The sequence below is a fragment of the Sporothrix brasiliensis genome, assembly GCF_000820605.1.
Source record: "Sporothrix brasiliensis 5110 chromosome Unknown Cont19, whole genome shotgun sequence".
NCBI lineage: Eukaryota > Fungi > Ascomycota > Sordariomycetes > Ophiostomatales > Ophiostomataceae > Sporothrix > Sporothrix brasiliensis.
Genome location: NW_024467138.1, coordinates 1,018,495 through 1,156,401, shown reverse-complemented (window position 1 = coordinate 1,156,401; position 137,907 = coordinate 1,018,495). Strand labels below are relative to the sequence as shown.

The following is a 137,907-nucleotide window of genomic DNA, read 5'->3' as shown; positions in this document are numbered from 1 at the left end:
TGCGAGGGAGAGGGCAGCATCTCTCTGCGAGTGGAAACGTGTACGACGCATATCGTCGATATAGTCCGTGTTTCTTGTGTATGTCTGTTTGCACATTTTTTCGTCGATATGCATCTCTTTGTATAGTATCAATCGAAACGCCACGATTTGGCGTGCCAGTTTGCTTGCCGATCCTTGCGGTTTGCAGTACTTTCTGGGCCTGCCCGGTGTTAGAGAATACGTGCATTTATTAAGAAGGGTTTTTGAAGATCAATTGCCCAGACCCTTGCCTGGATGTCTAGCGTGTCGCGGGCAGAGACACTGCGGCCGTCACCTACGTCAAGTGGGGAAAATAGCCCTAAGTTTTCGCTTATGAAGACCACCAGCAAAGTAGATCGTCGCCCGCTAAGGAGGACCACGTCCGACCTCCGTCTACTGTGTTGGGCTCGCTTCGTTTTTCGACCTTGGCTTTGCCTACTGGGGTGGAGAACGGTAAGAATTGATTGACAGGGAAGGGGAAGACAGAAGACCAGAAAAAAAAGAAAAAAAAGAAGAAAAAAAAAAAGACTTAGAACATTTAACCCGACGGGTTACGGGAGCGTCCCTCAGTCCGTTAGTAAAAAAAAAGTAAAAAAAAAATAAAAAAAAAAAAAAGGAACGAAGCAGTCGTCCCGGCGTTGCAACGCATCTCTGGACGTGTCTTAAGATTATTTTGGTGCTCCATAGCTGTGCAGGTATTGCTCCCTAGTAACTTTGTGTATGGAGATATGTAAGATAAATACGACGCAAGGAGCTGTCACAACATCACAGCCAGGCTCACGCTGCAGAATGCCTTCATTCAGCACATGCACTCTGCTTGCTCAACTAAGAGACTTCTTCTCCTCACCACTCGATACGTAATACTAGGTCAGTCCAGGTTCCTTGACCCAATCCACTATTTCGTCTCCATTTCACGAGGAATTACCAGACTGTTGGCGCTCTGCGTTTCACTAAAATGCTCTGGGAGGGTGGGTACTCGATGGGGACAGCGTTGCAATGGCGTGTGTGCGAATGTCTGAGTTAGCGAGTATGTGTGGGTGTGTGCGGGTATGCGTGTGTGGTGTGTTGGTACTGTCCGTAAGGGAGGCTACGAGACTGTATGATGCATTTGTCACGTAACATGTCGTTGTGGCGGTTTCTTTCTCCTTCCTCTCTTTGTCCTTACCTTTACGGGAACGGGAGAGAAAAAGAAACAATAAACGACACAAAAAGCACCTACAGGGAAGACACTCGGGGCTCCGCCAAAAGAGCGCATGCACCAGAAACTGAGCGATGCATCTGGACCAGGCACACCCACGTGGAAGTAGCGTCGAGTAAGCGCGCGCTATGCGTGTGATATTGGTTTGGAACACGCCTCTCGTGCATGGGATGCAAAGCCGCTCACACATGCCGAAAATGTTCTGAAGACAGTATCCCATCACATCGCATGGTGCATCCTCGGGAGAAAAAGGCTTTTTCGATCGCTTCCAAGGTGGAAACATAGCATACTTTGTAATTACGCTGTCCAATTGACAAAATGGCAAAAGACGAAAAGTCCATGCGCCTTGAGTTGATTACAAAAGGGATTAGTCCAGACAAGGAGCCCAAGGAGGATGAAGGGATGTAGCTCCAAAAGCAAGACAAAAAAGCATGGAAAATAGCAAAGACAAAGACACACGGCCGGGTGGCTTGCATGAGGCTACTGGAGCATGCTTCCCGGCCGGAGCATTCTCAAAAAGAGTGACCGGGGTCAGGGGGGATATTTTCTGGCCTTGCCTTGTACTCGCACGAGCATGGAATGGAAATTTGACAAGGGGCACCTTCACGACTGTGGTTTGCATGGGCTGTCTGGGATGGCAACCTCGCAGGTGGACAGAGAGAAGTGGAAAGAAAAAAAAAAAAAACAAGACGACCAACTGGAAAGACAGGGATGCAAGATGCCTGGGCAAGCGAGAAAGTGAGACAGCAAGTGGACGCGGAGACAGTCGCTACATCCTGAGTCGTTCGGTCCATGGCCGTTGAAAGAAATCGCCAACAGGCGAACTTTGGCGGCTGGTCCTGTCCTGGTTACAGAGACCGCACTGCTTTACTCCCACGTCTCCTCAGTCTCCCTAGTTGCGCCAATGCTGTGTGGAGAAAGCGGGCTCCCTTTGTCCGTTGTGCCCAGCGGTTCTCACTCTGTGTCGGAGACCTTGGAGCTCTCGAGCCGGTGAGACGAAGGAGCAAGAACTCATATGAAAGGAGCTGCAGCTCAGAAGTCCATTGGAACTGTCAGGGTCTTGCTTTTGGCCTGGCTTATGGAGCCTAGCAAGGCGTGAAAATTGGAGGGAGAAAAGCACGGAAGGATCAGACGGATGCGACGCTGATGTGGGTAGAGGTGGCCAGAGAGTGCAACGTTGAAAGGAGATAACAAAATCTGGTCGAGATTCGCGGTTTGAACGCGAGGAGCAGCGGCGACAAGCAATGGAGCTTGAGACTGAAGAGTATCTGGCAAAGCAGAGTGTGTTTGTAACAGAACGAGAGGACTAGGGAGCGTCGGTAACGGCTGGCACATCAATATACATTGTCCGCTTTTAGTTATCCTCAATGCCGCACAAGTAGGTACTTTTGCGTGCTAAACGACGTCAGTTTTAAACGTCGCCCCAAGTCAGTTATCCAATTGTGGGGTTCACGCTCCTTCCGTCTTCATCTAGAGAGCTTGGGATGATAATTTCCTTCCCTTCTTCCCTTGTCAGTCCCCACACCGTTTAGGTAAACGAAAAGCCCCCTTTTTGCTCACCGGCAGCTAATTTTTCAAACTTTCCCTCCCTTTTCCCTCCCTTATTCCCACTCTGTCGCAGTGTGTTTTGTTTCTCCAATCGCCCTTGTCGGCCTCGGTGGCCCGCTGCGGAGGAAGGACTCCACCGATGCCCGGATGCATTTTGAACCCTTTTTCACCTCCTGCCTCTTTTGAACCGGGCTGTCATGGGAGTGATGGGGCAGGAGTGGCAACCGCGCGGCTCCGAGGTTGAAAACACAAGCGCGGATGGTGTTCCTTCGTGCTTTCCCTGTTGTCATAGTACGGGCCTTATTCGCTTATGCTTAGCAAGTCGCCTCCCGTCAACAACAAAGAAAACAGTAAAACAGACATCCCTCAAAGAAGAAGGATCGAAGAGGTAAATACAGGCCACGGCAATCCACGCAACCCAGCTGTCTGGGCCCAGTGATTTGGCTGAAGTCATTATTGGTGCGGGCAGAGGCGAGGGGGTCGCCGTTCGGGCTTTTCTGGCTTCATGGCGTTCTTCTGCTCCCTGTCGATATACTGAGCAAACATGGGAAAGAAAAACGGAAACGAACGCTAGGTCAGGCCGTCTTCCACAGGGCCGCCAACAACGGAAACTAAAATACAATAGGAAACAGACGCGACCAAGTAGAAAAGAAGTCCGTTTCCTCGCCGTTCAGTTGTCTCCATTTTCCCCTCACGCCCTCTCCGCTCGCCGAACTGCCCACGCCGCAACTTTGCCTATTTGATTCTTTCGCCGACGTTCGGCTTCCAACTGTTGCATGTTTGGGGGAATATTCTGGGTTTCTTCTCTCCCGTTGGGTGGGGATAGGCCATGAGGCAATGTCAGATGTGCGAGGAAACAGACGCCCTACAACTCGTAGTTGCCATGCAACTTGTGCTTCTGCTGAGACTGTGGTTACGAGGCTAAGAGGACAGAGACAAGCGAACAAGACAAACCGAAACAATTAAAAAATCCGTTGCCGGCCACGAACAAGTAGTCTACAAAGTACCGCCACGCGAGGGGAATGCGGAACTGAAACAAGAAAAAGAAAAACAAAAGTGGACCAAGGAAGCGGAAAAGAGCCACGAACTAGCATATCCCTCCTTAATTTCTTGGTACTTTTTTTGTCAAACCCAGTCAAGTTCTTGTCAATCCCTGTCCTGCAGGTTGAGAATAGCACAAATGAACAAGAGCAAAAGTGAAGAAAGCAACAGCGCAACGGGCGTTTGATTTTCCACAGGACAGCCTCGCTCACTTGTTTAGTATCTTGCCTTTGCTTTTGACTAAGATGCATAAGATACCGTGACAACTCACAAAACTGAAAAAAAAAAAGAGAAAAACAAACGAAGCGAGCCAGACTGGCAGAGGCGAATGCTACTCGTTTTGTGTACTTCGTAAGTGGTCTTGATCCACCTCAGGTCGCCAGTGGCTTTGCTGTGTCATTTTGTGCAGCTGCGCCTGCGGACGGGAAGATTGAACGTTGTAACGCTCTATTTTTCTTACACTGCGATACACGACATACTATTAGCATTATTATGTGCACCTTGACGGATGCACGCAAAGCACCAGTTGCCGCGAATAGACCAGGCCAACACCAAGAGTGCTTGTGGACAACATAGGAGAAGAAGAAAAAACATGACTATGAAACATTGAGCCTCCTCCTCGATGACAGGAAACAAAGTGGCAAAAGGGATGAAAACAAAACCGACCGTTGAGCTAGGTTTACTTCGTACCGTAACTAGCTGGCAACCCATCCACCAACTTGAGTCAATTGGGACGAAGCGCACAAGACAACAGCAGTGGCAAAGTGTCGAAAACTGAGTTGCCCGTATGAGATGCGCTGGGGTGCACTTATTTTCGCCGCACACCAGCTGGTCTCTTCGTTGTAAGATATTTCCTTTGCCTGCCCGCTCGACTTTCGCTGCTCTCTTGTTCTCCTCGGTGCAACGTGAGGGAGGTGTCGAGGTGTCCCTGCGGTGCACTTTCGAGTGCGAAGGTGTCAAGAAGACGATGGCGGCCCCGCTTTGCTGATCCGGAGGACGCTATTAAACGCGTATCCGCGGAGGTGGTGCCGGAATGAAAATTAGCGAGAGAGGGCAACGAGGCCAGGCCTGGCGTACCCACCAAGCCATATGGCTACTTGCAGAGCTAGTCAGCTAAAACGTGCTAAACAAGCTAACGGCGCTAAACGAGAGGGGACGGACGCAAGGAAAAAGGAAAATGAATTAAAAAAAAAAAGAAAAACAAAAACAAAACAAAAAAGACAAAACAAACGACGGCGAACGGCTAAAAGTTAAAAAAAAAAAAAAAAAGGCAGTTGAACGCCCTTTCGTACGCCGTAAAAGCCACCCGCGGAGCATTGTCGGATAGCCCATATTGTGGGCTGATTTTTACAGTCCAAAGCCGTCAGTACAGAAGTAGTCTACGGAGTATTGCCACGTTAAGAGGCGGAATTCGGACGCTGGTGATGGCCAGGGTCCCACTGGCTCCATCTACAGATTCTGGCAAGGGGATAGACCACAGAGTGGCCCAGGCGTCCACAATCCCCTCAATTGTGACAGCCCCAGCCGAGGTGAGGTGCACGGCGCAAAGGGTGCCCACTGAGCGACAGGGAGAGCACCGTCAACCAACATACCCAATAAAAATGACGGTCAATATTGACCCATCAATAAAATGATTCGCCGACAAGTTCAGACGGAAGCCGTCAGGGATTGCAAAGCCGAAGGGTAAATGGGCCCGAGGGTGTCGCAACTGACGGCGTGCCGGGTTCGATGTGGATGAGAGCCGCATATTATGCATCCTCTTCAATGGGGAGCGTGGGTGACGTATGTCTGTGCCACATTTTGAAACAAGACCGACTACGTCTTTCCGTAGACTCGTTTCTGAGATGCAATGTTGAGTCAAGTGCAGGCATGCGATGGGGTTGTTGCAAGTGGGCAATGCTGCAAGCCATTCATCCTGGCTCCTTGCGGCAACGACTTCGCATTCGCAGAAGAGTGGAAAAACGGGCTTCAGGCAGACAATGACAATGCCCCAGGCCGACTAAGACAGCACCCCGCGCAACCTTGCAAATTCGCAAGACAGCTGTCATGTACCAACTTAGCACGGCCCAGCAAAGAAACAGCTCCCATGTCAAAAAAATGGGAAAGAAACAAATGTACAGGTTCCATATCGGATGCTGCCTCCGCCAGACGGTTTTTTCATCCTCCATATTCTCCTTGCGGGTGCCAGCATACTGGCTCGGGTCATCAGGATCACCAATCCTGCAATTTCGGGCGGGACTTCTTGCCCGTCCTGAGTATGCACGATGCTTCAACAAAGCGGATGGGGGAGGCGAAGAAAAGGGAAAGGAGGATGACGAAAAAGGGTATAGCTTGGTGAAGGGGGCTAAAAGCATAAAAACGGCAAAAATAGGCGGGTTGGTCGGGTTTGATGAAAATGAAAAGGGAAAGATCAGCCGGTATTGTTGGGGCACACGCCACTCAACTGTGGACGGGAAACGGGACGTCAACCGAAAAAGGGAACGAAACTTTATGAGGGTCGAGGCAAAGGAGGCGGAGAGATGTGGTAAGGGTGTATACATATGGAAACATGACAATTTATGACACCGAAGTGGTTACGGTTGAGCCGGGACAGAACGGGGCAAAGAAGAAAAAGAAAAGAAAAGTTGACAGGACGTCGGAGAAAAAAACAGAACGAGCTTGGAAATTTGGATTGGAACGAAAACGTGGCAATTTCGAAGCCATGCATGAACAGTGACGTTTTGGAGCATTTGCAGTAGTTGGTGGTGCCGTTCGATGGAAACAAGAAAGTAAGGCAACGAATGCCCGATTGAGGTCAGAAATGCTGTTAAAAGAGGCAAACGGAGCCGATGACAGTTTTAAAATCCGGGGTGGTCCAGATTTGGCCTCTAAGCGAGTTTGCTTTCATAGTGATGTGTATTTTCTTCCCCTCTCGATAGCATGGCACCCTCTTCTTGCAGCAAGCGGTCTATTGGTCCAGGCCGGGACACAATGCGAGCGGCTCAAACGAACTTTGTCGAATGCTGGAAAGATTCGAGCCTGTGCGGTGTCGTGAAATCGAAGCATACGAAGAGAGACCGGTGTTTTCACCGAGTCTGTGTGGAGGCTTTTTTTTTTTGCGGGTATGGATTTTGCAGATCCGAACTGATCAGAGCCAGGCAGGTACGGTGATGCCCTTAAGAGCAGCAAGGTACTTTCTGTTCTAACAATGTATCCACTTTCGGTAGCGGTTTTGAATTCGAGACGCTCGGTGGCTGTGCTGAAAGTATGCATAGCTTGAATGCATCGAGAGACGAGGAACGCAAAGGCCTGTGCTTTGCAAATCGTCAGAGCTTCACATCATAAAATAGCTCGTTCATATGAAAAACAAGAAAAACCAACAAAAGAGAGCGGCCGAGAGCCATTGCTGATTTGCGCTGCGTCGAGCCCGACGGTACTCCCTTGTTTATTTTAAACTCGATCGGCGCGGTACGTGAAAAGACGAAGCAACTGGTGTGTGATGTGCAGGTGATTGTCGGCAGATTGGCTGTCTCGATCGATTGACCAGTTGTATTAGTCACCGTCCGTGCAGTACTGTGTTATGTCGCGTGGTGTGAGAGCACAAATATGCACAAAGGGGGTGTTCGTCCAGCGGCATTAACAATGGCAGAGATGTCCAGCGATACGACGATGCGCTGATCCCCCTGCTCGCCCCGTTCCTTGTGCCATAGTGACTTGTAGAATATGTTACCCCGAGCGTATAGTGACTCTCTAATTGCAACGCTGTTAGCAGTTGAAGAGGCTAGCCGAAGTGCAAAATTCATAAGAAAAAGACAAAAAAAGAAACAGCACAAGGACAGTATACGTGATAAACTAATAGGACAACCGGACGAAAGCAACAGGCCACAATACCAGCTAAAAGTATCTCAAATGACTGCCACGAGACAATCCACGCTCTCGCAAAAGGTAAAACGGGGTGGTAACACGACATATGCTTCGCGTTCGGAACACTCCCGTTCCTGCCCTACCGCCTTTGTGGATGTGCACTTGCATCTCGCTCCGAGTCGTGCTGCTTTGCCATTTCATTTGTACCGCCTCCCTTTCTTTTGCTCGTTTTGCCGAAATCTCTCTCGTACCCCTCGACAGTGTTTCGCTGTCCCCCAGCATCCCCTTCCATTTTGCCCTTATTTGAAATAGTTCCCACAGTCCTTGTTTTGTCATCCATCTTTCCTTGCATCTCTACCTTTCACACGAGGTGAGCCTTGCGTTTATGCAAACACCCCATCTCCGGGGCCGTTCCGGTATTTGGTTAGCATTGTCGTCATATGCACGCCTGCTCTGGGTGCTCAGTAAAATTGCGGAGTGAAGTGTGTGGCGCATGCAAAGAGAAAAAAAGGGCAGTTAACACTAATTTTTAGCCTCAAGCAAGGGACTCTGCAAAAACGTGTCGGACACGATGGCATGCAGAGAAGTCTTACCTGGAATTTTGTCGATATGCTTTTGTCTGTTGCCTTGAGATTAAATGGCGTTTAGCATGTAGCAAAGTATGGGATGAGACCCACAGTCGGTCTTCTGATATATCGCCCAAAATGTTCAAAAGTCGGTGGTAAGAGATCCACATGTTTATAGAGACTGCCCTGTAGCAAAAGCCTTGGCCTCTTGGATTTGCTCCTTTGAATTTTATTTCCGACTCTCATCGGTTCTTCAATATAATTGGCATGAGAGTCCTCGCTTTCTCTTGTTTCTATGAGGAGTGACGTAATAGGTCAATTTGGGGACACATCCTTGAGCGCCGAAGCGAAGTATCGAAATGCAGCTCAGATGCAAAATACTCGCGTAGAGCTAGATACATACATCCCAGGCGAGCTCATTGCCATAGCCATCCGGGCCAAAGCTAGACGGGTTTCCGTGTTCCAGCCAAGGAGAGTACCTGTCGTCTTTGAAGCCTTTGAATAGAGCTTGACCGCCGCCGAGATTAAAGGGGCACCGGGGCGGAATGGCTTGCTGCCCCGGTGTTGGAATCAGGCTGATGGTGTCCACTGACCCAACTGTTTCCAGCCGCCCATACTATTCGGATGATCTACTCAAGGTTGAGCCGTGTCTATAAATTAGGAGTGTAATAAAGCTGCTGGCTGGAAGTCAAGTACGAAGGCGCTGCAATTGCCAAATATGGAAAATCAAAACGGGTTTCTGCCCGTGAGTATGGGGTAGATAGCCCGTTCCTATTTGCAATACCGACTGTTCAGCGTTTCTTTATTTCCAAGTGTCCGCCATGTGGAGGACCGAGTGGACAAATGGCGAGACTGCTGAAGCCAGGCGAAACACGCGACTAGAGCAGCTTCGTTGGCGGCCCTGCATTGTCTCTGGTTCGTTGACAGCTTATGCATGACGAGTTTCCTCGCACAGGTCTGTGGGCGGCTTTATTGAGGAACTGTACGGGCACTAAGCTTAGACGCACGTGCCATGCAACTGCGTGAAACGTAACGAAGTTGGGGCTCGCAAATGTCCTCTCGTTAGAGGTCGACCCTGGTGGACCTCTCACGAGATGAGGGAAAGTCAGGTGGAATGCACATTGGCAATCGAATCCGTCCTAGACACTCCAGAGTCATGGAGCACGGTACTGCACGACGGCAGAGCGGCCAAGCGGCAGAGCACAGGGGATAAGGACGATCTGCCACACCCTAGGGCTCTGACACCTGGATTGTTTGTCCGATGCTTCGTCTGATAGTTAACCGCCGCGTCAGAGGTTAGACAAGACACGAAAAGAGCGGGACGAGTGTGTTGATCGTCCACAACCCGTCTCAGCAACACTGGGCGCCGTCTTGTATTCGCATAGTGTGGTCTCCGTGATTAATTTGCCGGGCTTTCAGGAAGCTGGTTGGTAGTTCGGCCAAGCTCATACCCAGTATTCCGTGCATGGACGACGGCGCGGAGAGGACGAACAAAACGAAAATAAGAAGGAAATGGGACGAGCAAAGAAGAAGTGTGGAAGAACAAACACAAGGCTAGGCGCCCGGCGGACTTGCATGGCGTTGCTGCACTCTGTGGGATACCGAAAGAGAAAAAAGAACGAAATGTAAACAGGAGAGTTGCATCGGTGCTGCGAAGTAATGATGCATAAATACCGCCTACGACACTCGAAAGAGAAATAGATGCGAACGGGAAAGGAGGGTTACTGAAAAAGGAAAGCAGCAATGGGTCAAAAAGGGAGTCCATTTGCTTGGGGGGAAGGAGCAATCAATTGAATGTGCCCAACGAGAGTACCACAAACGGAGAAGGAAGAACCGCGCCAGTGGGACGCAACTACTGGGACAACTTTCACAAAAGAGCTGGTTGCTAGAATGCATGGAGCGGCGCACAGAAGGCGCAAATGGCTGTGCGCTAGCATGAACTGCTGCAAGCTGAAGCATGGCTTTTTGACTAGCGTGCAGGGGGGGGGACGCTTTCTCCATTTGGACAAGACGAGACGGAAACTCCAACCTAACGCCGTGCAAAGGGGCAATCTGCATGGAGTATTAACCGTGCCTGCTGTGCAAGGAGCAGGGATCTTGGATACCGTGCACGAGCATCTTTTCTTGCCGACGCGGAGAAGGAAGCGACGACCACGGGCGGCACAGCCAAAAAAGAACAGTTTGCATATGTGTCATGGAGAGAAGAAAAGCACGGTACGCCGTACATAATGTGAGATACGCATCTACTTTAGGTACTCTGTATGTATCGGCAGCCGCCCCGATTGCCCACGAGCAAACCAAACTCTGGGACGTCTTGGGACGGCTACGCTACAACGTACCGGGAGGGAACGAACCCGCGCACCAGCATTCTCCGTGCCCATGACAAGCTGCAGATACGCCGTCGGGTTCGTACCTGGGCTCTTTGCTTGGTCGACTGCAACGCTAGGGTCTGTTTTTGCACGGGGTTATGTCGTGTCTTCCCTGTCTTACTTCCGATGGACGGAACAGTTGTGACCTGGCTTCGTTCCTGCCTTACAAAAATATGTTCCAGACTTGGGACAGGGCATGGGAAAATGCGATTCCAGAGGGCGAGAAAAAGATGAGATAAAAGCACACCGTGGTAGAAATAAACTCGATACGTGAAGCGAATATGTACGTCGTACACAGGTCCCGTAAAAAAGGAGGCTGCAAATGTACTTTTGCAGTTACCCTATTTGGTATCTGACGTCCCTGGGCAAGCCAAAACCAAGAATTTTGTACAACATACCACCTGCCGTTTTCTCTGAGAACTGCCCCTTCCGTAACGGTAGTTTCTAGGTGTCTACAACTAGCTCTCGGCAGGAGCAGGAACTAAAAAGTGACGGCAGGCACAGACCAAGGTACGTGTGTTTTGTATGTGCAGCCTGTACCTGCAGGTCACCTGGTCTGCGGCAACTTCGAAACCCCTTGCTCTTTCCAGCTTGGACACATTGTATTTTTTGGCATAGGATATGTTCGTCCCTTCTTCCCTTGCCAACTTTCTTCTTCACATCGCGCCTGCGTCTTTAGTGGATCCTGCCTGCCCTGGAAGTGCTGTTAGTCTGTGTAAGGAAGGGGCCTTCTCAATACGGGGGAATGAAACGGTATTCCTGGTAATCCGGCCTTCCGAGCCTTCTCAATGTTTTCTTCCTGTTGCGGAATGACGAGGCATGTCTCCTACGCGTAAGAGCTCATATCGTTGCCTGGTCTGTCAGCTCTTCCTATCTTGTATGACTTCTCTGGGACTTTTTTTTTAAACAAAAAAAATCATTTCTCCTGCCGGCTTTCGAGATACTACGCTCCTCAAATGATCTCGCTTTGGCCCGTCAATAGCATCTACTCGGCCTTCGGCCAGGCTGTTCCATTCAGTTGTCGCCCTGGCCAACCTTTTGGGCTACCCGATCTGCCTTTTCTCGTCCCACCGAACTCAACCACTACGACACTCCATCCACCAATGCTCTTCGTTTCATCCTGCCTCCCTGCTCATGTCACATCGGAGTCCACCCTGGTAGAGAGACCACCTACCTTGGACCGTACAGTGCTTTCAAAGCGAGCCGTTGTCCCTGCTTCGAGTTACCAAGTTGCTTGTTACTTGGGCATCACCCCATTCCATACAGAGTACTTTTGCAAAGCACACTCCCTCCATTACAGAGTTACATACGAAAGCCCCATACGGCAAGCATCCCTGCCTCACCATTTGCCATGCCCCTTGTCCCGAATGCTTCACTAACCGTCCAACTGCTATTCCGAGGTGTGTGATCTTGTCAGGTACCCCGTACTGCAAGGGATGCTATCCATGCTTCGATGATCGCGAGCATGCTCTGCGCGTTTGTGGGCACCCTCCCCTGCCTCATGCTTTTGTCCCGAAGATTTTCTCCATACGATTTTCCACCCAATACCGGCCATTTTTTGCCATACATTATGCACGATAGACGCTGGGCTGGGACTTCGTCCTCGCGCACCACCCACTTGCCCGCACATCCAGCCCACTTCTCGTTCCTGGGATATTAAAGACCGTTGCCTCAGCACTGACAAGCTCATAGCAATGCTAGAACCTGAACCGCGGAGAACCAAGCAGCAAAAGCGAGGAGCGAGCTAAAATAAACACGGGAAACAATTCCAAAAGCACCAAAAACAAATCATAAGTGGATACACGGGAGAAATTTGTCAAGACACGAAGAATGCAAGTTGGGCCTCTCGCCTCGTACGTGCCTTATGAGTATTTCCCACGAAACAAGCTTCTACAATTTGAGTTTGTCGTCCAATACATCGTCATATCAAAACCACCGGGCTAAAGTCTTAAATGCATTTGCTCCTTTTCTTCCTAGGGTTATATGAACGCTGACTGCAGACTCTTCGCACATCACGCACATCGTGCGCATCACGCGCATCACGCGCATCATGCACATCAGGCACAGCCTACGTACCCGAGATATTTAAGACGCTTGGGGATTAACCGGAGTTCGAAACTGACCTAAATGTGCGGGGACACGAAAGACGAGACAAAAGAAACAAAATGGCAAAGTAGCTCCATGGTGAAGCACGCTTCTCCTACGCCGAATTTGGCAAATCAATGTCACCGTTTGGAGACACATCCGTGCCTATCAGATCAATAGCCCCCGTCGAAACAAACGAATTTCAGATACGGGTCAAGGTGCACAAAATAAGAAATCAGGAAGCAAACTCGCCTGGCGGTTGCCGACCTCCGATATTAGAAACACACGCACACATGCTGTACACAACGGACCTTAAAGACACGGATGGAAACCACAACAGCCACGATTTGCACAATGCCCGTCGGCCTATTGTCCAGTCGCCGAGCTGGCCTGCATACTCGCCAGTCTAGGGGTGCCACGTCCTCCGGTTGCACGCCTTGCGGTCGAAGACAACACATTGAAGCCTGGCGGAGAATTTGCGTGCTCCAGAGCAGGAAAACTTGAGACTGCCTTTGCGGTGTGCGACTTTGTCAGTTTGCCATCCGGCCAATGCGAGCAAGATGTTGCCCCCGGATCACAAGACAAAGAAGATCTTCACGGGCGCGGAGCTTTGCCATCTGGATTTCCTGCTCCTCAGAGTCTGAAGAGTCTCTATCCGCGCAGACAAATATATCCGGAAAAGGTTACCGAAAAAGGTGTGCAAGTCAGCGGAGCGGTCAACATTGAATTCGAAGAGCAGAGCTAGGCATTGAGCGAGACTATCTGGTGCATCTGCGCCTAAGTGAGTGTGCGCGTGTCTAGGTCTGCGCGAACACAACTTGAGGGGTGGCGGCCGAGGAGGGAAGAGCGACGGTTGAGGTACGGTGGTCGACAAGACGGAGTACATACAACAACTTTCAACTTTGTCGCCTGTCTTTTGGGGGAAGTAAAGAATGAAAACAAGGGGGGGGGGCGTGTTTGATGTGATGCATAGAAGCAGACCCGCTAGCGTCAAGACCCTCGTTTTTACACCCCTCCTCCCCTTGTCTCTGGCCATGTTTTTATATTGTACTAGGCCTCTTCAGTTTGCTCTTTACCTTTTTGCTCCTCTTCTTCAACATCAACCCTTGCAGTTCACACAAAGCACCATCACCCCGGTCCTTGCACGGGCCAGAGCCCCCTCCCCTTGTCAACTTTCCCGTTGACTTTTAAAGTCGCACAACCTCCGCTCCGCTGGCCACCACCAACAAGCCACTCGCCGGTCTGTCACTTTCTCATTTTCAAAAGTACCAGGCCGACTACATTCCTTTTCAGTTCTTTTCACCAGAGTCAAAAGACAAAACGAAGACATAAAATCTACGGGACACTTTATCTGGCGCCAACACAAGCTCTAAACCAAGACAACCACCAGTGCCACCCACACTTCTCCAACAACAAGTAACGAGCCGCCACCCGTCTCTCCGTGAAAACGTTTTGTCTTGAATTGCCACCTTTGCATTCTTGCTCTCTTTTTTATTCCTTCACTCCTTTCTTTTTTCTTTTCCTTATAGTCTGGGTTTTTTCTGTAATTTAGCACTTGCAGCACTCCTCTACCTTTCTAACTCGCTACTTATTCATCTTTCCCCCTTTCTTTCATCGTCCCTCTTCCACGCCAGGCTTCGCTGCCTTTTCTTCTATTCACACCCTACCCATATGAGTTTGCATGTGTTCATAAGACTAGCAGACTTCTACAATTGCCCGCCGTCCCCAGCAAACGAAAGAACCTTGAGCTCAACAGTCGCATGCTACCCGTGCCCACTTTACCTTTTACTAGCTTCCCCCTGCCCCATGGATATTGAATTAGCAGTCTCGCCTTGCCTGCCATTAGAGCTTCCTTACTTGATGCTTGGTTCTTAATCCATTTCTCTTCTTGCTTGCTGTTTCTGCTTTGATCTAGCTTTTGCCCGTCTCCTCCTATTTGAAGCCTCCACTCCCACCGTCCTTCCCCTCCCCTCCCTCCACCCCCCTTCCTTTTTTTTATCCTCTTCACCCCCTCCTCCACCTATCTTCACCATTGCCTTACTTTCTTATCCTTTCCACTGTTAGCTTTCCATGCTGTTGCAGTGTGCCTTTGTCTTTCTTTCACTTATGACAGTCCACTCCGGCTGTCAGCTCGAAAAGTACAACGAGTAACAGACGACTTTTGACAACAGACACATCGAAAAGGCGGGAGGAACGGCTTTCTGCCATCGTCTACGGCTCCCCCTCTCCAGAACGTTCAACCATTGTCTTATTTTTATTATTTTCGTAACTGTCATTTCCGTCACCATTATTCTTGCATTTATTATAGAGCCCTCGGTGCTTCCCTCTGTTCCTTCGGTCGTGCCAGGTCCCGGGTTGGCTTTGCCCATGTCCTTAGACCATACTACAGGTTGCTCTATAGGTTTCTTTTTTATGGAATAGCGCTGCTGTATGACGCTCCTTTATTTTCCCCGAAGCCATCCACACCAATCGCATTCTTCCTTCTTTTCTTGTTATTTAGATATAATAAGCTATCTCCCTTCCTTCTCGACTATCGACAATCGTTACGACTACCATTCAACAGTCGGTCGTTGCCTTACTCAATTTAGCACCGATTTGTCTCCCGACTCGACAACTCTTGCCGTATTTTACCTTACATTTTCTAAACGACGTCCTCCACCTACACTTGGACCTCACATTGTCTCGCCCCAACCCTGCATTGGACACGAAGGGCATGTTGGCACCATCAACGCAGAGCGCTTCTATTATCGTCGATGGGAATAGAAGTCGGTCCTCTTCGTCTTCTGGTTTAACAGCAACCACTTAAGTCGGAAACCTATACCTCCACATCTACCTGTTCGACGATCTTTGATTGTATCTACAATCCTGGCGGCTGCACTGTGTATCTAGAGTAAGAGGCGTGCGCAACTCCCATGCAAACTCCAGAGCTGGACCATCTTCACCGTCGTCAACAGCCTCGCCTCGGCACTTCTACAAGCCATCTCAACCAGCGACGAGTCTTCTCCGACCTGACACGCTTATCCATCGACCTGACTTGGGCTCGATCAGAGTCGGAACAGGCCAGCCGCGCAAGGGCCTACCCTTCTCCGCCCATGTCAGGGTCTCCTCCGCTTCCGCCAAAACCAACTCACGAGGCTGGCGAACGAAGTCAAGGAAGCTACCGGACGAGCCACGATGCCTACAATAGAGCTGCGACGACGGCTCCTTCCCACGGAATCGACATGAGAGTACACTCCAGAACCCCGGCTCACCAGTCGTATGCACCGCATCTGCACCACCAGCCGCCATCCTTTTCACATACGATACAGGGTTCCTCTGCCAGATCCTATGCTTCCGAACCCCAAGACCGATATTCGTATCCTTCGTACGGGCGCCCAGAAGACCAGCAGTTGCCGTCGTCCGGAGGCCATGTCGCTGCCTATCCTCCGCCAACGCATCTCCAGGGGCCACCAGCAATGTCCGGATATGCGCCGTATCTGCCACCACTTCCAGGACCATCATCGATGCAACAGGGATACCCGTCTTCCCCACGAGCTTCGGCACCCGCTCAGATTCCGTCTCCAATCCCAGGACAACCGGACAGCTCATCTCCTAAATCACAACGAAAGACGAAAGGGCATGTCGCGTCAGCCTGCGTGCCCTGCAAAAGGGCCCATCTCCGGTAAGCACATCCACGCATATTTGCACCACAGTGCCCTATTTTTCTCGTTTTTGTTTCCGTTTTCACCTCTGTAGTCCTTGTTTTTCAGGCTACTTCTACAATCTTTGGGCTATATTGTTACAGCCAAACGCGAGTAGCCGAAATGAGTGGTTGATCGCGGGTTCATTCCTTTTGATTCAATTTGAAGTATTCTGACATCTTCTTTTGGTGCTTTATAGATGTGATTGTAAGTGATAGTTTGACTTTGCTTTGCATTCTCTGAAACCGTCTCGCAGACCAGGCCGGGTTCCATGCAAACTATTCCCTTTGCTCCTGCGCTGTTCTTGAATTTCGCTTCCTGCCATCGCCAGAAAGATGACTCGGAACTAACCAAATTGCAACAGCCCAACGACCGTGTTCCCGGTGCCTTAGTAACGGAAAGGAAGATGCTTGCGTCGATGTACAACACAAGAAAAGAGGCCGGCCAAGGCTTCGTGAGGAGAGAGATTTGAGGTACGAACTATCTGGGCGAGGAGCCTCGGGTGGCCATTCAGCTGAGCCATCAAATCGCAGACCGGTGCCGACCTTGTACGGACAACCGTCCGCGTCCTTGGGCTCCGGGTACGCTGTTTCTACCCGCCGAGGCCAAACCGCTTCCTACAGGGTTTTAAAGTCACAACCTGCTGATCCCATCGTTCCAAGGTTTATTGAGCGTGGTTCTGCTTCCGATGCCAACGTCTACTCTGCTCCTGTCTCCATCACAACCCGTCCACTTGAACCAGCTGTTTTTCTCACCACCGACCTTGAATTGGCAAAGGCGTCCAATGCCTTTCTGGACGCAATCGGCCGCCACACTGTCAAAGGCCTCAACCTCCTGGACATCATCTCTCCCATGGAACGTGAGCGTGTGGTCTCTCTTCAACGGCAAATGCAGGATGAACGCGAACGCAAAGATCCCCAGTACCTGCCCCCGATTTTTGTTAAGCGGGACGAAGAGCGCGTGATACAGTCCCTGGGTTTCTCGGCAGAAGATATGTCCCGATATGCTTTGGACTGGCACGAGTACCTTACGTTCAGCTCTTCAGATGCTCAGCAAAGAACGGTCCCAGTACACATGGGCCTCGCTAAACAAGACTCGATCTACTTTATTGTCTTGGTGCTCGACGTTGCGGTCCGGCCGCTAGGGCACCCAACACCCTCTCCGCACTCGTCGTATGCGTACCAGGCAATGCAGCAGGCACCACCACAGCACCAACTTTTCTCGCAGCCCACGCCTGTTTCGGCCACTTTTGATACTGGGCGCCCCCGCATGCCGAGTGACTCTGGTATTCTACCGCACCGTCCTACACCGTCCGGTGGCCCGTCTCCGATGCTCTCCGGTCTGAGCCCCAGTGTTTCTTCTACATATGGCCCGTCGCCAGGCCGCACAGATTATCCTACGGGCCCGCCATCATATCAGACACCTCGCAGCGAGCTAGTTTCTCACCCTTTGTCGCATCGCCAGCCACAGCCAACAGGCGGTCCTAGCTTTCAGCTACCTCCGATCCGAGACCGACCGGACCCGGTAAGGCAGATGGACAGCCCCACGACCTCGAGAGACGACAAGTCAAGAGTCGATATTGGCGGCTTGATCGACAGTCCGGAGCCGCTCAGACGAATGCATTAAATACGCAATGCCTAGAATCAAAACTGCGACGGATACTTTTTTTCAGCGGCTGCAGTGGTGATAACGAACGGGAAGAGCTCCTTTCCATCTCGAACTACGAATGTATTATGAGGTCAATTTGTTTTACGACACGTGTGGGGTTTATGCTATTGCCGCGGCATTTTCGGATTGCGGTGGCTCCTTTTCTCACTTTCTGCAACCATGTTTGATTTTGATTTTTTTTTTTCACGTTTTCCCTATTATGAGCGAATATTTTCAAAGTACCCAGTCTCGAGTACTCTTTATTTTTTCTCAACGTGGATTCATGAGGTGTCGGCATTTTCTGTTTGTTTCTTGCTCTGTTTCCTATTTGATTGTGTCGTATTGTATGACGTCGCCATAACGACTGGTTTTTGTTACGTTGAGCTTCGGTCTGGTCGGGTTGGTTGTTCTCATCGCTTGGCATATACCTCTTTTGCGGGGGTGGGGGGGATGTTTTTCATACTTTTTACATCTGTTTCAACAATATCCAAAGCATATGTGTTACTGGTATTGGCGGGCCAATCTGGGTAAGGAGGGGATAACATGGTTCAGGGCGCAAAGTCAACAAAAAAGACTCGCAAGGCAAAGCAGACGGTCGCAATCATTTTCGTTTCGATTAACGTTTACATGTAATGTACTTGTATTTTTCGATTCTTTTTTGTATTTATGCAATTTTACGTTTTCGGGAGTATGAGCATCTTTATTTTTAAGTCTACGAGGTCCAAAACGCACGTTTGTAGAAGAGCTCGGGGGCTCTATTAATAGGGGAGTACCGATGCATACATGATAGGTATCTTGAAAAAGGAGAATACCAATCCGATTTCAAGGCAGAAAAACAAGTTCATGAATATTCCTTACTCCTGAATTGTTGTTGCCGGACTTCTCTATCCACACAGTAATATTTTCGTTGATTATTTGTGTGTACTACAGTGTTTTTAGGCCCATTGTACCCACTTTTCTATTCTTCAACACGTGATTTGGCATCTCTGTTACGCGTACCTTGGAGTGGCGGCAAGCGCGACTGCCATACTATGGCGACCTGAACGTGACAAATTGATCAGAGTCCTCCGAAATTGGTCTTGATATCTTCATCGCTTCCCGAACCCACTCTATCTTACTCGGAGCGTGAACGAACTTCACTTGGAGAACGGAGCATTCTGCGGGGCTGGGGAAGCATATTGGACGACTTCGATCTTGCGGTGGAGGTGCTGGCGAGCATGGATATAGCATCCGGTAATGGGACCCCACGAGGCGTCAAACGGAAGGCCGAAGGCGATGTTTCTGCGGACAGCTCCGTCCCACGCCGAATCCAGGTAAGTTTGTGTCTTGTCCCTTGTTGGTCGTGGGCAGATCTGACCGACGACACAACAGGCATTGGACCCGAATGTGGTCAACAAAATCGCTGCTGGCGAGATCATTATTGCGCCTGTCCACGCCCTGAAGGAGCTAGTCGAGAATGCCGTCGATGCTGGATCGACGATGCTCGAGGTGCTTGTCAAAGACGGCGGCCTGAAACTGCTCCAGATCACTGACAATGGCTGTGGCATTGATGTAAGTGGGGGGGGGGGGGGGGGGGGCACGAGGGCATAACAGGCTGAGGATGTTTTGTTTTGCGGCTAACAAACCGAAACAGAAACAAGATCTACCTATTTTGTGTGAGCGCTTCACGACGTCCAAGCTGCAAAAGTTTGAGGACCTCGAGTCCATCGCCACGTACGGTTTCCGAGGCGAGGCCCTGGCGAGCATCAGTCACATTGCGCACCTGACAGTCACGACGCGAACCAAGGACTCGGAGTCGGCATGGAGGGCCTACTATGAAGCTGGAAAACTGGCATCCCCCAAACCGGGCCAGGGGACGGAGCCGAAGCGTGTTGCGGGCCGCCAGGGCACCCAGATCACTGTTGAGGACCTATTCTACAATGTTCCCACACGCCGCCGCGCGTTCCGGTCAACCTCGGACGAGTACAACAAAATTGTCGACATGCTCGGCCGGTACGCTGTCCATTGTAGCCATGTGGCGTTTGCGTGCAAGAAGCACGGCGAGTCGTCTGCGAGCATCTCCGTGCAGGCGGCGGCGAGCACCGTGGACCGTATCCGGCACGTGTACGGGGGTGCCGTGGCCAGCGAACTGCTCCCATTCGAGACAGACGACAGCCGGTGGGGTTTCAAGGCACGCGGCTGGGCTACCAACGCCAACTTTAGCATGAAGCGCACGACTCTGCTTCTTTTCATCAACGGCCGCAGCGTCGACTCCACTAATATCCGCAAGGCACTCGACGAAACCTACTCGGCGTACCTTCCTAAGAACAGCCACCCCTTTGTGTATCTGAGTCTCGAAATCGATCCCCAGCGCGTCGACGTCAACGTCCACCCGACGAAGCGGGAGGTCAACTTTCTCAATGAGGACGAGATTAGCCGAGCGATTTGCGAGCACATTAGCTCGAAGCTTGCCGAAGTCGACACCAGCCGCACTTTCTCGACACAGACGCTGCTTCCGACGGCTGGCTCCCGTAGCATCAATAACGGCGATGCAAGGAGCGTGGCACCAACGCCGAAGTCCGGCACGTCACAAGCGGCTGCACCGAAGAAGACACCTGCACGCTTGTATGAGAACAACCTTGTGCGGACGGACACCAACATGCGGAAAATCACAAGCATGTTTGGACCTTCTGGACCGACAGTAGTGCACATGTCGCCGTCCACTCCTGGATCCTCTGTACGGAGCGGTGCAGAGGGTGCCGATGGAGACGGTTTACCACCCGGTGTCGCACAATACGAGGTGGTGGACCGCGAGGCAACTGTCAACTGGCTGAAGAGTGTGCGGGAGCTCAAGGAGGCCGTTGTGGAAAACTCGCACAGCGAGCTCACCGAGATCTTCAAGAGCTACAGTTTTGTGGGCATTGTTGACGAGCGCCGGCGGTTGGCTGCGATCCAGAGCGGCGTCAAGCTGTACCTGGTGGACTATGGTCGGGCATGCTTTGAGCTCTTTTACCAAATTGGGCTCAACGACTTTGGCAATTTCGGTGTCATCCGGTTCAGCCCGCCTCTCGATCTGCGGCAGCTGTTGCGATTGGCTTTCCAGCACGAGCATGGCAAGTACGGTGACGGCGGCGACGATGACGACGATGGTGACGACCCAGACCCAGACCACCCAGACGCGGATGAGGCTGTCGAGGCCGTTGCCACACAGCTGATTGAGCGCCGTCAGATGCTGCAAGAGTACTTTTCGCTGGAAGTGACGCCAACGGGCGAGCTGCTGAGCATCCCGCTGCTAATCAAAGGTTACACGCCACCGCTGGCGAAGCTGCCGCAGTTCCTGTTGCGGCTGGGCCCACGGGTGCGCTGGAACGACGAAAAGGGGTGCTTTGATACGCTGCTAAAGGAGCTTGCCAGTTTCTACGTGCCTGAGAAGCTGCCAATCATCAACAAAGAGCGCCAGCGACACCAACAGCAGCAGGCTCTGAAAAAAGGCAAAGGGAAAGAGGAAACCCAGCATAGCGAGGACGGCGACGATGACGATAACGACAACGGCATCGACGATGATACGCGAGCGCGGCGCTTGCATGTTCAGCATGCTGTAGAGCACGTCTTTTTCCCAGCGTTCAAGACACGGTTGATCTGCACGACGACGCTGATGCAGGCTGGCCTGATCGAGGTCGCGAACCTGAAGGGCCTTTATCGTGTATTTGAGCGGTGTTGAGGACGGCGTTTTACAATGCGGACAAGGCGTTACCGGCTTTCGGGTTTTGGGTTTCGGCCTATCGATAACAATTTCAAGAGTTCATGTCACAATGGAATGCATTTTCAGCAATCATGGGTGCCGATGTATTTATTATACAAAAAAAAATCGTCGCAATGGGAGGAAATAACAAGAGGTGAAGACATAACAGCAAAACACACAAAGGACACACACACGTTGTCTACCCGCCATAATAGAAGAAGCCATGCACCCCTGATCTTCTTATCCCTTCTACCCACAGCATTCAGCCAGGTATCGGTCGTGTTCTTGTTTTGTTGTTTCTAAAGATGACAAAAAGATACATACGGGTGGTGAAGCAAGCCCAACCAACAAGCGCCCTTCAAAAGCATAATCCACCCTGTACTTTTTACGTCTCCTTTACTTTCATATAGTCGTCTATTTGTCGCTCTCCCAGTCCGGGTTCTACAGAGCGTTAGTATCGTGTTTCCAGTGCGAGAGAGAACGGAGTATAAGCACCTACCTTTTTCAGAATGACAAGTCCCTCTAGGGTACTGCTGAGGCTAATGTACTGCTCGTCCTCTAGCTCGGCGCGCTCTCCATATGCTAGTAGAACAGGTGTGCTCTGTGTCTGCCAGCCCGTGATCGTCTTGGGCCGGCCGGCCTGGCCGACCACATCGACGGCCTGACCAACACGGACGTTGACAGTCAGCGGCTTGAGGTCCTCGTCGAGCGTGACGAGGAAGCGAGGGTGCATGGCGGTGACGAGGAAGTAAAGCAGGTAATGCGAGCTGGAGGTGATGAACTGCTTGGCGTCGAGCATGGCAACGAGCACGGCCAGCAGACCGGCAGCGGAAACACGCGACAGGATCTGGCGGTCGGTGTGGAAGGGGCTCAGCGACAGGGTGCCCTTGCCCATGTGCAGCAGGCCCTGGGCAATGCGCACCATGAACAGAGACTCTTGGTCGCGATGGTAGTAGCTGGCGAGCTGGCGCAGCAGCTGGGCCAGGCGCGCGTTGTTGGTGCCGGCGCCCAGCAGGCCCATGGCAAAGATGGCGTTGAGGGCGACCTCGTTGTCGTTGTCATGGGAGTAGCGGGAGAGCGTGTCATAGACCTTCATCTGTGGGTTGCTTGGGCTGACGAGGCCCATGGCCAGCGGAACCGCGCGGCGGATGTTCGGCTCGCCGTAGTGCATCAGGTGGCCAAAGTGGCGCAGAACCATCTCCTGGCCGACGTCCTCGCCCATGGCAATGAGGCCAATACCGAGCACGGCGTACGACTGCAGCAGCTCGTCGCCCTTCTTCTCGTCCGAGTCCTCGATATGCTCGTTGCACAGGTGCAGCAGTTCCTGGATCTTGAGCACGGCACCCGTGCCGGCCCAGGCGCACGTCGCCGCGAGGACGCCCGTCGGCTTGGCAACCGGGTGGTCAACGGCCTTGAGCGTCTCCAGGATGACGTCGACCTCCTCCTGGCGGCCAAAGAAGAGCAGACCTAGGCCGAGGGCCAGGAAGCGCGTCCACTTGTCAGTCAGCTGGCGCTTGCGGTCGTCGTCGAGAAGAGTCGTGACAATGGCCTCGCTGACCTCGGCGTTGGACGAGCCGACAAAGATGAGGCCGCAGGCCAGGGCGGCCATGGCGGACGTCTGCATGTCCTGCGAGGCGTCGTTGATCATGGGCAGCAGCCGCTCGAGCAGATCCTCCTTGTTTGAGCCGGCGTAGGCCAGGCCAAGGCCCATGATGGAAGCGGTGCGAATCAGCGGGTTCTTGTGCTCAAGCTTCTCTGGGTCGGCCAGCAGGGCGTAGGCGGGCTCCGAGTCGAGACGCACGCCTGAGCTCATGATGCCGATAGCAAGCATGGCGCCAGCCTGAATCTGCTCCTCCTCGACATAGGTGTACTTGTCAATCTTGTCGAGGCCGTTCTCAATGTCCCACAGCATCAGGGTGCCGAGCGAGGCTACGGTGGACATCATGCCCTCCTCCTTGGTCTTCCAGACCCAGCTCTCCTTGTCCTGCTCGACGAGCATCATGTTGTCCTTGCCGAAGCCGGCGTTGGTAAGTGCGTTGACAAAGGCAGCGGCAAGGTTCTGGCGCGCCGAGTCGATGTTTGTCATGCTGGACACACGGTTGCTCTCGAGGTGGCTCTTGTAGATGTCCTCGGTGGACTTGGGGTCGAGAATGTTGAGCTCCTTGCCGAGCAGCTTGAAGTGCTCGGATAACCGGATGTTGCAGAGGCACTCGTTGATGTCCATATCGTCGATCTCGGGGGTGTCGAGCCAGATACGCTGGCGGGCGATCAAGAAAGCGAGTTGCTTCTTGAGGGCGGGGTCCTCGGCCTGCTCAAAGTCGGCCTTGATCATGTCCATGTCGTTGAGGCGGATGGCCAAGACCATGGCCTGGGTGTACTGGTCGTACTCCTTGTAGATGTCGTGGGCGACGCGCAAGAACTGCTCGTTGTCCGGGTAGGTCAGGAGATTGACCATGGAGACCATGTAGAGGCAGACGCGAGCGTAGGTGTCTTTGTCGACGTACTGCGGCAGGACCTCGATGATTTCGAGCTCGCTCATCAGGTCGACCGCGTCGGCCTCGGCGTTGCTCTTGAGGAACTGGGGCACGAGGATCAGGGCCAGATCGACCAGGTCCTTGGTGGGCTCCTCGGCCGTTATCCGGCGGCCATATACCTCGCCGATCTCAAGGGCCAGGTGGCGGACATATTCGTGGCCCCATGAGCCGATGTCTTGTGTCGGGGCGAGCAGGCGGTACTTGAGCGTGTCTTGGCGGTCCTCGTCGGAGAAGGTCATGCCAATGACAGACAGGACGTCGGCTAGCGATGTTTTGTCGTCACCTGCTGCCCACTCATCGTAGAGCTTGGTCATCGTTTCGTAGTGTGGGCGCAGGAACTTGAGTGGCTTTGGTACGGCGGTCATGGAGGACGTCGACGTCTTGATGAAGTCCTTCATGGCCTCGAGTGCTGGCTTGTAGAGCGTCGTATCGGATTCCTATGGTAATGATTGTCAGCGTCGGTCCCAAAGGTCCGCTTTCATCGGTTCGTTGTTTTCGGAATTTTGTCGTAGCATGCTCTTTACTTACTCCCAGTCGCTCAACGAGCATGTCGAGCTCGTTTTTCAGCTGCTGGTCCTCTTCGCTGAGCTCCTCGGCTGTGCGGCGCATTTGTTAGCAAATGTCCATTGGTCCAGTTCCAGCTCAATGTCTGGTAAGTTACATCACATCGCATCGCGGGGGGCCACGACCACATCAAACACTCACTGTCTGGCTTGTCGTCGTTCTTGTCGTCTTTCTTTCCATTGGCGACTGGCTTGCCATCCTTTTCCTTGGCCGCGTCTTGAGTTTTTGCGTCGACGGCCTTGGCCTTGCCCTTGTCGGCAGCGGGCTTGGACGCCTCATTGTCCTTCGCCATAGCGGAAGCTGTTTTATGAAGTCGCGCTGCTGGAATTCTCTATAGAGAATCGGGGAGTTTCGTTGACGGGCCCGTTCGAATGTCAACGGCCGTGACTGGACAAACGTTAAGGATTACTATATCTGCTAGAAGCAGAAGGCCACAGAGGAACGGGGATTGACCAAAAGCTATCGCTGCGGTTGTTGGGGGGGTGTCGTGGAGGCAGAGGTTGCTATTGTCCAGCTTGGGTCGATCGCGGGAATGTCGAATGAAATTGTGGATAGGTCGAAACGACCAATTCGTACGCCGGATTGGAAGCGTCCCGGTATTGATGAGCGGAACGGTAGATGATGTGAGGTTGGCAATCGAAACAACGGAGTCTGGCGGAGAGGGGGAGGGAGCTTGGTAAAACGAAAGTCGTCCTTCTGTTAGCTTCGTTGCCGCTTCCACCACATTACGCGAGGCTTTGGCCGCCTAGACCCCAGCTTCGGAAAACAGAGGCATGGCAAAGCAGAAAAGCGGGTAAAGCTGACGCCACAGAACCAGCCACAGCCTGCCTGGCACACCAGCCTTCCAAGTTTGCTAAAGCGGCAGGCGGAGAGACTAAAATCCGTGCCATTTTTGGTCTCCACCTTTTATCGGTTGGCTTTATCTTATCGCAAAATAATTTACACCCAGCGATAAGATCTGTACGACGTCAAGAAATTTGTCTTGCGCTGCGATGAGAGCGAACAATGGTTGATCTGAACCCAGTTTTCTCTGTTGATTCGTTTGTGTTTCTTTTGTCATATTGTTTCTCAATATAGTTTCCACGATACACATCAGTATACAGTCAACATGAAATTAGATACCAAGAGTTTGCGGTACCTCACGCCCGAGGACTGGCGGGTCCTTACAGCGGTATGCTTTCCTCCTGCATTGTTTGCTTCGCTCAACAGTTGGGGAAACCGAGTTTTAACTGTATACACCCGTTCTAGGTGGAGATGGGAAGCAAGAACCACGAAATCGTCCCGACGTCCATGATCGACAAAATTGCCCGGCTACGAGGCGGCAGCAGCGGCGTGCACAAGAGCATCTCGACCCTGGCGAAGGCTGGTCTTATTGGCCGCATCAAGGAGGCCAAGTACGACGGCTACCGCCTGACCTACGGCGGCCTCGACTACCTCGCTATGCATACGCACTCGCAGCGTGACGTCGTCTATAGCGTGGGCCACCGTGTCGGAGTGGGCAAGGAGAGCGACATTGTCATGGTGGCCGACAAGACTGGGCAACAGCGCATCCTCAAGATCCACCGGTTGGGCCGCATCTCGTTCCGAACAGTCAAGTCGAACCGTGACTACCTCAAGAGACGCCAGGGTGGGTCGTGGATGTACCTCTCCCGGCTGTCGGCCATGCGCGAATACGCCTTTTTGGACGCTCTGCGCAAGGAAGGGTTCCCCGTCCCAGAACCGTTTGCCCAGTCAAGACACACCATCGTCATGTCCTTTGTCGACAACGCCCTCCCTCTCCGCCAAGTCTCGGCCGTTCCCGACCCGGCTGCACTGTACGCTGAGCTCATTGGCTTGATCCTGCGACTCGCACAGCATGGCCTGATTCACGGCGATTTCAACGAGTTCAACATCATGATCCAGGAGCAGAGGCCCGTGGCCACAGATTCACAGCGTGACACGGCAGACGGCGCTGATGAAAATTTGGCTGTCGTTCCCATTCTCATTGATTTTCCGCAGATGGTGTCCATGGAGCACAAAAACGCAGAGATGTATTTTGATCGCGATGTCGCTTGCGTCAAGCGCTTTTTCGAGCGGCGCTTCCACTTTATTGCAACGCAGCCAGGACCCTTCTTCAAAGATGCGAGAGCGACAGTTGGCCAGAATGGAGCAACGCGCATCGACATTGCCGTCGAGGCCTCTGGCTTTACCAAGAAAATGTCTAAAGACCTGGAAGCAGCCATTCTCGAGCAGCAGAGCACAGAGTTTTCTGATGCGGACGAGGACGATGAGGATGAAAGCGGAGAAGAAGACGAGGTGGAAGACCAGTATGAAGAAGACGGAGAGAAGGACGAAAGCAAAGATACCAATGACAAACAGCTTGGCGAGGAAGGGATGCCAAGGTCAGGAACAGCGACTACCGACATCACAGTAGCTGCGTCTCATCTATCATTAGATCCAAAAGAATGATGGATACGATTTAATGCCACAAACATTTTCTAATTTATTATGAGCTGTGCCCCCGGTTTTAAAATACATGACCTTTTGTGGTGCCTCCACGTAATTTTAAACAATGGCCGTCCTCCCCGTGTTAGAATGTGAAATGTTTGGCGGTACATGAATAAAAAGGAACTTTGTCAAGCAAATCAGAAGTGTGGCAAGCAGAGAAATAACAAGAACCGTCAACAGATAAAGGCATTCGAGGCCACAGTAACATAGCAGATGCAGTCCCCTTCCCTTTCGTAAACATAACACATTCGCCTATAGGCACGACATCACCTATCATAGCAGAGCCATGTCTCTCTCTATAAAATACAACTCAACTCGTAGAAAAGGCATTTGAACAAGATAAATCTGGGGGACACTGTTAGAATAATGATTAGAATCATGACAATAGCTACGTTTCTTGCTCTGAGTCAGTAGCACTTACAGAAAAGAGCATTAAGATGAACTTTTGGAGTAGCTATAACCACTGCGAAAAGCAGTAACGAGAGGCTGCTTTTGGAAGTGAATTGCTGCGAAGAAATGCAATGTGTAAGGCAATGTACTTGTGCTTCAGGCAGCAGTGATGGCCTCCTTCTTCAGAGCAGCTTTGGGAGTCGGGGAGCCTTCTTCAGCAGCAATGGACCGTTCCACAACAGTGGCGCCCTCGTCCCCTGACCCGTCGACGGACGAGGCGGCATCTGTGTCGGTTGTTGCCTTTCTCCTAATTTCAATCAGCAAATCAGGCATGGGTAATAAGTGAAATGGTTTCAAAAGAAGGGGATCCGCTTACAAGAGGGCGCCAGTGTTTTGGCCACCGTTCGAATAGTTGCTCGAGATTGCTGGGTTTGAAGAGTGGCGGACCAGGGTGTGGCTGCAGCGAAGATAAGAAATAAGATTGTGTTAGTACCAGTTGAAATGCAAATTTCAAAAATTATATATAGACCAAAGACACTGCGACAACCAAGTCAGTCAATGTACCTGAGACCGCTGGTTCCTTGGGAACGACGACTCCAAGGAGCAGGTGCATAGATTGACGGGTTGATGCCGACTGCGTGTGTCCCATATGCTCCAATGTTGTACTCATTAGTACGATACTGCCGGCGTTCGGAGGTGATGCGCTTGAGCTCCTTTTGCGACGGAGTATCCGCATAGCGGACCTGCATGTTGAAGTGGTCCTGGCCAATCGTCATGCCATGAAAGTTCTTGATGACCTGCTCGCAAATATCGCGACTCTCAAAGCTGCACAAAATAATGCGTTAGAAGGCCAAATAATTTCGAAAAGCAAGGGTACGGGTGTCGCAATTAAATAAAGAGCTGGAAGCCTTACCGCGCAAAGCCGACACCGCGACTATTCCCCATGGTGTCCCGAAGGATCTTGCTCGAGACAATGTGAAACGGTTCAAATATCTGGCTCAGAGTCTGGATGCTTGCTGTCAGTTGAAAGGCCAATTGGGGTACTTGGCTAGTAGGGCATACAGTAGCTTACACTCTCGTTGATGTCCTTCGGCAGGTTCGAAATGTACAAGTTGGTGGACGATTCGTCACCCTCAGCCTTTAGGCGGGCATTGAAGCTCTCCTGATTATGATTGTCAGCTGAGTCTTGCAATCAAAAACAAGTGACAGATGGATTCTCACCCGAGCAAAGCCAACTTCGTAGCCGCGACGGTAGAAGCCACGAATGCACTTCTCGGAGTCCTTGACATCCTTGAACTTGGCGAAACCGAAACTTAAAAAAACAGACAAGTTAGTCACCTGTAAAGTAAAGAGAAAGTAGAAAGATGAGTCCTTACCCTTTACAGGCCCCAGTAGCTGTATCGATAATTGCCTTGGACTGCTCGACATCTCCAAACCGCTCAGTGTATTTCAGGAGAAGACCATCGTCAGTAGTAGGGTGCAGGCCACGAATGTAAACATTGCGGTTGCCCTGAATGCGGTTCTCGAGGCACTGCTCAAGAGATTTGACATGGTCGGTCCAAACAGCCGGGACGGCCTTGGGAATAGGTGGCTCTTGCATCAAAAGACGTTCAACGTCCGGATCAGGAACCACCTTCATGCTCGCATTGCCAAACGAGCCTGCTTCACGGGGCGACGGAGTGGTGTACGATGACCGCTCGAGTGAAGCAACGCGGGTCCCGCCATTGAGGCGTTCAACAGCATGCCCAAAGAAGGGAGTAGCAGGTGCCGACTCCGTGGCGGACGTTGAGTACGAGCCACGGCGATTCTCAAGCACCGGAAGTTCACGTGGGATGCGGTCTCCGTAAGCCATGGGGCGGCCAGGAGTGAAAGGCATCATAGCTCCATGGCCATACGCCTGAGCGTACCCACCCGTTGGGTACTGCATTGGGTACGCAGCTGTTCCATACCCATGGTCCGCCAGAAGTGGATGAATTGACCCTGGGTAAGGTGTCGCGAAGACAATGCTCCCATTAGGACCATTGACGAAAGCACCTGGAGGCAGGCTGTGCATGGTAGGTCCGGGTTGACCAAGGCCACTGGTCGGAAGGTTCAGCGCCGAGAACTGGCCCATTATGGCGGAGAGTCCATCATCAGGCGCTTGGATTCCAGACCCAAGAGCAGCACCCTGGTGAGGGTGCAAGCCAACATCGGTTTGGCTACCTGTGTTGTTGACGTAACCAGATGCCACACCAGACCGGCGATTCTGCATGCCAGTATCCGTGTTCTGCTGAAAGCCGGTCATTGTGTATTCGATATCCTACAAGTGACAGAGATGTCAGGATTAGGAAATCATCAGACGCAAGTGCAGAATGTGCGAGGTAAAGTACGAATAAAGACTTACTTTGTTGGGGCTTCCAAGTGCAACGTATTCACAGCCGAAGGCTTTCAGAAAAACACTGCTGATCTTCTACTTGGGATATGGTGGAATGCTGGTGAAGTCTGATATTAGCAAAGTATTCTGTCTTCATCAATGGTTGAAGGGGGAGGGAGACGGGTGGCTAACGAATTGCAACACAGAATAGCTGGATTGGGCGGATCTAACGCCAAAGACGATGGGATGCGTCTGCGTTTGGGAAATGAGATGGTGGATGCAAAAGGGGATACAAAGGGGAAAATGCGAAGTGACAAAATGAAGTCAGAGGTGATGTTGTAACAACCGAAGAGGTAGAAGAAGCTGCAAAAACGAGAAGATAAGGTGAGAGAAGGGAGAGAAAGGAAAGGAGAGGGAGAGGCGGGACTGAAAACGTTGGCAAGGAGGGCGAAGCAAAGGTGTTGGGATGACCCCGAAAATAATATATTGGTCTTTGGGAAGGCGTGGCCGGCTACGGGTTGCTAAGGAAGCTGCAAATGACACCTAAGAAGGTGAAAAGGATGTAAAATGGAAGGGGCCACCAGAAAATGGAGCAATATGGGAAAGAGCAATATTGCTGACAGAAAACGCAGGGAAAGTGCAATCGATGGGGATGATTTTGGTACGGCCATGCTCTCAGTCGCAGCGACGGTGATGTTGACTGTATTATCAGTAGTGGAGAGAGACACTTACCACGCGACAAATTGTATGAGATGCTGTAATTCGGGATGATGCTACTTCCGATGAAAGTCAGGGGTGGTCGAGCAGAAATACAACTTTGCCGGACATTGGTTGGATTTTGTTCTCGTCTGAACAAAAGGGGGAGGTTGCTTCTACCTGCGCACTCAACTTCAAGGCAAAACATGAAAAGTGACTGTGGCATAAAAGTCGTGGTTATGGAAGGAGCCATGGGCTGTGAACCGTGTTCGGGGAAGTAGCTTGTTGATGCTATGATATCCTATCTAGGAAAGAACCACTTTCCTAAAAAAGCAATTGTAATGTGGCCTCATTGCCCCTACACGGTCTCACGGTATATGCACGAGGAAAATAAAGCTGCGCCGTGACTCTCTGTAAGAATTTATCGTGGCGAACTGTTCACACGAAACAGAAATAGGAAAGCCAAATGAATAGAACCATGGCCTTGATCAAGATTATGAGACTACCCACGCACTGCGTTCGCGTGTAGGCACGCTTAGATTTAATTGTCCGTCGTTGCTTCCAATTTTGGCTTGCCAACATCAAACTTCTGTTTTTAACCACGGGAAGGAGCATATGGCCAGAGAGATGAATGCAGATGTCGTTGGAAAGCGACACTGCCGCCATAGTTGATAGGTAGACGTGACAAATCGCAAGCGTCAGGTCGGTGATTCTTTCTCAGATTTCGCCGTGGTCCATCATCGTCCCTTCCTATGTTCATGGAGCATGCTTGTTTTGCACACAGAACCTTTATGGTGTGTTTTTTGGTCGCTCTTTCGTTTGTGGGTCCCGTTTCTCAAAAGTGGGTCTTCTGGGCACCCGACGAGAATCTGAGAGGAAGGTGAGAGCAAAGTGAAATAAATTTGAGAAAGAAGCACAATTTAAGTCAGAGATCAGCCCAGTAAAGTCAACATGGAGAGACGGAAGACACAGAGCACGATGTATTGCACACAACCTGTCTACATGTATCCCACGCGCATCCCACCGTCCCAACAATTATGCTTGTAAAGGAAGAGACACATGTTTTGGACAAAGCTCTATTGTCACGATGTAGTCCATTTTCGGGTTGGAGACTTCCACGTCATTTCCGGAACGACAGCCTGCTTTCATCGGAATGTCGGAATCAACTACGCTTTTGTGCTTTTCCTGGTGAAAATCTCGGCGAGGGGCTATCTGCGTCTGGCGTCAAGCGAGCCTGGGAAGTCCCGACCGCATTGCCACCAGAGGAGAAGCGACTCCACCAAGGTCGGGACTTTGGCGCGTGTGGCCCAGAAGAGACTCTGTCACTGGCCTGGCCTCTCTGTGGGGTAACGTTAATACGGGAAGCTGATCAGGCGGGGATAAACAGATGTTCAACGATAAACCAAAGTGTGTCCCAGATCCCAGTGATACCAAACTTGCTGGACCGGCAAGAACGCGAGTAAGGGGACACAGTGTATGAAAAACAAGAGTTTAACTACGGGGATCTCAGGATGTCACCGCAATACGCATCGGTAAGGACAGGCGTAAGAAGAGGGAGAGTATGAACAGCATCGCACTCATGAGATAAACGCTCTCGTGAGAATGTATGATGAAAATTGGCATTTTCGTCTAATAATGATAGACCGCTACAAATGACGTAGTGGCGAACATAAAATCTGCAGATGAACTAGGGTGATAGACCAAAAAAATACAAAAGCCCGCCTTAGATTCGAAAAAGACGTGACAGGCCACGAGAGCGCACGAAAAGAAAAGTGGCTCAACAGAATAGAGCGATAAAGGCTCCGTCCGACTCCTCTATGCCATTCGCACACGTATTCCAAAAAAAGCAGCGCAGCCAGAACCAGACAACGCACAGCAATTAAAAAAAATGTAGGTAAATAACGAGGACAGAGGCCACGGCCAATGCACCCGTCGTGTTTCGGTTTTCGTTTATTTTCCAAGCCTCATTATCGCTCACGCTCATAGAAATGAATATTTGCTGGTACAACTTCGCTTGTTCATATCGTTGGCGACGTTTGTTGTAACTGGTTTATGACCAGACATCCTCCTGTAGTAGTTGTTAGCGAATGCAATGGTCGAAAGTGTGAAAGGGCCGCAGCGACTGCGAAGCTTACCTGGTATTGGTTGGACGCCCGCATGTTCTTGATAATCTCCTCGCCCTTTGCATCCGAGATGCCGCGCTGGCTGGCCAGGATCTGGGCCAGGACGGAGTTCACCTCGCGGGCCATGTTGGCAGCGTCACCGCACACGTAAATGTACGCCTTCTGCTCCAGAAGCTTGTTGACCTCCTCGGCACGCTCCTTGAGGCGGTGCTGCACGTAGACCTTCTTGGACGTTTCTCGTGAAAAGGCAGTGACGAGCTCAAACTGGTCGCCGAGCACCTTCTTGTACTCCTCCCACTCGTTCTTGTACAAGAAGTCCTCGTTCTGTTTCCGGCAGCCAAAGAAGAGCACGGTTTTGCCGATGGTCTCGCCATCCGCAGCCAGCTTAGCCCGCTCCTGGACGAAGGCACGGAAGGGAGCTACACCGGTACCGGGGCCGATGAGGATGACGGGTTTGGATGGATCGGAAGGCAGCTTGAAGTTGGAGTGGCGGACATGAACAGGGACGTGGATGCCATCATACTTGTTGCGGGGACCCGTGATCTCGTAGGTCAGGCCGTAGGACTCCGGATTGGGATCGCCATTCTGCTTCTGCTTCAGGGCAAACAGATAGTTGGTGGCAACACCACGGAACGCATCCTCACGACCAGGAATGATTTGCGATTCAACAACGGCCGTGATGGAAATCTTCTTGGGTTGCACGAGCGATGAGGACGAGATCGAGTAGTAGCGCGGTTGCAGCTTGTTGATGCCCTCGACAAAGGCCGAGAAGGGGATGTTGGTCCACTTCTGGCCCTTCCCAACAGTCTCCAGGGCACCAGCAATGTTGAGGTGGTGCGCGTTGATCTTCTCAGCAAAGTAATCTTTGTCACCACCAAGCTTGGTCATCTCGGCTTTGGACGCCTCGTCCGGCGCAAAGGCGGCGAGCGTGGCCAAGAACTGACGCGAGACAGGGGCGCAGATCTCCATGTGGTAGCGGACAATAGCATCGTATGTCGTGGGAGCAGGGAAGGGGACCTTGGCCGTCGGGTCCAGAGCCTTGACATTGACAACGCTGTGGCGCTTGTCACTGAGGCCAAGGACAGAGAGGAAACGGTCGACCTCGACACCGGCGTTGGTGGGCCAAACAGCCAGGTGGTCACCGGTCTGGTAGGACAGGTTGGAGCCGCTAATGTCCACCTCAATGTGCAAGCAGTTGCGGTCCTTGACGGTGAAGAGCTCGTGGGATTCGTCAATGGGGGCAATGTACGGGTTGTGGGCGTTGAAGGGGCCTTTGGCAGTGCCCTCGAGGTGCATCTTGTTGGGCTCGCCTAGATACACCTCCGTGGAGTCAGCGGTAAGAGTTTCCGAGGTGGTAATGCTGAAGATGGGCTCGTAAACAGCCTCGCGCTCCTCGAGGCCCATCTTCTCAGCGAGAGCAGCCCACATGGGATCCTTCCAGGCCAGGAAGTCCTCCTCCATGGTGCCGGCACCGTCGTCGCCCTCGCCAGCCTCGCCGACGCGGGTTGCGCCGTGGCGCTGGAGAGCCTTGTCAACGGCGCGGATCATCAGGTTGTAGTGCTCGTAGGTGTTGTTGCCAAGACCGAAGCCGACGTAGGTCAGGTTGGCCAGGGGCACATCGGCGCCTTGTGTGAAAGCGGCGTCCTCGGCCGTGACGAACTCGAAGAACTCAACAGCGTTGTCAGTCGGCTCGCCCTCACCGTAGGTGGCTAGGACGAACATGACGACCTTATCGCTGGGGACACTGTCGAGGCTATCAAAGTCAAAGTCCTCAAGGTCGGCGACCATGGTCTCGAGGCCAAAACGGCTCTTGCCCTCCTTCGCCAGACGCGAGGCGTAGTCCTCGGCGGTGCCAGTCTGCGAGCCATAGAAGATGATGCAGTTCTTGTTGGACTCCTCGAGAGCTTCGGCGATGTTGCGCGTCTTGCCGGCCTTGGCGGAGTTGATGTTGTTGAACGATCCGCCGTAGGGGTCTTTGACGATACCCCAAAGCTTGCCCTTGGTGAAGTAGGCCAAAGTACCGAGGAGAATCAGGGAGAGGACGACAATGTCCAAAGTGTCGAGGTCCGCCATGATTGCGGTTCGGGGACAGGTGGCGGCCACGAGCAAAACTGTGAACGGATTGTCGCGGAAGGGTGCAGAAGTTCCAGGTTCAAGAGAGAAGCGGAAAGGAATGGCGGAAAGGCGCGAAATATATGGCCCCTGTTTCCGTTTTTTCTGCCGATACTTTTAGTGCCCTTGCTGTATTGACTGATGGGGCTCTCAATGCTTCTGCCACTTAAGACTGATTCGTATTCGTAAAGGGCGCGACCCCTGTAAGACGGTGCTACACCGCCTGCCCAAAAGAGTGAGATAACGTCCGAGACGTTGCTACAAGACAACAGTTTGAGAAACGGGGAAGGAAAGAAGCACCACGCTTGCCTTAGATACGATGATCAGCTGTGTCTCTTGCCCAAAGCCTGGACAAACATGGGGACAGAGGAGAGGGGAGAAGGGCAAGTGCGACCGAGCGTGGGAAGCCAGCGGGTGGGGTTGAGCGCAAAGCAGCCACGTCGACAAAATGAGAACGAGACAAAAGGTAAAAGGTACGAGAAAGGAAGGAAAGGCTAGAGGAGAAATTGAAGCTCGATGATGTGCAGAGAAGAAAAAGGGGACAGAGGGAATGTTGACAAGCACAGGAACCAAAGAATTTCAACTGGAAAAAGGAAGGGGTGGATTTTCGCCAATGTGCAGCAAAACGGAGGAACAAGCACGGTGAGGCAGGCCAGAGGATACCACAGAAGCTTGGGAAGGTGGTAGAACCAGGCCTGGAAGGAGACAGCGAGAATGACCCTGATAAGTGGAGAGTGGAGGTGCCAATAGTTAGGGGAATCACAAGCTGATGAGCTGTTCTCGTCGGTTTTCGGGAGTGTGGGCTTATTCCTTCTCGCCGTGGAACTGACCACTACAGACCATGGCGCTGGTGGTTCCGCTGCCGGACTAATTTCGGGGACGGAAGGTGCGTCGGGAGATAGCAGGCTCTTGAAAGCAGAAACTGTGGAAGAAGCTACACGAACGGAGTATCTTAACAGCGTGAACTACTGCAAACTTGCAGGAACTTCGCCTTCAGCGCGCTAAAAGCAATGCTCGGCGGCCTTGTCCACATAAAGGCTGCCTTGCAGATAAAATACATTCCGACGACGACGGCAGGTGCAAGCCAAAGTCATGGCGCTCGGAACGTCTTGTAGCTGGAACCGCTTCCATCGGAAGGCCAAGGAAGCATAGAGAACAGTACCAAGATAACCGCCTTGGATCAAATGATGCCGTCGTCCATCGGGCCCATCTTCGAACAGGCGCCCAAACAACTTCCGCATACACCCCCAATTTTATGCCAGGACTGAATTACCTTCGACACGCCAGCTGCCCTAACAGGACTTTAATCTCCTAGAACGTAAGTGCACTGTTGCCGTAGATAAAGCCACGAAATACTTACTCGAAAAAGCTGGACCTGTAAGTAATCAGACGAGAGAGAGAAAAAAAGAAATAAATACATCGTATCCTCCCAGTTGGCGCTATTGCGGCAGGCGGCAAGCAAAATCCACAGGCACCCATGACATTCCTCGCTCGCGACAAGAGTAGCGCTAAACTGACAACCGGCGGGGAATAGGCTCGAAAATGGGTGTGCTGAGCACTTTGGCCATCGCCTAGCATGAAGAAATGCCAGGATCGGCAGAACTCGCCCGAGGCTGTGGGGACTTGCCTGCCACAGTTGGACGAGTCTCCGCACTATGGCAGTGTCGTATGTGGCAACGTTATAAACACCCACTGCTGCCGTTGTCTCTAGCCGACCCTGTCGCCTCAACTGCTTGTTTGCTAATGGCACTGTTGGTGGTAGCCAGCACACGATCCGGAATCGCTTCGTCCCCGTCTTCTTGGACAGGACTCCGAACACTCACTAATCGACAATCCTGTTCGTGGGTTCAGCCAGGGCGAGTATTTTACGAAATTACGCTGTGTTGATCTGGGGATGCAAAATTCCTTCGTCACATAGGGTATTTTATTTCTCCGTACAAATCACGAAGCAAATCCAAGACGGATCTAAAGGGAGATAATTTATGCCATCGCCAACTAATTACCACGGGTTTTTTGCAACAGGAAAACATGCAATTGTAGCCCGCTAACCCCTCATTCTGTGGGCGTTTCCGCCCGAGGCCTTGGTCGCGTGTGTTCTTGGCTGGCCGTTTGGCGTCGTTTGTTTCTCAGAACGGAGCATCTGACAAGCAGCACATCAAAGACCGCTTGGCAACATACCGTCTTGTCAAGAGTCTCCAATGGGCTACATCCAGCATTCAGAAGCTGTTGATATTTTTGCTTCATTAGGCCAGTCCTGCTACTCCCATGACTTGCTTTTTATGTTTTACCATGTAATTATCGTAGAGCATGTAAAGACATCTTCCCCCGGAAAATCCAGCCCAGTTTTTCTGGACTTCTCACAAGGCACACTTCCTAGGTATCCACGGCTTGCATAGAGTGCAGACCAGAGATAGCTATGTACTCAATCCAGGCTGGTTTATAGATGTGTAGCGGCTTTAGGTCGCATTAAAACGGGATACACGGCTTCATTCGTTACGGACGTGTCGATGCACAGGAACGCCGAGGAGACTCATATTTCACACCGTTTGCACTTATCCCCTCCCTGCGACGTAACGTACCAAAATGCGGTTGGTGGCCTGTACGACATACTCCGGCGGAATAAACTGTCTTCACATACTGGATTGCACGACATACTCCGGTGGAGTAAAATTGTTGGAACGGAACGCTTAACAATGAACTTCAACCTCCGTCCGGTCTTTCCGTTGCATCTTGAGGAAATCATATTGATCAACAGGCAGCAGCAGCCTCCCTGCCCATCATGGAACATCTGCCACAAAATTCCAAGAGAAAAGCACATGCCAACCTTGGGGTCGTGCAAGACGTTTTGCATCTGCTCCTGTGCTTGTGTATCATGCGTGAACGAGTATTCGTGGGCGGTCATGACTTGGCCTCCCCTGCCCTGCTGGAATGTCACACGCCAAATCGCTCGTCGATTGTACGTATGCTCCTGTAAGCCAAGTTTCGCGCTCAATGGCATCTTGTATGCTGGCGGAGCAAAATCATTAACTTTCCTCAGCTATCCACTAAGAGGAACCTGAAGTCGTGCCACGGGCCCGACTTCTGTTTGCCGCCGCGAATACAAGTCGATGCTGGCCACAGCCAAGCTTTCGGGCTTTAAATACCGGATGGAGGCTTGTCATTTTGCGGACGCAATTCGGCCATAGAGGAAACCTCATGTTCTTCAGATCCTCATCGACCTATCGCAGTTAACTTCCCCACCCCCATAATCTTTCTGTCAACCCCCTCCACCCTTAACCAACAGACAAGACGATTATGAACTGGTTTTTACTGGTTTTCTCCCAGCGCCTCGTCCAGTATCCTTGGCGGACTTTACCGACACAAAGGCGTGGTAGCTGGCGAAATTCCATAATGGGCTCAAGGCTGAGTGCCTACTAGTCAAAGGCGGCAAAAGTCCCCGTGCCAGCTTCGGATGTCCGTCCGCCTGCACCAGGTGGTATAAATAAACCATCCTTTCCCCCAACCCAATCCGATTTGCGCTCGACAGATTAAATGGTGAATAATCGGATCAAGATGGGTGAACAGCTCCAAGCGGTCACGTTTTCATCGACGAGACCTTTCACTGACTCTGCTCGCGATGTCACCGCCTCGGAGCGGTCACCCAAGGCCAACCGAAATGCGACGACATCAGATGAACCTAGAAGGGCGGCAAGGCGGCTACCAAATAACTCCATTAGAGTTTAGAGTCTGGGTGTTGGAGTTGTTGCTTTTCCTGTCGCTTGTTGTCAATGATTAATTGGCCATTGTGGCCTTGCGAGAAACGTCTCTTGTTGATTGCCCATCGTAAACGACGTTATCATTGGGCAGAAGCACTTGTATGAGTGGGGCAACTATGGTTGGCTAAACTGTGCAGCCATGTTGAAGTGCGATCGTGGGCCCTGACCGCTGGGCCGCTGTTTCCTCCGGGCGGCTGCTTGGGAATCTTGCTGTGGCATTTGTGGTGGAAAGCTTGCGCGTTGAGGGTGTGCACAGCACGGCTCTTGCCTTCTTTTTGCCCCTATTTGTTCCCGCAAATAGCCAGTTTTGGCAAGGGACTAGCAGATTCTGCCCCGCCTCCTTGACGTTCATTGGCTGTCTAAGACAGTATGCCACATGTGCCTGCATAAGGGATTTCAAACATTGGAGTTTACAGGTTCCAACGTGCTGGCAACGCGTGCAACGTCGGTAGGAAACGCAGAAAGAGCGAACAAGTCGACCGTCGCTTTTTTTCTTCGCAAGACGCAGGTGCAAAAGAAGAGAAGGAGCGGATAGTATTCTCTCCAAAGGCACCGCAACACATCATCGTTTCCCGTCGTTATCGGCTCTTTCTGGCTTACCCCTTTTGACACCGAAACGCACATCATAACCACGCCTGGGTGGCCATGCTCCATCGCAAGATTGGCCACCGCCGCTGTAATACACCTCTCCCTGAATGAGCCCTTGCTTGCGATCCACCGAGATTGTCCAGCTACACAAGCCCAACAACGCCGAGGTTGACCATATTGCCATTCTTTCTTCTATCGTCCTCGTCCATCTTCTCGACGCTCGACACCTTCATCCTACCTCTCACCCCATCTTGTTTGCGCGTGTTCACTCGGCGCCCCGACGACTCCGACACCTCCATCCCTACGGCCAACCTCGTGGCATCCGCCAGTGCGGCCAATTCGAATTCGACGATATTATCGGTGTACACGAAGGCTAGCGAATCAGAGCAACGCAGCTACGGCGAACACCGGGGCATGCGTGCTGCTGGAACATGGGAATTGAGAGCCTGTGCCGGTTGAAACATGGGTGAGTCCAGACTTTGCGCGTCCGGCCATTGCATAAAAACACATCCACGGACATATCCATATATCCCGCTGCCGTGGGCCTCGAGCTGTTGTGCGACCAGCATTGAATAAAAGGAAGACCCTGAGGAGGTCGTTCCGGGCAGCAAGCTGGAAACTGGATGACGAGCTTGATGTGCCATTTGTGCCCATTGTCGGTCTGCATGCTGCGTATCGCTTTGTGCATACTGCGTGGCGCATACTCGCGGCTGCCATCATCTATTTGTATGCAGCAGTCTGTCGACGATAGGACTGCGCGCAGACCCTTCATCTAGGCACGCCGTACAAGGTCAAACCGCAGCCTTCGGCATGCCTTCCGCGATAGCACAGCGCGCGCATTCTGCACGGCAACAGCATAAGGCAACGGGTGGTGCCAAGAGCCCCTTCCTTCACACCCTGACCCTCAATACCTCCCTTTCTGTTTTCTTCTATTCTTCCCCTGGGCGAACGAACGCGCCCAGATACAGGCGGCCGCCTGCATCTGCTTCTTGCCTCATTTCTCGGCTGCCCGCGCTGACCACGAGTTTCTAATTTTATCTTGTCCACAGCTCCGTCCCAGACGTTGCCAGAGCATGCGCCCGACCCGCTCAAGTTTTCCGCGACACCTGTGTCTCGCCTCGTTGAAGAAGACGAAGAAGACGACTGGAACAGAACCCTGCGGCCCGGCCCCGTGGAAGTCCCCACAACCGCACCCCGGCTTACACACTCCCGAGTCACCCATTCCCGTGAATCCAGCGCCGAAAAGCTTTCGCAGCAACAACAAACTGTAACATCCCCATCCTCCGCGTCCTCTACCGGCTTCCAACTACACACGTCGTCCTCTCGCGTCGCCCTAAACGGCATCATTGAACGGGCTGTTGACCCCAAGGCTGCTGCATATGGTCACCATCGCCAGACATCCATCGTGCATGGTATCCAGCACTCGCGGAACGGAAGCTTGGCAAGCTCGTCGTCCAGTCCTTTGAGCCCGCAGATGATCGCTGCTGCCGGTGCCTCGTTCAATTCCAGCCCGTCCGACCCTCAAAACTCCTTTTCTCGCCTCGAGGGCGCCTCTGCCCTACCATCTGCTCCGCCCTCTGGCACACTCGCCCCCACACCGAATACAAACCAAAGCTCACGCCCTCCTACCGCGATGTCTGGTTCCACAGCCGTGTCAGGGCTGGCACCCACGCCCGCGCCAAACGCTATCGCTGGATCGGCTGTCCCGGAGCGGACGTCGTCTGTCGTAGACGCTGGCAACTCTGCATATCCGCCACCACGGAAACTGGAGCGCATGTACAGTGGGAAGTATCGCAACGACCATGGCCACCACCAATCTCACTCTAGGCACCATAAAGAAGAGCAGAAAACTGTTGGCGAATATGCACTCCATGTTCTCTTTACTTCATTCATCTCCATTGCTGAGGAGAAGCTCAACGAGTGCGTTGCTGGACCACTAGACTCAGAGCCTTCCATTGAGAGCATCTGCGGCCCAGGTGCGGACGCCGCTTTCGACCAGCACCTTGAAGCTCTGGGTCACATTGCAAGGCAGAAGCCCAAGCCGCTTATCGACATCATGATGCTCTGGCGGAAAAGCAAAAGCGATGCCGCAAACGAGGCGCGCAGTCAACTGCAGCAGGCTCGCGCCCAGATTGGTCCTGTGCCTCTACAACGGCGAAACACCGAACCGTTCCAGACACTATCGTCGCCCGGCGTCGCCGAGAACAGTTTGGCCAGCCCGACAGCCCTCTCTGCAAAGCAGGAGTTTGTCGCACAAGCAGAACGCAAGTCGACAGTGTCCATCTACGTCTTGTGCCGCGTACTGCTCGAAGTGATTACCCAGAGCAATCTGGCTTCTATCACACCGGAAATGGAAGACAAACTCGAAGCCATCATCTTTGGCCAGCTGAAGATGGCCGACGCCGAGCAGCTCATGGTATCCCCGCTCCGCATGGCCAACTGGAGCCTCTTCGCCCAGTTGCTCGGTGCCATGAGCGAGATCAGTTTTGCGACCGTGACTGACCGGTTCATCAACGATCTAGAGCGCTCTCAACAAGAAATCAACTTCCGTAGTCCCGTGCTCGTCAACCGCAGCGACAGTGAGGAGAAGATGGAGTTGGTCCTTGGCGGCATGAAGCACCTGCGCTTAAAACTTGCGCCAGCCAGCGCATGGGACCAGTCGTGCGACTTTATGGTTGCACTCGGCAAGCTCTACAGTCGCTGTCATGGCCAAAAGGTCAAGGCTGCCTTTTGCCAGATCTTTGACTTGCTTCTTCTGCCAGTGGCCGCCAATGCAAGCAACAGCGACTTCGGCCGGCCCAAATGGGGCGACGTCTTGAGTACCATCAGTCCTCGTCTGGCCCAGATGTTCGTCAAGCCCCGTCATTGGGCTTGTGCGTTCCCACTGACTGCCACGATGCTTTGCACATCGCCACCAGACAGCTTCGGCAATCAGTGGCTCCAGCTTGTGTATCCTTTACAGACAAGACTAAAAGACCGTGCTTCGAAACCTCTTTCGCTCCAAGTTTTGTCCCGTATTGTGTGGACCTATCTCTACCGCACCACCGATTCTGTATCGGGTACCATTCGGAAGCTTGAGGAGGTTCTGAAGCTGATTATTCCAAGCACAAGACGGTCAATAGTGGCGGCAGACACGGCCGTGGTTGACCCCTTAATTCAAATCATCCGATTCATTGGCTTCAAGCACCCCGAGTTCTGCTTCAAGACGATCATATTCCCCCTCATCAATGCCGAGTTGTTCACTGCCAACCGCGATCTCAAGGTTGAAAACCTAGAACCTGATCGGATTGTTGTTGGTATCCGTGCCTTCTTGGCTGTCATCTCTGATCTGGAGCGTGGCGCGGTCGGACGCCCTCCGTTTCCCCAGAGCTACTCGACGTCTCCCTCCGACCGTATGCCGACATCACCTACACTCGGCTCGCCTGTTTCGGCTGGTTTTATTGGCGGGATGGCCAATGCCAGTGCCCGCTTACGAGCCACTTCTGTGTCTACAACCGCCAGCGCGAACAGCCTCGACGATCAGCTCTCGAGGCCTGTTGCGACGAATGTGCTGACGGACACCGTCCGTGACTACTATGCACGCTTCTGTGAGATTCTTGGAAAGATTACAATCATATGCGATAATACGTTTGGGGGGCAGGCTGCGCTGGACGAGAAATTCAGCAGTCCGGGTCCAAAAACGCCCATCGCCGAGACCTTCAACTTTGCTAGACGTGATGAGCACCCTAACCCGGTCGATCAGAAGCAACCTTTCTATGAGCTTCTCCATGTAGCCGTCCAGGCTCTGCCTCGGTGTCTGTCACCCGACATTCCCTTCAACTCCTTGATCAACCTCTTGTGCACGGGCACAGCGCATATTCAGCCGAATATTGCCGAGTCCTCTGCCCAGTCGCTCAAAGCCATTGCGCGCCAGTCGCATGCTCAGCCGGTCACCACGGGATTCTCGCGCTTTATTTTCAATTTTGATGATCGGTATTCCACCATGTCCGATGGCGGCATGTTGGGGGCTGACCACATTGAGAATACTCTTCGCCTGTACGTCGAGCTTCTCCAGATCTGGATTGAAGAGATTCAGCGCAAGACCAAGGACATGACGTCGGCCGACTCAGGAGAACCCGGAAACCCCATGGCAGACAAGCGCGGCATGAAACTAGATCTCTCCAGCATCTGGGCCGAGGTCGACCAGATCGAGGCCCACGGGTTGTTCTTCCTGTGCTCGCAGTCGCGCAGGGTTCGCAACTTTGCCATCACTGTGCTCCGGCTCATCTCCAAGTTCGACGCGGCTCTTGGTAAGCCGCAGTCAGATGACAAGGACAACTTGCGCGTCATTGACATACTTGAGAACGAATCGTCCCAGATCATGAACTTCAATGACGAGTACTTGACTGTGGCTGAGCGCAGTCGCTTGCAGCGTGGCCTGAAGAACAGCGGTAGCCAGGGCGCCGTGATTGAGCTGTGTGCCAGCGACTTGTCCTACGATGCCACTCTGTGGTTCAAGGTCTTCCCGAACCTAATCCGTGTGATTAATGAGCGATGCCTTTTCGCTGTCACAATCGGCCGTGACTTGATCTGCAATCGTATCCTGCAAATGTACAAAGCGGTCACGGTAATGTCGGAGCCAGTTCGGGGTCCTTACCAAGGAACCGACCAGGGTGTTCCTCGATTCAACAATATTAATCAGACGCCAACAACTCAGCCGGAACTCCTTATCGAACAGTGGACGCTGTATCTCATTTTCGCTTTCTCGACACTCCCTGACTCCGGTGGTGACCCGCCCCCAAACGGATCGCGAGCCAACCAGCACGGGCGGAAGGGTTCAAAGTCGTCCCCTCCCAACCCCGATAAGATCGTGTCGGCGAGGAACCTTTTCAAGTATCTCAACCCCTTACTGTCGGCGACTTCAACGTCCGTTCGAGAATCCATAGTCACCGGTATGGGAGCAATTAATCTCAGCATCTACCGTGCGCTCCTGGAGGAGCTTGAAGGCCATTTGTACCGGCTCTTTGACGAAGCGAAGGGTCGTTCCCACCAACGTACCAACAGCAGCCCCCGCCGTAACAAGAAACTTGACACTCTGCGGACCGAAGCGGCGCATGTCTACCGGCTGACGAGCCATTTTTTGAAACTTCCGGAGGTGTACAACGACGATTGGATTCTTAATCAACTTGTGAGCCAGGCCCGGGATATCAAACTCTTCTTGATGGACGGTGAGGTGCAGCATGATATGCAGTTCCAGAAGCTACGACGCCATTATTGTGGCCTCATGGAGGAGTTGTATTTAGGGATCAACCGGTCTCGGGACCCATCTCGCTGGATTACCTTTGAGGCCCGTAAGTCCTCATTCTCGCTCATGGAGGACTGGTGCGGTTTCACGCCGAGCCAAGCCCAGCTCTATCAGCGCGACGAAAGCGGCAGAGTCTCTGTGATTGACCAGCATGTTCAACATCGACCACCGGATAGTACCCTGACCGCTGCAATGGAGATCGAGAAGCGGCATCTGCGGACGGCCGCCTTGAGTGCTATGGCTGCGCTCTGTGCGGGGCCCATCAATGTTACCACGGAAAGTGGTGCCTCGCTGCAGTTCGACATGCGGCGCATGTTTGCCTGGATTGAAGATATTTTCCAGTCAGGCAACGATCGCATGCGTCTCATCGGACGACAGGCGTTGACGAACCTTATTGTTCACAACAAGGAGCACTCGTTCTTGCTGGAACACAGCATTGGACGGTGTTACCTTACCGAGTCGGCCAACGTGCTCGAGTGTTACTTTGAAGTCGTCATCCAAGTTCTTCTCGAGCACCCTGACTACCCGTGTCCATTCTGGCGGCTGCTTGGTCTGTGTCTGTTTACGCTTGGCAACGAACAGAGCGAGATCCGTTCAAAGTCGGTTTCGATGCTTCGTTCGCTCGAGGAACGCCAGAGTGTTGGCCGTGGCTCAAAGATTCAAGATTTCGACATTAGCGTCTCGGACAAAACCAAAGCTGTCTACAAGCTGGCACAGTACAAAATCTCGGAGCGCCTGTCAAAGCAACACACCGAAGTTGCTTTCCATATCTTCTCTGAGTTCACATACTACTTCAAGGATGTGCAGCAGGCTGCACAACGGAATGTCATTGCTGTCATTCTACCGTGGATCCAGTCCATCGAACTTAAGGTCGACCCCAACGGCGGCCCGACGGCCGAGTCCTATGTTCTTCTTGCCAACCTGCTGGAGATCACTATCAAATCGAGCGGCGCCTTGCACAATGAAGTGCAGGCTCTTTGGCAAGCACTCGCCACCGGACCCCATCCTGGCAATGTGCGCCTGATTTTGGATTTTATAATGGCGTTGTGCCTCGAAAGACGAGAGCAGAACTTTGTGGAATACGCCAAACAGATCGTTGTGTTCTTGGCCAGCACGAGCAGCTCCCCAGGGCAGAAGGTTATCGACTTCCTGCTTTTGCAGATTTCCCCCAAGGCAATGGTACCCAACGAAAAGCGAGAGACGATGCCTACACCAGCGGACGCGAACAGCTTGTTCCCCTATTGTGCCGACCTCAATGACGCGCTTCCTGTTGGAACAAAGCAGGCCGGTTTCTCACTGGGCCAGCTGTCCTTGATCCTGCTCGTGGACCTGATGGTATCGCCTGTCAACTTAGCCGCCGAAAACGTCCCTGTCTTGCTGCAAGTAGTCACTGTCCTTTGGGACCACTACACGCCTCTGGTGCAGGAGCAGGCACGCGAAATGCTGGTGCATCTCATTCATGAACTTGTTATCTCCAACATTGATGACAAGACGGTCGAGGAAGCGAAGGCTATCGAAGGCTTTGTAGAGCTGATCCGCCGCCATGACAAAACGGTAGTCTGGGCTTACGAAGACAGCAATGGCAAGGAAGACGATCAGGACAGCAAAGTACCCCCGAGCATGGAACACTTGACCTCCGAAGTTGTCAAAACGTTTGAGATTGCCTATCCCGGCATCAAGGAGCAATGGGGCCGTCTTTCGTTAACGTGGGCCACATCCTGTCCGGTCCGCCATCTCGCGTGCCGATCGTTCCAAATATTCCGCTGCATTTTGACGTCCCTTGACCAGTACATGCTTGCCGACATGCTCGCCCGGCTGTCCAACACAATCGCAGACGAAGATGGCGAGATTCGGACGTTTTCGATGGAGATTTTGACGACGCTCAAGACACTCATCTCGAAGCTCGATCCCGAAAAGCTCCTGACGTTCCCGCAGCTCTTCTGGACCACATGTGCATGCCTCGAGTCTATCAACGAACGCGAGTTCCTCGAAGCCGTTGACATGCTGAACCTGTTCTTGGACAAGTTGGACTTCCAATCCGCCAGCGTAAGGCGCCTCTTCCTGGATGGCCAGCCGACTAAATGGGATGGGCCGTTCGAAGGTCTTCAACCACTGCTGTATAAAGGCTTACGCTCTTCGCTTTGTCTGGATGCCACAATCAAGACGCTCGACAAACTCGTACGGCTCCCCAGTGATGCCCTTATTGGAGACGATGACCGCCTGTTCCTGGCCCTTGTTGCGAACCTCCCTCGCTTCTTGCACGAGATGGAGCAAGGTAACACGCTTAGCGACGACATTGTCCAGACGACACAGAAGTTGCTAGGTCTGGCACTCTCCCAAGGTCACGGCGGCATCGCAATGGTGCTGGACGGCTACTTATCTTCCACATACGACAAAGATGGTGGCGACTTTGCGATGCAGATGTTTGCGGCATTCCAAGAGCACTTCTTGCCGCGCCTCGACTTCCAGATGGTCACCATGTTGATGGGCTTCCTCACGAACAGCATTTCGTGGGTGCGGCTGAAAACCATGCGAATTCTCTGTGTGTTCATCCCGCAGATCGATATGAGGCAGCCAGATATTGCTGGCCACGGCTCCGACCTTCTTTCGCCACTCTTGCGCCTGCTCCCCACTGATTTCTGCATGGAAGCCCTGCAGGTTCTTGACAACATCATGACTATGTCCGGGTCATCTATGGACAAACATCATATCCGCATGAGTATGACGCGTGCAACATCAAAGTCCATCCGCAAAGAGTACGAGCGCACACAAAGCTTGTTTGGCATTCCAGAAGAGTCTGGCTGGGCAATTCCTATACCGGCAAAGAAGACGGACTCGACACGCGCCAATATCCACGCCGTCTTCTACAGCTGTCAGAACACCGAGGGCGTCGCCGCCGAAACCCCAGCGCCTACACCAGAGGTGGAATTCCATGTTGAGGAGTTCCCTTACTTGTACTACCCCGCGGCGATGGAGCGCACCGATACTATGCTCTCCGACGATGCGGTGCGCAGCGACATGTCAGTGACCGGCGATCTCGTCACCAAGCTCGACAGTCTAGATGACTTCTTCGACGATATGGGAACCAGCCCGCCCAGCGAAAGCCGCTCATCGACCATTACGATTACAGAAGCGTTCCCGGATGGCGCTGTTGTGGCATCGGGTGCCCAGCTCTACGACGAAATTGTGCCTCTTCTCCACGAAGCATCCAACCCGACAAACAACTTGCAGAATGCATTTGCAGACCGGCCGCCCGGATCGCGCGACGGCACCAACAACTCGGCTGTGGCCAACACAATGAACCCAGGCGCCTTCAATTTCACCAGTCATGTAGCGCCACCCCCGCCGGGAAGTGCAGCCAGGCCTTCACTACATGCCCGGTCCATCACGTCTCCATCCGCACCGGCCTCAGTGTCTCCGTCCGGCATCGCGTCCGTCGCAGCTTCGTCGTCGTACCTGCGCGAGTTTGCCTCTGATGACGAAGACGCTTTCTTCTCGGACGTAGAAGATGACCGTCAAGTGGCCGGCAATAACGGCGGGTTGATGGCCGGCGGAGGAGCCAGTGGCGGTGGCTCTGCCGGCTCTGCCGGCTCCGCTGGATCCTTTAGCGGAGGGGTGGGTGGTAACGGCAACCACAGCGCTGGCGGTGTGTTCGAGACCATGATCCGCCCCCTAGCACAAAGCACCCGCTCGCGCATGAGGCGGCTGACGGGCAGTCGGTCGCGCGACGAGAAACTTTCTGACGTTATGGGTGGTATGGGTGGCTTTGCAAGCATGCCAGGCTCTGCCGGGATGACGTCGCCTGGTCCGTCTAGTGGTGGTGGAGGCAGCGGCGGGAGCGGCGTTGGTGTCAGTAACAACGGCAATGGTGTTCCCAGCGGTATAGCCTCGCCGCCGCCATTGCGGTCGGACAAGCTCCCCGTGTCACCACAGGTGCCCAAGCTACCCAGTTCGTACCTTACAAAGAGCAAACCGAGCAACGACATGTTGTGATTTTGATGGCGTGAGATGGTTTTATTTAGGAGTTCTGTTCACGGCTGTGCTTGTTTTGTTTTTGGTATTATCGACATTTTTTTCTCTCGTTTTGGTCTTCGACGCCATGGAGTTTTTCTTGCTGTTGCAACTCGGCATCTGCTGTTGGCGATTTTATCTCATTTGCTACCATTTAATTGTTTTTGTTACGCAAGTTTTTTAGCCAGCATATTTAGCTCCTTTTGTTTCTTGGTATCATTCGCAGGACCGCGCCGATCTTGACCACCACATTTACCACGGCCATGATATTTTGTTTACTTTGGCATATCACCTTATGCAGTCGATATGACGGGCGTTCTATACCTACATTCATTGCCTTTATTCATTTATTTTCAATTATGATTTTGCGTGCTCTGCAAACTAGTCAACTCAGAATCGTTCACAACTAGCCCATTTCAAATCATTATTTTATAAGTGACCGCGAAACCAAACTAAGACTTTATATTTCCGTAATCACCGGGAGTATATGTGCAGATCGCCATGTCTTATTCTTTTTCTGTTTCTTTTTTTCGTTTCGGTGTCTTTTTTAAATATATATACGTAAACGTATATTGAAAAGAAAATGAGGAGAAATTGACAAAAAGAGTAGTGAAAAAAAAGAAAGAAAAGGAGACGAAAAAAAGGACCCCCCTTAAGGCTCGATTCAAGCTTCCATTCAGGAGCTACCAGGAACTTGACTTGGTCCAACCGGCAAGCTCTCAACGATGCGCAACTCGGCCTCGAAGCTGGAACCGGGTATTGACCAGCGCCGCAACCGGCTGGCAATTTGATCGCGTAGATAACCAATGTCCATGGTCTGTGCCCTCAGCTGGCTCGAAAGGGGCCGGCTGGCGGCAATACTTGGGCAGGCGTCTGCCACCAAAAGGACCAGCAGGCAGGCCATGCTGCTTTGGCAAAAGGACCACAGGTACGGCGAACGGCGTTCCAGGAGAGGCAGCACATAAACCAAGTAGGCGGCACAGGAGTCGACACAGATGGCACATTTTTCGAGAATGGCCGTTGGCAGAGGTGGGATTGGAGCCAACACGGATGGCAAAGGAGGCGGCGTGCTGTTGCTTGCCTCATTGGCGACGCTACGGCCGCCTGCATCCGCACCTTCTCTGTTGCCGCCGCTGAGGCGTTCACTGGCCAGTATTTGTTGCTGCTGCTGCCACGCCGCCGCTAGAACAAAGGGCCGGTGGATGATGTGTCGGGCAGCAAAGTAGTGTATGCGCAGTATCTGGCTGCGCTCGTATACTGGTTTTGACGTATGCCTCTGTCGACTGTGTGGCCATGGCGAAACACCTTCGTTCAAGTCGTCCGTAAAGGAGAGATCGCCTCCAGCGGTGCCGCTATTGCTCCTTCTACCATTGTTGTCATCATCTAGGGGAGGACGAATGTGCTCTGGCATGGCTTGGTACCAGGCTTCGAGCTGACGGTTAAGCTCGGCGCTGATGGGAAGCATTTTCACAATGTCCGTGTTTTGGGTACTGCTGGGATCGAGACCAAGGCCGAATCCAACGATCGTCCTGGAAGCTGCCATGGATGCGTTGATGTCTACCTCGTCTCGCTTCCTTTTGCTTCCAGGTGTTGTTCGTCCGCCGGCGGCACTGTCGTTGTCAGGTATGGCCAGACTTTCTTGCGCCGAGTCGTAGCCGCCCTTTGCGTACAAGGAACTGTGAATGCGATTAAGGAGCCGCCTCGCTGCGATTTCGGCCACGAAGCAGATCATATCGTTGCCATCATTTGGGTCGTGGCTGCTGGGTAGAGGCATATTTTCTGCCAGAGGTTCGATGCCACTTCTTGGAACATCCAACTCGGCCGAACGGTCACTTATCAATGTGTGTCAGCCAAAGAGAAGAGACAAAAAGCAGAGTCATACAAAATATAAACAACGTACCACTCCCAAATAAAGCATACTCAAAACACCAGCAGTATATGCCCATCTGCCTCTGGTTCATAACCATCTCGTTTATGCCTGGTTTCGATGCGATTAGCACAGTGTACAGTACCAACAATTTTGTTCCCTTAGTTGTGACGGTGTTGTACGTACTCCTCGATCAATCGCACTAGGTGCCGACCCGCTAAATACACAAATCTGGCATTGTGCAATGGTCTCCCGGTATGGGAGAAGTACGAGGCTCCTAGAAGCAGGGCATGACAAGTATCAAGCGACGCAGGGCCGAACTCCCACAGTGCGTGGCGCAGGATGATTTTCAGTGCTGGTTGGAATAAGGACAGAGCAAATCCGTCACGCTCATTCTGGCTATTCCGTTGTTTCATTTGGTCCGGACCGGGAGATGACGTGTTGGTGGAGGATTGTGATGGAAATGACGGAGCCGCCAACGATCCTAGGGCCCAAACGACAAGACAGATCGCCGTCCCGATCGAGTCATCAGGTCCGCTTTCATACACCTTGGAAGACCACTGGCGAAACTGCGTGGCGCTGAACAGGGGTGCGCTTGGATGGACATAGGTGAAGTACTTCTGTGCGAGAGAATCGAGCACAGATGGATGGCTTGCGGCAAGTACGGCCTGTGGTAAGATGACAGGCACAACACCAGGGCTGAAGACGAGGTCGAGCTGGGGCGGCAGAGGCTGGTTTGATTCCACGTCAAAGAAATATGTGCGAGTGTAGAAAAAGGGCCAGGTTGGACTTTCTCGAGAACCACTATCGCCACTTAGTTTGCGTATTGGCTTGTTAATTTTGCTCCGTTGTTGCTGGTATGTGAGGAAGAAGCGGACTAGAGGCAGCGAGAGAAGAGTGTTTGCCGCAGTAGAGTGCTCATAAGGAATCAAGAATTGCTGGTTCTGCTCGATATTGTGTGATGAGACATCGGATGTAGCAACAGTTGGAGATGTTCCAGCCAAGAGGGAGCGTGAAGCGTTTGTGGTGGTGGTTGTGATGGCTGTGGAGAGACCGGAGCCGGAGGAAAAAGCGGAAGTGTCAGTTGAGTAGCCAAATACGGGCATAGGCGCGGGTGTACTGCTGCCCGTACTGGCATTATGAAAGGCGATGGGTGCATGTTGGAGGAAGGTTTGTGGATTTTGTGACTGCAATTGCGGTTGCTGTTGTTGATACAGGTACTGGGGACGATTTAATACATCGATACCTCCTAGCGGACTCACGCGGATGGACGACGGAACAGGCGCTGGCATAGGTGGCGAAGTTGACGATGCGCCCGACGCCCTTGTAGCCGTGATACCGCCGTGACTGGTGGTAGCATGGGCGGCAAATTCGGGTGCCAAGTGCATAGGCAGTCGTGGAACAGGGAGACTGCCGGTAGAGGATATGTTTGCGTCTGTTACCTCAGAAGGCTCGGCTCCAGTCGCGGAGGCATCGATGGAAACATTGGAGGAAAGGCTGAGGTGAGGCCCGTCAAAATTTGAGGACGGCAGACCTCGGAGATACAAGCGCTCCAATTTCTGGCTCTGCTCCTCGAGGAGTGCTTCAATCCGTCCGAGTCGCTCAACGACTGCTTCGTTTGGTGTTGAAGGTGATTCGACGCTGGGAGTCGATGTTGTGTTAGAGCTGACAACAGGGACATCAATATGACAACAGAACATGTAGCTAAAGGACGCTTTTAGGCTTCGGGATACGACGCAAGAAAGACTATACCTGGGGATTGGACACGGGGAACACGGGGGTCGGCTTGCAGATGGCGGCTCATGGCGGAATGGTGGAGGTGGAGATGAAGGTGGTGAGATAGGATGGGGTAGAGCATGGAGAAAAGGGAAGAGGATACACCTAGGAAAAGCAAACAAACGGGAAGAAGTGGCCCAGCATGCTGGAGAGGAAGGTGCGAAGAGGAGGGCAGAGGCGAGGAAGGAGCGAGCAAACTCATCCATCCCTCTTGCCAAGTGTGTTTTTCTCTGTTCTATTTCGCTCTCTCTCTTTCTCACTCTCCTAAAAAAAAAGTCTTGGCTCACCGTTCAATTGGCAGATCCTTGTAATGGCAGTCTGCATTTGACTCTCTGCATGTTGAGCATGGCCGCTCGCCGTCGCATCTCCTCTTCCGGTGCCTGCAAAAGTCACAGGCTAAGAGTGCACCTAGAATTTTCAATATGAATTGTCAATCACTGGGGGGTTACAGAAGAGAGGAGCGAGATTACTGCAGAAGGAGTAGGGGTATTGTCGATGATGAAGAATGGAAGGACGATGCTAAGATATGGCAACGGTGACAGGGTAACAGGAGAGAGCAAACGGCCACGGGACGGGTGGTGAAAGATGAGAAAGCACAGAAGCTAAATACACACACAGTTGTGCGCTTACTTACGTTTGCGTGTATAGTTCATGGTTGATAGGGATGTAGCGACAACAACAAGAGCAAAGAAACAAGCAAAGGTTGTTTCCCGAGTATTTGTGCCCCACTGGCCGCGTCGGCCAGAATGTGTAGAGTGCAAGTCGTGCGAAGAACCGTTATATATAAGACAAGAACGAGTGTAAGGCGAAGGAAGAAGAATGGGGCAGCCCTCTTCAATATAATCACTCCGACAGTCCCCAGATATATCGTCGACTGAGGTTGGGTCACGCTTGGTGGGGCACAGAAACGCAGGGGTATATTGACAAGTGAGTGTGGGAAAGGTAAACGTATAGGATTGGATTGGTGAGGTGAGTAGAGGAGAGAAGAGATGGCTAGAAGAGTTGTAGAGTCGAGAGGGCTGTTCGCAGGTGGTCGTTCAGCGTTGTATCAGTTCCGCGATATTTAGTCCGTTCTGGTTTTTCGGTCGACGTTGTCTCGAGTAGAAACCGTCCTCAGATTTGTTTGCAAAGCTGTTTTTTTATGCCGGACATCCACCAGCGCTGTTGGAGCCCGACAAGGTGTTCTTATATCAGAATGATGTTTTGCCGAGTCCGTTCTCGACGTTGCTCAGTACCGTATCTTGTCTCTATTTTACTTTCGACCCTTACTCCGGTTTTATTTATCGTTGCCCTGACCCTCAAACCACTGAGCTCTTGTTGTGCATAGTGGTTGATGAGTTGCTTGGTCGAGGCTAGAAAAGAACGAAAAAAAAAGGAATAAAAAAGCAAAAGCCCCAAAAAGATCAAAAGAAAGTCACAATAGGGGGAAGGGAGTGATAAGATCCGGAAGGTACCCAGTTTAAGGACCAGGACAAAGGATCGGGGCAAGAACTAGAGAATGACGGAAAGTTAACTTGGTATGGTACGGTGTGCGGAGTTGTGGTCGATGTGGCGTATATCTAAGCGGTGTAGAAACCAGGATTAGGACATTCGAAAGCCGGCTTGCTTGTCTTTTCTTTTTGAGCTTGTTTCTTGTACTTGTCATATTTGTTATATAGTTGCGGCTCATCGTCGTGTAAGCAGGCAGCTGTCACTTGCTCTGCTGAGCCGTCCAGCCTTATTACAATATTTGCCTTAAATTTGCCTCCTTCGCGCACATATAACAGCAGACCAGTTGTCGACGTGGACGTTGTCGTCGCGTATATTTGTCCAAGGGGCTTCTTTCGTTTCTTTGTCTCGCTTCCTCGCTGCAATCTTTCACAGCGAGATACCAGTTTGGGACTGTCGAGTGTGGCCAAATCAAATCATGATCACAAGTAGGCAGGTCGTAAAAGAAAGAGGGGCTTAGCCGACTTGGCCAGCGCGCACTGCGGTTACATCATTGGACGTTTTTCTTTGGACTCTGTCCTCAGACATCCATAGGATACGATGTCCTTCTAGGAGACAATGAGGGAAAGAAATGGATGTGTGCCGGGGGAAGCTGGAGAAGAATAACAAAGAAAAGAATAGAAATCAAATAATAGGGGCGGACAACATCGGGCGGATATGTACACGCCCTTTGTGAAAGCCAACTTACATGAAATTGACAGGCGCGGTAACACAGTTAGATACCTGGCCCGGAGTAAGCCTAGGCGTTCTTCCGTTGAGATCTGTCAGAGTAAAACTACATACATCCCACACTTTTGTCCCGTGCGTTGAGTGGAATGGAACACGCGACAGCAATTGGTAGTCGCCAAAGCAGTCCTGCCTCTTCCGGGCTGAGGGTGGGACCTTGTGGCTGAACACTTGTACCATGGCTCTGGATCCTGCGTCGTCCAAGTGAAAGTGCGTAGTTATACGATGTACTGCCATGCGACTGAGAAAAGACCATGGGCCATGTGGCCCTTTGCGGTTAGTATTTCTGGACTGTTGTCAAACCACTCACCGCCTGCACTATTTAACGAGCCTGTTGCCAAATGTAGATTCTTCAGGTTTTGACGTGCAGCTGACTGTTTAGTTGCTGCCTCCTGAGTCGTTGTTGGATTGAGTCGACTCCGTTGCGGTTGTCGCCTCGTCAGGCCTATCACAGGGGTTAACAAGCCCCAAGCCCTCCGTTCTCTTTGTCGTTCTATGCTTTATTCGTCATTACCCGTCTCTCCATCGTAGTTATTGAAATGTTCTGTGTCAGTTTGCCTGTTCCGCGTCTTCGGGTACATTCCGTTAAGCCTGGCGCTACCGTATACGAAGTCGAGAATTTGGAAGCGTAGGGTCCGATGCCGGGTACAGCAGATCCAGAACAGCCCAGACACGGGCCGTATTGCTAGGTCTGACGTGTGTTGGTGGCATTTGATGTATCTTGCATATTCTCGTATCAGGCTTCACTCTCTGTGTTTCCAATTGTTGACATGCACTTGCCTCTGCGGCCTGTATCCTGCAAGTGCAATTTCTGGATTCTTCCTTCCCATTTGAGATATCCTGTACCGGTGCTCCGTCGCTATTGCCTCTTTTGTGTGTTACCTTCTCCTGAGTACATCGCTCTTTTCCGCTTTGTTCTGGAACATTTCCTCAAGCGTTCCTGGCCATTCTTTCTCCTGCGCCTCCGTTTTTGCCTCCTTAGTGGCTCTTGCCTGGCACTATGCCCTCGGGAAGGCGCTGTTGCCTCTCTCTCTCCAGCCGCAATTGCGAGTCCGAACAACGCGAAAAGTTGTCACAATCTGACGTAACTTGTACATTGTATATGCCCGTCCTTGTTGTGATTATATCCCGCCTGTGCCGTGCCGTCGTCTCCTTACAAAGTGGCGAAACGCCATACAATAGTTGCAGCCTCTCCTCTCGTACTTTGCTCTCCAGGCCACTCGGAAGGAACTCGGTGTTAGTGGTCTTAGCGAGAGAGGGTGGGGCCGCGGCGCATAAAGCTACCCTGGCCTGGCACGTTAGGGGCCGAAGCCTGGGAGGGGGAAATAATAATAATAATAATAATAATATAAATTAAAAAAAGGAATAAACTAATAATCAATGAGCCAACGACCAAAGAAACATATACAAATGCCATGTCAACAACGAAAGTCACCGAACCTATTGCGGCGTCAATTCCGTCACAATTTTCGTCTGGGCCTCTACGGAGCCGAAAGAAACGCCGCATTTTGCACACAAAAAAATAATGGCCCTCGTTCAGCTGAAACCGAGTGGCAAATTGCCAGTCTCATTCGCCAGCACCAACAGCATGCAGGCCACGAGTTTGCTGTGGGTTGCATTGAAGAGATGGCGTAGGTTGGAGGCTGCGTCTATTTCGCCTCCGTTGCCGCCCATTGCCATGGCACGTGCATGTCAATGGATTTTTATTGTATGTCATTGCTGAGAATTCTGCTGACGCCAGTATCGCGAACAACGTATGGTTTGACAACGAGGATGGAAAGGAGTCGGAAAACAAAAGAAATAAGTAAGTAAATAAGTAACAGACGTGACCAGCTGAACGGGAGATGCAGAGTCTACGTATGTCTGGCTCGTGTGGGTGGTAAATATTGCTTTGGGGCCACCAACATCTCGGCCTACCGGCCAAATAAACGTCGGTGTGTGCATGACCTTACACACGCGCGCGCCCGCTCCCAAAGCCGGTAATCGTCGACGAGTTTCCAAGGCCATGGACCTGCACTCGATACTTGATTGGAAGGATGTAGAGGTTAATGCACGACCGGAGACACGCACCGTACCAACAAAAGCACCTTTTCTATCTCTATATCTCCGCCCATCGGAAATCCATTTCGCCCTCGGTCCTCTGCCCGTCCGTATCTTTCGTCGGCACTCGAGTATTGCCCTATCAATGGCGAACGGCACATCCTTCTTCAGAAAAACGTTTCGGGATATCCGAGTGGCTCGGAAGCCGCAGGAACTGGACGTATGGCGACTATACGAGTATACCAAAACTCTTCACCGCACTTTCCACTTCTGGTCTGCCAATTGTCTTTATATAGTCCGTTTCTGATCCCTGATTTGATACCAACGTTTGACACTTTCGTGTCGTATTCCCTTGTGGCATCATCATCGATGAGCTAGAAGGATTGTCACACGCTGTGGCAAAACGTGCTGCCTGGAGAAACAAATACCGGTGGCGCTCCGAACGAGGGCCTCTCATTGGAAGAAACACGGGTTGGGGAGTGCTTCTTGCCGTTCCAAAAGAGCGGTGGCCATGATTTCTCGGCATCCGTTATCCTGCTCCAGCAAGTCGTATCGTTCCGTTGTTCGGTGGTTGCCATGCTGACATCCCTCGTACATGGGGCGGGTGTCGTATATTTTTATTTCTTTTCTCCACTCTCTCTTGTATAGTGGAAGAGGACAGCAAACAATAATATGTTTCCATTCTGGGCGATAGGCTCCGATTCTTCATCAATTTCTATCCATACTGTGCTTGTTTATAGTTGCGACTGGCTCAACGATGCTTGGCATTCTTTGTTTTATATGCACCAAATTTGACTCATTATCATTGCAACATCTCCCCGTCGGCTAATCCTGAAAACTGCAGTCGTTACTTGTGTTTGTGCTGCGTGTTGTTCACACGACCAAACTATGTTTCTGCCGCGTAGCCAACTTCTGCCGTACCATTATAGTAATTTACAAGTACCGAGAGCTAGACATGTATACAGATACTTGCGTTTAGGTGCCCATGAGTATACTTGAATCTTCCATGTACCTCGTCGTGTGTCCCTTCTTCCTTTGTCCTTAATTGCACACCTTGCATTTGTGGTTCACACTGAAGCCAGAACAAAATAAAACCCCTTTCCCATAAAAGGAACAAGTAAGAAAGGGCCGAGGATATAGGTCTACGGGTTTGCTTGTGATCCTGAAAATGGCATGTTAAGCGGCAGCTGGGCTTGTAAGGAAGGACGAAAATAAGCAATGGCAATGCGTGGTACCCGGGTAGTGCTAACGTCAATACCCGCCTCCTGGAAAGACGGCTTCAGAAATGTCGAGAGAGTGAGCCAAAAAGATGTACATCGTCCCCGTGATTACGTCTTCTTGAATGGCCTGAGGACGCCTACTAGCCCTAATCCGACACATCGTACTATGGCAAGCCACGAAAAGCCAACCGAACGAAAAGCCAACCGAATGCACAGGTTAGTGAGACATATCAGCCAGCAGTGCAGCAACAACGTGACAGGGAAGACGGGATGCTTCTTCCGCTTTAATAGAAGACTCGTGACCGTGGCCTACTAGTCATCTTTAAAAAATTTCGTTGTTGTCGAGAATACGTAGACCGGATGACTACTGGAGCGAAGGCTGAGGGAGGAAGGTACGGAGGTGTAGGTAGAAGAACAAGGCAATTAACCTGATACTTCATCAAATATCATGATGATGTATAGTTTATCAACAGAACCACTTGTCGACCGCGGACTGGAAGAAAAAATGACAGATTGTATACGCCGTTGAATATAAACAAAGCACACGTAGTTCATATCCTACGTTCTCATCCACAGATTAGGTGCCTTCAAATACACCTCATTTACAAGCTGACAATGGCATATGATATCGAAGGGTGTTCCGCCAGCAGCCACGTCTCTGTGCAACGTAGTCCCTGTTCGGGCTCCCGTAAGGCGCGCGTGGATCGGCTCCGAAGGATCAAGGTGGGTCTCGGATCCGAGTTTTGAGACGTGCTACGATAGTGTGCCAGGATATGATACTCTGTATTATCGTACAATATTATTAGACTAGGCGAGAGAAATAGGAAGTATTCGGCTAAGCCTAATTGTTTCTAAAGCTGCGATGGATGCCGGCTTTCGGTCCTCATTTCATCACGCTAGCGCCATCAAAGTGAGAGGAGGTTACGCCGCTTCAAGCGACGCGGTGAGAAAGCGTGAATTTAATATTATGTGCAGCATGGCAGGCAAGTTCTGACGGTCCGAGCATGGCAAGAATTCGACCTTCAACATGGCACATGTTGTTTTGCCAAGTGCTGGTAGGAGAGGGCGGCGACGTGCCCCGTTACCGCCGTACTGGTTGTATACCCTAAGAAGCACCCCAATACAACATACTCCGTATGCAAAATAGAATGCCAACAGGACATGACGGCCAACGCAATCTGTGCGACATTTACGTTTGTATTCGGTACCATCCTTTTCGTTTCCGTTTGCTTTGGTATTTCCTCGCCTTTCGGCTGCGTACTTTCTTGTCCCTTTGCCTGCCGCTCGATCCCTGCTCAATATTGAACCCGGCAGGCAAGCAGCACATTTTTCAGGCGAATACGACGCCGCCTGGGTTGTGTCATTGTGATAGTCCATCCTACGACGAAATTGCTACCAGCTGCACGAGCCCCTACGTGGGGGAAACTTATGTCTGAAATCGTCCCGTAAAGGGTACACAATAAATCCGTAGTTGACTGGTAGTTGGCATGCCTGCTCTGAGTATCGTCGGGATCGAGGCTCGGGCCGTTTTACTTCTTCCAGTCCGGCGGATAGACCATGCCTGTTTTTCGTAAAGAAGACCAAGTGTTGGACGCTCTGTAGCCTGATCTGGTGAATGTTGTAAAATACGAATTAAATAACACGTCATATTTCCCTGACGCCATGGCAGAATGGTGGCACCATTTGGCTGCCCATTTGTTTGGTAGAGAGGACACGGCTAGTGTTTGTCTCCTTTGGAATCTAATGTGAGCTAACGCTTTATCTTCTTGGGAAGCGAAACGAGAGCCACGAGAAGGGAACCGAAGGGCAGAAGACATGCTCCGCTGCATCTGTTGCCTCTCACTTTAATGTGTCGTTTCTGAGTTAGTGCTTAGAGCTCAACATTCAGTACAGAGCGTGCTGAAAACTGGACCAATGCTGGGTGATTAGAAACCATCACGTCGACAAGCTCCCGGAGTTGTCTGGCAGGGACGACAATGCTCGGTTCTTACAAACCAAGAAAAGAAAAAAAAAATATTGGCTGGCATTGGCCAAGCCATCCGTAGTCGCCTGAAACTCTCATTTGATTGGTCTTTTGCGCCCTCCTTGTTCTTTCAAGCGACGACCTTCCGGCGTGCCCTTGTCGAGGTGACTTCGAATGCATGTCGTACTCCGTGCGTTGTAATCCGCAGCAGGTCACATTTTAGCAAGACTGCCCATGCTATGAAGTTTGTATGGGGCTCGTTTGATTAGTGCAAACCTCATGTCGACATATGTTGCTATTGGACATTCTCCGTCCAATGTCCTCGCAATGCGCTCCAACTGTAATTCGTACCAGTCCGACCCATCGTCTGCCGCCTGAGCCAACCCCACGCGGCGGACCAATGCACGGACACACACCAATAAAGGCAGGGAACAAGGGTAACAAGTGCATCAGGCAATCAATACAACCTTCAGCTCCTTGCAAGATTGGCATATGCGGCCGATGCCTCCCGTCCGCCTCTTCCCATTTCAAATGCAGGCGTCAAGCCCCGTCGTTTTGGTATGCCTTTGGCCAAGGAAACAATGGATCAACCAACATATGAAGAAAGTTCCAGTGAAGCGAGAACAATGGAGCATATTAGACCAATTGGCGCTCTGCACTCCAATGCGCGCATGTGTGTATGTGTGTGCGTGAGAGAGAGAATGCGAGTGCACCCCCATTCATGGTACAACCATACGACGCTATTCCCTACCCCCACTCCGTTGGCTTCCCTTGATAGATAAAAGAAATAAAAAGGAAAGCCGAACGGAAAAATCACCTTGTCACCCCTCTTCTGCTAGACAGACAAAAGAGAGCTTTAACAATTAGAGGAAAGAAAAATAAGCCGAGACAAAGAGAAAGAGAGCGTGTGTGTGACGACGCATTAGAAAATGACGATGCCTCTTCTCTGACTCAATCCTTACCACCAGCCATCCGCGATTCGACGCTCGCTGTTGTGGATCGTTTGAATGGGCGAAATAGAAGGAGAAAAGAGGCGTATGACCCACTGTGCGTGGTGACTGTTTGTTTTGGCCGACTACGAATTACTAGGAGCCAAATTTTCGATGCCCCCCTTGTGTCTCCTTTTCCAACTTTCCACCCTTCTCGTCAGGTCTTTTTCCCTATCCAGGCAATTCCGTTGCCCACCCACACACACATTTCATCCTCGCATTGGGGGGGATACATGGTTCAGCTACGTCGTACGAATTGGAACATTGGCGTATCTGTCTCTCCTTTACGGAGTACTTTTGTACTTTTGTCTTGACGTTTTGTCGTCGGACCGCCTGGCTTCGTCTCCACCTCGCCCGTGCTTCTCCGAGGCGGCCCAGAGCTCTCGGGGCCGACCCCCTTTCTTTTCTTATTGGATCCCAAATTGATCGACAGTGCAAGGCAAAGTTTAGGCTTAGCAGCCTGTATCGATGGGGTCCACAAGGGCACGCATGGCAAAGAAAAGTTGAGACCGATCCATGCCATGTTGTAGTCTCACTTTTTCGTGTTGCACAACAGCTGGCAGCTTTCCCACGCTGGGAGGATGAGCGAAGAGATGCACAGCTGGTTTTGCGCAAAACGAAGAGCGCATGGGAAGCAAGTCTGTGAGGATGAGGGAAACGGCGACTTGGCAGTGGGTAGCATCCGTGCGTGGGTGGGTTTCTGGTCGTCGAAAAGGGCGCGGGTTTGCACTACTAAACGCACAAAAGTACGGTAGCGACGGGGCCTCCCACACCACTTCTCACGGAGATGACGATACGGACGCAGTCGCACTTTTGTCGTCTTAACAGACAGGAAACGAAAAGAGACAGAGGACAGCTGCTCAAATCCGACCGGCCGACTAAAAACAACGAAAAACAACGAATAGCAATTGACACCGTCTGGAAAAGTGGCCCTTTGGTGCCGTTCGTAAACGATGGCCAGAAAAAGACGAAAAGAAGTTTTCTTCTTCTTCTTTTTTCTGACGTTTCCCCGCTTCCTATTGCCTGGCTTCGCCTTTCGTTTTTGTTTGTCCATTTTCAATTCTCCCTTCACAGAGGTGGCCTAGCTCAAGGGAGAAGGGTCGACGAGGGGCGTCGCTCTTGAAATCATTTTAAGCTGCAGTTCGTCGTTGTCCAAGGGCCAGCCTAATTCGCAAAGTATCTTTCGATTGTTGGCCCAACGTCAAATTTCCTTAAATTTCCTTTTCTCCTGTCTTCGTTTCGTACATTGAATACCATGTCGTCGAAAGTCAAACGTGTAAACTGTTGAGTGAGGGAGAAGATACGACGACGAAGCTGGCGGCTGTAAAAGTCTGAGCCGTCCTCTTTTTTCGTCTTTGTCTTGATGGTTGTCGACAACCGACGCTGCGTGCAGTTAACCAGTAACAAGGCCCGGTCATCGAGGACGGGTCAGGAAAAGAATAATTGAAAGAAAAAAAGAAAGTTCGATTGAGCTGACCGTGCCACGAGCAAGAGCCATACCCGTCTGGGAGCTTTTGAGTCGCGTCGGCAGCGACTGCCAAGACTGAGCTGTTCGCTGTCGAAAACTTGCATGCGCGTACATGTCCTTCCGTCCATTTTCCTAAAAGAGAGAAACAGGCTGACGCCAGGGTCACATCCTAGCTGCTGAACAGGGGCCAATGGACCAACCGGGGGACGACGGCACCCCCAAGCCCGCAGGTCGGTCGAGAACTTGTAAAGCGACAATGGTTTCCTGCGTTGTCGTTCTTGTATCCTTTTTGTACTGACAAGTCGGGCGAGCAGAGTATAAGGAATCATTTGACCCCCAGCATCTCAGCGGAGCACAAAAGCAGCACCTTGTCTCACGCGTTGCTTTCCCCATTACGCCCTCTTTCCCCTTCTCTCCTTTCCATTTTCCAAGCTCAATCGCCCTTCGCACAGAAAGACAATCACAACTTGCAAAGAAGGAGCCGGAAACCAGTTTGCGGGATTGACAGAATCGCAAAACGAGGCATCGGTTGCACGTGACGCCCGTCCGTCGTCCGAAACTAAGTGCGACGCCATCTTAAAAAGGGCGCGATAATTATTGTACCGGCGCTAGCCAGCAACCAGCACCAAAACCCGCACCTTCGGCTCATTTCGTCGAGGCACAAGTCTTCTGCGCCTGGCCTCGCAATTGAATCAGCACTCGGAGTCCGAATCGCCGTTTCCCATCGACAGTCCACACCTGCGCGAAGAGTGGAAGACTTGAAGCTGTCGAAGCAGATACGCAGACAACGAAAATACAGCGGATATGTCGTCATCGGACAGAGATACCTCGGGGAAGGACGGCTTCAACGGTGACGTCGAAAAGCAGTCGCCCCTCGAGAACCATAGCCCGGCCGACGAGCATGACAGCCACCAGCGCAGCGGCACCGGTGGCCGGGGCGTGTTCGGGCACATCCTGTCGGTCAAGGACGGCGAGGTGTACAACCCAAACTCTGAGAAGTCGTCGACATGGTATCAGCGGTTGGTCGACGCCGGTTTCGAGGACAACGGCATCAAGCCCGTTCCACTCGAAGCCCGCACGAACACCCAGTACAGCAACCTCTTCACCATTTTCTTCACCAGCATGCTGAGTCTTTTGCCGTAAGTTGCTGTCCTGTTTCCCTGGCCATTCGGTCCGGTCGGTCTTGGAGTCGTCGCTAATTCGTTTCGCAGTCTCCCAACTGGTATCCTCGGCACGCTCACTTTTGGCCTGAGCCTCCGTGACACGTCTCTCATCATTCTCTTCTTTGCCATCTTGACCATCATCCCGCCTGCTTTCCTGGGAGTTGGCGGCTCTCAGACTGGCCTACGCCAGCAGATCCAGGCTCGCTATTCGTTCGGGTACGTTCGTGCGCGGATCGAAGACGTCGCAGTGCAGACTCCGTTAACTAACCATGCTCCGATAACACAGCTTATACATTTCCCTTATCCCGTTGCTCCTCAATGCGGCCACTGTGACGGGTTTCACCCTGATCTCGGCTGTTGTTGGTGGCCAAACCATCTCCGCGCTGAACCCGGACCATGTTAGTGTCAATGTCGGTATCGTGATAGTTTGTCTCGTGAGTCTGCTCGTGTCGTTCATGGGCTATCGGACCCTGCACTTCATTGAGCGCTGGACGTGGATTCCCAACATCATCGGTATTCTCGTTGCTGTTGGTTGCGGTGGCAAATACCTCCATCTGCAGTCTGAGACAGAGCCGGCTACGGCCTATAACGTGCTTTCGTATGCGGGCATCATCGCAGGCTACTTCATTACCTTCAGTGGCACTGCGTCCGACTATTCGACATACCACAACCCGTCTGCTTCAAAGTATGTATTTCCATGTCGTGTTGCGCTTGATAAGAGGGGTGTCGGATGGGATATGCTAACCAATGTCGTTTCGCTTCGTAGGCTGAAAATCTTCTGCTGTATGTATTTTGGTATTCTGCTGCCGTCAGTCACACTTTTGATTCTCGGTGCTGCCATTGGCGGTGCTGTGCCGAATGTGCCGTCGTGGAATGCCGCATACGAGGTGTCCAACGTCGGTGGTGTCATCTACGAGATGCTCACGCCGGCCAAGGGTTTCGGCAAGTTCCTCGTGGTTGTTCTTGCCCTCAGCGGTGTCGGGAATATTGCCATCTCGTCGTACTCGGTGTCGCTGAACCTGCAGATGCTGCTGCCCTTCTTTGCGCGTATCCACCGCATCGTCTTTGTTTTCATCACCCTAGCCATCATGATCCCGTTTGCCATCAAGGCTGCAGAGAAGTGGGAAGAGAGTCTGACAAACTTCTTGGCCATCATCGGTTACTGGGCCGGCTGTTTCGCTGCGGTGTTGATCGAAGAGCTTGTTGTGTTCCGCAAGATGGACTACTCGACGTATGACCATGCAATCTGGAACGTGGGCAAAAAGCTGCCGACGGGACTGGCTGCACTTGGAGCGTCGATTTTGTCGTTTGGTCTCGTTGTTCCAGGCATGGCCGAGGTCTGGTACACTGGCCCAATTGCTGAGCACACGGGCGACATTGGTTTCGAGGTTGCGTTCGCCGTGACCGCTCTCTGCTACCTGCCTCTTCGCTGGCTGGAGATCCGGTGGCGGGGTCATTTGTGATTGGACTGCTCGTCACAATCATTTCCGGTTGTCGGGCTGAGTAGATCAGAGAAGAGGAGGTAGAGAGACTGGTGGATTAGATGATGTCGACAGGTGCACGCTTTGTGCATGCTGGATAATCTGATGGTCAAAAAATTGACCGAACGATCTGATAAATGTATTGCTATTTTCCGGCTTCATTCGAACCAAGAATATGAGACTTTCTTTAACGAAGGGGCTTCGACATTTTTGACATTCGCCAAATGGGTGGCCTTTGTCTGTTCGTCTTCCTAACGTGCTTCGACAGAGTTCAGCTGAGTAGCCTGCCACACAATACAACGTCGTCGCCCAGCGGCTGCCATTTGACATCCGAGAGCCGTGCCGCAGCCGTTGCTTGATGGTTAGAATCGTAGACCCGGTCGGGCGACACGACCACGCCGCCGCGACCCAGCCACGTCGGGGCGATGGTGACAATGACAGAATCGACGAGGTGGCTGTTGTGCGGGGCCAGCAGGTCGTTGATGATGCTCCCTCCACCTTCGATCATGACGCTATCAAGGCCGTTGCTGGCGATGCTGGCAAGCACATCGCCCCAGCGGAAACGGGGTGAGCTCTCCTCGTCGCCCTCGGTTCCAAGAACAATGTACTTGCCACCGTGGGCTTCGAGAAGAGCGCTCTTGATAACGTCTGGTTTTCGGACAGCCGTCACGATAAAGGGAGCCAGTCCGAGGCCGCGACGCTGCGTGGCCAGCACCCGGCTATCGTGCGTAAGCGGCCAGCGGTCGTGGGGATCAATGACAATCGGCCGTGGCTGATGGGGCGAGACAGTGGCCCCCGTGTCGTGATCGGCAATGCGGCAGTTGAGACCGGGGTCGTCGGCCACGGCGGTGCCCACGCCAACGAGAATTGCGTCATGGCGGCTTCGCAGATAATGTGTCATGGCCTTGGACTGGGGCCCAGACAGCGCGGTACGCACTCCGGGCGCGAGTGCCAGGGACGAGTCGAGCGACGTGGCAAAAGTCAGTGTGACAAATGGACGTGAACGGTCCACTGGTGACGAGACGGCAGATTGGCGAGGCGGGAGATAGGACTCCAGTTTGGCCCCATCCTCTGCGGGAAAGTGAAGCAGCTCTGCCATGGTGTGACGAGATGCTGATTGAGGGAGGAAAGGGCGGGGACAGTGTGCTGTGTGTGTCGTATTTGGTGAAAGAGCAATGATTGCGTGAGAGACGTAGAGCAATGAACAGGCGAGGCACGACAAAATATAAACAGGCCCCGAGAGAAATTTGACTGTTTTTGTCTGTCTCAGGCAGGATATTGTGCGTCGCGTTAATAGCCGACGGCAAAAGGAAAGAGGCCAAGGGGGGCAACCTGTTGGTTGCTCTTGCTGTTTTTGTCTGCAGCTCCGTAATGGGAAGGAAGGAGCACCCGAGCCTCCGTCAACTGCAGGTCACAGCAGCTCTCACAGACTGCATCTGCCAGTTTGTTTGGCACAGGAGGCGAGCGTATGTGAGGGTGAAAAGAAAGCGAAAGTTCGAGTCAAGCAGGACGTCTTCTCTGGTGCAGAGGATACTTGGGCCGCTTACACCGAACGGCTGTACTTTCCCAGGCGAACGAGGGGAGGAAAGGAGAAGTGAAGTAGGAGCGAAGGTGGGAATAGAAATATAAAGAGTAAAACTCATATATATAGCGAGTGTACGGAGTACACAGTCGTGAAAAGGGTCTTCTGTTCCGGACACGAGAGGGCAAAGAAGTAATTGGGCGAAGATTGGAATGAAGTGTGGGAAACGAGAGAGGAAAGAAGCTCGCAAAACAGGCACGAAGCGGATCTCCAAAATTGCCTGCCGGGAACTTTAGCGCGCAAAGTTACGGCGCGCATGTCCAGCGAATTAGCGGCACAGTATGGTCACAATTACTCTGTGGACCGAGCTTTACAAGCAGCTTTGGCGATTAGAACACCGCAGTTTGGGAAGTCTTCTAGGTGAAGCGAGGACGCCCACTTGCCATCGCAATGATGTTGAGGGAGCCGAGAGTTGCGGCGAGGAAAGATGGGAGATGATGGATGAGGCAATTCACAGCACACAAGCGACTAACGAACTAGGACGTGGGCCTCTTGTGTATTTCTCGTCCTATCGTTACTTACGGGCAGACAGATTGGGGAGGGATAGACCAACAGCGTCTATTGTTGCCATCCTACCTGACTTTGCATCTAACCTCGTATTCATAGTAAGCGAGATGCAGACTTGACCTTCATTTTAATTCACGATTCGTCCGTAATTCGAGGCCTGAGCCGTTTACTCGGGTGGAAGAAGCGCTCAGTTTGTCCGCTACGTTAGGGTTACAGCTTTTGATGGTTGGACAGGACACACGCATGGATCGACAAGCGAGCCGGGGAAGGGACAGCGACCAGACGGACGGTAATTACTGGTTGCCGGCCGGCAATCTTCAACGGAGCAAAGTAGAACATTGAGCAAAAGGCGAACGCAGTAGTGGACACAACGTGAAGTATCACGTGCGAAGCTGCGCAGACCTCTATTTCGCTGCCTGTAAGAGTATTACTGCGTAAAGCAGTCGACCGAAATGGCGGCTTAGATCACGCCTCGCACAACTTTCTTTGTTGCCATTTTCCCACTGGAAGCTCTTGCATCAAATTACGCGTATGGCGACGAGTATGTCGTACTTTGACCGGAAAACGAGTGGCTCTTCACGCTTTCCAGCTTCCAAGTCGAGGCTCCGACACGCTTCGCCACAGACCGGAAGTCGGCCACGGCAATTTGTATGTGGACAAATGCTGATGCCTGGCCAGGCTATGAGCACGACTGGCCCGACTATCAAACGACTGAGACGTAATCGGTTTGGGCGGAATGTGTCTGACCTGGATTACGCGGCACTCTTGCTGTTGGGTGACGGTGTGGCCCCGTTGTGCTGTCTCGAACAATTGTGTCTTTTTCGTACAAAGCTTTACCTCGCAGTCTCTTCCTTGAACTGTTTTGCTTTTGTTTGGCACTTGCGCTTGTGCCTGACTCAGAACCCTCGCTGCTTTGATTATTGGCAGCCTGTAACAATTAACAATGAACAGAGCCTTCCTTTTGAAAAACACGGCTGTACTATCTCCTCGCTCCTGCTGTTGGGGCTATAACAGATGTCAAACACGGGGATACGGATGAGTATGTAGGACCTAATGCCCCTGGCGGACGAATCTGGCTCGTCGCTCCTGTCTCTCTTGTTGTATTGCAAGGTGATATTCACGATGCTCTACGCGTGACACAGCCACTATCAGCATGCCGGGCACAGCGGTTGTGGAGGCCTGTTTAACGTCGTTTAGCTGGGAAGTCGGGTCAATGAAGTGTTCCCGACGGCGAACTTGGGACCGGTCGGCTGACCTGAGCCAGGTCAGATTCCAATGTCTGGAGTAACACGCTACCGTATTTGGAAGCTTTTGGCCACCGGCTAGTGTTCGTGTTCACTGACCACCCCCAAGACGCCCCAAATTGGCCCTGCAGCCGGACACCTAAACCGTCACAGAAAGTGTAGAAAGAGGCTTCACTAGCCACAGCGCCCAGAACGCCCAGAAATTATGGTAAGAACCATCCCCAGTCGCGCCTTCCGGCCAAGCCTCCAGGACGGACGCAACAGGTGCATTATTACTCCCAAGCGATCTTCCCTTTTCCGTCCGTCTTGTCTCTGATTTCGATTTTCTCTCCTACTCTTACTCCTTCTTTTCTTCTTCTTTCATTTACTGGCTCCCTTGAACCCAAAGCAACCGCAAAATCGCATTCCGCGTCGCTTCGCATCCGTCGCATCGCATTCGCATCCCACCGCGTCAGTCCATCGAATCGCGCGCGCCCACTGTTCAAAGCCGAAATCCAAGCCCTTGCTCCTCTAAAACCACAAAGCGCATAGCGCAACTCCGACCACTGCCAAATTACCACGAACGCTATCCTACTCTGTATTACTCCATACGTCGTACAACAACGCAATGGCCAAACCGGAAAACCCGCCCGCCTACCCCGGTTCACCCCAGCCGCCCCAAGCCGCCTACTACGGCAATTCCGGCAGTGGCAGCGGCGGTTACAATAACTACAACACGCCGTACCAGCAGGGCCCCCCGATGAACTACAACAACCAGCAGCAAGGACACGGACCCTACGGCGGCCAGCCCCAGTACGGTGGACAACCGCCCTATGGCCAGCAACCGTATGGTGGCCAGCCTCCGTATGGCCAACAGCCGTACGGCCAACCCCCGGCCGGCTACTACCAGCAGGGCGGGTATCCGCAGCAGCAGCAGCAGCAGCGGTCGTCGAGCGACGGCTGTCTGACAGCACTTTTGGGCACGGCGGCCTGCTGCTGCTGCCTGGATTGTCTGCTGTTCTAAGAGCTTGTCGGCTGTGTGAAGAGGTGTGCAAATATGGGCGGGCAAACCCGATCGTGAGGTGCCTGGTGAGGCTGGAGAGACGAAACGATCTGACAGTCGGCGTTCTGGTTGTCTGCATTTGCTTAATTTCCGGTCACATTAAATTTTGTGAAAATCCGTCTCTTCCGAGAGACGCTATATATATCCAAAGAAAGGATCCGGTTTTGGAGGGGTGTTGTGTTTTCACGGCTTTCTATGTCTCCTGTTGTTCTTCGGATTTGTTTCCACGTTATGCAATAGTCTTTGCCGTCGTTGCTCTATTTGCTGCAGCTACAAAATTAATCAATATTTTTTTCGCCATTCTACACCACCGTCGCATACAGCTTGTCAAACTCCTCGTTCGTTTCGGCCACGCAGTCGTACGAGTAAATCATCTTTTGCACGTCCGGCGATGCCCACTTATCTGGGATCGCCTTCTTGCCGTCGGCGCGGTGTGCCGCAAACTGCCGGTCGCGCTCCTCGCGGGCCGCGCCCTCGCCGAGGTGCAGCGCCCGGCCCGAGTGGTACGCCATGTCCACAAGCATCGATGTGCGCTCCTTGCGGAGGAGTTCATATGTCTTCAGGCAGCGGCGGATGCGGCTGCTTGTGTCGGTGTCCGTATCGCCGACCTGCACCCGGCTCAACACCTCCGCCAACACCGCCCCGTCCTCAATGGCCATGGCCGCTCCCTGGCTCAAGTGTGGCAGCGTCGGATGGCATGCGTCCCCCAGCAGCGCAACCGACCCGTGCACCCACATCGGCAGCTCCCGGTGCTGCCGCAGCCGCCACTCACACACCTCGCCCTCGGGCACCATGTTGAGCATCCGCTGCACGAGAGGGCAGAAATCCGCAAAGACGTGGAGCATTGCGCTCTTGGAGCCGCGCGTTGTGTAGGTTGCCGACGGTGCCGCCGCAAAGTTCACGTCGGGCTGCGCGCTCGACAGGTTGTACACTGTCTTACCGGCCACCGGGTACGCAATAATGTGCCGGCGCTCGCCGATCCAGCGCACGACGCAGTCGCTGTCCAGGAGCTGCATCATCTCGGCGTCGCCGGCCGCTTCCATTTGGTCGCGCGTTAGCATAATGCGGTACGACGCCTGGCCCGTGTCGGCCTCTTCGGTCGACAAGCCCAGAATGCTCAGCATGGTGTCGCGCGTAAGCGATTTGATGCCGTCGGCGCCGAGCAGGACGTCGACCTCGAGGGACGTGGGGGGCGCATCTTCTGCTACTTCGTTCTGGGTGGTATCCGATCCATTGGCACCGTTGGCACCGCTTGCGCCGCTTGCATCGTTCGCTCTGCTCGAGACCTTTGGCGACCGCTTCTGCAACCGAAGAATGGGGCGCGGCTCAAACTGGTCAATGCCGATGAGGGCTGTCGAAAAGTGAAACTCGATCGCTGGCTCGGCCAAGCACGCCTTATACATGCCGCCTGCCAGTGACGACCGGTGACCCGTGCAGTGTGGGTACTCGTACAGCGCACGAATGCCGCTCATGTCAACATGGGCAAGCTCCTTGTCCGTGCTGCCCTGCCGGATGCTGGTTTCTTGCACGTTGGTCGCCTCCTTTTCAATGTCGGCCCAGCAGCCCAGACGGTCGAGAATGCGGGCCATGTTGGGGGCCATTTGGATGCCGGCGCCGACAAACCCCAGGTCGGCGGCCGATTCATAGACGGCAATGTGCTTGAAGCCCTTCTTGGCGAGTGACAGGGCGCAGCCGAGGCCGCCCATGCCGGCGCCAATGATGGCGATCCGCAAGTCGTAGGGAGAGGCCATTGCAATGCTAAAGGACGCTGTGTTTGTGCAAGTTGAAGGAAAACGGGAGTGACAAAGTAGACGGTGGCACGGTACAACAGGGTCGGTGACAGACGCGAAAACCCAATATTAACAGCATAGATTGACAAGAATAAGAATAAGACGGCAAATATACCCGGGTTCACTTGTCCACGTTGTAAGCTAATCTTGAAAATACAAATAGTAACCTGTTCTTCAACGATGCAGTGTAAAGGCTGGTCAGACAACGACCGAGACTGAAGTCATCGCATATATGTATACCGATGCCTCCGCTCTACACACTCTCCAATGCCAAGATCGGGCCCCTCTGGCTCACTTTCCAGGGTGATTCCCGGTGTCCATTGAGGATGGGTTAGACAACTCGTGTATTCTCCCGATGGTGGGGACATGGGGGCCGTGGGACCAAGCCACTTTGCTATTCAAGAGCCGACGCTGTCCCCCAATTTCCAGGCGTTCACGGGATAAAAGCCGGCACCTGTTAGGATGGAAGCGTCGACTAAAGGGACGTGTAAGTGATCCTTCACAGTGCGGGGGTGAGAATATGGGGCCTCCTTAGAGCAGCACTATGCAGAGTTCCTCCACTCGAACCCGTCACAACGGGAATGATTTCTAGCTTGGGAGAAACAATTTCGCCGCACATAAAAGCCGTGGCGCCTAGCACTTCCGATGTGGGCGGTGTTTCGTATGGAAAGCTGTCCAGTTGCACACACGCCACGCGCCACGCCTTTGTCTTTTTGTTTTGTACATGAATCTAATAGTGCCTACAGAACGTACCACATAGTACGAAGACAACAAGCCGACAGAAAACTTTCTGTTACTTCGTGTGGCCGGATATGTCACGTGATTGACTCTGTGAGGCGCGAATGAGCAAGATATCATGATATTGTGTCCCCGCCAGGATGTTCGGTTCACCAGCTAGAGGCGTATCTGGATGCCGCAGATCAGACTGCAGTACCTGATCTCACTGGTTTGCAACTTGGAAGCTCTTCCACCGAAAAGGACCTGCCTCACCTAACTCGCTCCATACATATTTGTGCAACCAACATTCAGTGTACAAAATATAAACAGCTACACTTGAGTCGTACGACGTGGCGTGCACGATATCGGCCGGCTGTTGATTCCGAGCGCAGGATGGCGACCACTGAGACACCTTGAGCCAATATCGGCACTATCCTCTCTGCATAGGACAGTCTTTTATACGAGTGAAGTTCACGCCGCCGTTGTTGCACTACAGCTCTAATTTCTGAACACATTCTGCCGTATTTAGCGAGAAGTGTCTCAGGACATATTAAAAGAGGTCTTCGATATCTGTCAAGAGCACAGGAAAAAAAAAACAAGACGAAAACAAATGGCGGATGACGATCGTCAAACTCACAGCCAAAATTTGGCGCAACCCTCCTAGGTGGGTGGCAATCCTCCACTGAGTCTCCACTCCGGAGCCCTGACGTTATTGCCAATGGGCGAGCCAAAGACCTGGCCAAGACCTGTAATTTTGCCCCCTCCAGAGGCCTCGGCGCCTTCACAGACTTGCCCCTGTCCGCTAAATCTACAGTACAGGCTAAGCCCCTGGGTCCCAGGGCCCCTATCCTACTGGACGCCCCTGGCAGTAAATCGGGCGCTGGCGCTAACGGCAGCCGCCAACCACATAAACGACGTCACTGGCCCGCAAGCCAATCACATGCTGCCATTCGCACTTCATTCTGGATCAAACCAGGTTTTTGGTTTCAGCTGCCTTTCAGGACAGCGAACGAAAAAGCAAGACTCATGGGACACCTCAAACAAGGCCGTTATGCAGGGAGAGGGGCTGAGGGCGGCATACAGCGATCAGAGAGTCTAGGCCTGTCGTCTCGTTTTTTATTTATTTTCCGATGCTCTTCCAAAAAAAAAAAAAAGACGACACAACAGGATACGACATACCGTCGTCCCTATTTGGAAAGTGGCCTCTCCTGAGCACAAAAAAGCATGTTTACCCTTAGCGGCGGCAAGAGCAACCCACATCGCCGATGAACGACTCCATTCATTTTACCCAAAGTAGAAAGGACGGGCCAAAAGGTTTCTTGCGCGCGCATCAGGAAAGAAGCACACCTCGTCGTAGAGCGTACTTGCCCTGCGATCTGTGACGTTAATGGCGGGCCTCTTGGCGCGGTTTCGTCTCATTGGTTTCTGCCTTTTCTGCTTTGCCTTTTCCCAAAACAAAAGTTGCTCTCCTCTTTTGTCCTCTTCTGCTCTTCTGCTCCTCTGCTTTTCTTCTCCTCTCTCACCTCAAAACTCAATTCGCTTTTCCTTCGCCTGGTCGCATTTTGCGCAGATCCTTTGCGTTACCTTTCATCTTGTGTTTGCATTTCTACAATTCATTGTTTCTAGCATAGCATTATACCCCCTTTTCTTTTGTTGGCTGTTTGTTTGATACCTAAGGCGCAGACGATCACGACCCGATTTATGACACCTCAACTATCTTGATCCTACGATATTTCGTACATACGACGAAAACATCCTATCTTCTGGAACCCTCTACGAGTACCTCTTCACAGCATCTGACAGCCGCGTCACCAAGCCACTTCTGTCCACTACAAAAACCTTTTCCTCTCATAGAGGAGAGTACAGAGCAACCCGCAATCACGTCAGACTCATTGTCACAAATCCAAAGCTTCCATGGCCATTCCGTGTCAGAAATAGCCTACCTACAGCCTGCGGTGCTTCCACCCCCGATAGTCAGTGACTTTCGCTACCTATTTCTGTCCGACTTCGCCTATTGACGTCGCACGAGTTTCGGCAGGATCAGGATCTTCATTCACAGCAACTGCCCTCTTCTCTCGTCTTTCTTCCTCTTCTGTCCGTCTCCATTCCTAACTGCTTGACGCAACCACCAATATGTCGAGCAATGATGGCGACAGTGGCACCGCCCAGACGTCCGCTGGCATCAGCATTGTCGCCTTCTTCACGGCGTTGGCCTCGTCGCTGGTCATTTTCGGCGTTCAGATGGGCTTTTTCTTGCTCTTGAGAAATAAGCTGGCCCGCATTTTGTAAGTAGCCTCACCTTATTGCAGTCCTGTTGACACTGCTCCTGAATGACCCTGGTCTGACATCGTGACAGCAAACCAAAAACATTCATGGTCCCCGAACGCGAGCGGACAGAACCACCGCCTGCGAGTCCTTGGGGCCTTGTCATGGCCCTGTACCGCATACGTGACCGGGAAATCATCAAAAAGTGCGGACTCGACGCCTACTTCTTCCTCCGTTACCTACAAACCCTACTCATTATCTTCGTTCCCATTGCATGCATCGTCATCCCCATTCTCGTGCCTATCAACTATGTCGGTGGCATTGGTCAGTCCTTTGGCAGTAACAATACCAACTCCTCGGACCCATCCATCCCGGCCGGTCTAGACACCATTGCTTGGGGCAACATCAAACCGGTGAACGCTAACCGCCGCTGGGCTCACCTGATTATTGCCGTTCTGGTCGTGGGCTGGGTCTGTTTTATCGCCTACAACGAGCTGCGCATCTATATAAAGATCCGCCAGGACTACCTCACCAGCGCCGAGCACCGTCTGCGTGCCTCCGCCAACACGGTCCTGGTTTCGGGTATCCCCACTAAATGGCTGACCGACCATGCCCTCCGCGGGCTGTTTGATGTGTTCCCCGGCGGTATTAGGAATATCTGGTTAACGCGGGACTACACCAAACTGCTTGACAAAATCAACAAGCGCGACGACATCCACAAGCGCCTTGAGTCTGCTGAGAGCGAGCTGATTCGCAAATCCAAGAAAAATCAGCTCAAGAAACGCAAGAAGGAGGAAAAGGCCGAACGCAAGGCTAAACACGAAACCAAGGCTGAGCGAGCCCAGCGTGAGCACGATGAGGACATCCGCGCCAAGCGCATGGCCGAGGGCGAGGGAGGTGTCAGCAGCGGCGACCAGGATGTGCCTCAGATCGATGGCGTTGGCGACGATAGCAAACGCAACAGCTCCGAAAACGACGACGCTGACAACCTGCAGCGCGAGCAATCCAATAGCTCCAAGGTGCCTATTATCGGGGGCGGCCTGGCCAAGGTCGGCCAAGGCCTCAAGGGTGGTTTCGGAAAGGCCGGCCGGGATATCGTTGGTGGCGCCAAAAACTTCCAGCAAGGCATTGACAACCAACTCGAGCGAACCGGTGGCTTTGAGTTTGTCGGCGAAAGTACCAAGGAGACCGACGTGCCGGGTGGACCGTCCTCTCTCCCAGGGACTCGTACCGAGGGTGAAGCGAACCGCGATCAAAGTTCCCGATACGGTAGCCGTGCTGTCCACAGAACACGGCCGTCTGATGCTTCAGCCGAGCCTGATACTCCCGGCCAGGCCCAGGACCCGCGGCCGTCGGATGTGTCTCTCATCCACAACCGCACCATGGACTCTCGTACGTACGGCAACACCACGCGCAAGGTGACCGACTGGGACAATGCGGTCGCCACCGAAAACAGCAAGTGGTGGCAGTTTTGGAAGCCACCCAGCGGTGCCTACGCCTCGCCCATCCCACAAGGCAGCGAAGGCGATGAGTTTCCATTTGACACGGATGGCAAGGGCAACGGCACGACAGGCGAAAAGAAGAGCAAATCCAAGTGGGCCAAGATCAAGGCCCAGATGCCCTTCTTTGGTGGCGACGAGATACCTGCCGAGTATCCCGCGCCCGAGAACCCTGCTTACCCCGGCGACGACGCGGAAGACTCAAACGCCGAGTGGACGAAATGGCTCAAAAAGTCCGATCGCCCGACACATCGCTTGCCCCTGTTTGAATGGACCCCCGGATGGCTGCCCGGTCTGCCTCTAATCCACAAAAAGGTCGACTCCATTTACTTTTATCGGAAGGAATTGGCGCGCCTCAACATGGAGATTGAGAAGGACCAGCACGAGCACGAGCGCTACCCGAAGATGAACTCGGCGTTTATCCAATTCAACAACCAGGTCGCTGCGCACATGGCTTGCCAAAGCGTCACCCACCACGTTCCCAAACACATGTCGCCCCGCGTTGTCGAGGTCTCGCCCAGCGACGTCATCTGGGACAACATGGCCATCCGCTGGTGGGACGAGTGGTTGCGTACGTTTATTGTCATCGGTATTGTCTTTGGTATGACCATTCTGTGGGCGTTCCCCGTCGCCTTCACTTCCTCGCTGTCCCAGATCGACTCGCTGGTCAAGAGGTACTCCTGGTTGAGCTTTATCGATAACAACGCAGTGACCTACAATGTCGCCAAAGCTGTTGCGGGTGTGCTGCCAGCCCTGCTACTATCGCTTCTTCTTGCCTTTGTGCCCATCCTTCTCGAATTTTTGGCCAAGTTCCAAGGCGCCAAGACGGGATCCCAAAAGGCCGAGTATGTTCAGATGTATTACTTTTTCTTCCTCTTCGTACAGGTGTTCTTGGTTGTCTCCATCGCGAGTGGTGCCATTGCTACGCTCCAAGACACCGTGACCAACATCCAGGGCATACCCGAGACGCTCGCCAAGAATCTGCCCAAAGCCGCCAACTACTTTTTCAGCTACATGATTCTGCAGGCAATGTCGACCAGCTCGGGTACGCTGCTCCAGATCGGCGTGCTTCTTGTCTGGTACGTGCTGGCGCGCATTTTGGACGACACAGCCCGCAGTAAGTGGCGCCGGCAGACGGACCTCCCAACCATTTCGTGGGGCTCCTTCTTCCCGGTGTACACTAACTTTGCCTGTATCGCCTTGGTTTACGCCGTCATCGCGCCTCTCATCGCGATCTTTGCTATCATCACTTTTGCACTCCTCTGGGTTGCCTACCGCTACAACATGATTTACGTCACGCGCTTTAAGATTGACACGGGTGGCGTGCTGTACCCGCGGGCCATCAACCAGACCTTTACCGGCCTCTATTTTATGGAGCTCTGCCTCATCGGCCTCTTCTTCCTCGTCCGTAATGAAAACGGGGACGTAGCCTGCGCACCGCAGGCCATTGTCATGATTGTCGTTTTGGCGTTGACCGTGGGCTACCAGGTGCTGTTGAACGTGTCTTTTGGACCCCTAATGCGGTATCTCCCTATCACATTTGAGGACGAGGCCGTGCTGCGCGACGAGATGTTCCAGCGAGCACAGGACCGCCGCCTTGGCTTGACCACAGGTGGCGAGGACGGCGAAGACGACGAAGAAGGGAACGACGAGCTGTCCACGTTGACCGGTGCCGACAGCAAGACAGCCGCCGCTGCACTCTCCGAGGGCAACAGCAACGATGTCGAGCTGAAAAAGATTGGCCAAAAAGGCCCCCAGAACTCGTTTGGCCTGACCAACAAACTTAACCCGGTCCGTGGCATCGTCACTGCCGGCACATGGGCCGCGCGTGGCGGCAAAAAGGTCCGCCATGCTACGCTGGGCAAAGCCGAAGACAGCATGCGCACGTCAGCGGCATACCGGCAGCAGCGGCGCCAAAAGGACCTGGAGGCGCAGCGTGCCATGGGCGAGGCCTTGTATGGCGGGTACAATGACGAGATCGAAGACCTGACACCCGAGGAGCGCGATGTCCTTGTCAAAGAAGCGTTCAAGCACTCGGCGCTGCGCGCACACCGGCCAACAGTGTGGATTCCCCGGGACGACATTGGTGTCAGTGACGACGAAATCCGGCACACGTGCAACCTCAGCGACTACATTTGGATCAGCAATGAAGGCACGGCACTCGACAGCAAAGTGCGCGTCGTCTACGGCCGCGCGCCGCCCGACTTTTCCGATCTGGAGCTGATCAATCTCTAATTGGCGAATGGTTTGGCACATCTATGCTTTGGTTACTCCTTTTCTATCTTGCTAGCCTATTTCTGTTTTCTTTTTGTCTCCGTAAAATAACGATTATGAAGAACTTTTTCGTATCATAATTCAAGTGCATTGTTTAAGAAGATTGTCGATTTTGATTCGTTTATTGACTCTATCGTGCGACCGCTGTTGGTGACCAGGACGGCTTTTGAGCTACAGAAAAGCCCTTTAAAATTTAGGACCCAAATTCTAAACTTTATCTTTTTTATCATCTTTACATTCGGTTTCTTCTAACTTTTATGATCTTACTATTTGAAAACAGTGCATGCATTTGGAAATCGACGACTACATTCGAGTTGATGATGGGCGACGTTGATGGCGCACGTGACCCCACGAATTGGTTCTGGCCAATGACAAGCTTGACTTTGGCCCACTTTTCAAATCTGTCGTTCGAGGAGAAACTTTTGAACATCGCCTATTTTCGCGGGTGTCAGGTACAGGTCGAACGACCATCACGCGCACGACGCCCACACCCACGTACCTGTTTACCGCCGTCGAGCATCCATCCGCGGATCAATTGGATGCCACTACACACATAAACACACACATACAATGTCAACAAAAGCGACGGCGGCGGCCACAGAGGCCGTTGCCAAGGCCGGACCGAGTTTCCGCGTCGGCCAGAAACAAGTCTTCCTGTGAGTAGTGAGAAACCAATGCGAGTGCCATTGCGATTTCCAACCGGCTCATGACTCACATGCCTAGCCCCTCACACGTTATCAAGATGCTGCCGCCGAGGCGCATCTTCTCGCCATACTTTGCCACGTTCCAGGTGCCGCTGCGCTTCAACAAGCTCGACCTTCGTGACTACCTTTACCACGCATACGGTGTGGAGGTGCGCGCAGTGCGCTCCTGGCTAACGCCACAGATCCCGCGGCGCCGCTACGTGGAGATGCAGGACGACGACAATACACGAGACATTGTGGCGGTTGGCAAGGGCCAGTGGTACCGCCCGCAACCGATCAAGCGCATGATGGTGGAGCTGGTCAAGCCGTTTGCGTTCCCAGAGCCGCCGGCCGTGCCGACAAAGGAGCAGCTGGGCACGGAGGACGATCCGCGCAAGGACTGGGACTACGACATGAACAAGCGGCTGGTGGCGCAGCAAAAAGCGCAAGAGGACGACCAGCAGCGCATGATGCACGAGCGCAAGTTCTTGCTCCGCGGGGAGGCCGACCACGTGCCGGCATTCCGGGTCGGACTGGCACGGCAAGCACGCGAGCTAGTGACAGGCGAGCGGAAGTGGCGCAACGACGTGGAGCTGGACGAGCGGTGGGAGACGGTTGTGGAGGAGGACAGCAAGCCGGCGAGCAGCGACAACAAGCGATCATGAGGCGCGGGATCCGTTTGACTCACTTTCTTGATTAACAACGGTTATTAACAACAGTTCATGTAGGATTAGAAAAGGGCTTCTGTCTTTTAGTGCATATTGTTCGTGTATGATGTCAAATCAAACAGATCTCAAAAGCATTCCATATAATTTCGGTATGGTAGTGCGTTGTTTGATATTTATTGCCTGGCTAGTGTGCGCCGCTATTATTTGGTATCAACGACAGCCTCTTCTGGCTCTATAGCTGTTGTCCACCATGACGGGTGCTGGAACAGAAGCACTTCATTGCCCCATGCCCACCAACCGGACGTCAGATTCCGTGCAAATATTTCAAGTCCACGAATCTCTGAAGCAGAAGACGGCAAGAACGGCGCCAACAATGGCTTAAGGTGCGGCTTGCGCGAGTGCATATCGGGAACACCCACGATCACACGATGCGCAGGGAGAGCCGTTGATGAGACGCCTCCGTTTCCAGCTGGCCGTCGAGCCAACAACAAACGCTCCCACGGCTTGCGCCACTGCGCGTCCACCGCGACGACGGGCTCACCGCTGCTGGTCACTTTGACCCAGGTCCAAGTCGCCACCAGCTCGACCCCCCAAGTGCGGAACAGGCCATGCTTGGCGTCCGTTAGGAGGGCCTCGCAGGCTGGCTTGTTGGTCACCCACACGGCGACGATTCCACTACGGGCCAGCTTTGCGCCAACGGGGATCTGCCCCAAGATGTCCCGCAGAACGGCCATGTCCGAGGCTGTATCGTAACCACTGTCGGTGCCTTGTACTTCTGCATCTTCTCCCTTGACCAATGCTCTGCGCTTTCTCTTGCGGCCCTGCCGTCGCCGCCGAGCCGACCGGTTGGGCCACGGCGGGTCCATCACGATCACGTCGAACTCGGGCGCAGCGGCGAGGAACTCGTCTCGGCGGTCTGCAATAGTCCCGTCCAGATAATGTGCCCCGGGTGGGATGAGCGGGTCGTCGGGCTTGCTCTCACCAGTGTCTGTTTGGACTGCGTGATCTGAGAGACAACGTGAAAAACACCACGGGCCGTCGAACGCGGCTGTCTTCAGCTCACGGAGAGCGCTCTCCACGGAAGCCCGGGTCGTCAACTCGGCCAGCTGGGCAGCTAAGCTTCGACCGGTCGCATAGTCGATGGCATCCGAGCCTCGTGGTGTATCAAAGGGCTCTGTAGGCGCCGGGGTGGAAATCAATCGCCGGCAGCGTTGCTGCCAACCACTGTTTGCTGTGAAAGCGACATCACCGTCACGAATGCCGCTCACTTCTTGCACCTCCTCAATGGACCTTGGCAGGTCGACAACAACAACAGAGCGATCCGCAGTCTCAAACAGGATCGATGAAGGTGGGCGCGACATCAGCCAGCTGTCCAGCAGCAGTGAAATAGCCGAGACGCCTATGAAAGCTCAGCAGTAATCCAGGGCGTTCCGAATCCGGGGAAGACGTGAAGAAAGGCGAAGCCCCAATATGGGGTTGCAATTGGGGGCAAGTCGCCGTTGTTGGCCGTTGATAGGGGTGACATAATACAGGTGTGTTTTGGCGCATTGACTGTCTGGTAGTCGCTGGTGACTTTCACGTGTCTGCAGCCAACCTCTAGCTGGGCAGACTCCTGCTGTGCATTTACCATCAAGAGCATTGGTGGTAAAGTGGCTCGGCAATTGTCGGCTCGGAAGGATAGGCGGGCGATTTTGCCGGGGTTAACAGAAACTTTTAGGGGAAGGAATGATGACGGAGGTGCCACAAATGGTCACGTTGGTTGACGGAATGCTGTAGAATGGAGGTTGGAAGGCGAAAATTTCCATTTGTGGGCACTTTGGCGCTGTTTGGGTGAAGGGCACATGACCATTGCGCCTGCCGCATAAGTTTAGCCCAGTGCAGGCGGCTCTTGCTTCTTTAGAGTCAGAATCGTCACCGGCACAGTCGCGCGAGTCGTCGCTTCCCGCAAAAGTGAGACGGCGACCTGGTGTGCTAAGCAGTGCCTTGCCTCGAAGCTTCCCTTTTTATGCGCTCCTTTTCGCTATCATTTCAGGAAGGAACATCTTCTTGCTGTCTGTCCCTACGACTTACCACCAGATTATGTGAGTTTAGCAATCTCTCGTCGCCCTTTGGTTCAGTCACCGTCACCGACGCCGCTAAAGGCGAGGCCTCTCCACGCCCGCTAAAACCGCTAAACGGCAGAAGCGCAAAGTGCAGAGGACTAATACCGGAGGAAGGCGAGGCCTCGAATGGAAATCGCAGGGCTCGGCGAATCTTTGCAAGTCTAACGACACTATATAGCGTGCCACTATCAACGCCGCTCGATTCGTTCCCTCCTTCCCACAGACGAACCCGTTCTTTCCTCCGAACAACCCACGGCCGAGACTGTCGTCCCTCTTTTTCTTACTGTTCCGACAATCGACTCGACGTCATTACTTCTGTCGTCTTCCCTTTCTCCCCCCACTCTGACACACAGCCTCTATTCTTGCGTGGGAATGACATCAACCCTCGCGAACCATGCGCCGACTGCCCCGTCCAGCTTCGCTTCGCCCACCATGTCTGAGATAGCACAGTCGGCCCGGCCGCGCGAGAGCCGCAACGGCGGAAACGACGGGGCGACCACTTCGACCCCCGTATCCATATCCACGACACACGCGGGCGAACGGAAAACGCTGGACAAACAGAGCGTCGACTACCTCTGGCGGTCCGGCGTCGCCGGCGGTGTGGCCGGCAGCGTGGCCAAGACGATCGTGGCGCCGCTGGACCGCGTCAAGATCTTATTCCAGGCGAGCAACCCGCAGTTTGCAAAGTATTCGGGCTCCTGGTCTGGCGTTGCACACTCCATGCGCATCATCTACCAGCAGGACGGCGTCACGGGCCTGTACCGCGGCCACTCGGCAACGCTGCTGCGGGTGTTCCCGTACGCAGCCGTCAAGTTTATTGCGTATGAGCAGATCCGGTCGTTTATTATCCCGCACAAGGACAAGGAGACGCCGCTGCGGCGGCTGCTGAGCGGCTCGCTGGCTGGCGTGACGTCGGTGTTTGTGACGTACCCGCTCGAGGTGATCCGCGTGCGGCTGGCCTTTGAGACGCGGCGCGACGGGCACTCGACACTGGCTTCCATCTGCCGGCGCATCTACACGGAGCAGTCGATCGACCGGAATGCCGCAGCGACTGCGGCGACCAACGGCAGCAAGGAGGGCGTGGCGGCAGGTGTCACGGAAGCCGTGGCCGCCACCCTGCCGCGGTCCGGGCTGCGCAACTTTTACCGCGGCTTCACGCCCACCATTCTGGGCATGCTGCCCTACGCCGGCATGTCCTTTCTGACCCACGACACGGCCGGCGACGTGCTGCGGATGCCCATGTTTGCCAAGTACACGACACTGCCCGCGCCGCCCAATGCACCGGTCGACAAGCCACTGCCGCTGCGGTCGTGGGCCGAGCTGCTGGCGGGCGGTGTGGCCGGTCTGGTTTCGCAGACGGCGTCATACCCGCTCGAAGTGATCCGGCGGCGCATGCAGGTGGGCGGTGCGGTGGGCGATGGCCACCGGCTGCGGATTGGTGAGACGGCGTCGCTGATTATGCGGGAGCGCGGCATCCGCGGGTTCTTTGTGGGTCTGACGATTGGCTACGTCAAGATTGTCCCGATGGCGGCCGCGGCGTTTTACACGTACGAGCGGTTAAAACGGGCATTTGGTATTTAAGGGACCGACAATTGGCGGTACCCTGTGGGCGGCGGTTGGACGTCGTTTGGAAATCATTTTCTGCGATGGATTTGGCGTTCATGTTGGGAAGGAAGCGTGTTCTTTATTCTGGTTCTTGTTTTATCACATGCATACGGCTGTGGACGACACATGTCCGCCGCCCGCCTTCCTTGATTTTAGTTTTCTTCCTGTCTCATCTTCATCTCATCGTCCCTTCACAGTTCAAACTTCACATCCCACGTCACGTCACCCTACCGACGAATGTCGACAAAAGTGACGTCTCTTTGTGTACGACCACAAGACGGCAGCGAGCATATATAGATGGAGCGACGGTTGGCTAGATATCTTATATCGTCAGTCACAAAGTTCAAAAAGCCCTTCAGTGGCTGCTGTACATACTACGAATGGATATACAGGTATACTTGGCAAGATAGAAAATGAAATTGTCCAAGCTTAAGTCTAGCACGTAACGGATTCCAAATCTCTGTATTTTATTCAGTGTCATATTGCGTCTCTTGCTTCGTACAAGTCTTGCAATTGCTATACTTTCATGTTCATTTCGTTTCTGGTCGTTCCAGGGTCTAATAGTGCTATTATAAAAACAGAGATCTGGATATCTGGGGGTGTAAAAAAAGAGGTGAGAAAAAAGTGCACAGTGCGGCAAGGCAGCTATTACAAAATGAGAAGGAAAAGTTAGATAATGAAGGAATGTGAAGAGGAGTCCGGGATGTGCACGATGGTCTGATCTGGTCATGGAAGGGGTGTGGGAGGAATGCTTGGTAAGAGAGCGAAGCGAGACCTGGAAGCGACAGAGACAGGAGCGAAAAAAATATAGAACAAAAAAAACAGAAAAATTGACCGTGTATAGCTGAAAGGAGGTAAAAAGCAAATTTACATGTGGTTTCTCATATTCGTGTCTGTTTTTTTTCTGCCTTTATTTTTCTTTGGTACTAGTCATCTGATCCCTCCGCCTCGTCTGCTCTCCACCAGAATCCTTTTACTGCTTGTTCTCGACGAAGACGCCGTTGCCGCCCTCAAGGGCAGGGCTGGGGCCCGGGATGTAGTCCTGGTCCTCGCCCGACAGCTCCTCGAGCGTCTTGCGCTTGGTCTCCGGAATCAGCAGAGTAGAGAAGCAGCCCAGAAGCATAAAGAGGGCGTAGATCTCCAGGACGTGGTCGAGCCAAGGGGCCGTGTTGGTGGACGTGGCGCCACGGGTGCGCAGGGGAGCAATGGCACCCTGGCCGATGATGGAGCCGATCTTGCCAGAAGCGGCCGAGATACCGTGCGACGTAGAACGGTAGCGAGTGGGGAAGCACTCGCCGGGCACGATGAACGTGGTGGTGTTGGGGCCGAAGTTGAAGAAGAACTGGGCCAGGACGTAGATGGCCAGCAGGCCGCCCGAGGACAGGTGCTTGTAGCCGAAGCCCATGCCAATGAACAGGACGGTCAGGATGGCGAAGCCACCGAGCTGCAGGGGCTTGCGGCCGACCGTGTCAATGGTAGCAACGGCGAACCAGTAGCCAGGCACGGCGCCAGCCAGGACAATAATCAGGTTGCCAATGGCGGTGTTGTAGAGGTACTCATAGGTGGAGTGGGTGCCCGAGGTGGAGTAGCCAATGGTGCCCAGGATGGTGGCGTTGTTCAGGGACAGGCCGTAGTAGGCAATGTCGAGGAAGCACCACGACAGAGCAGTGCCGGCAAGGACCTTGGCGTTCTTCAGCTGCGAGTAGTGGCTGAAGAAGTCACGCCAGCTGGCCTTGCCGACGTCCAGCTTCTCGGCGGTAACCTTGTGGGCGGCGGCGCGGGCGACCTCGTCGACGACACCCTCGCCGTGGCGGCCGCTGATGTACGTCTTGACGTCCTCGTCGGCCTTCTCGACGTCGCGGGCAACGTCAAAAGTGTAGCGGGGCGTCTCGGGGATGGTCAGCCGGTAGTAGAGGGCAATGCAGCCGGGGACGGCGCCGAAGCCGATCAGGGTGCGCCACATCTTGTCGACGGCCAGGGCGCAGACGCCCGTGCAGTTGGCGACCTTGGTGGAGGTGCTGAGCGACTCCTTGAAGCCGAGAGTGACAAACAGCATGACGAAGGCAGCCGTGAGCTGGCCCAGGCCCTGCATGGCGAAGACAGCGCCCATCATGGCACCTCTCCACTTGGTAGTAGCGAACCTGAACTGTTAGCGACGTTCAGAGTCCTCGTGCGAATACAATCACAACTCACTCTGAAGTAATGATGGACGACAGGGGGTAGTCACCACCGATACCGATGCCCATCAGCACACGCCAGAAGATAATCACGCCGATGATGTCGACAGAGGGCGAGCCGGACGAAAGGGCCTGGGCGAGCGTGGCGAAGATGATGACAATCAGCTCCAGACCGTACATGCGCTTACGACCGAGCTGTGCATTGTTAGTAGTGGTCAAAATAGATCGCAGCGAGCCACAAGAGAGTCAAAAAAGAGGCAAGGATCTCGGAGTGGAGCGTACCAAATCAGCAGCAGTACCGAAACCCAGCTGACCAACGACAGTACCGGCCGAGGTGGCCAGCTTGATGGCGGTATCCGACTTGTTGGGCATGACGCCGACGCCCGGGAAGTAGACGATACCCAGCATGATGGTGAGCAGCGAGACGGCGAAAATGTCGTACGAATCCGTGAAGAAACCGACACCGGCAACAACGATGGCGCGCACATGGTACCAGCCGAAGGGGGCCTTGTCGATCTCGGCCAGGGCGAGACGGCGGCGCTCGTTGGGGTCCTGGACGTGGATAAAGTCGTTGTGGAAGTTGTGGTAGGCGGCGTTGCCGCCAGATGTCTTCTGGGCGGGGGCGCCCGAAACGGCCGGAGCCTGGGCCTCGTAGTCGGCCATTGCGTTGCGATGAAGAGGGGGCAGTGAAAATAAGAAAAGAAATAAATGAGTGAAGAGAAGAAAGAAGAAGAGGCAGTCAACACACACGCAAACACAGATGTGCCAGAGTGGATGGACGGGATTCGTGAAGAAAGCGGCCTTGGAAAGAACGGGCAAGGAAGAGAGAAACGAAATAACGAAAAGAAGCAGGGGGTGGAATGTGAGGAAAGGAAGACGATGGTCAACGTCTTATACCAAAAGGAAGATGCACAGAACAAAGTCGCATGATGGGGAGGGGGGGACAAGTCTGGCAGGGTCCAGATCCAGGCTTCAAGGTTGACACGAGGTACCGGCACGACGCAAAGCCTCACGAGAGCAGGGACGAGACGCGAAAAAAGAGACAAAATGGAAAGAAAAAGGAAAGGAAACGTAAAACGGTACCCACAATTGACTTGTAAACCGAGCCCAAAGAGGAAAGAAGCAGGAGCAATAAGAGCCACTGCAAAACATGACCACCGAGAGAAAATAGACTTTGTGAAGAATAAAGATAGGCCCACTCACCCACGCATAGCGTCCCCTCCTGCAGGTGTAACGAAATTCGCCCCAACCTTCATAACGTACTATGCAGGCTCGTGATTATGACAGGGTGCCTTGCCTGGTTGTCTGCAGGGATTGAGCTGTGAGAGAAAGGGGAGGGGGCGTGTCAACAAGAAAAAGAGGCTCGCGAGTGGGAGGGGGTGGTTGCCAAGCTCGGTGACTGGTTTGAGGAAGTCAACCAGTCAACCAGTCAACGCAGTCAAGCCGCAGTGTCGCTGCTCACAATACTTGATGCTGCGTTTATGCAACGCGTAATTCACCATGGAATCACTGCGGAAGCTCGCCATTGGACTCTCCATTGAAATTACACCGAACATGGACAGGCACATGCGTGACCAGCGAGAAGTGCCGCAGGAGCAGTATGCAGCAGCAACAGCCGCACGATAGACAGGCAACCTGGGACGACGGTGCACCCCAACTGGATGATCTGGAATATCGCTGGGCACCACAGCACATTGTATCTTACATCTACTTACACCCCTCTCGTCCGTACGGTCGTCGCCTGACATCGCCATCGGCGCCATCATGTAGGGACATTATTCTACTCTGACGTCGTCTAGACCTGGTTGCAAGTTCGACTTTTTGCAGGCTACTGCTGATCTAAATGGATGCCGTGCTTCATAGTTTCCAAGCTGCGCCTTTCTTGTGAACGATCCCAAGGCGTCGGTTCTCTTCTTTCAGTGACCGATTGCTGCTCACAGCGGCCTATGGCGACTGAGCAAGCACCCCAAGGATCCCAGGGCAGAATCAGTCACTGCCAGCACCCCTCACAGCCACAAAACGTGACGGCAAGCACGACGAAGGTTTGCTGGAGCAATCTGGATCAGTCACAGGTCTGCCAGGCAAGGGAGCCTAGAAGGCTCCGAAAAGCCTTGCTTGAGACGCTCGCCAGCCTACGCTTTTGCATCCTGACTCTTGATCGCCTTGGCTCCTCTGCTGTCGCTGTCTCCGTCGTCCCCGTTGCCAATTAGGGTTTCCCATGATGTTTTGGAATGTTTTTTGTTCCTTTGTTGTTCTCGCCCCTCGCCCCGTTCACCTGTCGATTTCGCCCTCGACCGCCGGCGCCCCTTCCCGACTTGGCAACATCTCCAGTCCATGTCAGAATAGGGCACAACTTGAATTAAAAGTCGCTGGATCTAGACTCGATAGCATACATAGTATGTCGCTACAATGGTTATCTTTGAAGCTATGGCATCCTTCGCGACGGCTCCCTTCTTCTCGCTACTCACCATGCCCAATCCAGCTCGTGGCAACGGGGCAGAGGTATCCATCGCGTGCCAGGCCTCAGATTCCACTAAAATAAGAAAAGACGCTCATTTTCGGCGGGCCCTAAATGAGGCAGTCAACCGTCGAGTTGGTCGGTCGCGATTTCCCTCCTGTTTCCTCAGGGTGTTCCCGTCTGGCCAATCATCTTACAGCATTCCCGTAACCTCCAGTGTTAGCAGGGGCCGGGCACGGGCCATCCGGGTGGAGCGGGTACCTTAGATCTGGTGAATTGCAGTTGCTTGAGAAGGCACGTTTCGTAGATCTATCCTCTTATTGGTTGCCCGGCACCTCAGCCTTTTCGAGTGCGGGCCCACTTTGAACGTCCAACATCAATAGTGCAGCTTTACGAAAAAGGCATATCTTTGTAGCCAGCAGGCAAAGCCAAAACAAGCGCACCCTCCGAGGCAATGGCCAGACGCATCAAGTGCGTGCCCTCGGTCACCCGAGTCGTCGTTCCCTAACGTCGTACGCCACAAACGTGCCCTGGCGACCCTTCCCCCATTTCTGGGTCGTCGACCTCCCCAAAGGTCGCCGACACCCACACCTCTATGGGTCTAGAACTGTGTAGGTTTTCCTAGCGTGTCCGTTCTACGTCGATGGGCCTTTTTTTAACTCCAGATAATCCCCCCCCCAACTCCACTGGCGTCCCTGGTCAGCTCTGGCCAACGACACCGTCGAATTCATCCACGAGCTGCTCTCGTGCTCAACTTTTGTGACTTTTCGTCTTCGGCAGCTTTGGCCTCTGGTTCTGGATTGCAAGTCTTGGCAATACAAAAGGAGCGGACGCGTATCGTATCTTATTACCCTTTTGTGAGCCCTACGTCGTACGGAGCAATTCTATTGAAGTTTGTTCGTCTTTTATTTTATGTGGTCTCTTCGTTACCTACAAGCCATCTCGGTCGTGATGTTACTTTTGGCTGGCAGAACAGTCGTCGTTCCCAAAATGAAGATGGTGAATTCGCATTGATAAAAATGAGTTTATTCTCATTTTATATTTTGTCCTTTTTGGAATATTGCTTTTGGCTTATCTGGGAACACCATCATCCCGGCTATGTCTTTCCTTTCTGGCGTGGTATATTTTCCATTTTTTGTTTCTCTACTTTTCATTGTTCTGCTATTGTCCTCCATCTTCTTTCTTTGTTTCTCTCTTTGTGCCACGACTTTTGCTTCTCATTTCCACTTTCCATGTTTTTGTATCCCTGCTCTATGTTTGATCCGTTAGCTTCAACTTGCTTTACCTTAGCCATCGTGGTCGTCATGCCCGTCCTCTTGCCATCCGACACCACCCTCCCGCACGTTTCCTTACTTTTTTATGAGACTGACGGCCCTGGGTTCGCCTTCCCCACATATCCATTTCCTTTCTTCTGGGAAATCTTCATTTCTTTCGTTCTGGCTAGGTAATACTTCGCACACCTCCGACCCTTCCCTTCGATGGGCCGGCTGACAAGCTCAACTCAGCTTGCCACCGACCGTTCTAGACGCCCGTCCTCCAGCATGTTAACGAACGCCACACGCGAGCCGCAAAAAAAGAAATACCTGCAGAAATGTTGAGGCAGCCTTTCGAAGACTTCAGAGTAGCCTTTGGGGAGACTTTTGCGACGGTGTGTCGTCCGTGTCTCGAAAGGTCGGTCTTGGAAGCTCTTAAGGCAGCATGGAGTTTGTTGAAGAACGGCCACCCTCGGCTACGTCTTGGCATGGTGTCTTGGACAAAGTTCTGGAAAGTTTGAAATTCCCTAGTCGCGATCATGCCATGCCGCAACGGGTCTTGTCCGCCGCCCCGTCAACAGTAACGGCGAAGCTTGATTGTGTCGCACTTGGCTAGACGGTGTCGCTCTTCAAGAATGTTCCCAGGTGGCATGTCTTGGCCTGGCCTCTTCGTTGAAAATAGCGTGCAGACTCTTGGATGGAGTATCCTCAGGTCAGACTACCCTATCTCACCCCCCTCACCCCGCGCTTCTCGTTTCTGCTCTGTACGTCGTATGGAATATATCGTACAATTTCTTGGCGATGGAGCCATTGCCGTAGGTATACGCGTGGGTATCTGTGTGGGGGTAAATAGATGAGGGCGTGTACATGATCGCTTCATTATTGTTCTGTCGCCCAAGTCCCTTGGCCTTAGGTTATCGTGGTTGTTCGATGTCCTCGCTGTTTCCCCGATACGATTGGAATACGTCGTATGCCAAATATTACTTCTATCCGTAAAGGACGTAGCAGAACGCACCTCTCCTCCATCTCTTGGCCATCGCTAAACAAACTCGAGTGAGGCTCTGGGTCACGGGAAGCCAAACGAAAATCTTCACTCGTCCCATCTGGGAAGCGTCGTGGCACTATGAAAGCATGGCTCGTGGGTGTGCCGATATGAAATGCCCTCCAAAGTATGTACACTTGTACCCGCTGTGGCTTGGCTTGAATTTATCCCGCGAACGTCGTCGGTAACGCTTACGACAGACGACGGTTCGACATTGCGCGACACATTCCGTACTCGAGGTACCCCGGTTTATTTGTCTGTCCGGTCTGCCAAGTGCCTGGGACCATTGTTGCATGCTGCATTCGAGTCGTGTGCTTTCCACACATTCTCGGTCATCAATCGTCTGACTTTGCTTCCATTGCGAGCTCACTTCGATCCAGGTTGTGTGCAGAATGTGGTGAGCGCGAGCCAACATGCGTCTTTGTTGCTACGTTGCAAAGTCGTGGTGGCTTTTTTGGCGTGATCACCGCTGACAATCTTTCTAAAACGAAAATCAAATCTCATTTTGTGTAGGCCACGCGTCTTTTATGTCTTTCGACTTGCTTGAGCTTTTTGTTTCTTTTTTCGCTCGTCTTTTTATCACCCGCCACTTTCTATACCTCGACTATTCGCTCGTCCTCGTCCTCGTCTTCAACCTCTGTGATGCGCGCCTTGGGACTTGCGGCGTCATCCTTTTCGTCAGGCGCCTCGTCCCGTGCCAGCACTTGCACCAGCCGGTCGCATGCGTCACGCAAATCCTCATTGTCTACGCGTAAATGTGTCTCGCGGATCAACGGGTACACTTTGACGGCACGCATCATCTCGCGACCGGGTCGCGTCGTCGTCAAGATCGTCAAGGTCTCGACGTGCGTCTGCAAGATGGTAGCGTCTGGATCGCGCTGCTTGTCAGGTGGCAGCAGCTGCAGGTCCGGCAGCATGTCGAGCATCTCGTCCTCATCGTAGCTCTCGTTGCCGGCGAGGGGCAGCAAGAGGTACGGCAGGATGTTGATGTCGTCCTCGTCCAACATGGCCGGGTGCGAGGGAATGTCAAAGGCGACGTTCTTGATCGTGCTGGCAACGCCCTTGCGGCGCACGTCTGACTTGTGCTCGGTAAAGACGCGGATCTTTGTTAAGGGAATCACGTCGTCGTAGGGCTGGCGCTTGACAAAGTATTGGCGGATCTCGGCGTGTTTGGCGAGGTCAGCGAAGAAGTAGGCCAAGTAATCGTAGTCGGCGTGCTTGTTGTAGCTGCCGTCGGCGCCCTTGACAAAAAGGTCCATGACCTGGTTGATGACACGGTCGTCGGAGCCGAGGCCCTCTGGCGCGTCCTGTTTTCGGTCGAGGATGGACTTGAGGCCGTCCCACTTGGCCAGATTGGCCAGCAGCATTGCCAATAGGTTGGCATTGGCCTCTTCTTTGTTCTAAAAATGCATCCGTTAGCAAAGTCCGGCCGTGTTTCGCTCGGGCCGCAAACATACTATTAGCAAGAAGAACAACAACTCCAGGAACTTGTCGTCTGAAGCCACATCTGCTAAAATGTCGGCATCGCCCGTCAGGTTGATGAGGATTGTGAGCGCATGTTCTGCGATTTTGGGGTGATCTGCCACCAGAATCTTCAGCTCGCTAATCGGCTCGAGGTTGTTGACTTTGAAGATGGAAGGCTGTGACGTTGAGTAAGCCACGAGGTTCTCGGTAGCAAGCAGTCTTATTTGTGGGTTTTCGTGGCCGATAAAGCTCACGAGCTGGCCCTGTTAGCATTTTTTCTGATGTGACGACAAGTCGGAGATCCAAACAAAGATCCACGCCCGTCAAAGATGGCAAACTCACCTCCTCCAGCTCCGTCGGCATAGTGGCAGAAATCAGTGACCTTGGTCAATATTAAACAATCGAGAACAGTTGTGTGATTATCAAAAAAAATTGAATCAAAATTTGGAGGGTGACGAGAGCGCGAAATGCGAGGGTATAAAAACGTGTAGTTTGGAACACAGTGCTCTCAGCGTAGATGAAGCTATTCACAGGGCCAAAGCAGACTTTTTGGGCCGGAGGGGCAATGACGCACCTTTAAAACAGGTGCTGTGGCGTCGCTGTGGCGGGGCAAAAGTCTTTAGGAGGTCGAGTGTCGTCGCTGTTATCGATAAGGCTTTTTAGCGTGCATTTTTTTCTTGCCCACTGCGGTGCCTCAACATCACCGCCCAAATTTGTCCCGCCAAAATTTCGCTGCCAAGTAGGCAATTTGAAATATCAAATATTACTTGCTGCTCGACATTGATGCATTCGGCACCAGTTTTTAGGAAGAGACCGATAACCCCCACCTGAACGTACCTTTGACAAACTTCCACATCATGCCGAAAGCGGTGTCGCCGGCCGCGCGCCAGGCCCGCCGCCACAATCCGCTCGACGAAGACTTGCTCGCCCGTGGCCTGCTGAAGCAAAAAGCACCAAAGCGCGGCGGCGCCCACGCAGGCAGTGATGATGAGGACGGCCCGGGCTTCGTGGACTCCAAGGCATCTAAGCGCATTTTGCAGCTGGGCCGCGAGCTCGCAACAGAGGGCGACGAGGAGGCAGCAACACGGGCACAAAAGGCCGACGCGTTTGCCTTTGGCTCACGATTTCCGGGCGACGAGGAGGATGCCGAGATCGACGAGCAGCCTGAAAGCGGCGGCGCCTTTGGCGACGACGACGTTTGGGAGGACGAGGACAAGACGGCGTTGGACGACGGCGGCGAGGGCGACCTGGAGCCGGAAGACCTGGCGGCGTTCGACAAGATTGTCGGGGGCCACCGAGACGACGACCCATTATTGAGCAGCGGGCTGGACCTGCACATTTCGGACAAGACGAAGACGCAAGAAGACGGCGATGTAACGGAAGAGACGACGGCCGCGGGCAGCCGCAACCTGGCCGACATTATCCTGGCCAAGATTGCCGAGCACGAGGCCGGCCAGCGGGGCGACGGCTCAAACATGGAGTTCGTGCCCGCTGGCCACGGCGCGTTTGGCGAGGACGACGGCGAGATCGACATCAACCCCAAGGTCGTCGAGGTGTACAGCAAGTGCGGCCTCCTGTTGTCGCGCTGGACATCTGGCAAGCTGCCCAAGCCGCTCAAGATCCTCCCGACGGTGCCACAGTGGGAGACGCTGCTCGAGATTGCGCAGCCCGAGGGGTGGTCCCCCAATGCCTGCTACGAGATGACGAAAATCTTTGTGAGCGCCAAGGCCGAGGTCGGCCGCCGCTTCATGGAAATGGTGATCCTCGACCGGGTGCGCGACGACATTCGCGAGACCAAGAAGCTCAACGTGCACCTCTTTGCCGCCCTCAAGAAATCGCTGTTCCGCCCGGCCGCCTTCTTCAAGGGCTTCCTGTTCCCCCTCGTGCTCTCGGGCACCACGACGCTGCGCGAGGCCCAGATCGTCAGCGCCGCCCTCGTGCGCACCTCCATCCCCGTGCTGCACTCCAGTGCCGCCCTCAAGGGCCTGTGCGACATTGCCGCCGAGATCTCGCCCGACTCCGAGGGCCAGTCTGCCATCAGTGTCTTCATCAAGGCCCTGCTGGACAAGCGCTATGCCCTGCCCTACCAGGTCGTCGACGCCCTCGTTATTCATTTCCTGCGGGCCCGCGCCTCTGCCGTCCCGCCCGTCGTCTGGCACCAGAGTTTCCTGCTGTTTGCCCAGCGCTACCACGACTCCATCACCGAGGACCAGCGTGAGGCCCTGTTGGACCTGCTGCTGACCCATGGTCACGCCGCTATTGGCCCCGAGATCCGACGCGAGCTGCTGGCCGGTCGTGGTCGTGGCATTCCCATGCCGGCGCAGGGCGCCGATTTTGACGGCGACGACACGATGCTGATCGATGCATGAGGGCGGGCCCTTGGTTTGGTTCTGTCGAGTCGAGGTTTTCCGGTAGTCTTTGGGTGTTCTTTTAACCTTGGCTCCTGACCCAAGGGTACATAATGAGAAGACATGATTTTCTAAAAAGTTTGGGACTCGGCGTTGGGCATTCATTTTTCGTTCCTAGACAAATATGATTTATATGGATATATTCAATCCATTTTAGCTATTCTCGTTTGTGTGTGTGTTTTTAATTGGTTTATTTGAAAGTCATACAAATCATTAAAGACAATATGAAAATTTTGGATATTGTGGATTGCTTTTAACGTGATTCTAATAAAAATAGTCAAGATTTAATTATCTAAAAGTACAAGTTTTGACACAACCACTTTATTTCTACAAATTCTTATATGTATATCACTCTTTAATCACCAAGAAAATAGTCTGTCGACTTTGAAAAACGTAGAGAGTTCACTTGCTCCATGCTTGAGTACTTGAAGAGCGCATTGTTGGATGCCTTTTCTATTGTTGTCCGAAAGCAGCAAACGATAAAAGTGGACCATCTTATCGATAACAGCCACGCTATTTTCTCGACCTCCCTGCGCAAACGACAGCTTTCGTTGCACGATGCATCGTCAAGCTCAAATACTCTCCACGAACCGCCGCGGCACAACCTTGTTCACGCGGTCATCTACGTCCTCGCGACAGTCAACTGACTCTTTGTTGATTCTCGATCCGATCTTGCGCCTTCGCTAGCGAGCGTCCGGCCTGCGGGCCACCTTCGTCCCCCTTTCCTCCCTTTTCCGACGACGCGACGTCGTCTTCATCGGACTTCGCATCACCCTCCATCCTCACAATGGCCACCGCCGAAATTGATCCGTTACTTTTCCTGCGGCAAGCGATTGCCGCTGGCTCGCCTGTCGTGCCCACGGCCACCGATGCCAGCGACGCGCCCACCACGCCTTTGCCCCAGGCCCGCTTCCTGCAATTCGGTGAAGGCGCGGCCGCTGGCGACCGCACGGCTGTACCTATCGATGCCCCCACGCGCTTTGTGTCCAATGACGTGCCCGTCGACCTGCGGTCCATCTACTTTGCGTGGCTCAATCGTGAGGTGGCCATTCACGAGTACAATGCGGCGGCCACGCGCCTCAATGAAGAGCTCGCGACGGTCGGGTCGACGGCAACGGTGCACAAGTTTGCGTTTGTCGAACGCCTGGATCTTATCACGTGGCTCGAGGGCGCGAGTGAGGAGAGCGAGTACATCAAGGCCGTAGGCGGTGCAGGTGTGGCTGGCGCTGCGGGTGCAGCGCCCGGTGCCCGGACGGATGCCGGCGCTGCGGCAACAGTGTCGCGGGCGGGCCGAGGCGCGCTCATCGACCCGCGCCTGGCGGTCATCTACAGCGGCGAGCGGCGCACGGGCGACCACAATACGGTCCTGCGCGGTATCAAGCCAACGGTACGCCGTGTCTCCTTTCTCCACCTCCCCACGCCACGCTCCTCTGGCGCCTAGATAACCATGTCTGCACAACACAGGAGAATCGCTAACATCCCCCGCCTTTCTAGGACTTCTCGCACGTGAGAAAGCTGGCCGTGCCATTCATGTCGCGCAAGCAGCAGGGTGGCGCCGCACCTGTGGGTGCCCTCGATGCCGCCAAGAAGCTGCCCGGCGCTGCACTGCCGCTCAACCCCAAGAGCGGCCCCACGCGGCGGCCGGATCCCATCATTCTGCTGTCGCCCTCGGCGTCCAGCCTGCTGCGCATGTCCAACATCAAGTCCTTTTTGGAGTCCGGCCGTTACACCCCCGCCGACAACAGCTCCACGGCCACCATGCTGCACTTGACCCGCACGATGAAGGACATCGACCCGGCGCGCGCTCTGCGCTTCATCCTCGTGGAAGGCCCCGAGCACTTCAAGCCCGAGTACTGGAACCGCGTCGTTGCCGTCTTCACAACCGGCCAGGCCTGGCAGTTCAAGAGCTACAAGTGGACGACGCCGACCGAGCTCTTCAAGCACGTCCAAGGCATCTACGTCGGCTGGCGCGGCGAGCCCGTTCCCGCGGGCGTTCGTGACTGGGGCCACCGCGTGCTCAACTGCGCCATTGACAAGTACACCGATCCCAATCTACCAGGCGCGGACGTCAACCGTTGGCGTGATCGTGAGGTGTCTGAGTCGATCTGGAAGGCGATTGAGCATAACATGCGGCAAAAGGGCTGGACGCGAGACTCGGGCGCGACGCTGGTTTAGGTTGGATGGAGGGCACTCTATTTTTCTGTATTTTTGAACGGATGACTTTGCTTTGGTGCATGTTGCGTATTGTTTCGACGGAAAAAAAGGGATGGAGTCACATGGCGGTTTGCTTTTCTTTCAGATTTTGGCTTGATTTATGACAATTGATTTTGTTTTCATGTTGCGCAAATGAATCGATGTATGTAACATTTCAACTGTTTGTCTTTATTCGTTTTTGCATAGAAAGTACATGACATTTCACAGAGAGACATGTGCCGTTCTGTGCCTCGATTATTGCAGCCCACGCCAGCATATTGCTGCCGCATTCTGGTACCTTTCATCGACCCCGTGTCCGTCTCCGGTTCCTACCTCCGACTCCGTACATACTTTGCAGTGTGCGGTTGATAAGCTCAGCGGGGTCCGTGACATGGACAAGAGGGGCAAAGCGATGATGGCAAAGATGATTAAGGCCCGTTATGTGACGTTTACAACAACAGTGTTTGTGCTTTTCATGATCCCGGGCGAAATTTGTCTAGTTCTTTGGACAATTTCGCTTTAAACGAGTCTTCTTCTTTTCAGCCTTCACGGGCATTTTGCACAGCAACTCAAAGCGATGCTAGATGAGATGCCATTGTGGCTACGGCCGAGGTGTATGGCCGACGCGTTGACGTGTAGAATCGGAGTGGCTTATAAGATCTCGTATGATGTGTCGCCTTCCATAACTGTGAAGATATATCGTTCCTTCGAACGCCACTGACCGGGGCTGAGACGAAATGGAAAGAGCATTCTGAAGGGACAGCGGAAGAGGCTGAGACACAGCCTTACTGATGGTCGGGCTGCGCCTTCCTGGCCGCATGGGCGACGGGCGGCAGGCGCGCAATGCGACTCCACCCGCGCGCCTACCTTTTTCACTTTTTAGCTGCTGATAATTGCTATTTTGGGCAACAGCTCACAAGCGCCCTTTTTGTCGACTAGTCTGGAAGGTATTGTCGCTCGTCAGCAGCCTTCTTTCCTTGTTCGCCTCCCCAGTCGCTTGTTCCCTCATTTCGGCCATTTTGGCCTCTTGGATCCAATTTCCCCCTTTTACGTCGTATCTTGTGTGCAAATGGTTAGGTTATGCCTCGTATTTGGGCTTTTCTCCTGCGATCGTCAGCCACTGTAAGTACGTGACTGTATGTGCTAGTGTACTAACAGCAGAGTGCAGTGGCAATGGATGCCATCCAAGCCAACAAGTAAGCAGCAACCTTTGGTTAATGGCTGTCGAGATAACCGACAGTACGACATCTTCTGAAGTATTCCAAGAGGCTTCCAAAGTATTTTTATTTTATTTTATTTTAGCTGCTCTTCGTGGTCCTTTCTTCCCTGTCTAAGCGAGGGTGGAGGCGAGTCTGCAAACATTGGACGGATGTGGCCATCGATGACGAGAAATACGAATCAACAAGGAAAAGAAAACGAAAGACGAAAAAATACACAACATACACGGAAAAACGACCGAGGCAATCCAAATGTGGACATGGGCACAACAAACAAAACGCCAAGACGGAATGGAAGGGAACCTGGGCTTCCCCAGCCAGACCATAGAGCCAACGGCCCCCAGGTGCCCGGCTTACACACTCTTTATTTATATCATCACTCATGCATTTCCCCGTTCGCCTGCGCTCCATATTGTACCACACTTTGATCGCCTTGCAACTCGAAATGAGAAGAGGGCCACACTCGCCCGGCTGCGTTGACTAGTTTCCGCGGACCCATTTTCTTGTTTTCTCATCCTCGTGTGTTGGTCGCCTTTGTCTGACACTTCTCGCAATTTCGTCCGTGATTATTTTGCTTCCTTATTCTTTTCTGTTTTTATCTTTCTAATATCCCAACTCACCTTCAACATCGTCGCCCCATTTTGCACGACTTTTTTGTGTTTAGTTTTGCTCGTCTCACATATACTATATTCTCCCTCCCTCCTCCTCCCACGATGAAATCGCCTACATCTACCAACCGCCTCTCGGCTCCATTGTCGAAACGAACCGTCTTCACGTCCATCACACCGCTCCCGCTAAATGTCAGCCGAGCAGCCGCCGTCGACTTTCTGCACGACTACGAGACCATGATTGACATCAACCCCTTGATCATAGACCGTTACCGGATCCCACCACCGCCCGAGGCCGATGCAGACGAGGCCCACTGCACGTGGTACCAGCTTACCGATACCGTCGTCATGCCATGGTCGGCCTCTTCGCCAGCATCCGCCGAGACCACATCCGCCAAGACCAAGCCTGGCAATGTTTCCTACACCTGCGCCTTCCACCCACTGCCTGATGGCCTGCAGACACACTGCCGCGCCCCGCTCGGCGTCGACATCCGCGATCGCTGGACAATTGGCGGCACAGAGCCTGGCGAGCCCAAGCAGCCCCTGGAGCTGGGACTCGCTTCTCTTGGCGCACCCTCCACCGGCCTGTACCTTCGCGAGGATGTCGACCTGCGCTGCAACCGCCTGATGGCCGGGTTTGTCAAGAAGACGCTCAAGAAGTCGCATGAGGGCGTCGTCGAGAAACTCAAAACCAACCTGTCCAATACGTCGCCGACCTTGGCCAGTGGCAGCGACAGCAGCAAACCCATTGCCAGCGTGCCCGCCATATCCGACGACAAACCACGCCCAGTGTCCATGGCCTCACCATTGCACGCCCAGCGTCCGACTCCATACCGGGTGTATTCGGCAAGTCACCAGCCTCCTGCTCAAAATCAGGCGGCCTTACAGACAGAACCACAGGGACAGACGCAGACCCAGACCCAGACCCAGACCCAGACGCAACAGCAGCCACTCCATCTTCGCCAATATCCGACGCCACAGCAACTGGAGCAATATCAACGACATGAGCAGCAGCAGCGGCAGCAACAACCTCACCGCCAGCACCAGTACACCCAATCGTACTCAAACGTTACCGCAGCCCCGACGCCGGCCCCGTTTCTAGCGCCAGCACCTGCACCTGCACCTGCAGCAGCACCAGTACCGACTCCGGCGCCGTCACAGCTGCCATTTGTGGTCTCTCGCAAGAGCGTCCCTGCTTCCCTTGCCGTGGGCCCGCCCTCCTCCTCACAGCAACTGACGCGTGAGGCACAGCTGCAGAGCCAGCAACAAAACCAGGAGCACCAGCGTTTCCTCCATCCTTTCTTCCCGCAGATGAACGGTGCCACCACAGACGACCACCTACCCGTCGATCCGACGTCTCTGTCATCGTCGCCGCCCTTGTCGGTCTCCACTGTGCCAAAGAGCGCCTCGACAGCGTCTTCGTCAACGGCATCGGCTGCCGACACCGCCGCCTCTACCCCGGCCTCGTCACCAAATTCGTCCTTGCCGTCGAGCCATTCTCCCATGCCATACGATCGCTTCAAAATGAATGCTAGCCCTCTCACCCGCCTGCAGATGCAACTGCCCAAGATTAGCACTGTGAAAGACAACGATGACCCCGGCCGTGGCGGCCTGTATGCTGACAAGGAGCAGCGACACTCGCTGTACCAGCAGCTCCTGCCGCCGCTCGTCTTCAGTGCTCGCGAGGTCGCCACCAGCGAGCCGCGCCGGAGGAGCACCGGGAGCGACGCCACCAGTCTCGCTTTCGGCGGCGGTGCCAGCTCCGTTGCGTCTGGCGCTGCTTCTGACATCCCATTCCACGACCTGAGTCTGTGCCCGCGGCCGCTCCGCATCGGCGGCCAGCGGCGCGTCTCCACAGACCAGATGGTGCCAACACTGCCGACCGCGACACCGGCGCCGACAACGGCTGCTCAGATGCTCGCTCCGCTCCAACTGGCAGAGAAGAGTGCCATTCCTACCCTTCCTACCCTTCCTACCCTTCCTACGGAGACGCATACTCGCCCGGGCCAAACAGTCGACTATCCCGCCATGAACCCCTACGTGTACAACGAGGACGACTACGAAGACGTTTACGTCGACTCGCCCATTCTGGCCTCGGACGCCCGTGGCCCGAACCAGAAGGGGCCCTACTCGCCAACGGTCTTTGCCGATATGGACGCGGGGGCAGCTGCCACGTCCAACGAGGACAAGTCAACACTGTTCGACTGGCAGCAGCGGAGACGCTTCCTTGCCGTTGATCTAGACTAAATCTCAAGGCCGTAATGAATGGTGCTGCTGTCTTTTCCTTGTTTCTTTGTTTCTTTTTTCTTTCTAGTTCTTGTGTTTGGCTTTTCTTTCCGTTCTTTCTCGGTTCTGAGTTTTTTATTTATTCATTTTTATTTTTGGTGTTTGGTGCATCAGCGCGGGGAAAAAGGGTGTTGGCACAATGTGGAATTTGGAAACCTCAATATACCCCGTCCAGGAGGAAAGGCATAGAGACGTAGCATTGTACGAGGTATCTGGAGACACTTGTACGAGGCTCATAAGCAAAGGCTTTTTGGTCCAGTCAGATTCATTCGAGAATTTTATATTGTTTTTGGTTTGGATATTGTAGCAAATGTGTTCATGATGGCCCTATCTCCTTGAGAACCGCTTTACTTCCAAACCCGAATTCTGAAACATAGATCAAAATAAAATCAACGCTGACTAGATAGGTAACAGGCAGCTGTGTACTTGTCAAGCGGCGTGTTTGTTTCTCCGCCTGTCAAACCGGCGACTTGGCCCAATTGTACACGCTAAATTTTCAAGATGAAGCGGGTCAGGGGGACGAAAGAATCATAACCAAGTCGTAGAGGGATGGAGCAGAAGAGTGGCACAAGAATGCAGACACGAAACTTGACATAGAGGAGCCAATCCTTAGAATTTTTGTCTAGATCCTTTTCCACCACCCGCGAATCACCCGCCCACCCTTTCCGTCATCTTCTCGAACCAACTGCTTCCCCTTCCTTTGAAGCAAATGCCCCCTTTCCTTCCCTACGCCCCTTTATATGCTGGATATTTCCGTTAAACGCCACAGAGATATTAAGAGGGAAATGAGATGATGAAAAGATAGAAACCAGCCCTCCAAGTAGGGTAACCGCAAGAAAAAAGAAATAAGAATGAAAGACTTATAAAAACATGTCTATGCGGCCAAAAAAAAAAAAAAAGAAAGAAAGAAAGAAATATAACGAAAGCAGGATAGGTAAACCATGTATATGCAGATCGAATTAAAGGGTGGATGTAAGAAAGCAATGGAACGAAAATTGTTGGCCAGAATTGACAAACTGAAGCTGCTCGTCAGAAACAGCATCGGACGATAGTTGGAGAAACGACGGACGAACGGTCGAGGGTATAATTTGTGTTGAAAAGAAGAGAGATGACGAAAGCAACATGATCGCTATCTCATGAGGTCGTAGGGACGGACGTAAGGTAATGGTTTTTTTTTTTTTTGACAAGAAAAAAAAAAAAAAACACTTATTTGCGGTTCGAGCGGCTCTGGCTCCGTTCGGGCATGCGGTTGCCGCCAATGACGATGGCGTCAAAGTCGTAGTTGCGCAGCGTGTGTTCATACTTGGGGTGGCGCAGGAACTTTGGAACGGAGTCGCTGGCCATCAACTTAAATACAGCGTTCTGCGCGTCCTCGAATAGGGTTGTCACTTCGTGTAGGGTGTCGATCATGGCGGTATCCTGGCCGACGGCCTTGGTCATGCGGGTGGCAAGGTTGTTGCGCAGCTGATGGTCAATGTTGAGCTCGCAGGGCGAACCGGGCGCCAGGAACGCGTTGTAGATACCATACGCCTGAGCCATTATCTCCTTAATGCCATCCATCGACGTCGTACCGGGGCTCTTTTGTGCCAGACGAATCGACTGGCGGCAGCTGCGGACAAAGTCATCAACGTCCAGGTAGAAGGACAGATTCTCCTCGCAGTGGGTCTCACGCAGGTTCTCGCGGAACAGCAGGCGCAGGGCGGCATCGTTGAGGATCTTGTCCAGGCGCTGGGTGTTCGAGTCACGGGCAATGCCAGGCCGTGGGGCGGTCCCGCCGTCACTTTCGGAAGAGCGGCCGCGTGAGATAGTGCCGTTGAACAGGTCGCGGCCTTTGGTCGTCAGCTGGAAGATGGCGTTCTTGGTGGGCTGGAAGAGGTGGGAGCCAGGAACTTGGCTCTGGAAGATGCGGTCGTGCTGGACGGCCTCGATAAGGCCGTACTCAGAAAACAACGAGGCGATCTCGCTGGCCTCACGGCGGTCGACGGTCGTGCAGCAGTCCATAAGCCAATCAACGGCAGCCTTGCCGGAGAAGGTGTCCTTGAACGTCTTGCCCGACACCTTGCGTTCGCTCGCAATCTTGACGCCGGTCATACCGTCACGATAGTCACTGAGAGAGTCGGAGTCGGCAGCGTTGACGCTCTGTTTGACATTAAGGCCATTCACGCCGATGAAGCGGCGGAAGATGACCTCGATTGTGCCGCGGTCGCTCACGAGCTTGTCGGTTTGGCTGTCGCGCTCGAGGATAACGATTTGCGCTGTGGAGTGACCAATCAGCTCGCCGACCTGCTTCTGCTGAATACCGTTGCGCGAGCAGAAACGGTCGAGAATGGAAATGCCTTTTGGCGTCAACTGCCACACGGATCCCTTCATCGTGTAGACTTGCTGGTACTTGCCGTCGGCAGACTCAATAAAGCGGGCCTCGAGGAAGCGTTGGCATATGGAGCGGGCCATGTCCTTGGCCATGGAGAAGGTGGTGGTGGTGGTGGTGGTTACGATGCGGGTCGGGTCTTTGGGGTCGGGCATTCGATTGGACTGTGAGAACTTGAGCGAGCCGAGGTTGTTGATGGCATCTTCGGACAGGAATGTGTGCTCGACCTTGGTAAGGCGAACACGATGCGCCGACAATGGCAGCAAGCTAACAATCAGTGTCGCAAACAAATCTTTAAAGTCCTATAAACGGAGAGGGTTTTTTTTGTCAGCATATGATTAGCTAATTGAGTCCGGGCGGAATCGACAATGAGTCTGTTGCCTACTTTTGTAAACGGCCGGTCGTCGTCGGTCATGCGCAACAGGCGCGAGGATGTTTGATGCATCTTGTTGTCGGTTCTGGGGAGACGGATGGGGAGCGGGAGAGTAGGGTCTGCCTGGTCGTATGGCTTGGCGTAGGACTGAGAGAGCTTGTGCTGGAGATGATCCGAAGGTTTACCGGAAAGCGGTGCCGACTGGGATACGTCGTCACTGCTGGTCGCGGTGAGGACAGTCGGAGGCGGACGGGTTTCGCTCTTGTGGTCGTTGTTTTGACTACCAGACTGCGGTGTAGATGCCGTAGACGCAGATGCGTTGGTTGGCGACCGTTCCAACGAGTAGTAGGTAGGGAACTGAGGAACACCAGATGAATCGGCGCCAACAGAGAGACGGCCGTTCGACTGTCTCGGGCGGATCTTTTGCTCGGCCGTGGATAAGGCAGTTTGGGTCCGGTCAATGGCGGCCGTAGCAAACGCAAGCAGGGAGCCGGAGCGCGGCGACTTTGAGGAAGGACCAGGTTGCACGGAAACGATGGACGGGGAGCTGGAGTGGTGAGGGCGGTATCCCGAAGCAGAAGCTGTGACACCCACGTTTGGGTTGGCTGCGAGAGACGCGATGTCGCTTTCGGCGCCTCTGCTTTCGGGCGCAGTCTGCGGGACGGTGAAGTTGGACGCCGTGGAATAGCGGTACTTGGACGTGAGGTCTCTGTGGGCTTCTCGTTCACTAGCAAACTTGCTCGGCGCAGTATCGCTGATAGTGCTTGTGGTGTTGTCGGTAGAGAGAGGTTCAGAACGGGATGGATGAGACACGGCGGCCATCTATTAAAAGAGAAGGGGGAAGAGGAAGAAACAAGAAGGCGGCAAAGCGTCAGTGAAAGTGGAATTAATGTGAAAAGCAAGGAGAAGGCAAAACGAGCGAGAAGTGAGAGAAACGACAAAGAAGTGTGTGAGAAGGGCGGGACGAAGTGGATGAGGACCAGGGGGAGGCGACGAGGTGGGGTTGACTAGTAAAAGAAAACAAAACAATAATGAATACTGACGAGATGAGGATGAGAAGAAAGACGAAGAAAGGGGAAAGAAGCAGGACCGAAAGGGGGGTGGAACAATGTGGAAGGAAGGCATGGAACGAAAAGGTGGAAAAGAAGGCGGTTTGGGAAGGAAATAGTGCAGCGTAGTCGCGTTCCGTAGCGCCTTCCGCCTGGCAAGGTAATTAGACAGAACCTGGTGCGGCGGCGAGGTCGCGAGGACCACGACAAGACTGTCGTGAGAAAGTGCGAGCGGCTCCAAGCGTCTGGACAGCACTAAGACGCTAGTGAACTAAATCGGGGAGGAATGCGCGCGACGTGGTGGAGAGTCTGCAAGAACCACATTCTGCAACACTGGTTTAAGTTTGACGACGCTGGGTCTGGCAGTTGGCAACGTCTCCGCCATGTGCAGGCGCACATTTGGATCGCAGTGGACGGGGTACGACATAACGCAGAGCGCATTGGGTAAGATAGATACTTTGTACATTTGGGTGCAAATGGTGCAAATGGGGGGTAATGGCCAGTGGGTGAATGGCAAGTGTGGAACAGGTGCATGGCCACCCTTGTACCGTGTGAGGTACTGGTACTTCTGCGTGGCTTTGTGTGCAAATAAAGTCGTGAAAGGGGAAAGCACGCTAGGAAAGAAGCGGCTTGACTAGCTTCGTTTGCCATGGCACTCCAGAAGCAGCAGGGGCAACAAGGCCCCAGGGCCCCAGGGCCCCAGGCCCCCAATGCAAGCACTCTGGCACTGTGAGCGCTGGGCTGTCACCACTAGCGCCGAACGATGCCGAGCCTCTGCGCATGCAGTGCCAATTCCCAGATAATTCCCGGCAACAAACTCTGGAAAGCGACAGCACAATGAGGCACGCTCCACGCTACCAACGCGACCAGCCCAGTCTGGCCAGTTGCCCAGGAAGAAATGGCACCCGGCGAGCAAGTAGAAACAAGGAGGCCTGCCTAGTTCAGACGGTTATGCGTGCATCGCGGGCTGTCGCTCTCTCCGACCGTGTCACCTGGTCACCGCCTTGGCATTCACGATATCAAGGAGAGAACGACAGAATAGCCAGCGTCATCCCGGCTGTGGCGGAATCTCCAAGGCCCACTAAGCCGGAGCAATTTCGTTAGATGTAGAGAAAGGAGGGGAGAGGTCATGTAGTGAAAACCGGCCCCCAACGTTTCAGCATCGTCTGTGAGATGACGGACGCAGGGCAGGTAGGGCTGTGAAGTACTCAAATCCCAGCTTTGTGCCCGACCCGCTGGGTGCAGGAGGAAATGGAAGGGCGACATGGCGACAAGGAACTGGCAATGGAAGGACGGGAAGATGAGAAAAGAAGACAGGCCGACAAGACCGACCAGGAGCGACCTCGTCGAGCGTTATCCAACCGGCCAGGTCACGCTGATGACGGCAGTCCTTGTTAGGCGGCCGGTTGTGGTGTTTGTCGGACGGCCAGCCCGATGGGGTCAAGATGTCTTACGTCGCAACAAAGCTCGTACGAACTGTAGCATTGTGCATCCTGCTGTTTCCATTGACAAATTTTGGCCATTTCTCTTAGGCGCCAGCAACTAGCCGACAGCAAAACCACAATGAACGTCTCAGCGTCGTTGGGGTGGACAAGACGAATCGGAGGAAATCTCGCGCCTGTTTCACGCTGCACATGGCAGCCGAAGTAACGATGCGCGGCAGTGTCCAACGGTGTGTGGCAGTTTTGTGGACATGTGGATAGGACGTGTGCTGGATGTAGATGGTGTTGGTGGAATGGAGGTGGTGTCTGGGAAATGGGTGGTCGTATTACAGCGGTCACACTGTAAAACCGGCACTTGAAAGCACAAAGCAAGTACCCGGTACAGCAGGATACTTGTGCGAGCATGGTGAGTGGAGCGGATGACCTCGTGGAAAACACGGTCTGAGAAGAGCGTGGCCGGCGAGATCTGCGCGTGGCTTTCAGGGATCTGCCTCCCCCGGCCAGGCTGTTTTAGGACAAGTACCCCTGCAGTTCTGCAACCATAACCACAAAATGCAGAAATCGCAGCCAATCCGCACAAAAACACAAAATGCTTCAAACAGTCTCCACCCCCCATGTCCCGCACGCGTGCAGAAATCATTCCGGAGCGGGCGAACAGTGTGAGAGAACAATGGGGCCAAGAAACTGACTAGCAAAATGAGCGAGAGACTCAAAAGCGCTCAGACCAGCCACTGGCTGAATGGTCCGAGACTGCGACTGGAGGCGAAATGCTGAAATGAACAAAAAAAAATTCTGGGGCAAATAGACGCAACAGTATAAGAGCGGCGCAAAATGGTGCAGAATAGGTAAAATATCACGACCCAAAAAATGGGCGAAACAAAAGCGTGCAAAACGAGACACAGAAAACGACGCCCACGATAAAGTCGGTAACCATCTCCGACCTGTCCTAGTATAATGACTCCACTATCGCGGTCGCACGCAAGATCGGGGGATTGAAGCAATCGCCAAATGTGAAAAGAGGTGTTTTGACGCAAGATGCGCCAGATGTGCAAACGGTCGGAATCCCAAAGAAGTAAGGATAATGGACAGAGAGAACGCGAAAAAAGCACATACCTTGACGGTTGGCTGGGGCCCAGTTTGGACACCTTCTTGGGATTGAATTGTACGCCCGGTTTTTGTCGTTCGATGTAGCCCCGCAAGCGGTCTTTTGGAAAGTGGCGACCTAACTTGGCCGTCTTGTAGTGACTGCCGACTCGTGTCTCGCACTGACGACGCGATATGTCGGTGCTACGTCGATCAGTTCGGCTGAGGTTTTGTCTCCGTACGGACAGCGTGTTATATCATGCAGTTGCTTGTAGTTGTCTTCAAGATACGTGACGCCGGTCGAAATGGATGCGAGTCGGCAGGTCGATTCTGACAGGACGACACCAGAAGGCGGAGTGTGCTCCGCAAGTGTGGAAATGTACGACAGTACAAGTCTCCTTTCGTTGGTCTGCAGCAGGAAAGATGCCTGTCAGTACTATTCTTTGCCAGGGCAGCAAACAAAGGTGCCGATGATATGGGATGGTGCAGAGAGTGCAGAAGGATCAAGTGGATTTATGAGGCGTGGTATGCTAACAACTGTCATGAGTTGCATAGGTAAAGACGTGCAGGGATAGAAAGTCGAGTTCTTCATGGACATAAAATGCTCTTTGGGGATAACATGAGAAATCCAGTGGCCCTATCTCCTCACGAAAAGAGGCAGCAAGAAGGTGCAAAAGATGCACCCGTGTCATTAGCGCAGCAGTTGATATGGGTTGACATCCCAGAATACCAAACACCTGCGAGTCTAGGCGTCGAACAAGTGCTCCTTAATACCAGTCAAGGGGACAAATTCCAGCGTTAAAGGCGATGGGCTTGTTCAAGGTAACTTTATCTGGCCGTGGAAACCAACCAAATCGACAAAGGAGATCTGCAGGCGAACAATGCGATGAGGGCGGGACGAGATTGGGGGAAAGGCCAAATCAAAGCAACCGTGTCCCCGCGTGGTTTCCAGAACACCAAAGGAAGGGTAACCATACATCGTAAGAAAGCAAAACACAGAGGAGGAGGATAATCTAGAACGGCACGGGAAGGGATGTGTGCCTGAACAAGATGATATGATGGGAAGGGAAGGGCGGCTCGCGCACGAACGTGCGGATTCTGGAAAGAAAAACAGACTCACTGAGAAACAGACGGCACACGAAAAACGCGGCACTCCGACCGAGCAACGAGTAGCGAGCACAGAACGACGATTGAAATCGTCGACCACGATCCCAACAGATTGCTCTACGATCCCTGGTTTCTCGATGTTTGGCGTTTCGTGACAGGCGAGGGGCGAGATCTTGGGAGCTGAGGTATAGAGTAATCGATCCGCTTGGAGAGCTTAGCCACCAAGGCTGCGAGCAGTGACCTGTGAGTTGCAACACAATCCGCAAAACTGTCCCAGTGAAACGGCGAGGCAAAAACGACAGCGGCGGGGCAAGTCCAGCTGCTAGTGCACGCACGGAGCAAGGATGCGCGACAAGGAAGGGTCGAGATGTGGTCCGTACACGAACTAAGGTTTGATTCTCTTTCGCGTTTCGCGCGTTTCGTTGCTCTCTGCTCTTTTCCCTGTCTTTCTTCTTTCTAATTTAGTCGCCTGGCTCTGGTGTGCGAACAAGCAAGCCCGGGTCGAAATTTGCGAAAAGCAGCGATGTTCGATTGGACGTGGATGTACCTTCGAAGCTCGTTCAGACACCTCGACGGATCAAATGTGCAGTTTGCCAGTTGAATCGACGGCGTACGACGTCGCGCAGAACTTTGGGCCTGAAACAGAGAGGAAGAGCGAGACGAGCGACGTGGAAGCGATATATGGGGGAAAGGGCGCTGCAAATAACGACTCCAGTCGCTTGTGAGACTCGTCGTTGGCGATGGGATTTGGATCGGTAATTGAATTGATTTGTGCGTGCTTGTGGAGGAGGTCGAGGGGCAGCAGCGGGGGCAATTTTGGAGGGCTGTGAATGAAAAAAGGGAAAACGGTTTTGGGATGTCGTGTTTCCGAAGACCAGCAAATCGCTGGAAATGAGCTGAAAAAAACAGATAAGGGGTCCACGGGACGGTCCTCTGGTCGAGAGATCGCCAGGCACCAACCACTATTCGGGATGGCGAAGAATATGGTCGGGAGAAAATATGCGATTCAAATCCGTGAGCGTCGGCGAAAGATGGAGGCAATGGGCGAGAGAAGAACGAGAAAAGCAAAATAGAAACAGAAGCAAGTTTCGCGGCGGGCGGATTGGTATTTTAGAGAATTTTGAAAAACACGAATCCGAAGGAAGGACCAACGCGAAGGAAAAAAAGGCAAGAACGGAATGGTAAGAGAAAAAAAAAAACTCGCGAGAGCTATTGTAGTTCCTGTCGTTTTCGGAAGGGGCCATTCAGAGGAGGCTGGAGCAGAAAACAGAAGGAGAGAAACGCAGAAAAGCCATTAAAGCGGCACCGGACACAGCTCAAAGGGCGAGACATACAGCTCCCGTTGCATCAAATGTGCATTGCATCCGGACATGCATCGCGTGTTACTACATAGGCGCCAGTGCGTTGAAGCGACGGCGAGGTAATTCGTACATTGGCCGAGAGAAGAAATGGCGGGGCACACTTTTGTTTACTATTGCCTGGCCAGTGCTACGTAATACTCCAGAGCAGCGCACTTTGCATGGTCGATACCAGGCCTCTGCATCGTAACTTTCCTGAGAACAAATAGAGGTTTTTTCTTAAATAACAAGCTGCTCTCTCCCTCTCTCCCCTTTCTTCATTGTTGCAAGATCCGCGCTCACGAGCAGGAAGCAGACACTTCAGGAAAGACATGGGCGGGCATGTATTGCAGCGTCAGAGTCAAGTGCGGAGAACGAAAAACAATAGTGTTCATGGCACTAAAACAAAGTCGAGCTGCAACTGGGAACAACCTGCGGATCCACGATACCAGTTGGTCCGCCGCTCCCGCTCGTGAGGTCCTCGGCGTCCACTATGCAGCATTGCCTTTGCAAACCCCGCTCGCTACCCCAAACAGAAGAGCTCAAAACGTGCGAGCGTGCAAAACGAGTAGTGAAAACAGGGGCGAGACGGGGCATGGGTAAATCACTAGACGGGAGCTGAAAAGGACCATGGACCATGGATCAAGGACCAGTGGACGCGGACAGTGAGACAGGCTGCTGAACGACGAGAGAAAGTGCGACACAATGGGTTGGGCACAAGCTCGTTCCCTGGCCCTTCAGGCGGGCCTGGGTCATTTGGTCTAGGCGTGCTAGCCTTCTGCATCTTAGGAAGGTGCCCTAATGGCTTCAACCCAACGAGCTATGAGGCGCCACGCCACTTCCATAGTAAGAGGGGATAGACAACTCTTAGACTGATGGAGATGGCCTGCCGACTGTCTCCTTATTGTTGCATTAAGCGATATTTTCAACGAGTATGGAGTGTGTTGATCGTTGGTTCCGTTGTAGGAGCTGATAATCAGACTGGGGTGTCTTTTCTGGTGCGGACAGCAACCTAGCCACACGCAAGTGACCAGGAAGGAAAGACCGGATGAGAGAGGAACGAGCCGGACAGACGTAGAACAACTAAAACATACAACACAAGGTGCGCAACGCAAAATCTAGATGGCAAGAGCGATTGGTAAATGGAGCGGCTCCTGCTTTTTGGGGATTACAACAGCTGCAATTATCGTGCTCGACCCCCTTGGCTCCTGCCTCGGCGTTCAAGTATCACTTTTTCATCCCTTCCATCATTGACACGTTGTTTGTGCGTGGTTGGCACGTGGCGGCGTTTCAATTCAGCCGGGATTTCGGCAAACGGAGCAATTACCTAAGACGTAGACCCCGTGTACGACTAGGATTTGGAAAGAACGGGCCATCTGGTCAGTGAAGAAGGGAAAGAGCTTACGACTCTATGACGCACCCCAAACAGCAAGAGAGAAAAGCCAGTTCACAACTCGGGAAATTCGACAACAAAATAGGGGCAAAGAGGAAGTGAGACAAAATACGCAACGACTTACGGATACAATAAAAACGCCACAACCAAAACCTAAATCGCAAAAGCCAGGACGTGTTTTCGTCCCCACGCGGATGCAAGGAGACGCGCACTGACAAAAACGAGCGACAAAAAGGGGAAATACAACCGAAAATAAAAAGAAGAAGGTGGAGAGGACACAAAGAGGAAACACAAGTACCAAAAACAGAGAGGTCCAAACGTCGATATGTCGCGTGGCAAGACGTCCGAGCACAGCTAATTGGTAAAAACAAACCGTCGGGATGCCAAACACCATCAAGTCATTGTCCTGGAACTCCCGGAAGCTGTGAAGAACAGGACGGGACGCCCGACCACGGAACGAGTCAGTTTGGCACGGAACGATGACTGCTACCGATGCTCTTGTCCTTCCGCGTAGTTATCATTGTTTGCCTTTTCTATTATTCACCAATAGCAAGGGTGTTATTGTGATATTAATACGCGGCCCTGCCGCCGCGAGCAATAAGTGTCCAAACTAGATACGGGCGGGATGCCATGTGGCCGTTGCCAAGGTTGTCTATCCGACACAAAGGACCTCGAGTACTCCGTACTTGGCGGCGGCCAAAAATATGAGCTAATCTAATAGCCTGTCCCATCGTTGGCAATACGCGCGTAAATCATCGAATACCTCACGGCGATTCTCGACGTAGCAAACACTGGCCGACACGGCATGCAGGCGGGCTTTGTGTTGGTCTGCTGCCGTGGTAGCTTCTTCTCTTTTTGTCGTTTTGATTCTAATTTCCACGAGGTGACTTTGTTTTCTATTGTCTTGTGAACAAAATACGCAATGGAAAGTCGTTGAAAACGGTAGCAGTGTGGATGTATGCCCGTCTTCACACGGCGAGATCTGTTAACCGACTTCGCACATCACGGACTCCTACACCGGAAGCGCAGGCTGTACGCCGTAGGATGCAGTCGTATCGCATGGAGTCCCATAGCTACATAAACTCTATTCCGTAAATACAAAATAGTCATACGCGTTTGATATTGTCCATCCGTGCTTTGCGTTTTTGTGGCTGCAGGTCATCCCTTAGCCGCACACCAAAATGTACACTTCTTTCAACATACCACTAGTTCAAGTAATAGTGGGAACGCCCAGCCTGGGCCAGCTCAGGCCGGTTACCCGAAAGGCATTAGAACTGGTTTTAGTTTGGTTGTCGTACGTTTCTTTTTGGGGCATTTAATACGCCATTATTGTATTTAACAAGAGCTTCTAGATTAAAAATCGTGGAGTTGTTTCTTTTATCTCACAAACCCGCCCCCTACGGATCTCTAACGTCTTTGCATCTGTCATTGGTTGTCAGCAAGCGTCAGAAACATGACGACCTCCCGAACGGAGGAGGTTGGGTGCGGATAAGGAGGCCGTATGGTTATCTATCTCTGTTGCCGTCCGTCGGTGCGGGGCCAAGACAATACGGCGAATTACACAATACAAAAGCACACCGTCTGCCTTCTGCCGCACGAGTGAATGACGATGGTAGAGTGCAAAATGCGTGCAGTGTCGTAGGCAATTGTGCAGATGTGAGTTGTACGTAACCGGGTGACAGGAAAGTGACTGGTCATTTTATGCCGCGACGAGAAAATGGCGGAATCGACGCGCAGAAGATAAAAGGCCTAGCGAGTTTGAAAAAAAAATTCAAATAAGGAGACACAAAATGACAAGAAACCAATAGCAGAGGTACACATCAATTCCAAAGTATGTTGATTAGTAAATACGAAGAATAAACAGGAAACAAGAAAAGGAACGATGCGAAGGTGCCAAGACAATGACAGAATAAGGAGGTCATCACAGGTGAGACATTGTACGAGTAAATACGACGTAATTTAGGGCAGAAACAAAAAGGAAAGGCGGCCACGCGAGGGGGCGGCCACATGGTTTGACGAGCCAAGCAAAACTGGAAAAATACCACACGCTGTGCCACGAGGCATCTGCGCATCTGACGTCGTCATCATATTACTTGCCGTGGTGCTGCTAAGCCTCCGAAGCGAGAATGCTGTACCACAGAACTGCATTGATGGTTGGGCGACGTCACATCGTCGCGTGTGAACGGTAACATTGGAAAAGAGTGTCAAATTGTCTAGACTGTCAGAAGAGCCCTCGAGGTTTGGAGTGTCAGATTCCCCATGTGCGACAATCATTTGAATTTAAGAGATCCTTTTTGCCCTCTGAAATTATGCGTCCCTGGGAACCCAACCGCCAGTCAACCCATGGCCGGCTAGACCGTTAACGGGAATTCCCACCTTTATCAACACCCATGGAAAGTAAAGGGGGAAAACTACTGGCGCCCAGACTTTTTTCTCACATGGCGACCATGCAAACCTGCAACCTGTATGACGGGGCTTATGGGGCACAAAGTGCAAGCAAAAGATACTGGACACTGTGTATGCTAGCAAGGTGGCGAAAGAAGGATTAAAAGAAGAATGACAGAAGCCGACCCGAATCCACCGTTCCACCAAAAGAGCAATTTGAGTTTTTCGATTTTGCTTTCTACAGCGGAGTATTACGGAGTATGTCCTATTTGCTTCCCTCTTGGACCCTGTTTTCCCACGTTGCCAGATGGCGTTGTTTCAGAATCGGGCCAAAATAGTTCTTGACAAATTTCATGTACTCAATAAACGCCATCCCTTTCTCCGATACGGAGTAAAACGCGGAGGACCTGGGCCGTCATATTGAGTCTCTCTGGTACATCCTCCACGAGCAACATAACATGACTTTAGTCGCCCATCAAAGCCCACAAAAATGTAGGAAAGTAAGATTGATAACGGCATGACCGAGTAACGCCATAGGCCCGGTTGAATGGAAAGTCTGAATAGAAAACGAAACGAAGAGAAAAGGAAGAAAAAGTAAAATTGGTCTAGGAAAAGGTGGGGACAGCCACGTGGAAAACCAAACGCCAGACAATACCACTCTACCGGGGATCTTCATTTCCTGTACGAAGTATGTCGGACGAGGAAAATAAGAGACAAGATGACAGAGCAAGACAATGTGACTAGGACACAATCAAAACACAATGTCGTTTCTGTCAGAGGTCGAAGAAGGTCCTGCGATGTGTCTTGAAGGGCGGAGTCTTTCATTGCTTGCACAGCCTCCTTTAAGTCTAAACACGACACATGACACGTTTATTTATTGAGCTCCGTGCAATTGCGGTGTACAGGTACCGTGAGATATCGCCAAAATTGGCATGTTTCAAGCCGATGGAGAGTCCTTGTGATGGTCAGGATACAATTCTGGTACGGCTGGTAGAAGGGATGAAGGAATATGGAAAAATGAATAAATAGGAAACAGAAATGTGATATCCCCTTATCCTTGCAGCATATGACACGCCGGCAATGGCAATAATACCAGTTCACCCAGCGAATCTACTGTCTTGTATGCCGTATTTGTGACAATTCTTTACCTTATCTTGTCATCTTTAACAACGCTTTTCTTGTAAGAATCAACGGGGGGGGAAAAATGGACATGTCTGCGATAGCGAGAAGTATACGGAGCATGCTGCGCCAAAAATGGGACCGACCGCGTGACAGGGGAGGGCAGCACGGTGCACAAATGAGTCCGTGATGCGTCGTCTAATTTTGCTCAATTGTGAACTAATTTTGTGCAGTAATTTTATCCCCCCTCCCTTATTTCAGACCTTCAGCCATGTGGGTGCCTGGGTGCGGTCTTCAATTTCAAGAGTAGTTTTATCAAAGAGACTTACGCCGTATGTACGAGAAGGTATGCCGTAATGCAGAATACGTCGTATGGAGTAAATACTCCGTACTGTTTTTAACGACACGCCGCCTGCTGAAGTACATTGTATACACGAGAGACATGTTTTGTCTTGCTTGCCACATGGCACAGCCGATACAAATGGGCGGCAAAATGGGGTCTGGGGGCTGGAGCAGGGCGGCAGGACAAACAAAAAGACCAGATCTGGCCCGTTGCTGATGGGCCATTTTTGCATCTTCTGCCGTCTTCCATGTGTTCTACGGCGGTCCACCCCCCCTTGCTCAATCCAAAGGATCAATTTACTCAATATTCTATTTCCGCCCTGCCGTGCCCCTTGGAGATTTGGTGAAAAATAGAGACGTGACATCGGACTATGGAGTCCGGCAGCCAAGACACAAATAAAAAAACGGCACATTTGTATGTACCCTGTAGCCTTCGTGTCAGAATCCTGCCTGATGTACTTTTGCATTCTGTTCTGTCGTCCTCCTGCACTGCCTATCCAACCGATGATTCTTTTATTGAACCGTACGATGTACTTCGTATACCGCAGTAAAACGAAAGAGAAAGATGGTCGTCGGCTCGTGGGGGGTGATTTCCCGCCGAATATCATGGCCAAGCCCAGTCATTCCACCCGAAGGTCTACTAGTTTGTTCCGTCAGACCGCGAGGCTGGCGCAATGATGACGATCGACATGTTTCAAAATTTGCCGAGCAAGGTTGAGGTCACTGGCACCTTTTGGTTCCGAATGGATAACCAGTGAGAATTTTGCACTTGGAGAGAACGAAGAAAGCATTGTGCATGTACAACATACAACATAGGTTGTAATGCGATGTATTTAAACATGTCATATTATCTCACGGCTGTGAACTGTCGTTCGCGGTACCTAAAAGTACCATGATGCTTTGGCCTACAGAGCACAAAATAAGCATCAGAGATCCTCGTTTCGGATTCTTCCGTCACTTTTTCCATTGCTTCTAGAAGCATCATGCGCGGAGAATTATCACAGGTCGATATTGTATCATGAATGTCACTCATGTTGTGAATGTACAATATGTGACATGAAACGAGACGGGAAAGAATCTCGTCCCTGGCGATCACCGTCTTCAGACGACTTTTTTTGGATTCATCACTCGCCAAGGCATGTTGTTAGCCTTGTTATCAGAATACAGGGTCCCGCTAGAAACAATGGAATCAGTGTGTGTGTAAGAGATAGGAAGAGTCATCCTATTAAGAACCCTTGGGCCTCTGAGGACAGCATGGCTGCCGTATCACAACATCGCGTCTCGTCGCAAACAGCCTCCTGCATATCCACGACGGAAATGCAATGTCAAACTGCTGTCACGAGCGTTTGCATGCAGGGCAGTGCAGACTCGCAGCGAATACACAGGCATGTAAACACGATGCACAAAATAAACAGCCGCATGCATCTGTCAAGAGTCACCGTTTGTAGTCCGTTGCACGCGGATGAATAGATGCCCAGTCTCTGTGACCAGGAAAGATGCAGCAAACGTTGAACAGGTGCATTTTCTTTATCTTTATAGTTGTATGCTAGCTATACCTGCATCGTTTGTGGTTCTATTATGTCTTCGTGAGCTATCCATATGTGATGATAAGATGGGCCCTGATCCTCCCCTTGTGGCCCCGAATCAAATATCAAATCTCTTTGCACCAACGCGCCATCACAGCACTTAACCGGACACCGGGTGCCGCGGCAATCTCTTCGAGCGCCACCTCGGTCCGCCACATGCTGCGGCCCTCCAGACCGCTTGTCACCAGCGCGTTGCTGGGCCGGCCGGGTCCGCGGGCGCGGGCGCTCGCACCCATCCCCGCCGGGATCAGCAGACTCAGTGCGGCTAGACGTTCCCAGGCGCGCGAGGCGACACCGCGGCCCCATACGCGTGCACCGCCGCCAACAACGGTGCCACCGACGGTACTGGAACTCCCACCGGGCGGCCGGCCGACCCCGCGGCCTGAGCCCACACCGGAGCCGGCCAGGGACGACTGGACGCGCTGTCGACCCATGAGGGAGACGTACTCGTCGTAGGCCATGGCAAAATTGACCGTGTCGGTGCTGAGGACGATGTCGAGACGGGCGGCGGCAATCAGCAGGGACAGCTCGAGTTCCGAGAGTGCAGCCAGCAAGTGCAGTTTGGAGTCGGGCGGTGCGAGCGGGAGCGGGTCGATGTCGTCCAGGGACGTGTTCTTTGTGATCTTTATTGTGGACGACGCAGCCAACGCAGCCAGAGACGGCCGGCCGACACTGCGGGGGCCTTCGGCCGAGAAGGCACTGCCCGCAGCAGCAGCACCACCGCTCAGTGCGGCCTCGCCCACGGGGGGGAGCTTGAGTCGCGGTGCCGTCGATGACACGGCTGCCAACGGCATGATGCATGTCGTCCAAAAGGCCGCGACAGACTTTGTGCTGTAAAAGTGGAAGGCGAGCTGCTCCTGGAAATGGTCGTCGTCCTTGACGCTGTCGATCATGTGCTTCCACCACTGGCGGAACTCGGCGTAGCCCTCTTTCTCGTCGACATCCATGGCGATGTCCACTGCCTTGGGCCCGGCGCTGTCTTTGTCGTCGTCGCTGTCTTCGATCACAAGACCGTGGCGGCAAATGTCCCAAAACGCGGGCAGGCTGCGCGCGAGCGGCAGGTAGACGTACCGGTGGCTGAACCGGCTCTTGACACGCTTTTCGAGGCTCTCCACGACGTCGATCTTGGTGGTGAGGCCGAGCACGGCAATGGGCGCTTTGCGGGCCTGGGCAATGTCAAACAGATTGTAGAGCAGGGTCTGGCGCGCGTGCGTGGCAAAACGGTCAAACTCGTCCATGACGAAAACGACGGCCGTCGACGTCACGTCTGGGGCACCATCGCCGTCCTTTTCCACGGCCCCCGTGCCAATGGCGGCTCCTTGAATCTCGGAGGGGTGCGAGAGCAGAGCTAGCAGCGAGGCCAACGTGTCCGCGTAGTTGTTTGTCTATGCTGTTAGTACGGGAGGAGGGCCACGAGGAAGGGCGGTAAGGACCGGTGTAGGCTGACCTTGTTAACGACATCGTCCTCCACGGCCATTTCTTTTCCGAGCTGCCGCCAGATCTCGCGCAGGGCGAGCTTGTCATCGGTGTGGATAAATCCATTAAGCCGGACCACATGGAAGGCGCCGCCGTGCTCGGCAGCCAGAGCACCCAATATGGACTCGATCATCTATGCATGTCAGTGATTTTCTCTTCAATTATGCGAAGAACAAAGAAAAGGCCCGCCCCCTCACCCTAGTATGGACTGGGACTGGACTTACCGTTGTCTTGCCCGTGCCTCGCGCACCAATAACCATCATGGAATTACCCTCGCCAGCCACAACCGTCTGCTTCACCACCTGGTAAACCTTGTCGTAGGCATCGTCCTGGCCCTGCAACCGAACACGCTGGCGGCCCGTACAACGGCCAAGCAAGACTCGCTTCATCTTGGCGAGGTGGTGCTCAAAGTTGGCAATGTCAGGCGCCAGGTCGCGAGCGGCGGCAGCAGCGGCGGCGTCGTCCTTGTCTGTTAAGTCAGCGGCAGACTCCTCCCCCACTGAGTCCGTCCGTTGGTTACCGGCAGCCGTCTCCAGAGTATCGTCGTTCTGCTGCCGCAGACATATTTTGCAGAACCAATCGCCCTCTGGTATGACAGGCACGTTGTAGCATTGCTGGTGCACGGCGAGATCGCACGTCTCACAAAAGATAATCTCATTGGGCGGTTCCGAATCGGGTTTGCTGCAGATGGCACAGACGTCGCCGTCGGTGTCGTCACTGCTGTCTCCTCCTTCTGCCGGTGCGCTGTCCGTCTGTGGGATGTTCTGCACCAACTGGTCTAGAGGCTTTGTCGAAGTATCCTTCGTCGCTGTACCAGCAGCCTCCTTGGAAGTGCTCTTTGCCCTAGAGGCTCGCTTCGGTACTGGCTTTTCAGTGGTTTTGGCTGGTGTTGCTTTTGCCCGAGATCGTCTGGTGGAAGCGGGCGTAGCTTCGTCTCCTTTTTCTGTGTCTGTAATGGCCGTCCCGTTTGTCTTTTCTCTGGGTGAGGCGGGCGGCTTCGGAGGCGTGTCTGTTGTCGAAGAAACCTTCGCTGCAGTTGTTGACCGGGCCCTCCTTCTCGTCGATGTAGGAGCAGGAGACGCTTCTGTAGTCGTGAGTGCCACAGCAGGCGCCACGTCCGGCTCCACAGCCAGTGCCGGTGATGCTGCTGCTGTCGCACCTCCATTTACCGCCTTGCCTCGGGAGCGACTTTTACTGGCGCTGTTCGGGGTGCGCGCGTTGCCTATCTCGCGGTCCACGTTCATGGGCGTAGTGCGCACCCGGTCGCGTCGAGATAGACGGCCTCCCTCGAGCCCGGCCGCCATCTTGTCGGTGCCGTCAATGGCCAGGTCCTCCAGGAGGTCGCGTCTCTTCTTCTTATTCTTGTCGGTCGCCGTCTTTGTGGTCGCCGGCGCCGTTTTCATTGCGGACGGCGTCTGTGTTTGTTTCTTTGAGGGTGTGTCGGGCGTCGGCGACGCGGATCCGACGAGCGTGTTTTCTTCCACATCGGATTCGAGCGCAGCGCGTGTTGGTCTATTGGACGCATTCGCATCGCCCCCCTCGTCATCGGGAAAATCGTAGAGCTTGTCAAGGTCGTCGTCTTGCGTCGTTCGTGTGTTGCGCTCATGTAGCAGGGACGCAAACGGCCGCGCCAGTAGCCGGTCGCGCGCCTGGCCGCGTGCTCTGCCGGCATCTTTGCTGGCACCCACCAGGCTGCCGACGCCGTAAGCCAGGGCACCCGTGATGGCCGATGCCACGGCGTGGACGGTCCTCGGCGTCTGGGGGGTCGTGGCAATGTTGGCTCCGGGGAACAGGGCCGCGTCGTCGCTGGCACTGGTCCGGTTCGCGACCGATGCCGTCGAGTGACTGTGTGCCAACCTCTGCCGCTTCACTGTGCCCGTCGCCTCAGCGGTCCCAGTCAGGGGCACATTCTCGTCAACAGCATCATTGTTGCCGTCTTCAGACCGCGCCCGTTTCCTCCCAATAGCGCCCGACATGGCTCCAGGCTCTAGCTCTAGGCGTGTCGACCGTCACAGGGGCATTGCCTGTCCACTGCGTGTATTTTCTGTCGTCTCCGTATCTGTTGCGGTCCAAGTGAAGTTAGGGTTTGTCGTTGTTGGTCGTTGGTTAGGTGTTGTTGGCCGTCTTTCATCTATTAGACACTGTAGCAACTGACACTTGTACCTGGAACCAAAAGCCAACAGGAAGGAGCTTCTCAGTGAGCGCGTCGCAAACCGCTAGCAAGTGCGGGAAACAGGGGCCAACAGCCTGCGCAACGTGCACCAATGTGGCGCTAGTTGTTCCAGGGGGTTCAGGTTTAATTGATATCACGTGTTTTCGCGTTTTCGATTTGGTGATTTGTGAACAACCGCTGCATTGGAGATCAAATGTGGCGTGTGGGGTCGTGTTCCAAACGCCACCGTTGCTTTCAAAGTGACCTGTGGGGTTCACACCAGGCTGCAAGGACAAACGAGGCGTCATATGGCTGGCACTTTCATGAAGAGACTTTTCGGCGCTGTCGTCTTCCAATGTTCTCGCGTCACAACATTTTGACAGGGACCATGTCGACACAATGGACGCCTTCGTGACAAGACAGACAAAACGGAAGCTGGGATCGCCATCTCCACCGCCAGTGGACCCGACGACGCCATGCATTGGCCGGGTAGACTTACCAGAGACGACTGCGTTTGTCGATGAAGACGACGAGTCGACCGAGGTCAAGCTGGCGATACTGGCCTCCCTCCTCGCCGGCGAGGGCGGCGGCAGTGGCAGTGTCGATATTCATCAAGACATGCTTCTCGAGCTGCTGTTGGCCCATGAAGGATCCGTGGAGGCTGCTGTCGATGCATTCCACAGCCGGCCAGACAAGTGGAGACACAAGAAGAAGCTGAAGTTGGACGGCGTAGTTGGACAGCAGACCTCGTTGCGCAGTTTCGTCCCGCAGACAAACACTGCATCACCTGAGAAAAAGGCAGGCGGTGGCCCTGCCACGACCCTCTTGTCCCGGCGCGGCCGCACGCTGCACCTGTACGACCCGGTCGACATCGAGGCCCACACGCCATGCACGCTGGTGCACAACTTTTTGCCGCCGGACATGGCCAACGACTTGTTGCGCGAGATGCTAGCCGAGGCCAAGACGTTTGGCGCGCCGTACACATTCAAGCTGTTTGACCAAACTGTGTCCAGTCCACACACGTCTTGCCTTTATCTCGAATCGGCTGCTGAGGCGGAAGAGGCGAGAGCCAGCAGCGGTGCCGGCACAAGCAACGAGGGAGGGTACCATCCCACTAGCCAAAATCAAACGGGCCAGCAGTTATCCCTTGACAAACCAAACGACGAAACATTTGTACTCGCTACGGACACACACGAGGGATACCGCTACAACGGCTCGCGGCTGTCGGACATCCGCACGGTCACGCCGCACATGGCTCGCGTGCGACCGCTGGTGGAAGCCGCTGTGAATCAGGCCATTCAGCGGCGCATAGCCACGCACTATCCTGGCGGCCGCAAGCTGCGTTACCAGAACCTGCGGCCGTGGCGGCCAAATGCGGCATTTGTCAACTGCTATAACGGCGGGCAGGAGAGCGTGGGATGGCACAGTGACCACCTGACATATCTGGGCCCGCGGGCCGTCATTGGGTCCATGTCGCTGGGCGTAGCGCGCGAGTTTCGCGTGCGTCACATCGTGCCCCGTGATCCGTCCAAAGACCCAAAGAACACAAAGGATGCAAAAGAAGACGACGCCGCTGGACAGATCAGCATCCACCTGCCACACAACTCTCTGCTCATTATGCACGCTGAGATGCAAGAGGAGTGGAAACACTGCGTGACGCCCGCACCCTCCATTGACCCGCATCCCATTTCTGGGATCAAGCGCATCAACGTCACCTACCGCGACTATCGTGCTGACTTCCACCCCAATTACATTCCCCGCTGTAAGTGTGGCATTGCATGTGTGCTTCGTGTTGTGCAGCGGAAGCTAGAAAACCACGGTCGCTACTTTTGGATGTGCCATGCTGGCAACATACCAGATCGCGAAGGTTGCACATTCTTTCTGTGGGCCGAATTTGACGATGATGGGGTCCCTGTGTGGAAACTCAAGGATAAAGAGAGAGAAAAGGCCGGCATGGGTTATACAGATTAACCCGGTCAAAGAATGAGACGTATATGTATATTTGGAGTGTCGAACGACCGACCAACACAGGCCAAAACAAAAGCTGACTTAAAGACAAACGAAGTCGGACAACGTTATTGCGTCAACAAAACGATTTGGTACAAAGCTTTGCCTCTCCAGTCACAAAACTATACACACGAGGCCTATCGCCCAGAGCACCATTGCCCTCTTAGAAATAAGCTCACAAGTCGAACCTGCAATCACCTAACAATAAGACATGTTATGAGAACCAACCTGGCCAGGGCCACTTGCCGGACCTCTTGCTAACGGTACTGCTGCGGCTGCTGCTGCGAATCCCGCTGTAGTCCTGCATCCGATCGCCGCAGTTCTCACTCTTCAAACTTTGCTCGGATGGCACAAGGGGCACATTCTGGAGGTTAGTTGTGTCCATGCCAACGAGACGCCGAATGTTGCGGGGTGCCGCGTCCGGGATTGCCTGCCTTGGACCGCCTGACGCCAATCGCGAAATTTTCGACCGTGGCAAAAGACATCCTGGAGATGGCGGGTCGGAGTCAGTGGGAATGTTGGCGGACGATACCGACAATCGCGGGACCTGCGAGAGAGAAACTCGCTTCTGGGATATTGACGATGACGCGGATCGCTGTGCTGCGTTGTCTGAAGTATGCTGGTAATCCTTCTTCGGCATTCTCACAGGTATTATCGGTTGCTGACTCTGGCCAAGTGACGTATTCCTCGCCGGGCGTTGTCCGCCCTCTTGACGGTCGCTCTTCTTGTTTGATGGCTGGTGAGAATGAGATACCGCGCGAGGGGTCACTTCGTCCAGGCTACCATCCTGAGTGCCGTTCTCGGGGGTACTAGGACGCCATGTCTGGGACGGGGATTGGGATTGATGATTGGTGTGGCGTGCTGCCGTGTCCCAGGTCCTGAATGTTTTGTCTGTCCGCCGTAGCATCCTCACCTCGATCGAGGTGGCAATTCTCTTGGCCATCTCCTTAGCTGCTGCCGGGCCCCAGTGCTTGGCAACGATGTCGACTAAGGGACTACCACCAGGCGGTGCGGCGGACGGCGACCACATTGATGATGAGTTCTGCTGCATTACCAATGCCGTCACCGTTGTCTCGATAGTAGTGCGAACCTCGACGCACCCGCCGTCACGATCCATGGGATCTCTGCCAACGTCGCGCTTGGGAAACCCGGAGTGGGAATACGTGAGCTGGATTTGCATGTACTCTTGGGAAGTGGACCCGAGATGGAGCTCCAGGTCCTCCAGCAGCTGATCAGACGTACTACTGTGTGAGAGCGGGCGATATTCCTGTGATTCTGCTGCCTGCTTCTTCTTTGTCATGTCAAGATGGACATGGACCACCATGAGGCGCCGTGAGCCGGGAAGGAGCGTCCTAGTGTTACAGGCACATAATTAGCATTACCAGTGGCACCGAAACTGGCATATGTCTTTGCTCGGCCTTACAAAAGACTGGGACTTTTCCCAATGACCTCAAGGATCTCGCTTTGGTACGACGAGATGATCTTTATATCCATATTGGAAATGTATCCGAAGCGGTAGAGGCCTAGTATGTATATGCATTAGAAAGTCGCTAATAGAAAAGAACATATCTGAGAGACATCTACAGGACGAGTCACCTTGGTCGTCGTCTGTGGCAAACGATGATGTTGAGGCTTGACGGTAGTCTTGTCGAAAACGGTGGTCGCGAGACGAGCCCGTGTCCAACGGCTGTGTGACGTGGGCAAAGAGCTCGATGGCGACCCAAAAACTGTTCACATCACCCTCGACTGTTCTGCACTCGGGCGTGACTGAGACGATGGGGACCAAGATCTGTGGGTCAACCTCAGCACGAACCTCGGATTTGGCACTGACCTGGCTCAGTCTGCGGCTCAGGTGGCTTCGAGATGTGTCTTGGCAAAAGTGCAAGGACTCGGATGCGCGATGACTCTTGTAGGGGCTGTTAAAAGGTATTGCAGTACGGGGCCGCGCATATGGCTCCGGCTGGAACAGTTCAGGACCGGTGGCAAGAATATCCGAGGTTGACACAGGCCGGCTGTCATACGTGTGCTGCCGGTGAGACTGGCGAGGATGGAGCCCTGAGTGAGTCAGAAGCTCGTTGTATGCACCGTGTCTACCAGAAGAGGCAGGCAGCATGCCCGTGCGTCTCCCACAGTCGTTGGGAGGCCAAATGAAGCACTCGTCACTATGTGGACTGTACGTGTCCTTACTTTGAGCATCGTACTCGCCCTGCTGATTTCGGCAGACGTCGCCTATGCCGGCGCTATCTGCCTCACTGCTGAGACGCATCCTCTGGAAGTTGTCCAAGGCATCTTCTTCTTCGTAAAGACGGCTGCTACCATGACTGGACGACGGCCGCAACGAGTGCAGGCCGTAGTCGGGTTTTTCTTGATGATTGTTAGGCCGGTCTTACTCAAAGTGACTTCTACATTGGAACGGACTAACCTGCTCGATATCCGTCTCTCAGATACTGCGTCCGGACAGATGCAAACCCACCGCTAGCCTCAGACCTGCCGTTCATCATGCCGATGTCACTGTGATCACTCCCTGAGCCGAAACTGTCCGTGTCGTTCCGCCTGCGTCTTGCCATGCCGGCCGCATGGGCCTCGGGTGCAGCATAAAAGCGGCTGGCGCCTCCATCTACCTGCGAAAGCAGGGTCCTCCGCTTTTTCGGGATGCTCAAGGACCGCTGGGGCGCACCGGAATCTTCTTGGATGCTGTCCATGCTCTCATCTGTGGCCGCACTTGCTCGTCTGGAGAGCTGGTCGTGGTCGGACCCGGAACCGTGGGCACTGTCGCTGGCTGAGGATTGAATTGGCGGATTGGACGTGCGTTTGATGATCCGCAGAGGACCTGGCTGTCTATCGCCTTCGTCCATGGCTGCCGAAGAGTGAAGGGACATTTACAGCCTTGTAATGTCGTTTTGAGGATTGACGATCAATTCCAAGATGCAGCTCCAAAAATCCAAGGGCGCGTAAGGATAGGAGGGACTGTGGCAGACTGGAAAGCTGAGAAGCCCAAGTGCGGCGTGTTGTTTGTTTACATTTACTTCTCTGTCGTGTCTCGCACTTGAAAACTACAGGAAATTGCAGGAACGCATTTCGCACGAGTCGCGCCTTCTTCACATACAAATGTAAGACGACGACCTTCTAATCTCAGCAAGGGTCGAGAGTTCTAGATGTGGAAAGGGCGACTAGGAAGACTGGAACCATTGGGTTGTCTTACAAAAATGGACAGACGAAAAAGAACGTAATCCAAGGAAATTTGCAAAGTAAATAATAAAGTTGACATTCACAAGGAACCACCACCTCAACGCCCAGCCTGGGAAAGCACAAGTTAAAGTTCGTCACAGTAAAACCCGGAGAACATAAATCGTACGAACGACCATTCTCATGACACCTCGGCGCCCAGCGTCCGTTTCAGGTTATCCTTGACGGCCTCAATTTCACTGTCATCCATGGACAGGAAGCGGATCTAGGGGGTCAGCTAACGTTGTCCTGAATTTCCTTTTTTTCGATGGGGAGGGGAGTTTGCTTTCCTTACCACATCATCGGCAGCACCCGCACTGCCAAAAAGAACCGGCTCCGAGAGGCTCGTACTGATGCCCTTCTTGACTCGCTCTTCCCAGACGTGCTCCCAGTTCCACTCGCCAGGTTTCTGGGGCGGTGGAGGTGGAGGCGGCGGCAGTGGTGTTTGAGCAGCGGCCGCGTGAGAGCCGGCTGCGTCACGGTTGGCCGTTTCCTTCTGTGTCTGGTGCCGGTGCGTCCGCCACGCATTCCAGGCGCCTGGGTTGCCGGCGGCCTCGAGCGGGATGGCATCGAGGACATCGGCATCGTCAAAGGTGCTGCGGATGTACTGCAGGACGTCGTAGGTGGACACGGTGGGGCCGGCCGGCGGCTCCGTCAGGAGGTACGAGGGGGTCGTGCTTGTTGGTGTAAATGAAGACCGCTGGCTTTGGCCGCGCCGAGTGCCGCCCGAGGGCGAGACACCTGACACGGTCGACGACGGTGTGGGTGTGTTCTGGGCACTGCCCGTGGGCGCCGTAGAACGCGGCGGCGTCTGTGGTCGCAGCGGAGACGACGAGGGTGAGGATATCGGTTGCCCCTGACTCTGACTCTGGGACTGCGCCTGGGACGGAAGTTGTTGCTGGCCGCTGAGACGCTTGTTGCGGTTGCCGCGGCCGAACCAGGCAGGAAACCCATGACGCAGACTGAAACCGCCCGGCGGCAGACGCTCTTCGTCCGTGGCGCTGACGGTCCCGTTGTCTTGAATGTCGGTTGTGTAGGTGTATGTTGTGAGGGGGGTGATGAGCGGGTGGAAGATGTCGGTGGCGAACGTCACGAGCGGTGGGAGGCTCGGGTACGAGTCGGGAAAGGAGATCTGGAAACGCAGAACAGCGGGCGCATACGGGCCTGCAAAGGATGCTGTCAGCTCATCCAGTTCCTAGCCTGGACAATAATAAAAGTGCCAGAGAAGCGGACACGTACCGTCACGGACAAAGATGACGCCGGACCACAGAGACGGGTCGCCGGGCGTCAGCGTCATGAACACACCCTCTGGACATGCTTGTTTGAGGCCGGAGCTGCAGCGGTGTGGTCAGCGGCGGCGATATAGAACGGGACCGGGGCACGGCCCAGGGGCGCCTATTTCGTGGGCGGAGACCTACAACTCGGCAAAAAGGTTCTGTCGCCGTAACGTTGGCAAACTCGTGAATCGTGATGTGGCCATGGCCGTAAGAATGGCATATTGCTTCCCTCAAGATGAGGAAGTGAAGAGACGTCCACGTCGTGATCGCTCGACAAACGACATGTGTTTCCAAAAGATCGACGGGTTCATGCGCATCTACCCAGCAAGGTGAGATGCGGTCGGAAAAGGGAAGGCGGTGAGCTGGGCGGTGGCCAAATACTGCCGGTCCACTTGAGCTTGAAGCTCGGCTCTAGCGTCGCAGGCCATTCTGCCCAGTGAGGGGCAGTGGGTGAGGGGCTAATTGTGCACGGCGGTGCTACTTGGTGCTTGAGTGAAGTCATCGACTCGGCAGCATATCGATAGGTACCGTTGCTGTCGACCATGGCATCGTATGCAGTGGCTAGGTTTTGTTTGCATTTTATATTTTGTTTCAAGTTACTCTATTTACAAGTAGAAAGGAAGGATATGAAACCCGGACCAGACTATAACCTTTCAAAGCCGTAGACGGTAAATATAGCATATTCGGAAAGCGAGGCAACATACGAAGAAAACAGTCAGCGACACAGGCGCACCCTACCTACGCGCCCAACCGCTTCTCAATCTTGGCCTTCTCCTGGTCCTTGATCTGCGCCACCTCCGCCTTGTTCGCGTCGTACCGCGCCGTCACTTGGTTGAACGGGTTCTCTGGGCTCTTTTCAAACTCCTTGCGGATCTTGTCCTTGCGCTGGTTCAGGCGCAGGCCCTTGCTCGAGCCGTCGGCGTCCATTTCGGCCAACCGGCGCTCCTCAAATGCCGCAAAGGCAGCCTTGAAGCGACGCTCCGGGTGGCGGTCAATGGGGCCTGCCCCACCGGCGGCGGCGCTGTCAAGCGAGAGGGCGTCGAGCGCGTTGTCGATGCCGGTGGCACTGACGGCAGTCAGCTTCTTGTCCGCCGGGGCGGCGTCGTCGAGCTGGGACAGGTCGAGGCCTCGTGACGGTGCAGCAGTGGTCTTCTTGGTGGCGGACTTGGCGTTCTTTGGGGCGGCGCGGCCGGGTGTGTTCTTCTCTTCCTCAGCGAGCAGGGTATCGCGCTCGGCCCTTTTGCGGGCTAGTTCTGCCTTTTTCGCAGCCTCGGCCTCCCTAGTCCGGTTGTCCACGGGTTAGTCGACAAGAACAAACGACATCAGGTTAAGAAAAAGCACAGTGTTGTAGGGGCCGACGTGTCTGCACAAATCAAGCGATGCAACGTGCAACGGACGACGTGGGGACAGACAACGCGAGACGGACAGCCGAACGAAAAGAGCACGATACATCGGCAGCAAACTGGCGCAACCATAAGAAACCGTCACAGCGCGCATCGTTTCGTGTATCTGTCCACGACCTCCTCGCTCGCCCTCCATGTCGCTGCAAGGTGTCGTTGCAAGGCTGCCACACCAGCGGGAGTGCTATCCGGTGGGCCGTCGCGTGTCCACCCCCATGCCCATGATCCTGGCATACGAAATAAAGAAGAGAGAGAGAGAGAGAGAGAGAAACTCACTTCTTGCCGGCACCTTTGGCGCCCTTGGACCATTCAGCAGCCTCGTCAGCCTCTCTCCGGGCCTCTTCCGCGGCCGCCTTCTGGGCCACCGCGTCGGCCTTGCGGGCCTGGCCCTGGGCCTTTTTGCTGCTGGCCTCGGCCGCCTTTCTTCCACCACCCGCCATGATGAGGGTAGAATGTCGTGTGGGAGGGGGACGTGGGCCGTTGTCGGATGCTCAGTGGCGCGTGTTGGAAGCCTGAATGCACAAAACGGGTTGGGCGTGGGTGTATTGAATGCGTAGAAACGGAAGGGATCGCAATTGCGGTGTGCGAAGCAAACAGGGGGATGTAGAAATTCGAGAATTCGGGAATTCGAGAAATTCGATAAAATAAAATGACGTGTGCGGCTTTGTCTTTGTCGAGTGGGCGTGGCTCTGTCTCGGACGACTAATGAAAGTCTTGCTCTCCAATTTGTCTTGGTATGATTTTCAGGTAGTTGATTTTGGTGCCTCGCTGCGCCCGCAAGCCTGCGCCTAGCCTGGTCAGGACATTCCTTCCTAGCTTGTTTCTCGGTCGTTCTTGCTTCTTTCGTACACCAAGTCGTACACCAAGAGCTGCGCCAGTCGCAAGTACGTCGTAAGCCCGATCAGCAGAGAAACATCAGAGCAACAGCCTTACGAGCCCAATGAACCACAGAAAGAAGATAGGATGGACTGTTTACAAACGCACCTTCGTTGGTGCACCTGCCGGGAGAGCATGGAAAAGCAAGACAGGCTGCAGCGGGGCACTGTTCCGGGCATGCAACAGAGCCCTTGGGTGGCAGGAGCGAGACAGCACAGGATTATTTTGTCTTGAAGTGCAAGACTAGGCATGGCGACACGGAACACAAGAAGGTGCATCCGGTCAAAGAGACAAGCAGGTAAGCAGTCAGGGATGCATGGAGGCAAGGAAGGTGCAGAGGAGCGGTGGCGATGTTGTGGACTCCCGCCTCTGGATCGCCTTCTTTCTTATCTCTCCCGACGAAGGTGGGCAGTTGCTGTCACAGAAACGAGACAGGGAAGGTACGACGCAGCAGGGGCGAGAGGGCATATCCAGCACCTCTTTTTACTTCGTACTCAAATTCTCTGTTGTATCCGCCACCGACTTGTGCAGGACTATCAACAACGCAAGTGCGTCGTGTGGCAAGTAGAAGTGCATCGTGAGCGTAACAAAAACTGCCTGACCAACCACATGTTCATCTCGCTCCATGTCAGCAGACACCAACCGCCTAATGCAGAATCTGGGAAAAAATGAGAGAGAGAAAAACGCCAACTTTGAAAAAAGAAAGCACAATAGAAAACGTCGTGATATCGTTGGCAGAAACCGCGGCCCACTCTCTCTTGCAACCATTTCGGCGCCGAAATTCAACAAAGTAGTGTCCAACTTGTGCATTTTTGTATGCGTTCATTTGTTGTACCATCGTCTCTCGACCCGCAGATTGCGGCCGACTGACCAGTCCCTGTCAGGTTTATTGTGCATTTTTGTCTCTTGACCGTTTTGCTGCACACCCCCTTGTGCATGGCTGTAAAATCATCAAACAATAAGTCCCTTCTAGGACATGAAAGGGTAGCCGGATGCAAGGACAAATAGACGAGGCAGATGCAGGGTTGAGGTCACAAGACTGATTTGGCGGCAGGAACATGACAAGAAGAGAAACTGATGTGGCTCGCTTCCGTTCCCCCTTGCCTCACAGCGAGCCTTCATAAGGGAGCCGTTGGCAGGGTGTCGGATACCGGGTGTATTTTTCTACTTTTCTTCTGCGTTTTGCACGTCTCCCGAAACTGCCCTTATCTGTTCAGCCCTTTATATGCTGCATGCTGCATGCTGTTGTGCGACGACCGTTTCCGTAAAGGCACATTGTACGAAATACTGCAGCCACGAACCAGACCTGCCTGACCTGCGCTCACTGCAGGATGAGCACGCAGAAGAGCACACCATGTCAACATGATTGTATCAAATCAAAACATTTTCATGAGCGTCCCATAGTTTGCATCACCTCGCGGAGGCGCTATTTTGCTTCCGGCGGCCACTCGTCCCTTGCGTCTGCATATTGCAGCTTACGCTGTAATACATTGACGACGCACCTATCCGCTACCTGGCTTCATATTTCGTTTTATGGACGCCCGAGAAACACTGCATTTGGAGGTATTGTCCCGGACGTGAGAAAACCAAGCTGCGCCTGCCGGGCAATTTCAATACGCCGCTTTCCAATAGAGCTCGGGCACTAGTGCATGTCTCAATAAATGGAATCAAATTTTACCAGGTACGAATGGGATATGACAAGGACGACATGTCTGCAGTGAAACATGCACCTTGTCATCAATGTCTTTGTGGCTATTTTCTTGTCTTTTACTTCGTCCTCAGCCGCCTTGTTTTCTGTAAACGCCATTCCCGTACAACTTCCGGTTCACGTCCGTGAAAAAAAGCACGGACAGGAAAAGAATAAAAATGCTTCTGCCACATGAAAAGAAAGACTGGCGCGAAATGACTAATACGGAGGATATTCTCTGTAGACGAACACAAGCGAGGGGTCACCGCATGTGTTGTGGATGCCATCCTAACCCCCAGAACTTGCGGAATTTATTGTCCTTCAATGCCGGATGATGTACCATGCAAGGATTCAGGAAGCAGATAAAAAAGTCCGTGGTGTGCATGCCATCTAATGTGCAGTAAGTGTCACAAGGTTAAGAGAAGCTGTGTTTTCTGTTGAGAATAAATAGTTTCGTCTCACGTATACGCAGAGACGCCGACTTGACCTCAGTGATGCCATCTCACCGGTATATGGAACACTGCAGTTGGGGGCCATGCAGACCAACATTGGGGGCCGGCGGCTGGGGCCTCGTGAACAAAAGAACGACTTGATTTCTTTTCGGAAATGTACCATGAAACCGCTCTCCGAGTCGATATTTGGTCGTCCTTTTCGTCTGGCGGGTTTTGCGCCCATAAATGTGACTGCCAAGGGTGATACCTGTGAGGTCATGCCTCTTACCCTGCAGCCTCCCGTTGACCGTGTCCGTTGGATCCATGCATATGCGAATCAAAAGAAGGAAGTGGTACCCATCAATCACAACGCATATTGTGTGCAGCCGAGTTGAGAGGCGAGGGAAATAAGTGATACCAAAGAGGCACTATGCCAGCGGTGGTCAAATAGCACCGAGATGTACAGAGTACAATGCACTTCGCAACACGAGAGACTTTCTGGACCAATCGCCAAACCGGCGATCGCAATGCGACCTCACAGTATCGAAGAGATTGTGATAATGAGGAAATGTGAGAGGGCTGCCACAAAACCACAAGCGCTTGTGCGGGACTTGGGAAGACCGGTGTGACAAGGAAACACGGCCTTGCATGTCCTTCCCGTGTTTCCTTTCCACTCCCGTTGGCATTTGTATTTGGACCATTTTACAACACCAGGTGCATCCCATGTTCCTTTTTTTAAACTTCTTCCTGTTGGTTTCTTCTTTTTTTTTTTGTCGCTGGCTTTTTGAAGCAGGGAACTGTGATTGCAAATGGTGACTTCTCGCTTGAGCAGGACTGTCACTCTGTAATGCTTTCACACATCCCCTTTTGGAAATGAGATGCCGATGCCGAGTCAAAGAGCGTAGTCTCGGGAAGAGTGGTGAGTGGATGGGTCGAATGTGGCTTTTTTTTCTCTTTCCCATTGCAGCAGACAAGGTCCCCATGCTCGCAGATGAACAAATAGGCACACCGCTTGTCTCCCATCGTTGTCGAGGAGGCATGCCACCTGCCTGTCTCAGAGGCGAGGAATGTATGTTGGTATTTGGCCTCAAAAAAGTCTATACGAAAAGGAGGTGTAGGGCTGCCACCTGAGAGCGAACCATGATGATGCGTCAATATTGTTGATGCTTAGTTTTACGTTCTCATGAGAAGCCTGGACATACCTTCACTCTTCTCATACCCTGTACAAGAGGCTCCGGGCAACAAATGTCCGTACCTGCCCATGTCACGATGATCGTTTAGGACTTCCGTGGTGTGTTTACGCATGCTGAATGCCGCGAGTATCATTTACAGTTGCGTTATTCTTGCACAGATCTGCCCGATGATACTGAAGTGTCCTACATTATCTTGTAGGGGAGGCATCCAAGCAGATGGCCAGCGCTCCTTGGCAGACTTCAGGTGCCTGTTCGTCCGTGATACTGGAGGAATGTGCCTTCAAGCTTTCTGTTTCGTACCGCTTAACCATTCGTTATGGTCCACGATAGCGTCTCTCGTGCATGTATTGGACGTCGAGAAGGACAGAAAATGGAACGCTACCTTTGTGTTCCGGTCACGGATAGATGCGTCGTTTGCTAAAAGATCGCTAAGCATCTTGCTGGCTCAAGAGTGTCTGAGCAAAATGCCGACGATTGTCAAAGTTTCACCACGCATCTCTCTTGGGTTGCCCTGGCAAGGACTGCTGTGAATAATATAGATTCAGCGTTGTGAGCGTAATATAGAAGGAAATCTGAGCAGGGGATAAAGTTTGACAGCTCCGACAGCGTGGCGAGAGTTTCACTGCTCCGGTAGCTTACAAGTTTCCTTCTGTCGTGAAAAGCGATGGCAGGGGATTTTTTTGGGGTCAAACCTGCAACCACTTACACGAGTTACGGATAGACTCTACCGTGCCCATGGTCAATACATCGTAGAGAAACACCTACCGTTCCCATGTTGGTGGACGACACAGCACGTCGGATGCCGATAATATATGCGTAAAGACTATTGATTTCGATAGAAGTGAAGTGTTCGGTAGACGGGGAGTCGCTCAAATGGCGTTGAAGATACTCTTGCTCACGCTGACACGTCGGGCCGACGGGTAGTGTTGCGTATCAATCGTGGAGAACGTCGGAAACGTGATCTTGCATTCGCTGGCTCGGGACGAGTCGCGAGTGTGAAGCTTATCACAAGGTTGAACCCATCGCGGCCACTGCTGCAATGGTGGCCAGGAAGGGATAGTCAAAATGCCTGTCAGCGTATCAGCTGTTGGTCAGGTCTTTGAAGAAGCGGGCCATATTCGCAGTCCAAGCCATGTACGGAGCACTTCGTATTCTGTTCCACACGCCCCGCGCTGTCGCTTGTCGCGGCTTGATGCTGATTTTTGAGATGGGGAAGAATAGAGTATCGTAGAGAATATCTTGGACGACAAAGCGATATTCCCCGTGGCACTTCCTGCCCACCCCCCCCTCCCCCCCCTTTCCAACTCTCGCAAGCGCTTGCATGTCGGGGGTACGACAAAGCTGGCTCATGTCGGTTTAGCACCAACGTCAAGAAGAGCACCAGCCAACAAGGAGACGATGCCGGAGACATGCGGTCCTTCGGATGCACCCATCACTTGCTGTAACGATGTAACGCTGCCGGGTGGTTGTTCGTCATTTCGTCCTTTGCTGTTGTCAATGATGTTCCTTCCCGATAACGACATGCAAGAGAGGGACGTGGCAGTCTCAGAGCAAATAGCAAAGAAAACTGACTTCTCTTTTCAGTAACATAAAATAAGTGCCACCCTCTAGCTGCGCCTCTTGGAAACACATCATCTGACGATGCTGACAAAAAAATATGCATGGGGGTGGAAGTGGAGAGAGTTATGGCGAAGGGAATTGGACACCAACCGGCGGTTGTATGCTTCAGCAACTGTCTCAATGGTCATCTCAGCCACATCATCGTCGTTGTGCCAAGACCCTTCCATTCGGTTAGGGAGATGGTCTTTTGTGCGGAATGAAGGCTCCGGACTGCCGCATGGTAAGAGGGTTGAAAGTTAAATCGCGAGCGAGTCAAGGTTGTTAACACCGCCGGTTGAGAGAGGCTGACAAGATAGCCGTGGCCAATTATTTTTGTGACGATGCTCCACCGCCCATCAAGTGACACTCTGAGGGTGTAAGTGAGTTGGGTCGATGGCGAACGTCGGCGTTTTTCCGTCACTCGTCTTTGTCCACGAAGGGAAAGAAGGGCCGACAATCAATCGTTTGGGCGTCCAATCCGAGATCAACACCGCAGCAGTATGCCATGGGTAATTTGAGAAATTTGCAAAAAGGTGGCAGTTCCTTGGAATGCGTTCGGCCCGTGGCGAGCCTCTAGACGCTCGAGCCCACGAGGCGTGCGAGAGTCCACAACATCGGAAGTTAGAAGACAGCAAAATCCAACATGGAAGGCCCCAGTACCGTCACTATTGGCCCCAAATTCCGCATCTTTCCCGTGAAAATCTTCCCACACTGGCCGATGTTGGTGATGCCACGGCTATTGCCCATGATTCTTGCGCCGTGTCATAAAAAAGTTTCAAGGCCCGTTTGTCCACCTACCTGTTTGGCATGCATCATGCAGTGAGCAGATTCGTGTGGAAAGTACACCCGGTCAGTATGACCAGAAGGCTTTCGGTTGAACGTCGGAACGGACGATGAGAGGCCAGGACTATGGTTCTTGCAGCTGACCGGTCTTCTTTTGCCTCAGTCTTGTAGCGCTGGGCAGCTGCATGCAGCTATGCTTGCCACACGAAAAGACTCAGCGTGGGGTGCTTGCCAGCGAACACGGGAGAGGGATAAGCGCACGGAGAATGGAGGAGAGACAATACTGCGTGCCCTGGCAGAGCGCAGGTTGAGCTAGGCTGGTCTACTGGATAGCATGACTTGTTTTCCCTCCGAAGCCTCGTCGTGATTATCGTGAGTCTCCCTACGTCGTATGGCTTTGCGTTTGTCTCTGTCGTTCTGGCAGTGTGACCCCGTGCTCCGGGCTCTGTTCCGTAACATGCAGAGACATTCACAAAGAAGTCTTTCAAGTGCGCTTGTGGTACGGAGTACCTTGCCGGGGGACGGAGTAATTGCCGCCTTATTTTGTCCCTTGCGCCGTCCAATGGCTAGCCTGAAGCAAAGCCATACCAAGTGCTTGTTTCCGGGGAAGCCATCCGGGATTTTGCTCTGCGGGTCCCATACCCCCTTTCGCCTCTTTTGTGCCAGGTGATGTGGGAAACGAGGCGTAACAGAGACAAGAAACAACGAAAAAAGAAGATCTATCCCTCTTTCAACTCGCCGTGTCTGGGGCGTATCCCAGAGCTGCTGAGCCCCCTGCGGATGTCTTCGGCGGAGCGGCAATCTCGTAATAGCCAACTTGTTCACTGGGGCCACCCGTTGGGTCTCTTTGTCTCTGGGGAGATGTCTTGGGTGTCGCGCGTTCCGTGGTTCTGTTTTGTTTGCAGGTCCACAGGCGATGCAAGGAGGATGTGGGTGATGAAAATCAGGAGGCCGTCCGGTCTTCTCTCCTGTCCTTGTTCGTTCGTTCCTTCCCTCCCAAGTGGTGTAACGCCTGGAGATGTGGGATGTGGCGATCTTACACAGAAGGCGGTCTCATGGATGGGGGCGCCTGCCTTGCCTGCGAGAACCTTGCCAAAACGAGAAGTGACCATTCCAATTTAGTTCTCATACCGCAGACCAGGAACAAAACGAATAACCGACGGGCTCTCCCATGTTGGGTGAGGGAAGGAACAGGTCGGAACTCGCATTGTGGTCCCAGTACGAAACGACGGGAAAGAACGACGTAATGGCTGCATGCCTGCATGTTTCTTGCCTTTGTCACTTGCGTGAACGCGTATCGCCGTCGCTCTTTCCTCTCCTAAACCTGCCTCTTTTCTCGTCCCTTTTTTCGCCACCTTCTTTCCTTCCTTTTGCCTTCTTTTCTTCTGTCGCGCCGTTCGCTCCTGCTGCCCCCTTGTCATCAAACTGAACCGTCCCATCGGAAGCCTTCCACAGACAAATGCCCCCATGAAAACGGGGCGATGCTTTTGCCACCGAACAATTATCAGTGCGACACCGCGAGTCTTTTCCAAGTATGCTCGTATGTTTCCTTTTCCCTGCGCTGAATGAAAAGGCGGCCTGCGCATACCCATCCATGTGGTTTCCGTCTTGGGCCTAAGACGCAGCCCCCCGGTTCTAGCCATTCGGCTTGCCCCCTTTTCGCAAGTGGGCCCTATCACACCAAGATATGTGACGAGGAAAGAGCAATGAACTGCAGACAGGATAACCTGAACCATCAGATGGGAGAGCTCAGGAGGGAAGAGCAACCGTCAATCCTGTCCAACATTCTGCTAGAGACATCGCCACGGCCATGAAAGGACGCCCAACCTTCACCACTCCTGGCTTTGTGCAGGCCACTCTCCCAGCCCCTGAAGCGTCGAAACAAGACGACCACCACTTTCTTCTGGAACAGCTCCCCCCCGCGCTATGACGGAACAATAATTTCTCTCAGCACGACGTACCGGCCGCCCGTTTGACTAGCGAAAAGGCCCTAACCTCTTGGGAGAATCCAACATACATGACTGGCAGGATCACGCAGAACGCTCACCGTCTTTGTTCGGGAGATGGCACTAGGTAAAGTTTCCCGGGCTTCCGCTCTCACTAGCAGCCTGCCAGGGACACGAAATGGTGGGTGGCTAGCAGTTAGTGCACCCACTGACAGGGTATATCACCTACTTTTTGCATTTTGCTTCTGGAGGCGCTTGGCGATTGTTGGTTAGACTGGACTGAGCGCAAAACGGTTCTCATTTTGCGGTGAACAAGCGATTTATTTCCATCTCGGTCGGCCACTGTCCATTGGCCGAGGATTTGAGTTGGCGCAGCACCTTTCGGCCGTCCCGTCTCCTGTATCCTCGTCTTTTCTTTTTATGAAAATCCCGTCTCCTCTTTTCCAACTTTGTTGCAAGGTTGCGGTGAGGTGCACCGGATGATTTTAATGGTAGCGGCATGGGTAATTACCGTCCTGTTGGACCAGAGCGCCCAAAGCCTTTGTTCGCCTGTCGTTGCAAAAGCCTCCACCCTCTTTACGATGTACTTAATGTTCAGCCTGGTCGGTCCTCAAAAATAAGCGAGCTGTGCTGTAGCATAGGATGATCTTCCGTGGTCGCTGCGTTGCTTTCGGAGAGTAAGATGCAAACGTACATTTCAAGTACAGACACGTGCATTGGCCAACTTCCTATTCCGTAGAGGCGACATGAATTGATGCCGCCGTCAGCGTACAGGGCTCAACACGAGGTGAACTTGTTCGATGGGGCTCCAAGGTGCCGTACGGGGCATCCTCTTGGAGAAATGTTACGACCGTGGACAGTTTGATGAGCTTGAGCATACTCGCTATACCTTTCGTGATCTTCCCCGTGCGGTGCTCACATGATGTGGCCGCAATGCGCCCCGAAGTAAGTGCAACCGGGTCCGGTGCTTATCACCAGCCTAGGGAGCCCACGCTTGTCCTTGCTCCCTTGTTTATTGCGGAGAATGGCGCAAGCTCGAGCTTTGATATCTCAGTTGTGTCTTACATATCTGTGCGTGGGCTCTGAGCTTGTCCGACTGGACATCTTTGTATGTTATACGATTTATTTTGCCAGGAATTTTGAACAGACAAAACTGTGTTTACAGGGTGTCCGCCATTGGTAGGCCGTGATCTGTGAAGAGGGTCCGGGGTAACGTGCCAAGGTTTATAATCTTTGGTTGGCCGTAGACAATGCTCGTCACTCCCAGCTTCTCGGCGGCCGGAAGGATATTTCCTTCACGGACCTCTGAGCATACTTTCTGCGTTAATTCCCGTGGATTTCCCATTCTCGATCAGCATCATCGCCCAAGTTGTCACGCTCAGAGGCCTGTCATATCACGTTGTTCATCATGCCATCTATTGACCACCGCCACTTTCTATTTTATAGCCTGTAGCCTCGTTTCACGCTGCGTCTGTCCATAACGCGTGTTTCTTTCTCTCCCTCGACATACTTTCTCAGATATTACTCGCCAAAGAAATGCCGGTAGTCTTAACGACAATGACCCACCAAGAGTGCCTCGGTCTCTCACAGGGGCTATCCATGGCGCACCGACTTTTGGTCAACTAGTTAGACCTAGCTGGGATAAAGCGGTTTCATCGGCCAATTTCTCTGTGTGTTATGGGAACACTCGTACTGCATTGTACTCTCCTTTGTCTTGGCTGCCACGAGGCCCAACCCAGCAAGCACTAGCGAGTGCGCGGTCCTTCTTCCGTTCGATTCGTGTTCACGGTAATTACAACGGGACAGGCGTCTCTGAAGAGTCTTGAGCACAAAACCCATATTCCCAAGTCTTAAAACACATCTTGGCGAGCCAGGGCGCAAATGTCGCGCGGGGCACCGGGGCCGTTCGACTCGATGCGGTGCCGACTTGCCGTTCTCCTAGAGCGAGATCAATTCCCTAGGCTAATTATTACCGCGTTGGGATGCCAGCCGGAACTGCCAACCTACCCCCCAAAAGAATCGTCGCTAGGTGGTCAGGTCTTCCCGACGATAACCCGGTCCAATCCCATGCCACACGTTCGCTCCAGCCCCCTGTTTCCTTTCTATCCTTCAGCAGAAAAGAGGGCGGTGTGCGAGTTCGATCATTTTACCCTGGGCTACCGCGTTTGCGAGGACGGGTTCAAGGGGTATTTTTATGCAAAGCCGATGTCTTGTGATATGATAAAAGCGGCGACGTAAAGGCGCAGAGGATTGGCAATGACACGATGACCACTTGCATGTGGAGACTCATAACAGGCAACGCTCAAGCGCTCTGTCTTCCCGCCTGAATTACAACCTCCGGCCGCGTATCCCCCCATTGCCGCCTTTATTTTGGATATGCAAAGGTCTCCATA

At 53.1% G+C, this 137,907-nt stretch overlaps 27 protein-coding genes across 27 annotated transcripts; 12 read left to right on the top strand and 15 right to left on the bottom strand.

Moving 5' to 3' along the window:
• Positions 1-19,212: 19,212 nt before the first annotated feature.
• Positions 19,213-21,695, top strand: SPBR_00229 (DNA mismatch repair protein MLH1; the record flags this gene model as incomplete). Its single annotated transcript, XM_040758548.1, has 3 exons — positions 19,213-19,308; positions 19,367-19,546; positions 19,629-21,695. 3 exons carry the CDS (start codon positions 19,213-19,215, stop codon positions 21,693-21,695), a joined length of 2,343 nt encoding a protein of 780 aa, XP_040618138.1.
• Positions 21,696-22,130: 435 nt separating this feature from the next.
• On the bottom strand, positions 22,131-25,106 carry SPBR_00149 (26S proteasome regulatory subunit N1; the record flags this gene model as incomplete). The annotated part of the gene is made up of 4 exons (XM_040758469.1): positions 22,131-22,157; positions 22,216-24,687; positions 24,779-24,846; positions 24,956-25,106. The coding sequence occupies 4 exons, from the start codon at positions 25,104-25,106 to the stop codon at positions 22,131-22,133; spliced, it is 2,718 nt and encodes a 905-aa protein (XP_040618137.1).
• Positions 25,107-25,922: 816 nt separating this feature from the next.
• On the top strand, positions 25,923-27,262 carry SPBR_00647 (RIO kinase 2; the record flags this gene model as incomplete). The annotated part of the gene is made up of 2 exons (XM_040758966.1): positions 25,923-25,985; positions 26,063-27,262. 2 exons carry the CDS (start codon positions 25,923-25,925, stop codon positions 27,260-27,262), a joined length of 1,263 nt encoding a protein of 420 aa, XP_040618136.1.
• Positions 27,263-28,242: 980 nt separating this feature from the next.
• SPBR_00447 (RNA-binding protein) lies at positions 28,243-29,975 on the bottom strand (the record flags this gene model as incomplete). The annotated part of the gene is made up of 5 exons (XM_040758766.1): positions 28,243-28,516; positions 28,605-28,696; positions 28,764-28,853; positions 28,913-29,003; positions 29,068-29,975. The coding sequence occupies 5 exons, from the start codon at positions 29,973-29,975 to the stop codon at positions 28,243-28,245; spliced, it is 1,455 nt and encodes a 484-aa protein (XP_040618135.1).
• A 2,815-nt stretch (positions 29,976-32,790) lies between these two features.
• On the bottom strand, positions 32,791-34,936 carry SPBR_00309 (NADPH-ferrihemoprotein reductase; the record flags this gene model as incomplete). Its single annotated transcript, XM_040758628.1, has 2 exons — positions 32,791-32,808; positions 32,876-34,936. 2 exons carry the CDS (start codon positions 34,934-34,936, stop codon positions 32,791-32,793), a joined length of 2,079 nt encoding a protein of 692 aa, XP_040618134.1.
• A 6,015-nt stretch (positions 34,937-40,951) lies between these two features.
• Positions 40,952-48,595, top strand: SPBR_00004 (uncharacterized protein; the record flags this gene model as incomplete). Its single annotated transcript, XM_040758325.1, has 1 exon — positions 40,952-48,595. One exon carries the CDS (start codon positions 40,952-40,954, stop codon positions 48,593-48,595), a length of 7,644 nt encoding a protein of 2,547 aa, XP_040618133.1.
• A 694-nt stretch (positions 48,596-49,289) lies between these two features.
• On the bottom strand, positions 49,290-50,387 carry SPBR_00779 (uncharacterized protein; the record flags this gene model as incomplete). The annotated part of the gene is made up of 1 exon (XM_040759098.1): positions 49,290-50,387. The coding sequence occupies one exon, from the start codon at positions 50,385-50,387 to the stop codon at positions 49,290-49,292; it is 1,098 nt and encodes a 365-aa protein (XP_040618132.1).
• Positions 50,388-51,560: 1,173 nt separating this feature from the next.
• Positions 51,561-52,909, bottom strand: SPBR_00644 (uncharacterized protein; the record flags this gene model as incomplete). The annotated part of the gene is made up of 3 exons (XM_040758963.1): positions 51,561-51,611; positions 51,743-52,121; positions 52,887-52,909. The coding sequence occupies 3 exons, from the start codon at positions 52,907-52,909 to the stop codon at positions 51,561-51,563; spliced, it is 453 nt and encodes a 150-aa protein (XP_040618131.1).
• Positions 52,910-62,954: 10,045 nt separating this feature from the next.
• SPBR_00412 (purine-cytosine permease) lies at positions 62,955-64,776 on the top strand (the record flags this gene model as incomplete). The annotated part of the gene is made up of 4 exons (XM_040758731.1): positions 62,955-63,289; positions 63,362-63,529; positions 63,600-63,998; positions 64,080-64,776. The coding sequence occupies 4 exons, from the start codon at positions 62,955-62,957 to the stop codon at positions 64,774-64,776; spliced, it is 1,599 nt and encodes a 532-aa protein (XP_040618130.1).
• Positions 64,777-65,065: 289 nt separating this feature from the next.
• On the bottom strand, positions 65,066-65,893 carry SPBR_00937 (2,5-diamino-6-(ribosylamino)-pyrimidinone 5'-phosphate reductase; the record flags this gene model as incomplete). The annotated part of the gene is made up of 1 exon (XM_040759256.1): positions 65,066-65,893. One exon carries the CDS (start codon positions 65,891-65,893, stop codon positions 65,066-65,068), a length of 828 nt encoding a protein of 275 aa, XP_040618129.1.
• Positions 65,894-68,734: 2,841 nt separating this feature from the next.
• SPBR_01115 (uncharacterized protein) lies at positions 68,735-69,130 on the top strand (the record flags this gene model as incomplete). The annotated part of the gene is made up of 1 exon (XM_040759433.1): positions 68,735-69,130. The coding sequence occupies one exon, from the start codon at positions 68,735-68,737 to the stop codon at positions 69,128-69,130; it is 396 nt and encodes a 131-aa protein (XP_040618128.1).
• Positions 69,131-69,471: 341 nt separating this feature from the next.
• Positions 69,472-70,920, bottom strand: SPBR_00585 (salicylate hydroxylase; the record flags this gene model as incomplete). Its single annotated transcript, XM_040758904.1, has 1 exon — positions 69,472-70,920. One exon carries the CDS (start codon positions 70,918-70,920, stop codon positions 69,472-69,474), a length of 1,449 nt encoding a protein of 482 aa, XP_040618127.1.
• A 2,889-nt stretch (positions 70,921-73,809) lies between these two features.
• Positions 73,810-77,675, top strand: SPBR_00070 (uncharacterized protein; the record flags this gene model as incomplete). The annotated part of the gene is made up of 2 exons (XM_040758390.1): positions 73,810-73,961; positions 74,033-77,675. 2 exons carry the CDS (start codon positions 73,810-73,812, stop codon positions 77,673-77,675), a joined length of 3,795 nt encoding a protein of 1,264 aa, XP_040618126.1.
• Positions 77,676-78,284: 609 nt separating this feature from the next.
• Positions 78,285-79,062, top strand: SPBR_00963 (mitochondrial ribosomal protein; the record flags this gene model as incomplete). The annotated part of the gene is made up of 2 exons (XM_040759282.1): positions 78,285-78,370; positions 78,438-79,062. 2 exons carry the CDS (start codon positions 78,285-78,287, stop codon positions 79,060-79,062), a joined length of 711 nt encoding a protein of 236 aa, XP_040618125.1.
• Positions 79,063-79,265: 203 nt separating this feature from the next.
• SPBR_00741 (MT-a70 family protein) lies at positions 79,266-80,426 on the bottom strand (the record flags this gene model as incomplete). Its single annotated transcript, XM_040759060.1, has 2 exons — positions 79,266-80,053; positions 80,129-80,426. The coding sequence occupies 2 exons, from the start codon at positions 80,424-80,426 to the stop codon at positions 79,266-79,268; spliced, it is 1,086 nt and encodes a 361-aa protein (XP_040618124.1).
• Positions 80,427-81,599: 1,173 nt separating this feature from the next.
• Positions 81,600-82,748, top strand: SPBR_00748 (solute carrier family 25 (mitochondrial carrier protein), member 16; the record flags this gene model as incomplete). Its single annotated transcript, XM_040759067.1, has 1 exon — positions 81,600-82,748. One exon carries the CDS (start codon positions 81,600-81,602, stop codon positions 82,746-82,748), a length of 1,149 nt encoding a protein of 382 aa, XP_040618123.1.
• A 997-nt stretch (positions 82,749-83,745) lies between these two features.
• Positions 83,746-85,612, bottom strand: SPBR_00398 (MFS transporter, PHS family, inorganic phosphate transporter; the record flags this gene model as incomplete). Its single annotated transcript, XM_040758717.1, has 3 exons — positions 83,746-84,913; positions 84,966-85,144; positions 85,232-85,612. 3 exons carry the CDS (start codon positions 85,610-85,612, stop codon positions 83,746-83,748), a joined length of 1,728 nt encoding a protein of 575 aa, XP_040618122.1.
• Positions 85,613-90,295: 4,683 nt separating this feature from the next.
• On the bottom strand, positions 90,296-91,529 carry SPBR_00707 (uncharacterized protein; the record flags this gene model as incomplete). The annotated part of the gene is made up of 3 exons (XM_040759026.1): positions 90,296-91,102; positions 91,160-91,423; positions 91,509-91,529. The coding sequence occupies 3 exons, from the start codon at positions 91,527-91,529 to the stop codon at positions 90,296-90,298; spliced, it is 1,092 nt and encodes a 363-aa protein (XP_040618121.1).
• A 494-nt stretch (positions 91,530-92,023) lies between these two features.
• Positions 92,024-93,535, top strand: SPBR_00547 (essential nuclear protein 1; the record flags this gene model as incomplete). The annotated part of the gene is made up of 1 exon (XM_040758866.1): positions 92,024-93,535. One exon carries the CDS (start codon positions 92,024-92,026, stop codon positions 93,533-93,535), a length of 1,512 nt encoding a protein of 503 aa, XP_040618120.1.
• Positions 93,536-94,361: 826 nt separating this feature from the next.
• Positions 94,362-95,749, top strand: SPBR_00624 (parafibromin; the record flags this gene model as incomplete). Its single annotated transcript, XM_040758943.1, has 2 exons — positions 94,362-94,961; positions 95,069-95,749. 2 exons carry the CDS (start codon positions 94,362-94,364, stop codon positions 95,747-95,749), a joined length of 1,281 nt encoding a protein of 426 aa, XP_040618119.1.
• A 1,948-nt stretch (positions 95,750-97,697) lies between these two features.
• On the top strand, positions 97,698-99,839 carry SPBR_00312 (uncharacterized protein; the record flags this gene model as incomplete). The annotated part of the gene is made up of 1 exon (XM_040758631.1): positions 97,698-99,839. One exon carries the CDS (start codon positions 97,698-97,700, stop codon positions 99,837-99,839), a length of 2,142 nt encoding a protein of 713 aa, XP_040618118.1.
• A 1,245-nt stretch (positions 99,840-101,084) lies between these two features.
• On the bottom strand, positions 101,085-103,441 carry SPBR_00257 (developmental regulator flbA; the record flags this gene model as incomplete). Its single annotated transcript, XM_040758576.1, has 2 exons — positions 101,085-102,548; positions 102,632-103,441. The coding sequence occupies 2 exons, from the start codon at positions 103,439-103,441 to the stop codon at positions 101,085-101,087; spliced, it is 2,274 nt and encodes a 757-aa protein (XP_040618117.1).
• Positions 103,442-115,527: 12,086 nt separating this feature from the next.
• On the bottom strand, positions 115,528-118,914 carry SPBR_00107 (uncharacterized protein; the record flags this gene model as incomplete). Its single annotated transcript, XM_040758427.1, has 3 exons — positions 115,528-116,847; positions 116,910-117,071; positions 117,163-118,914. 3 exons carry the CDS (start codon positions 118,912-118,914, stop codon positions 115,528-115,530), a joined length of 3,234 nt encoding a protein of 1,077 aa, XP_040618116.1.
• A 575-nt stretch (positions 118,915-119,489) lies between these two features.
• On the top strand, positions 119,490-121,061 carry SPBR_00518 (CUE domain protein; the record flags this gene model as incomplete). Its single annotated transcript, XM_040758837.1, has 1 exon — positions 119,490-121,061. The coding sequence occupies one exon, from the start codon at positions 119,490-119,492 to the stop codon at positions 121,059-121,061; it is 1,572 nt and encodes a 523-aa protein (XP_040618115.1).
• A 250-nt stretch (positions 121,062-121,311) lies between these two features.
• SPBR_00198 (uncharacterized protein) lies at positions 121,312-123,952 on the bottom strand (the record flags this gene model as incomplete). The annotated part of the gene is made up of 6 exons (XM_040758518.1): positions 121,312-121,644; positions 121,852-121,920; positions 122,011-122,449; positions 122,521-122,620; positions 122,694-123,461; positions 123,520-123,952. 6 exons carry the CDS (start codon positions 123,950-123,952, stop codon positions 121,312-121,314), a joined length of 2,142 nt encoding a protein of 713 aa, XP_040618114.1.
• Positions 123,953-124,464: 512 nt separating this feature from the next.
• On the bottom strand, positions 124,465-125,802 carry SPBR_00648 (uncharacterized protein; the record flags this gene model as incomplete). Its single annotated transcript, XM_040758967.1, has 4 exons — positions 124,465-124,548; positions 124,618-125,486; positions 125,562-125,656; positions 125,741-125,802. 4 exons carry the CDS (start codon positions 125,800-125,802, stop codon positions 124,465-124,467), a joined length of 1,110 nt encoding a protein of 369 aa, XP_040618113.1.
• Positions 125,803-126,337: 535 nt separating this feature from the next.
• Positions 126,338-127,439, bottom strand: SPBR_00776 (coiled-coil domain-containing protein; the record flags this gene model as incomplete). Its single annotated transcript, XM_040759095.1, has 2 exons — positions 126,338-126,878; positions 127,276-127,439. The coding sequence occupies 2 exons, from the start codon at positions 127,437-127,439 to the stop codon at positions 126,338-126,340; spliced, it is 705 nt and encodes a 234-aa protein (XP_040618112.1).
• Between the last annotated feature and the right edge of the window lie 10,468 nt (positions 127,440-137,907).